This window comes from Aulostomus chinensis, chromosome 1 (genome assembly GCF_037954235.1).
Source record: "Aulostomus chinensis isolate RoL2024-O1b breed Wild chromosome 1, RoL_Achi_v1.0, whole genome shotgun sequence".
Taxonomy (NCBI): domain Eukaryota; kingdom Metazoa; phylum Chordata; class Actinopteri; order Syngnathiformes; family Aulostomidae; genus Aulostomus; species Aulostomus chinensis.
Window position 1 is genome coordinate 10,420,358 of NC_141320.1, and position 135,965 is coordinate 10,556,322.

The 135,965-nt window shown below is 40.6% G+C and overlaps 1 protein-coding gene, 1 long non-coding RNA gene and 2 other non-coding genes across 4 annotated transcripts; 1 reads left to right on the forward strand and 3 right to left on the reverse strand.

The window, feature by feature from the left end:
• Positions 1 to 573: 573 nt before the first annotated feature.
• Positions 574 to 19,932, forward strand: LOC147270309 (uncharacterized). The gene is made up of 3 exons (XR_015115679.1): positions 574 to 684; positions 1,810 to 1,981; positions 19,853 to 19,932. It is a non-coding gene; the product is annotated as an uncharacterized LOC147270309 (long non-coding RNA).
• Positions 19,933 to 24,937: 5,005 nt separating this feature from the next.
• On the reverse strand, positions 24,938 to 83,193 carry LOC147270310 (uncharacterized). The gene is made up of 3 exons (XM_086205164.1): positions 82,881 to 83,193; positions 81,922 to 82,091; positions 24,938 to 24,952 (listed from the first exon to the last, which is right to left on the reverse strand). Exons 1-3 carry the CDS (start codon positions 83,143 to 83,145, stop codon positions 24,938 to 24,940), a joined length of 450 nt encoding a protein of 149 aa, XP_086061290.1. The 5' UTR covers positions 83,146 to 83,193.
• A 21,366-nt stretch (positions 83,194 to 104,559) lies between these two features.
• Positions 104,560 to 104,723, reverse strand: LOC147270311 (U1 spliceosomal RNA). The gene has a single exon (XR_015116683.1). It is a non-coding gene; the product is annotated as a U1 spliceosomal RNA (small nuclear RNA).
• Positions 104,724 to 105,499: 776 nt separating this feature from the next.
• Positions 105,500 to 105,690, reverse strand: LOC147270312 (U2 spliceosomal RNA). Its single transcript, XR_015117058.1, has one exon. It is a non-coding gene; the product is annotated as a U2 spliceosomal RNA (small nuclear RNA).
• Positions 105,691 to 135,965: the final 30,275 nt, after the last annotated feature.

Consider the following 135,965-nt stretch of genomic DNA (forward strand, 5'->3'; position numbering starts at 1 on the left):
ACGCTTATCGTCCAACAGGAAGTTAGCATGTCAGGGATGAGACACGCTTATCGTCCAACGGGAAGTTAGCATGTCAGGGATGAGACACCCTCATCGTCCAACAGGAAGTTAGCATGTCAGGGATGAGACACGCTTATCGTCCAACAGGAAGTTAGCATGTCAGGGATGAGACACGCTTATCGTCCAACAGGAGGTCAGCATGTAAGGGATGAGACACGCTTATCGTCCAACAGGAAGTTAGCATGTCAGGGATGAGACGCGCTTATCGTCCAACAGGAAGTTAGCATGTCAGGGATGAGACACCCTGATCGTCCAACAGGAAGTTAGCATGTCAGGGATGAGACACCCTGATAGTCCAACAGGAAGTTAGCATCTCCATGGTTCCCTTGACCAGAAGCCAGTGGGATCGTTCCATTCTGACATCTTGATTGACATTTGTCCTTCTCTTAGCTAAATAGCTGGCAATTATTTGAAAAAAAAAACCCTTGATTTACTTTTTGTATTTTGATCTTCAGCTCATGTGCATACTTTTGTTGAAATTCTCCCCTTTTTGTCTTTTTTTTCTGCTGTTTTTAGCACAAAGTCCACCTGGTGCCTAAAGACCAGTTCAGCATGGACTACGTTGAACCTTCAGTCCGCTGCATCAGCACCCATGGACGGTTCCCCCCTGACAGATGGATTCTGGTGAGGAACATTAGTGGGACAGCGCTCTTGTTAGAACGGTTCTGATCCACCTTCCCTCCCCCTGTAGCTCCTCCTGTGTCCCCTCAGCGCTCTTGTTAGAAGGGTTCTGATCCACCTTCCCTCCCCCTGTAGCTCCTCCTGTGTCCCCTCAGCGCTCTTGTTAGAACGGTTCTGATCCACCTTCCCTCCCCCTGTAGCTCCACCTGTGTCCCCTCAGCGCTCTTGTTCGAAGGGTTCTGATCCACCTTCCCTCCCCCTGTAGCTCCTCCTGTGTCCCCTCAGCGCTCTTGTTAGAACGGTTCTGATCCACCTTCCCTCCCCCTGTAGCTCCTCCTGTGTCCCCTCAGCGCTCTTGTTCGAACGGTTCTGATCCACCTTCCCTCCCCTGTAGCTCCTCCTGTGTCCCCTCAGCGCTCTTGTTCGAAGGGTTCTGATCCACCTTCCCTCCCCCTGTAGCTCCACCTGTGTCCCCTCAGCGCTCTTGTTAGAAGGGTTCTGATCCACCTTCCCTCCCCCTGTAGCTCCTCCTGTGTCCCCTCAGCGCTCTTGTTAGAACGGTTCTGATCCACCTTCCCTCCCCCTGTAGCTCCTCCTGTGTCCCCTCAGCGCTCTTGTTCGAACGGTTCTGATCCACCTTCCCTCCCCTGTAGCTCCTCCTGTGTCCCCTCAGCGCTCTTGTTCGAAGGGTTCTGATCCACCTTTCCTCCCCCTGTAGCTCCTCCTGTGTCCCCTCAGCGCTCTTGTTAGAAGGGTTCTGATCCACCTTCCCTCCCCCTGTAGCTCCTCCTGTGTCCCCTCAGCGCTCTTGTTAGAACGGTTCTGATCCACCTTCCCTCCCCCTGTAGCTCCTCCTGTGTCCCCTCAGCGCTCTTGTTAGAACGGTTCTGATCCACCTTCCCTCCCCCTGTAGCTCCTCCTGTGTCCCCTCAGCGCTCTTGTTAGAATGGTTCTGATCCCCCTTCCCTCCCCCTGTAGCTCCTCCTGTGTCCCCTCAGCGCTCTTGTTAGAAGGGTTCTGATCCACCTTCCCTCCCCCTGTAGCTCCTCCTGTGTCCCCTCAGCGCTCTTGTTAAAACGGTTCTGATCCACGTTCCCTCCCCCTGAAGCTCCTCCTGTGTCCCCTCAGATTTCCAAACTCCAAACTCAACAACGGCGCCCTGCCTTTTGCCTGCCATGAGGTTGGAGCTGAGTGTGAAACCTGCGAGTCATTTGGTGGTCGGTGTCGCTGCAGGCCCCACGTGATTGGCCGAGACTGCTACATGTGGGCCGCGGGCTGTTGGGGATTCCCCATTGCAGACGTGAGTGTCAGATTGGATGAATGATGAGTTTTAAGGGCTTTTAATGATGAGTGAGAGGACGGACCAAACCAACCTGTCCAACCATCAGAGGACAGTTTGTTGTTCGAGTTTCAACTCTTACTACATGATTCTCAGCATCATTTTTAGGTAACTCGCAACTTTCACTACATTACTTTTAGCATCATTTTGAGGTTCGTAGCAACTCTTACTACATGACTGTAAGCATCACTTTGAGGTCATTTGAAACTTTCACTCAATTATTGTTAGCATCATTTCGAGTTCATTAGCAATTCTGATGACATCATTGTCGCATCATTTTGAGATCATTAGCAATTCTTACTCCATCACTGTCGCATCATTTTGAGGTTCGTTGCAACTCTTACTACATTACTGTCACATTATTTTGAGGTTCGTAGCAACTCTTACTACATGACTGTCAGCATCACTTTGAGGTTGTTCGAAACTTTCACTCCATTACTGTTAGCATCATTTTGAGTTCATTAGCAATTCTTACTCAATCACTGTCGCATCATTTTGAGGTTCGTAGCAACTCTGACTACATGACTGTCAGCATCACTTTGAGGTTATTCGAAACATTCACTACATTACTGTTGGCATCATTTTGAGTTCATTTGCAATTCTTACTACATCACTGTCCCATCATTTCAAATCATAAGCAATTCTTACTACATCACTGTCACATCATTTTGAAGTTCGTAGTAACTCTTACTACATCACTGTTGCATTATTTTGAGGTTCGTAGCAACTCTTCCTACATGACTGTCAGCATCACTTTGAGGTTATTCGAAACTTTCACTACATTACAGTTAGCATCATTTTGAGTTCATTACAATTCTTACTACGTCACTGTCGCATCATTTTGAGTTCATTAGCAATTCTTACGACATCACTGTCGCATCATGTTGACATCATTACCGAGTCTTCTGACATCACTCTTGCACTATTTTGAGGTTCATAGAAACTCTTACTACATTAATGTTGCATTATTTTTAGGTTCATAGCAACTCCTACTGCATTACTGTCAGCATCAATTTGAGTTCTTTGGCAACTTTCACTACATTACAGTTACCATCATTTTGAGTTCATTAGCAATTCTTACGACATCACTGTCGCATCATTTTTAGATGATTAGCAATTCTTACGACATCACTGTAGCATTATTTTGAGGTTAGTTTCAACTCTTCCTCCATTACCGTCAGCATCATTTAGAGTTTACTAGCAATTCTTACGAAATAACTGTCGCATTATTTTGAGGTTCGTAGCAACTCTTCCTACATGACTGTCAGCATCACTCTGAGGTTATTCGAAACTTTCACTCCATTACTGTTAGCATCATTTTGAGTTCATTAGCAATTCTTACTACATCACTGTCACATCATTTTGAGATCATTCGCAATTCTTCCGAGATCACTGTCGCATTATTCTGAGGTTCGTAGCAACTCTTATTACATGACTGTCAGCATCACTTTGAGTTTATTGGAAACTTTCACTACATTACTGTTCGCATCATTTTGAGTTTATTAGCAAGACTTACGACATCACTGTAGCATTAAATTGAGGTTAGTAGCAACTCTTACTACATGACTGTCAGAATCACTTTGAGGTTATTCGAAACTTTCACTCCATTACTGTTAGCATCATTTTGAGTTCATTAGCAATTCTTACTACATCACTGTCGCAATATTTTGAGGTTCGTAGCAACTTTTACTACATTACTGTCGCATTATTTTGAGGTTCGTAGCAACACTTACTACATGACTGTCAGCATCACTTTGAGGTTATTCGAAACTTTCACTCCATTACTGTTAGCATCATTTTGAGTTCATTAGCAATTCTTACTACATCACTTTCACATCATTTTTGAGATCATTAGCATTTTTTCCGACATCACTGTCGCAATATTTTGAGGTTCGTAGCAACTCTTACTACATTATTGTTGCATTATTTTAAGGTTCGTAGCAACTCTTACTACATTACTGTCAGCATCATATAAGTTTATTAGCAACTATCACTACATTACTATTAGCATCATTTTGAGTTCATGAGCAATTCTCACGACATCACTGTAGCATTAAATTGAGTTCATGAGCAACTCTTACTAAATGACTTTCAGCATCACTTTGAGGTTGTTCGAAACTCTTACTACATTACTGTAAGCATCACTGAGTTTCTTAGCAACTATCACTACATTACTGTTTGCATCATCTTGAGTTCATTAGCAATTCTTCTGACATCACTGTCGCAATATTTTGAGGTTCGTAGCAACTCTTAGTACATGACTGTCAGCATCACTTTGAGGTTATTCGAATCATTCACTCCATTACTGTTAGCATCATTTTGAGTTCATTAGCAATTCTTACTACATCACTGTCGCATCATTTTCAGATCATTAGCAATTCTTCCGACATCACTGTCGCATTATTTTGAGGTTCGTAGCAACTCTTACTACATGACTGTCAGCATCACTTTGAGGTTATTCGAAACACTCACTACATTACTGTAAGCATCACTGAGTTGATTAGCAATTATCACTACATTACTGTTAGCATCATTTTGAGTTCATTAGCAATTCTTCCGACATCACTGTCACATTATTTTGAGGTTCGTAGCAACCCTTTGTACAAGACTGTCAGCATCACTTTGAGGTTATTCGAAAGTTTCACTCCATTACTGTTAGCATCCTTTTGAGTTCATTAGCAATTCTTACTACATCACTGTCGCATCATTTTGAGATCATTAGCAATTCTTCCGACATCACTGTCGCATTATTTTGAGGTTCGTAGCAACTCTTACTACATTACTGTCGCATTATTTTGAGGTTCGTAGCAACTGTTATTAAATGACTGTCACCATCACTTTGAGGTTGTTCGAAACTCTAACTACATTACTGTAAGCATCACTGAGTTTATTAGCAACTATCACTACATTACTGTTAGCATCATTTTAAGTTCATTAGCAATTCTTCCGACATCACTGTCGCATCAGTTTGAGGTTCGTAGCAACTGTTACTAAATGACTGTCACCATCACTTTGAGGTTGTTCGAAACTCTAACTACATTACTGTAAGCATCACTGAGTTGATTAGCAACTATCACTACATTACTGTTAGCATCATTTTAAGTTCATTAGCAATTCTTCCGACATCACTGTCGCATCATTTTGAGATCATTAGCAATTCTTCTGAAATCACTGTCGCAATATTTTGAGGTTCGTAGCAACTTTTACTACATTACTGTCGCATTATTTTGAGGTTCGTAGCAACATTTACTACATGACTGTAAGCATCACTTTGAGGTTAATCGAAAGTTTCACTCCATTACTGTTAGCATCATTTTGAGTTCATTAGCAATTCTTACTACATCCCTGTCGCATCATTTTGAGATCATGAGCAATTCTTCCGACATCACTGTCGCAATATTTTGAGGTTCGTAGCAACTCTTACTGCATTACTGTTGCATTATTTTAAGGTTCATAGCAACTCTTACTACATGACTGTCCGCATCACTTTGAGTTTATTAGCAACTATCACTACATTACTGTTAGCATCATTTTGAGTTGTTGAGCAATTCTTACTAAATCACTGTCGCATCTTTTTGAGATCTTTAGCAATTCTACTGACATCACTGTCGCATTATTTTGAGGTTCGTAGCAACTCTTACTATATGACTATCAGCATCACTTTGAGGTTGTTCGAAACACTTACTACATTACTGTAAGCATCACTGAGTTGATTAGCAACTATCACGACATTACTGTTAGCATCATTTTGAGTTCATTAGCAATTCTTCTGAAATCACTGTCGCAATGTTTTGAGGTTCGTAGCAACTTTTACTACATTACTGTCGCATTATTTTGAGGTTTGTAGCAACTCTTACTACATGACTGTCAGCATCACTTTGAGGTTATTCGATGCTTTTACTCCATTACTGTGAGCATCATTTTGAGTTCATTAGCAATTCTTACTACATCACTCTCGCATCATTTTGAGATCTTTTGCAATTCTTCTGACATCACTTTCACATTATTTTGAGGTTCGTAGCAACTCTTACTACATGACTGTCAGCGTCACTTTGAGGTTGTTCGAAACACTTACTACATTACTGTAAGCATCACTGAGTTGATTAGCAACGATCACTACATTACTTTTAGCATCATTTTGAGTTCATTAGCAACTATCACTACATTACTGTTAGCGTCATTTTGAGTTGATTAGCAATTCATAGACATCACTGTAGCATTAAATTGAGGTTAGTAGCAACTCTTACTACATGAGTGTCAGCATCACTTTGAGGTTGTTTGAAACACTTACTACATCACTGTAAGCATCACTGAGTTGATTAGCAACTATCACTACATTACTGTTAGCATCATTTTGAGTTCATTCGCAATTCTTCCGACATCACTGTCGCAATATTTTGAGGTTCGTAGCAACTTTTACTACATTACTGTCGCATTATTTTGAGGTTCGTAGCAACTCTTTGTACATGACTGTCAGCATCACTTTGAGGTTATTCGAAACGTTCACTGCATTACTGTTAGCATCATTTTGATTTCATTAGCAATTCTTACTAAATCACTGTCGCATCATTTTGAGATCATTAGCAATTCTTCTGACATCACCGTCACATTATTTTGAGGTTCGTAGCAACTCTTACTACATTATTGTTGCATTATTTTAAGGTTCGTAGCAACTCTTACTACATTACTGTCAGCATTACTTTGAGTTTATTAGCAACTATCACTACATTACTTTTAGCATCATTTTTAGTGTATTAGCAACTATCACTACATTACTGTTAGCGTCATTTTGAGTTTATTAGCAATTCATAGACATCACTGTAGCATTAAATTGAGGTTAGTAGCAACTCTTACTACATGACTGTCAGCATCACTTTGAGGTATTTTGAAACACTTACTACATTACTGTAAGCATCACTGAGTATATTAGCAACTATCACTACATTACTGTTAGCATCATTTTGAGTTCATTTGCAATTCTTCCGACATCACTGTCGCAATATTTTGAGGTTCGTAGCAAAACTTACCACATGACTGTCAGCATCACTTTGAGGTTCTTAGAAACTTTCACTCCATTACTGTTAGCATCATTTTGAGTTCATTAGCAATTCTTACGACATCACTGTCGCATCAGTTTGAGATCATTAACAGTTCTTTTGACACCACTGTCGCATTACTTTGAGGTTCGAAGCAACTCTTACTACATTACTGTCAGCATCACTTTGAGTTCATTCGCAACTATCACTAAATTACTTTTAGCATCATTTTGAGGTTAGAAGCAACTCTTACTACATGACTGTCAGCGTCACTTTGAGGTTGTTCGAAACTCTTACTACATTACTGTATGCATTACTGAGTTGATTAGCAACTATCACTACATTACTTTTAGCATCATTTTGAGTTTATTTGCAACTATCACTACATTACTTTTAGCATAATTTTGAGTTTATTAGCAATTCATAGACATCACTGTAGCATTAAATTGAGGTTAGTAGCAACTCTTACTACATGACTGTCAGCATCACTTTGAGGTTGTTTGAAACACTTACTACATTACTGTAAGCATCACTGAGTTTATTAGCAACTATCACTACATTACTGTTAGCATCATTTTGAGGTTAGAAGCAACTGTTACTACATGACTGACAGCATCACTTTTAGGTTGTTCGAAACACTTACTACATTACTGTAAGCATCACTGAGTTAATTAGCAACTATCACTACATTACTGTTAGCATCATTTTGAGTTCATTAGCAATTCTTCTGACATCACTGTCGCAATATTTTGAGGTTCGTAGCAACACTTACTACATGACTGACAGCATCACTTTGAGGTTGTTCGAAACATTTACTACATTACTGTAAGCATCACTGACCTGATTAGCAACTATCACTACATTACTGTTAGCATCATTTTGAGATCATTAGCAATTCTTCTAACATCACTGTTGCATCATTTTGAGATCTTTAGCAATTCTTCAGACATCACTGTCGCATTATATTGAGGTTCGTAGCAACTCTTACTACATGACTGTCAGCATCACTTTGAGGTTTTTCGAAACACTTACTACATTACTGGAAGCATCACTGACTTGATGAGCAACTATCACTACATTACTGTTAGCATCATTTTGAGTTCATTAGCAATTCTTCCGACATCACTGTCGTAATATTTTGAGGTTCGTAGCAACTTTTACTACATTACTGTAGCATTATTTTGAGGTTCGTAGCAACTCTTACTACATTACTGTAAGCATCACTGACTTGATTCGCAACTATCACTACATTACTGTTAGCATCATTTTAAGTTCATTAGCGATTCTTCCGACATCACTGTCGCAATATTTTGAGGTTCGTAGCAACTTTTACTACATAACTGTCGCATTATTTTGAGGTTCGTAGCAACACTTACTACATGACTGTCAGCATCACTTTGAGGTTATTCGAAACGTTCACTCCATTACTGTAAGCATCACTGACTTGATTAGCAACTATCACTACATTACTGTTAGCATCATCTTGAGTTCATTAGCAATTCTTCCGACATCACTGTCGCAATATATTGAGGTTCGTAGCAACTTTTACTACATTACTGTCGCATTATTTTGAGGTTCGTAGCAACACTTACTACATGACTGTAAGCATCACTTTGAGGTTATTCGTAAGTTTCACTCCATTACTGTTAGCATCATTTTGATTTCATTAGCAATTCTTACTAAATCACTGTCGCATCATTTTGAGATCATTAGCAATTCTTTTGACATCACCGTCACATTATTTTGAGGTTCGTAGCAACTCTTACTACATGACTGTCAGCATCACTTTGAGGTTGTTCGAAACACTTACTACATTACTGTAAGCATAACTGAGTTTATTAGCAACTATCACTACATTACTGTTGGCATCATTTTGAGTTTATGAGCAATTCTCACGACATCACTGTAGCATTGAATTGAGTTCATTAGCAACTCTTACTACATTATTGCTGCATTATTTTAAGGTTCGTAGCAACTCTTATTACATTACTGTCAGCATCACTTTGAGTTTATTAGCAACTATCACTACATTACTGTTCGCATCATTTTGAGTTCATGAGCAATTCTCACGACATCACTGTAGCATTGAATTGAGTTCATTAGCAACTCTTACTAAATGACTGTCAGCATCACTTTGAGGTTGTTCGAAACTCTTACTACATTACTGTAAGCATTACTGAGTTGATGAGCAACTGTCACTACATTACTTTTAGCATCATTTTGAGTTTATTTGCAACTATCACTCCATTACTGTTAGCTTCATTTTGAGTTCATGAGAAATTCTCACGACATCACTGTAGCATTGAATTGAGTTCATTAGCAACTCTTACTAAATGACTGTCAGCATCACTTTGAGGTTGTTCGAAACTCTTACTACATTACTGTAAGCATTACTGAGTTGATTAGCAACTATCACTACATTACTTTTAGCATCATTTTGAGTTTATTTGCAACTATCACTCCATTACTGTTCGCTTCATTTTGAGTTTATTAGCAATTCATAGACATCACTGTAGCATTAAATTGAGGTTAGTAGCAACTCTTACTACATGACTGTCAGCATCACTTTGAGGTTGTTTGAAACACTTACTACATTACTGTAAGCATCACTGAGTTTATTAGCAACTATCACTACATTATTGTTAGCATCATTTTGAGGTTAGAAGCAACTGTTACTACATGACTGACAGCATCACTTTTAGGTTGTTGGAAACACTTACTACATTACTGTAAGCATCACTGAGTTAATTAGCAACTATCACTACATTACTGTTAGCATCATTTTGAGTTCATTAGCAATTCTTCCGACATCACTGTCGCAATAGTTTGAGGTTCGTAGCAACACTTACTACATGACTGACAGCATCACTTTGAGGTTGTTCGAAACATTTACTACATTACTGTAAGCATCACTGACTTGATGAGCAACTATCACTACATTACTGTCGCATCATTTTGAGATCATTAGCAATTATTCTAACATCACTGTTGCATCATTTTGAGATCTTTAGCAATTCTTCAGACATCACTGTCGCATTATATTGAGGTTCGTAGCAACTCTTTCTACATGACTGTCAGCATCGCTTTGAGGTTTTTTGAAACACTTACTACATTACTGGAAGCATCACTGACTTGATTAGCAACTATCACTACATTACTGTGAGCATCATTTTGATTTCATTAGCAATTCTTACTAAATCACTGTCGCATCATTTTGAGATCATTAGCAATTCTTCTGACATCACCGTCACATTATTTTGAGGTTCGTAGCAACTCTTACTACATGACTGTCAGCATCACTTTGAGTTTATTAGCAACTATCACTACATTACTGTTCGCATCATTTTGAGTTTATGAGCAATTCTCACGACATCACTGTAGCATTGAATTGAGTTCATTGGCAACTCTTAATACATTATTGTTGCATTGTTTTAAGGTTCGTAGCAACTCTTACTACATTACTTTCAGCATCACTTTGAGTTTATTAGCAACTATCATTACATTACTGTTAGCATCATTTTGAGTTAATGAGCAATTCTCACGACATCACTGTAGCATTGACATGAGTTCATTAGCAACTCTTACTAAATGACTGTCAGCATCACTTTGAGGTTATTCAAAACGTTCACTACATTACTGTGAGCATCATTTTGAGTTCATTAGCAATTCTTCTGACATCACTGTCGCATCATTTTGAGATCTTTAGCAATTCTTCTGACATCACTGTCGCAGTATTTTGAGGTTCGTAGCAACTCTTACTACATGACTGTCAGCATCACTTTGAGGTTCTTCGAAACACTTACTACATTACTGAAAGCATTACTGACTTGATTAGCAACTATCACTACATTACTTTTAGCATCATTTTGAGTTCATTAGCAATTCTTCCGACATCACTGTCGCAATATTTTGAGGTTCGTAGCAACTTTTACTACATTACTGTCGCATTATTTTGAGGTTCGTAGCAACTCTTAGTACATGACTGTCAGCATCACTTTGAGGTTGTTCGAAACACTTACTACATTACTGTAAGCATAACTGAGTTGATTAGCAACTATCACTACATTACTTTTCGCATCATTTTGAGTTTATGAACAATTCTCACGACATCACTGTAGCATTGAATTGAGTTCATTAGCAACTCTTACTACATTATTGTTGCATTATTTTAAGGTTCCTAGCAACTCTTACTACATTACTGTCAGCATCACTTTGAGTTTATTAGCAACTATCACTACATTACTGTTAGCATCATTTTGAGTTCATGAGCAATTCTCACGACATCACTGTAGCATTGAATTGAGTTCATTAGCAACTCTTACTAAATGACTGTCAGCATCACTTTGAGGTTGTTCGAAACTCTTACTACATTACTGTAAGCATCACTGAGTTTCTTAGCAACTATCACTACATTACTGTTCGCATCATTTTGAGTTTATGAACAATTCTCACGACATCACTGTAGCATTGAATTGAGTTCATTAGCAACTCTTACTACATTACTTTCGTATTATTTTGAGGTTTGTAGCAACACTTACTACATGACTGTCAGCATCACTTTGAGGTAATTCGAAAGTTTCACTCCATTACTGTTAGCATCATTTTGAGTTCATTAGCAATTCTAACTACATCACTGTCGCATCATTTTGAGATCATTAGCAATTCTTCCGACATCACTGTCGCATTATTTTGAGGTTTGTAGCAACACTTACTACATGACTGTCAGCATCACTTTGAGGTTATTCGAAAGTTTCACTCCATTACTGTTAGCATCATTTGAGATCATTGTCAATTCTTCTGACATCACTGTCGCATCATTTTGAGATCTTTAGCAATTCTTCTGACGTCACTGTTGCAATATTTTGAGGTTCGTAGCAACTCTTACTACATTATTCTTGCATTATTTAAAGGTTCTTAGCAACTCTTACAACATTACTGGAAGCATCACTGAGTTGATTAACAACTATCACTACATTACAGTTAGCATCATTTTGAGTTCATTGGCAATTCTTCCGACATCACTGTCGCAATATTTTGAGGTTCGTAGCAACTTTTACTACATTACTGTCGCATTATTTTGAGGTTCGTAGCCATTCTTACTACATTACATTCAGCATCACTTTGAGTTTATTAGCAACTATCACTACATTACTGTTCGCATCATTTTGAGTTTATTTGCAATTCTTACGACATCACTGTAGCATTAAATTGAGTTCATTAGCAATTCTTACTACATGACTGTCAGCATCACTTTGAAGTTGTTTGAAACACTTACTACATGACTGTCAGCATCACTTTGAGGTTGTTCGAAACTCTTACTACATTACTGTAAGCGTCACTGAGTTTATTAGCAACTATCACTACATTACTGTTAGCATCATTTTGAGGTTAGAAGCAATTCTTCCGACATCACTGTCGCAACATATTTAGGTTCGTAGCAACACTTGCTACATGACTGTCAGCATCACTTTGAGGTTATTCGAAACTTTCAGTACATTACTGTTAGCATCATTTTGAATTCATTAGCAATTCTTACGACATCACGGTCGCATCATTTTGAGATCAATAGCAATTCTTATGACATCACTGTCACATTATTTTGAGGTTCGTAGCAACTCTTACTACGTTATTGTTGCATCATTTAAAGGGTCATAGCAATTTTTACTCCATTACATTCAGCATCATTTTGAGTTTATTAGCAACTATCACTACATTACTGTTAGCATCATTTTGAGTTTATTAGCAATTCTTACTACATCACTGTCGCATTATCTTGAAGTTCGTAGCAACTCTTACTACATGACTGTCAGCATCACTTTGAGGTTATTCGAAACTTTCATTCCATTACTGTTAGCATCATTTTGAGTTCATTAGCAATTCTTCTGATATCACTGTTACATTATTTTGAGGTTCGTAGCAACTCTTACTACATGACTGTCAGCATCACTTTGAGGTTGTTCGAAACATTTACTACATTACTATAAGCATCACTGAGTTTATTAGCAACTATCACTACATTACTGTTAGCATCATTTTGAGTTCATTAGCAATTCTTACTACATCACGGTCGCATCATTTTGAGATCATTAGCAATTCTTCTGACATCACTGTCACATTATTTTGAGGTTCGTAGCAACTCTTACTACATTATTCTTGCATTATTTAAAGGTTCATAGCAACTCTTACAACATTACTGGAAGCATCACTGAGTTGATTCGCACCTACCACTACATTACTGTTAGCATCATTTTTAGTTCATTAGCAATTCTTACTACATCACTGTCGCATCATTTTGAGAACATTAGCAATTCTTCCGACATCACTGTCGCATTATTTTGAGGTTTGTAGCAACTCTTACTACATGACTGTCAGCATCACTTTGAGGTTGTTCGAAACACTCACTCCATTACTGTTAGCATCATTTTGAGTTCATTGGCAATTCTTCCGACATCACTGTCGCAATATTTTGAGGTTCGTAGCAACTTTTACTACATTACTGTCGCATTATTTTGAGGTTCGTAGCCATTCTTACTACATTACATTCAGCATCACTTTGAGTTTATTAGCAACTATCACTACATTACTGTTAGCATCATTTTGAGTTGATTTGCAATTCTTACGACATCACTGTAGCATTAAATTGAGTTCATTAGCAATTCTTACTACATGACTGTCAGCATCACTTTGAAGTTGTTTGAAACACTTACTACATGACTGTCAGCATCACTTTGAAGTTGTTCGAAACTCTTACTACATTACTGTAAGCGTCACTGAGTTTATTAGCAACTATCACTACATTACTGTTAGCATCATTTTGAGGTTAGAAGCAATTCTTCCGACATCACTGTCGCAACATATTGAGGTTCGTTGCAACACTTACTACATGACTGTCAGCATCACTTTGAGGTTATTCGAAACTTTCAGTACATTACATTTAGCATCATTTTGAATTCATTAGCAATTCTTACGACATCACGGTCGCATCATTTTGAGATCAATAGCAATTCTTATGACATCACTGGCACATTATTTTGAGGTTCGTAGCAACTCTTACTACGTTATTGTTGCATCATTTAAAGGGTCATAGCAATTTTTACTACATTACATTCAGCATCACTTTGAGTTTATTAGCAACTATCACTACATTACTGTTAGCATCATTTTGAGTTTATTAGCAATTCTTACTACATCACTGTCGCATTATCTTGAAGTTCGTAGCAACTCTTACTACATGACTGTCAGCATCACTTTGAGGTTATTCGAAACTTTCATTCCATTACTGTTAGCATCATTTTGAGTTCATTAGTAACACTTACTAAATCACTGTCGCATCATTTTGAGATCTTTAGCAATTCTTCTGATATCACTGTTGCATTATTTTGAGGTTCGTAGCAACTCTTACTACATGACTGTCAGCATCACTTTGAGGTTGTTCGAAACACTTACTACATTACTATAAGCATCACTGAGTTTATTAGCAATTCTTACTACATCACTGTCACATCATTTTGAGTTCATTAGCAATTCTTCCGACATCACTGTCGCAATATTTTGAGGTTCGTAGCAACTTTTACTACATTACTGTCGCATTATTTTGAGGTTCGTAGCAACTCTTAGTACATGACTGTCAGCATCACTTTGAGGTTATTCGAAACTTTCACTCCATTACTGTTAGCATCATTTTGAGTTCATTAGCAATTCTTACTACATCACGGTCGCATCATTTTGAGATCATTCGCAATTCTTCTGACATCACTGTCACATTATTTTGAGGTTCGTAGAAACTCTTACTACATTATTGTTGCATTATTTAAAGGTTCGTAGCAACACTTACTACATTACTGTCAGCATCCCTTTGAGTTTATTAGCAACTATCACTAAATTATTGTTACCATCATTTTGAGTTCATTAGCAATTCTCACGACATCACTGTCGCAATATTTTGAGGTTCGTAGCAACCATTACTACATGACTGTCAGCATCACTTTGAGGTTGTTCGAAACTCTTACTACATTACTGTAAGCATCACTGAGTTTATTTGCAACTATCTCTACATTACTGTTAGCATCATTTTGAGGTTAGAAGCAACTGTTACTAAATGACTTTCAGCATCACTTTGAGGTTGTTCGAAACTCTTACTACATTACTGGAAGCATCACTGAGTTGATTAGCAACTATCACTACATTACTGTTAGCATCATTTTGAGGTTAGAAGCAATTCTTCCGACATCACTGTCGCAATATTTTGAGGTTCGTAGCAACACTTATGACATGACTGTCAGCATCACTTTGAGGTTGTTCGAAAAACTGAATACATTACTGGAAGCATCACTGAGTTGATTTGCAACTATCACTACATTAATGTTAGCATCATTTTAAGTTCATTAGCAATTCTTACGACATCACTGTAGCATTAAATTGAGTTCATTAGCAACTCTTACTAAATGACTGTCAGCATCACTTTGAGGTTGTTCGAAACTCTTACTACATTACTGTAAGCATCACTGAGTTTTTTAGCAACTGTCACTACATTACTGTTAGCATCATCTTGAGTTCATTAGCAATTCTTCCGACATCACTGTCGCAATATTTTGAGGTTCGTAGCAACTTTTACTACATTACTGTCGCATTATTTTGAGGTTCGTAGCAACTCTTAGTACATGACTGTCAGCATCACTTTGAGGTTATTCGAAACGTTCACTCCATTACTGTCAGCATCATCTTGAGTTCATTAGCAATCCTTCCGACAACACTGTCGCAATATTTTGAGGTTCGTAGCAACTTTTACTACATTACTGTCGCATTATTTTGAGGTTCGTAGCAACTCTTACTACATGACTCTAAGCATCACTTTGAGATTATTCGAAACGTTCACTCCATTAATGTTAGCATCATTCTGAGTTCATTAGCACTTCTTCTGACATCGCTGTCACATTCTTTTGAGGTTCGTAGCAACTCTTACTACATTATTGTTGCATTATTTTAAGGTTCGTAGCAACTCTTACTACATCACTGTCATCATCACTTTGAGTTTATTAGCAACTATCACTACATTACTGTCGCATCATTTTGAGTTTATGAGCAATTCTCACGACATCACTGTAGCATTGAATTGAGTTCATTAGCAACTCTTACTACATGACTGTCAGCATCACTTTGAGGTTGTTTGAAACACTTACTACATTACTGTAAGCATCACTGAGTTGATTAGCAACTATCACTACATTACTGTTAGCATCATCTTGAGTTCATTAGCAATTCTTCCGACATCACTGTTGCAATATTTTGAGGTTCGTAGCAAGTTTTACTACATTACTGTCGCATTATTTTGAGGTTCATAGCAACACTTACTACATAACTGGAAGTATCACTTTGAGGTTATTCGAAAGTTTCACTCCTTTACGGTTAGCATCATTTTGAGTTCATTAGCAATTCTTACTACATCACTGTCGCATCATTTTAAGATCTTTAGCAATTCTTCTGACATCACTGTCGCAATATTTTGAGGTTCGTAGCAACTCTTAGTACAAGACTGTCAGCATCACTTTGAGGTTATTCGAAACGTTCACTCCATTACTGTTAGCATCATTTTGAGGTCCTGAGCAATTCTTACTAAATCACTGTCGCATCATTTTAAGATCTTTAGCAATTCTTCTGACATCACTGTCGCATTATTTTGAGGTTCGTAGCAACTCTTACTACATTATTGTTGCATTATTTTAAGGTTCGTAGCAACTCTTACTACATTACTGTCAGCATCACTTTGAGTTTATTAGCAACTATCACTACATTACTGTTTGCATCATTTTGAGTTCATCAGCAATTCTCACGACATCACTTTAGCATTGAATTGAGTTCATTAGCACCTCTTACTAAATGACTGTCAGCATAACTTTGAGGTTGTTCGAAACTCTTACTACATTACTGTAAGCATCACTGAGTTTCTTAGCAACTATCACTACATTACTGTTAGCATCATTTTAAGTTCATTAGCAATTCTTACTACATCACTGTCACATCATTTTGAGATCATGAGCAGTTCTTCCGACATCACTGTCGCAATATTTTGAGGTTCGTAGCAACTTTTACTACATTACTGTCGCATTATTTTGAGGTTCGTAGCAACTCTTAGTACATGACTGTGAGCATCACTTTGAGGTTATTCGAAACGTTCACTCCATTACTGTTAGCATCATTTTGAGTTCATGAGCAATTCTTACTACATCACCGTCGCATCATTTTGAGATCATTAGCAATTCTTCTGACATCACTGTCGCATTATTTTGAGGTTCGTAGCAACTCTTACTACATTATTGTTGCATTATGTTAAAGTTCGTAGCAACTCTTACTACATTACTGTCAGCATCACTTTGAGTTTATTAGCAACTATCACTACATTACTGTTAGCATCATTTTGAGTTTATCAGCAATTCTCACGACATCACTGTAGCATTGAATTGAGTTCATTAGCAACTCTTACTAAATGACTGTCAGCATCACTTTGAGGTTGTTCGAAACTCTTACTACATTACTGTAAGCATCACTGAGTTTCTGAGCAACTATCACTACATTACTGTTAGCATCATCTTGAGTTCATGAGCAATTCTTCCGACATCACTGTCGCAATATTTTGAGGTTCGTAGCAATTTTTACTATATCACTGTCGCATTATTTTGAGGTTCGTAGCAACTCTTAGTACATGACTGTCAGCATCACTTTGAGGTTATTCGAAACGTTCACTCCATTACTGTTAGCATCATTTTGAGTTCATCAGCAATTCTTATGACATCACTGTAGCATCATTTTGAGATCTTTCGCAATTCTTCTGACATCACTGTCGCATTATTTGAGGTTCGTAGCAACTCTTACTACATGACTGTCAGGATCACTTTGAGGTTGTTCGAAACACGTACTGCATTACTGTAAGCATCACTGAGTTGATTAGCAACTTTAAGTCCATCACTGTTAGCGTCATTTTGACTTCATTAGCAATTCTTACTACATCACTGTCGCATCATTTTTAGATCATTAGCAATTCTTCCGACATCACTGTCGCATTATTTTGAGGTTCGTAGCAACTCTTACTACATTACTGTTGCATTATTTAAAGGTTCATAGCAACTCTTACTACATTACTGTTGCATTATTTAAATGTTCGTAGCAACTCTTACGACATTACTGTAAGCATCACTGAGTTTATTAGCAACTATCACTACATTACTGTTAGCATCATTTTGAGTTCATCAGCAATTCTTAGGACATCACTGTCCCATCAGTTTGAGATCATTAGCAATTCTTCTGACATCACTGTCGCATTATTTTGAGGTTCGTAGCAACTTTTACTACATTACTGTCGCATTATTTTGAGGTTCGTAGCAACTGTTACTACATGATTGTCAGCATCACTTTGAGGTTGTTCGAAACACTTACTACATTACTGTCAGCATCACTTTGAGGTTGTTCGAAAGTGTCACTCCATTTCTGTTCGCACCATTTTGAGTTCATTAGCAATTCTTACTAAATCACTGTTGCATCATTTTGAGATCTTTAGCATTTCTTCTGACATCACTGTCGCATTATTTTGAGGTTCATAGCAACTCTTACTACATGACTGTCAGCATCACTTTGAGTTTATGAGCAACTATCACTACATTACTTTTAGCATCATTTTGAGTTGTTGAGCAATTCTCACGACATCACTGTAGCATTAAATTGAGGTTCGTAGCAACTCTTGCTACATGACTGTCAGCATCACTTTGAGGTTGTTCAAAACTCTTACTACATTACTGTAAGCATTACTGAGTTTCTTAGCAACTATCACTACATTACTGTTAGCATCATCTTGAGTTCATTAGCAATTCTTCCGACATCACTGTCGCAATATTTTGAGGTTCGTAGCAACTCTTACTACATTATTCTTGCATTATTTAAAGGTTCGTAGCAACTCTTACTACATTACTGTAAGCATCACTGAGTTTCTTAGCAACTATCAGTACATTACTGTTAGCATCATTTTGAGTTCATTAGCAATTCTGACTCCATCACTGTCACATCATTTTGAGATCATTAGCAATTCTTCTGACATCACTGTCGCATTTTTTGGAGGTTCGTAGCAACTCTTACTACATTACAACTGAATTGTTTTGAGGTTAGTAGCAACTCTTACTACATGACTGTCAGCATCACTTTGAGGTTGTTCGAAACTTTCACTTCATTACTGAGTTAATCACTGAGTTTATAGCAACTATCACTCCATTACTGTTGGCATCATTTTAAGTTTATTAGCAATGTCTCCAACATCACTGTCGCATTATTTTGAGGTTCGAAGCAACTCTTACTACATGACTGTCAGCATTACTTTGAGGTTATTCGAAACTTTCACTACATTACTGTTAGCATCATTTTGATTTCATTAGCAATTCTTCCGACATCACTGTAGCATTATTTTGTTGTTAGTAGCAACTCTTACTACACGACTGTCAGCATTACTTTGAGGTTGTTCGAAACACTTTCTACATTACATTTAGCATCTTTGTTAGTTCATTAGCAATTCTTAATCCATTACTGTCACATCACTTTGAGATCATCAGCAATTCTTCAAACATCACTGTCGCATTATTTTGAGGTTGGTAGCAACTCTTACTACATTCGTGTCCGCATCACTTTGAGTTTATTAGCAACTATCACTACATTGCTGTTAGCATCATTTTGAGATCATGAGCAATTCTTCCGACATCACTGTAGCATTATTTTGAGGTTTTGAGGTACCTTTGTTTGTAACCGATCTGCTGACCAGCGAGACGCCACCACGCACGGCTGTCGGCTCCGTAAAGGAGGGAGAGGAAGTGGAAAGGACGGAGAAGGGTCGGACCAGGTCTACTGCTAGGTGACCACTCACTATCGTCTGCCATACTGCCCCTCATGGTGGGGAGTGTAGCGCTATCCTGCCACGGTACATTTGTTTCATTCTTTTGCTCTTGCACTTTCATTAAAATGGACTTGACTTGAGAATGTTTTGTTTCAAAATATAGAAGAATTCCCAGATTTATAGGTAGCATGAGTATGAAGTTGCACTTGCACCCGGTGGGAAAATGTCCTCTGCATTTGACTCTCACTATGTAGGAGCAGTGGTAGCAGTGTCAGCCTGGGGGCTTGGTCAAGATCAATGACAGGAGTAGCAGACAGGTAATATCCATAGCATGCTTGTTGTTTTAGAGGAGTAAGGGTACACTGTTGGTCTCTCACCTGATGCGCTGTCATCAGCACAAATGATCTGTTCCTAAACATCAAAATCTACCATCCCCCTGATTGTTTTTTACAACTGGAGTACTGGTTAACACTTTAGAAAGCCTTCATTCAGAGCTGTGAAGAACCTTGAACCTGATATCCCAGACATCAAAGTGGGCCACTAACTGGCCAGATGAAGCTATGCTAGGCTGCTGTATCCTGAAGAGCTAAAGTAGCAGCTTCTGAGAGGGATGCTAACCTGGATGTGTTCATCTCCTACTTTAATATCAGCGGCCCAACTTGGAGCTCTGACAGCCTCCAGCTTGTTGTTCCTGTTTCTGCTTCAGTCAACAGGGAACTCCAACCTGCAGTAGAATCTTCAACAACAATGGAATAGAAAAGTGAGGAAGAAAAACTAGAATAAACTTACAAAGCTGAGAAATGTTCATGAAGAAGAAAGGCACACGTTATGATTGAGGCCAGAAACTAAAACTCCACACCAAATGTACTTTGACTTGTAGGATAATGAACTTGAATGTGTTGAAACAGCAGATCAATGAATCCACTACCACACAACAAGATGATGACCCCCTACCACAAGATGGCGTCACAGATCCTGACAGTCTGTGCAGGAAACACAGAGCAAAACATTATAACAAAGCTCCTGTTGTTCCCTCCAGGAAAAACTGTGGTTCTGATGAGAAGAAGGATCCCAGCCTCCTCTGAGGATCCATGGCCGCACCATTGGGTAGAAGGACGATGGGGTCGGCACCAGGAGGAACCCTGGTGTCTCCGATGCAGGGGAGATGGAGCAGTGAAGAGGCCACATTGTGGCGTCCTAAAGAGGACATTTGGTGGAGCCTGAGACAGCAAACATCACGCCCCCTTCATCAGAAGAACCACAGCACCAGAAGAAAGAATCCTGGCAGTGACAACAGGGAGGATCAGGGTGACCTCCTCACCTCCACCTTTGAACCTTCAAATGAACTTTAAAAAGCTTTAGAGTGGAGAAGGATTTTAAAACCTTTTATTGTTTTTTCCTTTCATTCTCATTTGTGCGATTGTCTGATTTATTAGAAATAAACACTGTCTGCTGGGTTTCCATTGACTGTGATTCTCTTTGCATGCAAGTTGAAAGTTCTGCCAATAAAAACCACGAGTATTTGAAGACCAAAGGAAGAACCCCCAAAGTCAGGACCCTGAGATCAAAGTGAGAGCTCTGATCTCTGAGGTCTGGGATATTTCCCATCCCATGGCCCTTCAAATAAGAGCCCTGTGTCTCTGTCTCAAAGTTTTCAACCATATTTGTTTGTTAAATTAAAACCAGACGACCACTGTGGTCCTTTTTACACGGTAAGTAAAGCACAGATGCCCTGGTGGACCTGTTGGCACCCTGGACTTTGAATCCAGTGACCTGAGTCCAAGTCTCCGTTCCAGCAGGTTTCCTGTAGCCTTCAGCAGAGCTGCCATGTTTCTCTGTAGAGAACTAAGTGATGCTCTCAGCAGGTTGAGGGCACCACCAACAAGTGAGGGATGAACCTCTGACTTCCTTCTTGTCAAACAGGAAACTCCTAATAAGTCATTTGAGTAAAGTACCTCATATTCCTGACATCCAAGTAGTAGTGAAGTGGAGGAAGAAGGGAGGAGATCTCCAACAGGATCCTTCTTCCCTCTGTCCTCCTTGATCTCATGGATCACCACAGTCAAGGGGAGACCCAAGCTCCCGGATGGATCTGGCACTCAGGAACTGCTGAGTTTTCCAGTGTGGGTTCTTGGAGAATTTTTCATGTCATGTCAAGAAATCAGGCTGGTGGGTTTTTCAATGAGAGAAATTCTGGTAACTTAATTAAGTGGCATGTTTGTTGAAGCAGTAATTAACTGATAAATTAAGGAAGGCCTGGCCAGTCTTTGCTCCCAGGTCATACGATGGAGTTAGAAAGTCCTGAATCAATCTGGAGTTCCATGATTTCCTTGTGGTTTTTGTTCCTTTTGTCCATGTAGTCTGGAACAAGAGCAAGATGAACCTCCAAATATCAACAGGTTGATTGCAGGTGATGTCAAGGGGTATTTAGAGGAACCTCCTCTTTGTGTTTGGTTCCATGGTGGAATGTTGAGCCCTCTGGACTCTGGATCCAGTGATCAGAGGGCCAGGGATCCCAGTTCAAGTCTCAGAAGGACCTTCCTGTCTGGAATGTGTCCCATGTAACAAACTGGTCAAGAGATGTTATGTGGTTCTAATGTTCTGGTTCATTTCTTGTCCTTTAGAAAAATGAAAATCATTTCTTACTGCCATGAACTCAGACTGTGTGTTTAATGTTAACAATAAATGCAACAACTAAGGAGCCAGTAGCTCCTGTGGAAAAAATTCTACTTTGTCAATGAATTAATTCAGTCTGCAGCGAAGTTTCTGTCAGGATGGCCGAGCGGTCTAAGGCGCTGCGTTCAGGTCGCAGTCGCTCCTGGAGGCGTGGGTTCAAATCCCACTTCTGACAAAGGACATTTTCTCAACATTCCTATGCATCCACAGTGGTAAACTCCAAACCCAGTTGAAGCTGCTCTCCACTGAGGGGAGTGAGTGGTTGAACTGGCAGCAGAGGAGGAAAAAGAGCTTCCCTGTGATGGTCCAACATCGCCTGGTTTCCTCCAACATGGAGCAGCCACCAAAATCTAACTTCAATGTTGGATCAAAGTCTGCTGAAGGAATGTGTTTTCTTTCAAGTCACATTTTGTCCATTAACTTCATAATCAGAGTCGCCATCTCATCACATGACTAAAGTTTGAATTCTGTATTGGTGGTAAAATATCCTTCCATGCCCCTCACTAGTTTGCACACAGAAAAGCATATTTTACTGGTTTCAGACCTCTTAGCTTGTTCTCTCTCTTAAAGCAGCTGAGGCAGCTTTCATTGTGTGATTGATTTTAAAATATAAAGATGGAACAGAACCATTGGAATAAGATGTCAGGACATTTGAAGGAATGTCAATCTCCTGTTGAAATGTTGCAGTGTGCAGCTGAGGCTCTCTGGCAGTGGCACCAGGAGCAACAATGGCAGAACATGGACCCTCCTGGAGGAGAACCACAGGTGAGGGCCTTCTTGGCTCCAGATTGATGGAAATCAAGTGTCTGAGGCTGTGAGCAGCCATTAAGTTGATCTGGTTGGCACTGGTATTTGTTCTTGCTGCAGCTCAGGAGTGATTCAGGAGAAGAGTTTCAGAACAGCCAAGGTTGGGGACTGGAATTCTAAAATTTCCCCTGGAACCAAACAACCTTGGAGGGTAAAAGCTCCAATCATAGCCACTCAGATGCAGCAGCAGAAGAAGCTGTCATCCACCCTGACAGTCAAAGCATCAAGTCAAGGAAACATCACCATCTTGTAGTTCCAAACCTCCACCTGTCAGATTCAGCTACTTCTTATTGTGGGACTTTAAACTTGAACACAATGGAATTTGGACAAGGAGTTTTCCTTCAAGTCCAAACATCATCGTCCAGCCTCCAACCAGAGGTCCATCAGTTATCATGGAGCCACAGGTGGAGTCTGGATTCTTTTCTAGAATGAGACGGCAATGACAGTCCTGCCAAGTGACATCACTGACATAAATGGATGACTTCAGTCACGTGACTGGATGACTTCAGTCACGTGACTGGATGACTTCAGTCACGTGACTGGATGACTTCAGTCACGTGACTGGATGACTTCAGTCACGTGACTGGATGACTTCAGTCACGTGACTGGATGACTTCAGTCACATGACTGGATGACAGTGTAGATACCAATGTCGAGGTTGGGGAAATAGTCTCTGAGAATCCAGCTTGAACCCACAGCCTCCTTGTTTTCCAAAAACCCAAACAGCGACCATCAGTCTCCCTCCAATCCTGTTCTTGGGTAAACAACAAAAACAGAGTAAAAGTCTCTGGCAACATATTTGTTTCCAGTAGGGTTTCTTCATGTATGTGTGGTGTACCTGCTTTCCCAGAGGACTGCCATCTTTGTTCTGTGGGCTGACATGTTTTAGTGTCAGCACAGGTCATAGCGCTGAGACTGAACTCTCATTCTCCTCCAACTATTATTTCCACCTCACACTCCTGCAGATATTCAAGTGAACAGGGAACACAAATTTATGCTCAACTTCTCCTGTGTATTCATCCACAGTCACTAAACAACAACCAAACCAAACAAAAGAGGTTTGCTAGCATGGCGATCAGCTGTAGTTCACCATCTTATCCAGGTCACATGACTCAGGAGTAGCATGGCCGTCTGGCAACCAAAGGGTGGCTGGTTTGATCCTCACTTTCTCCAGTGACCATGTCAAAGTGTCCTTGAGTGAGATACTGAACCCCTCAATACTTCTGATGAGTAGGTTGGCTCCTTGCATGGCAGCCTTCAGCATCAGTGTGTGAGTGTGTGAATGAGAGGACATTGTTCAGCTCCTTGAGTGCTGCTGAGGTAGAAAGGCTCTGTACAAACTGAGTCCTTTTACCATTTCTTTCCTGCTTCTAGCAGCGCTGTCGTCACTTCCTGTGACCGTGGAGGGAAGGGGTCCCCCTTCAGAATCAGTTTGATATCATTGTTACTTCCTCTTCAACATGCCTTTAGCAGACCAACTCAGAGAACAGCTCAGTGAGGTAGTGTGGCCAAGCGGTCTAAGGGGCTGGATTAAGGCTCCAGTCTCTGAGGAGGCATGGGTTCAAATCCCACCACTGCCATCATGTCCCAGGTCACTGGAGAGGTGTGGCAGGTCTCTCACACCCTCTCCTCTCTCTTCCACTGATATCTTCAAACCTGTGAACAAAAGAAGAATCCTCCTCTGAGTCCACAGACCTGAGCACCACTGCTCTGACTACCAGGTTACCTCCTGGTTATCAGTGTGAAGTCATGGTGAGGTAGTCAGGTGTTCCTTTGTTTTATGACAGAGGCCTCATTGTGAATTAAATAATTTTAATTCTTTACTTGAAGTTTCACGCTGTTTCAATTGAAAAAGGCCAGTTCCTGGAGAAGATCTTCCAGGGGTCCAGGTTAAAGCGGTGCCCCAGCTGGCACCAGGCGCTGACCCAGGTCCTGCATGGGAGATACTGTCAGTTCTGTTCTGCCCTGCTCACAACCACAGGCTGGTGTTGAGGCCTGCAGCAACCAGGGCCCCAGTCACCAAGAGTATAAAGGCTGGTCATTGTGGCAGTGGGAGGAGTCAAAATGAAGACAGACCAATGAGAGCAGGACGTTCCTGGAGAAGTCAGAAGAACTTGACCATGTTTCCTACAGTACCCAGGAGGCCTGGTAGTTGTTGAAGGAAGCTCCAAAAGCAAAGAGCAGACAGCAGGACATCAAAAGAAAAGATCCAGACACTAAAACTACAAGTAGAAACAAGAAGAAATACTAAAAGCTTTGGAAAGATACTACAAGGTTGGATATACATTATTATATACACTACTATTCTCACTGACTCCTAAAGAGGGACAGGAAACATTAGAATGTGGATCAGATCAGCTGATTTCAGTGTTGAGTCCATCCCTCCATCCACTTTCTGTTCTTATCCTTTAAGGGTCACGAGGGGGGGGGGGCGATCCCAGGTGACATTGTTCAAGAGGCAGGGTTCACCCTGGACAGGTCACCAGTCCATCAGGAGAAATGAGGTGGTCGGTATCATGCAACCTAAACTAAAACATTAGTCAGATCAAATTCAGATTAAAGCAAGAGTCTCCAGATCAAAGTCAGAATTCCTGATGATGTCATCAGGGCTTTGACAGTAGCTAGAATTCTGTCTTTGATCTCAGGAGGACATGAAAGAAACACAATTGAGGAAAGTAGAAGAGAGCATGGCAGCATGATGGTGCAGTGGTGAGCACTGTGGCCTCACAGCAAGAAGGTTCTGGGTTTGAGTCCAGGCTCGGGTGGGGAATCTTTCTGTGTAGAGCCTGCATGTTCTCCCCATGAATGCGTGGGTTCTCTCTGGTACTCCGGCTCCTTCCCACTGTCCAAAGACATGTAATTGGGGACGAGGCTGATTGGACACTCTAAATTGACCGTAGGTATGAATGTGAGTGTGAATGGTTGTTCGTCTCTGTGTGCTGACCCTGTGATGGACTGGCGACCTGTCCAGGCTCCGGCCCGTAGATGCTGGGATAGGCTCCAGCCCCCCCCCTTGACCATCAATGTAGGTCTTTTGTTCATTGCATGCCACATGAAATTATTATTGGTCAGTTTTCTAGCAACAGTCTCACAGTGGCAAGACAAGAACACTTCTACTTTTGATGATGACAGTTTGTTCAACACTAAACTTCATCCAGTACCATGTTGTCAAACACTGGAACCTCCACAGCAACTGAACAGGGACTTGAACCCTGGACCCTCAGATTAAAAGTCTGATGCTCTACCCTCTGAGCTCCTCAGGCTCTTTCTACAGCATTGAGACAGGAACAGAAACACTTGTGAAGGTCAAACTGATGCTTTCTTGACTTGTTCAGTCCTCCATGTTGAAGTCCACCATGCTTTTGATTGGCTCTGATTCTCTGTGGCAAAATCCAACAAGAGGCTCCAAAAATGTCCTGAATGTCACAAGAATGCACAGGACAAGATGTTAGTTTCCTTCATGTCTGCAGTTCCTCCACTGGAAAGTAAAGTCAATGCTGCTCCTCTGCTGAAACCTGGGATCGGACCAGGGACCTTTAGATCTTCAGTCTAAGGCTCTCCCAACTGAGCTGGTTCAGTTCTGAGTGAGGGCCCTGCTTCTCTCATTTATAATCTCTTCCACTCTCACTGGACCTTAGAGAGGATTGGAGCTTCTGAAGTCCTGACACATTGAACAGTTCTCCAGGACCATTTTTGATGAAGGTCTGGATCACACCAGCCTTTTTTGTTTGTCTTCTTGCACCACCGTGCCGCCCCTACTAGTCGTCTACATATCAGTGTTCTCAGTATTGCACGAACATTCACATCAGTATTGTGCTAATATTTTATTTCCTGGCTCTTCAATCCTCCTATTATGAAGTTGATTGCTTCAGCGACCAGGAGACGTTATCATTGGCAGCTAGTTTACTATTATTGCTGCTGCTGTTGTTGGTTGTGTGTCTGTCTTCCATCCCCCTGTCCCTCTGTCTTTCTCTCTGCTTGTCTTTCACCCTCATCTTGTTCCCATCTTTTTGTCATTCTCTCCCTCCTTTCTCTTTGTCTTTTGTCTTTCCTTCTCTATATTTGTCTTCTGCTGTCTGTCCTGTCCTGCTCTCTTTCAACAACCAACCAGTCAAAAAAATATGATAAAAGAACTCTTGGTTTGATTTGGCTTGAGACATGAAGAAGATAGGATTGTTTTCCTTTCATTTTAGAAGCTTTTCCAGATTCATGAAAAGATCATCAATCAGTGCCGTATTTCAGACAGACTTCTGGTCCGTGAGGACGAGGAATCCAGCACAGATCCACAGAACTCCAACTGCCATCTTTGATGATTCCTTTACAGTCTGTAGGGTGGAGAGATCCTCCTGAGTCTGGCTTGGAATGTTTTTCTGTGGATGTGTTGGCCCTGTGATGGACTGGTGACCTGTCCAGGGTGAACACGGCCTGTCGCCCAAAAGCTGCTGGGATAGGCTCCACCCCTCCATGACCCTGAACAGGATAAGCAGAAGACAATGGACAGAAGTCCTGACACATTGAACAGTTCTCCAGGACCATTTTTGATGAAGGTCTGGATCACACCAGCCTTTTTTGTTTGTCTTCTTCCAGTGTCCTCAACATTGTGTGAGCCAATAATTCCACATCTGTACCAGACACACCTCTGGTTGGTGGGTTTATGGATCTTTCTGTTCTAACAGTGTCTTTTATCTTGCTTTTATCTTTTCTATCTTTTCTTTGTATCTGCATTCTGTGGTGCACGGTGGCTCTGGAAGAGCACTCTAACTATTGTCACTGTACCCCCCCCCCCCCCGTACAACGAAAATGAAAGATTCTGATTCCGATTCTGACACACACACACACACACACACACACACACACACACACACACACACACACGTGTATCAACATGATGTTCCGAATGTTTCACTGTCTGTGGTTGTCCAGCTCTCCTTGCCTCTTCACTGTCATTGTCAGAACTCGGAGCAGTCTTCCTCTCCAGGTGATGTCTCTGAGTGATGATGATTGCTGTCTGTTCAACCAGCTTCATTTGTTGATATCTGAGAAGGACTGAAGACAGCAAAGTGTGCTGATTGGCCAACAACCCCTCACAGGTCAAAGGTCACTGCTCTGAGGCGGACCAGTTTACTGTAACAGTGGTGGCACCATCCACTGCTGGCGCTCTCTTCAGTGCTTCTTGTTTCTGCCCTTTGTGTGTGAGCTCCTAGAGCAGCTGGTCCGCACCCCCCTTTTCTTTTCTATTCCTCTAATTTATTTTTTGATTTTCTATTTTTGTAATTCATCATCGATCTCGGCTCACGGTCGCTACACTCTTGACCTCCTGTGAGCCTTGAAGAGAGAGAAGCCACCTTTGTGTCGGAGAAGAGCAGCTTAGTCCAGGCAGCCAGCAGCCTGAGACCAGAGGGTAGCCTATCAACGCGCTTCCCTTCTTCATCGAGCGAATCTCAGCGGGAACCACGGTCGACGAGGTGGAGGCTTTGGAGGCCGTCCTCCCACCAGTTAGTTGGAGAGGCGTCGTACATCGATGGGAGAATCCAGCTGAGAACGTGAGCCGGTTACGTTGGTTTTCACCGATTCAGGCCTGGACTCCTGTCTCGCTGCCAAACTCCGCCTGACTCCGTAGAGCTGGTCAGCCTCCACTCAGTCCTCTTCATTTGGTTGGAGGTCACCATCGTTCATCCTACACACCTTTCCACCTGCCTCTTTGCCGTCTACTTGAAGCTCAGATAAATCCAGGCTAATTCATACCTGCTACTCAATATGGGCCTTAATTACTCTGCTGGAATTATCACTCTGTCTTAAGGGTTTTCTTAATTGTATTAAATCCTCTTTAATTTCCAAGAAGTCTTCCAACTCATTCATTCATGCAAGCCACTGATCCACAAGACCTCATTGATGAGCTTCAACCTGAGACTGATTGTTTCTCGTTGGACGAGACACCCATTCAATGAGACTCATTGTCAGTCCATTGAAATCTACTGGTGTTCCTGGTGAGTTGATTTAACAACATGAGCTGACAGAATCTACATTCAGGTAGGAACCACCACATCCAGGGTCTGGACCTTTGAGCAGGCAGAGCCATCAAATTAGCAGACTAAGCTAGCAGACATTAGCATTGAGAAGAAACTGATACCTGAGCCTACTTTTGGGTCTGGTCAAGTGATGACACAATAATACGAGATCATTGTCAGACTGACGCCTGCTCAACACTGACCAAACGCCACCCTATTGCATTATGGGAAATTTCTGCTTGGCTCGCGTCCATCAAAACACACAAAGAAATTTCTCCAGAATCAGTATTGACAGTGGATACAATTGAGTCCACACTGGTTTTTTCATTTTGAGTCGGGTGCAGGTGTGGAACTTCAGACACAGCCTGTGTTTGTGTTGTTCATTCAGTGATTTTTCTTTCAATTCCCAATCACAGCTGCAGAAAGTGAGAGAACAAGCAGGGATGTTCAAGATGAACGCCCAACGTGGGGCTTGAACCCACGACCCTGAGATTAAGAGTCTCATGCTCTTCATCAGACTCACAGTCACATGAGCCATCACATGATTGATGAATGACCACAAACACCTTCATCTTTGACAAAGAAGTCAAATAAAAGGTGAACCACAGATGAGACACCAGTGGTAAAAACACTAAAGTGCTGTCAAGGAGAAACAGGATACGAGCAAACACACACACAAGTTACAGAGAGAGAACTCTCCCAGAGGGAACCACTCAAAGGAGAACCTCGAGATCATCAGGCTGGATGACCTCATCAACATGAGAAAGGTGGATCAGTAGACTTTGATCCAACATTTGAAGATCAGTTTTGGTGGCTCCTCCATGTTGGAGGAAACCAGGCAATGTTGGACCCTCACAGGGAAGCTCCTTTGCCTCCTCTGCTGCCAGTTCAACCACTCACTCCCCTCAGTGGAGAGCAGCTTCAACTGGTTTCCATCGTGGATGCACAGGAATGTGGAGAAAACGTCCTTTGTCAGAAGTGGGATTCGAACCCACACCTCCAGGAGAGACTGCGACCTGAACGCAGCGCCTTAGACCGCTCAGCCATCCTGACAGAAACTGAAAGGTGCAGACTTCAATATCAAATGAATTAATTCATTGACAAAGTAGAATTTTTTAAAATGTTAACATTAAACACACAGTCTGAGTTCATGACAGTAAGAAATGAATTTCATTTTTCGAAAGGACAAGAAATGAACCAGAACATTAGAACCACATTGATCAGTTTGTTACATGGGACACCTTCCAGACAGTGATGTAGTAAGAATTGCTAATGAACTCAAGATGATGCTAACAGTAATGTAGTGATAATTGCTAATCAACTCAGTGATGCTTACAGTGATGTAGTAAGAGTTTCGAATAACCTCAAAGTGATGGTGACAGTCATGTAGGAAGAGTTGCTACGAACCTCAAAATAATGCGACAGTAATGTAGTAAGAGTTGCTACGAACCTCAAAATAATGCGACAGTGATGTCAGAAGAATTGCTAATGAACTCAAGATGATGCTAACAGTAATGTAGTGGTAGTTGCTAATCAAGTCAGTGATGCTTACAGTCATGTAGTAAGAGTTTCGAACAACCTCAAAGTGATGCTGACAGTCATGTAGCAAGAGTTGCTACGAACCTCAAAATAATGTGACAGTGATGTCAGAAGAATTGCTAATGATCTCAAAATGATGCGACAGTGATTTAGTAAGAATTGCTAATGAACTCAAAATGATGCTAACAGTAATGGAGTGAAACTTTCGAATAACCTCAAAGTGATGCTTACAGTCATGTAGTAAGTGTTGCTACGAACCTCAAAATAATGCGACAGTAATGTAGTAAAAGTTGCAACGAACCTCAAAATATTGCGACAGTGATGTCGGAAGAATTGCTAATGAACTCAAAATGATGCTAACAGTAATGTAGTGATAGTTGCTAATCAACTCAGTGATGCTTACAGTAATGTAGTAAGTGTTTCGAATAACCTCAAAGTGATGCTGACAGTCATGGACTAAGAGTTGCTACGAACCTCAAAATAATAAGACAGTGATTTCGGAAGAATTGCTAATGAACTCAAAATGATGCGACAGTGATTTAGTAAGAATTGCTCATGAACTCAAAATGATGCTAACAGTAATGGAGTGAACGTTTCGAATAACCTCAAAGTGATGCTGACAGTAATGTAGTAAGAGTTGCTACGAACCTCAAAATAATGCGACAGTAATGTAGTAAAAGTTAATACGAACCTCAAAATAATGCGACAGTGATGTCGGAAGAATTGCTTAAGATCTCAAAATGATGCGACAGTGATGTCGGCAGAAATGCTAATGAACTTAAAATGATGCTAACAGTAATGTAGTGGTAGTTGCTAATCAAGTCAGTGATGCTTACAGTAATGTAGTAAGTGTTTCGAATAACCTCAAAGTGATGGTGACAGTCATGTAGGAAGAGTTGCTACGAACCTCAAAATAATGCGACAGTAATGTAGTAAGAGTTGCTACGAACCTCAAAGTAATGCGACAGTGATGTCAGAAGAATTGCTAATGAACTCAAGATGATGCTAACAGTAATGTAGTGGTAGTTGCTAATCAAGTCAGTGATGCTTACAGTAATGTAGTAAGAGTTTCGAACAACCTCAAAGTGATGCTGACAGTCATGTAGCAAGAGTTGCTACGAACCTCAAAATAATGTGACAGTGATGTCAGAAGAATTGCTAATGATCTCAAAATGATGCGACAGTGATTTAGTAAGAATTGCTAATGAACTCAAAATGATGCTAACAGTAATGGAGTGAAACTTTCGAATAACCTCAAAGTGATGGTGACAGTCATGTAGGAAGAGTTGCTACGAACCTCAAAATAATGCGACAGTAATGTAGTAAAAGTTGCAACGAACCTCAAAATATTGCGACAGTGATGTCGGAAGAATTGCTAATGAACTCAAAATGATGCTAACAGTAATGTAGTGATAGTTGCTAATCAACTCAGTGATGCTTACAGTGATGTAGTAAGTGTTTCGAATAACCTCAAAGTGATGCTGACAGTCATGTACTAAGAGTTGCTACGAACCTCAAAATAATAAGACAGTGATTTCGGAAGAATTGCTAATGAACTCAAAATGATGCGACAGTGATTTAGTAAGAATTGCTCATGAACTCAAAATGATGCTAACAGTAATGGAGTGAACGTTTCGAATAACCTCAAAGTGATGCTGACAGTCATATAGTAAGAGTTGCTACGAACCTCAAAATAATGCGACAGTGAAGTCGGCAGAAATGCTAATGAACTTAAAATGATGCTAACAGTAATGTAGTGGTAGTTGCTAATCAAGTCAGTGATGCTTACAGTAATGTAGTAAGTGTTTCGAATAACCTCAAAGTGATGGTGACAGTCATGTAGGAAGAGTTGCTACGAACCTCAAAATAATGCAACAGTAATGTAGTAAGAGTTGCTACGAACCTCAAAATAATGCGACAGTGATGTCAGAAGAATTGCTAAAGATCTCAAAATGATGCGACAGTGCTTTAGTAAGAATTGCTCATGAACTCAAAACGATGCTAACAGTAATGGAGTGAACGCTTCGAATAACCTCAAAGTGATGCTGACAGTCATGTAGTAAGAGTTGCTACAAACCTCAAAATAATGCGAAAGTAATGTAGTAAAAGTTGCTACAAACCTCAAAATATTGCGACAGTGATGTCGGAAGAATTGCTAATGAACTCAAGATGATGCTAACAGTAATGTAGTGGTAGTTGCTAATCAAGTCAGTGATGCTTACAGTAATGTAGTAAGTGTTTCGAACAACCTCAAAGTGATGCTGACAGTCATGCAGTAAGACTTGCTACGAACCTCAAAATAATGCGACAGTGATGTCGGAAGAATTGCTAATGAACTCAAGATGATGCTAACAGTAATGTAGAAAGAGTTTCGAACACCCTCAAAGTGATGCTGACGGTCATTTAGTAAGAGTTGCTAATGAACTCAATTCAATGCTACAGTGATGTCGTGAGAATTGCTCATAAACTCAAAATGATGCTAACAGTAATGTAGTGATAGTTGCTAAAAAACTCAAAGTGATGCTGACAGTAATGTAGTAAGAGTTGCTACAAACCTCAAAATAATGCGAAAGTAATGTAGTAAAAGTTGCTACGAACCTCAAAATATTGCGACAGTGATGTCGGAAGAATTGCTAATGAACTCAAGATGATGCGACAGTGATGTAGTAAGAATTGCTAATGAACTCAAAATGATGCTAACAGTAATGGAGTGAAACTTTCGAATAACCTCAAAGTGATGCTCACAGTCATGTAGTAAGTGTTGCTACGAACCTCAAAATAATGCGACAGTAATGTAGTAAAAGTTGCTACGAACCTCAAAATATTGCGACAGTGATGTCGGAAGAATTGCTAATGAACTCAAAGTGATGCTAACAGTAATGTAGTGATAGTTGCTAATCAACTCAGTGATGCTTACAGTAATGTAGTAAGTGTTTCGAATAACCTCAAAGTGATGCTGACAGTCATGTACTAAGAGTTGCTACGAACCTCAAAATAATGCGACAATAATTTAGTAAAAGTTGCTACGAACCTCAAAATATTGCGACAGTGATGTCGGAAGAATTGCTCATGAACTTAAAATGATGCTAACAGTAATGTAGTGGTAGTTGCTAATCAAGTCAGTGATGCTTACAGTAATGTAGTAAGTGTTTCGAATAACCTCAAAGTGATGGTGACAGTCATGTAGGAAGTGTTGCGACGAACCTCAAAATAATGCGACAGTAATGTAGTAAAGGTTGCTACAAACCTCAAAATAATGCGACAGTGATCTCAGAAGAATTGCTAATGATCTCAAAATGATGCGACAGTGATTTCGTCAGAATTGCTAATGAACTCAAAATGATGCTAACAGTAATGGAGTGAACGTTTCAAATAACCTCAAAGTCATGCTGACAGTCATGTACTAAGAGTTGCTACAAACCTCAAAATAATGCGACAGTAATGTAGTTAAAGTTGCTACGAACTTCAAAATATTGCGACAGTGATGTCCGAAGAATTGCTAATGAACTCAAGATGATGCTAAAAGTAATGGAGTGAAACTTTCGAATAACCTCAAAGTGATGCTGACAGTCATGTAGTAAGAGTTGCTACAAACCTCAATATAATGCAACAGTAATGTAGTAAAAGTTGCGACGAACCTCAAAATATTGCGACAGTGATGTCGGAAGAATTGCTAATGAACTCAAAATGATGCTAACAGTGATGTAGTGATAGTTGCTAATCAACTCAGTGATACTTCCAGTAATGTAGTAAGTGTTTCGAACAACCTCAAAGTGATGCTGACAGTCATGTAGGAAGAGTTGCTACGAACCTCAAAATAATGCGACAGTGATGTCAGAAGAATTGCAAAAGATGTCAAAATGATGCGACAGTGATTTAGTAAGAATTGCTAATGAACTCAAAATGATGCTAACAGTAATGGAGTGAATGTTTCGAATAACCTCAAAGTGATGCTGACAGTCATGTACTAAGAGTTGCTACGAACCTCAAAATAATGCGACAGTAATGTCAGAAGAATTGCTAATGATCTCAAAATGACGCGACAGTGATGTAGGAAGAATTGCTAATGAACTCAAAATGATGCTAACAGTCATGGAGTGAAACTTTCGAATAACCTCAAAGTGATGCTTACAGTCATGTACTAAGTGTTGCTACGAACCTCAAAATAATGCGAAAGTAATGTAGAAAAAGTTGCTACGAACCTCAAAATATTGCGACAGTGATGTCGGAAGAATTGCTCATGAACTTAAAATGATGCGACAGTAATGTAGTGGTAGTTGCTAATCAACTCAGTGATGCTTAGAGTAATGTAGTAAGTGTTTCGAATAACCTCAAAGTGATGGTGACAGTCATGTAGGAAGTGTTGCGACGAACCTCAAAATAATGCGACAGTAATGTAGTAAAGGTTGCTACAAACCTCAAAATAATGCGACAGTGATCTCAGAAGAATTGCTAATGATCTCAAAATGATGCGACAGTGATTTAGTCAGAATTGCGAATGAACTCAAAATGATGCTAACAGTAATGGAGTGAACGTTTCAAATAACCTCAAAGTCATGCTGACAGTCATGTACTAAGAGTTGCTACAAACCTCAAAATAATGCGACAGTAATGTAGTTAAAGTTGCTACGAACTTCAAAATATTGCGACAGTGATGTCCGAAGAATTGCTAATGAACTCAAGATGATGCTAACAGTAATGGAGTGAACGTTTCAAATAACCTCAAAGTCATGCTGACAGTCATGTACTAAGAGTTGCTACAAACCTCAAAATAATGCGACAGTAATGTAGTTAAAGTTGCTACGAACTTCAAAATATTGCGACAGTGATGTCCGAAGAATTGCTAATGAACTCAAGATGATGCTAACAGTAATGGAGTGAAACTTTCGAATAACCTCAAAGTGATGCTGACAGTCATGTAGTAAGAGTTGCTACAAACCTCAATATAATGCAACAGTAATGTAGTAAAAGTTGCTACGAACCTCAAAATATTGCGACAGGGATGTCGGAAGAATTGCTAATGAACTCAAAATGATGCTAACAGTGATGTAGTGATAGTTGCTAATCAACTCAGTGATACTTACAGTCATGTAGTAAGTATTTCGAACAACCTCAAAGTGATGCTGACAGTCATGTGGGGAATGTTGGTACGAACCTCAAAATGATGCGACAGTGATGTCGGCAGAAATGCTAATGAACTTAAAATGATGCTAACAGTAATGTAGTGGTAGTTGCTAATCAAGTCAGTGATGCTTACAGTAATGTAGGAAGTGTTTCGTATAACCTCAAAGTGATGGTGACAGTCATGTAGGAAGAGTTGCTACGAACCTCAAAATAATGCGACAGTGATGTCAGAAGAATTGCAAAAGATCTCAAAATGATGCGACAGTGATTTAGTAAGAAGTGCTCATGAACTCAAAATGATGCTAAAAGTAATGGAGTGAACGTTTCGAATAACCTCAAAGTGATGGTGACAGTCATGTAGGAAGAGTTGCTACGAACCTCAAAATAATGCGACATTGATGTCAGAAGAATTGCTAAAGATCTCAAAATGATGCGACAGTGATTTAGTAAGAATTGCTCATGAACTCAAAATGATGCTAACAGTAATGGAGTGAACGTTTCGAATAACCTCAAAGTGATGCTGACAGTCATGTAGTAAGTGTTGCTACGAACCTTAAAATAATGCGAAAGTAATGTAGTAAAAGTTGCTACAAACCTAAAAATAATGCGAAAGTAATGTAGTAAAAGTTGCTACGAACCTCAAAATATTGCGACAGTGGTGTCGGAAGAATTGCTTATGAACTCAAAATGATGCTAAGAGTAATGTAGTGATAGTTGCTAATCAAGTCAGTGATGATTAGAGTAAAGTAGTAAGTGTTTCGAACAACCTCAAAGTGATGCTGACAGTCATTTAGTAAGAGTTGCTAATGAACTAAATTCAATGCTACAGTGATGTCGTGAGAATTGCTCATAAACTCAAAATGATGCTAACAGTAATGTAGTGATAGTTGCTAAAAAACTTAAAGTGATGCTGACAGTAATGTAGTAAGAGTTGCTACAAACCTCTAAATAATGTGACAGTGATGTCAGAAGAATTGCTAATGATCTCAAAATGATGCGACAGTGATTTAGTAAGAATTGCTAATGAACTCAAAATGATGCTAACAGTAATGGAGTGAACGTTTCGAATAACCTCAAAGTGATGCTGACAGTCATGTACTAAGAGTTGCTACGAACCTCAAAATAATGCGACAGTAATGTCAGAAGAATTGCTAATGATCTCAAAATGACGCGACAGTGATGTAGGAAGAATTGCTAATGAACTCAAAATGATGCTAACAGTCATGGAGTGAAACTTTCGAATAACCTCAAAGTGATGCTTACAGTCATGTACTAAGTGTTGCTACGAACCTCAAAATAATGCGAAAGTAATGTAGAAAAAGTTGCTACGAACCTCAAAATATTGCGACAGTGATGTCGGAAGAATTGCTCATGAACTTAAAATGATGCGACAGTAATGTAGTGGTAGTTGCTAATCAACTCAGTGATGCTTACAGTAATGTAGTAAGTGTTTCGAATAACCTCAAAGTGATGGTGACAGTCATGTAGGAAGTGTTGCGACGAACCTCAAAATAATGCGACAATAATGCAGTAAAGGTTGCTACAAACCTCAAAATAATGCGACAGTGATCTCAGAAGAATTGCTAATGATCTCAAAATGATGCGACAGTGATTTAGTCAGAATTGCTAATGAACTCAAAATGATGCTAACAGTGATGTAGTGATAGTTGCTAATCAACTCAGTGATACTTCCAGTAATGTAGTAAGTGTTTCGAACAACCTCAAAGTGATGCTGACAGTCATGTAGGAAGAGTTGGTACGAACCTCAAAATAATGCGACAGTGATGTCAGAAGAATTGCAAAAGATGTCAAAATGATGCGACAGTGATTTAGTAAGAAGTGCTCATGAACTAAAAATGATGCTAAAAGTAATGGAGTGAACGTTTCGAATAACCTCAAAGTGATGGTGACAGTCATGTAGGAAGAGTTGCTACGAACCTCAAAATAATGCGACAGTAATGTAGTAAGAGTTGCTACAAACCTCAAAATAATGCGACATTGATGTCAGAAGAATTGCTAAAGATCTCAAAATGATGCGACAGTGATTTAGTAAGAATTGCTCATGAACTCAAAATGATGCTAACAGTAATGGAGTGAACGTTTCGAATAACCTCAAAGTGATGCTGACAGTCTTGTACTAAGAGTTGCTACGAACCTCAAAATATTGCGACAGTGATGTCGGAAGAATTGCTCATGAACTTAAAATGCTGCGACCGTAATGTAGTGGTAGTTGCTAATCAAGTCAGTGATGCTTATAGTAATGTAGTAAGTGTTTCGAATAACCTCAAAGTGATGGTGACAGTCATGTAGGAAGAGTTGCTACGAACCTCAAAATAATGCGACAGTAATGTAGTAAGAGTTGGTACGAACCTCAAAATAATGCGACAGTGATGTCAGAAGAATTGCTAAAGATCTCAAAATGATGCGACAGTGATTTAGTAAGAATTGCTCATGAACTCAAAATGATGCTAACAGTAATGGAGTGAACGTTTCGAATAACCTCAAAGTGATGCTGACAGTCTTGTACTAAGAGTTGCTACGAACCTCAAAATAATGCAACAGTGATGTCGGAAGAATTGCTAATGATCTCAAAATGATGCGACAGTGATGTAGTAAGAATCGCTAATGAACTCAAAATGATGCTTACAGTAATGGAGTGAAACTTTCGAATAACCTCAATGTGATGCTGAATGTCATGTAGTAAGTTTTGCTACAAACCTCAAAATATTGCGAAAGTAATGTAGTAAAAGTTGCTACGAACCTCAATATATTGCGACAGTGATATCGGAAGAATTGCTAATGAACTCAAGATGATGCTAACAGTAATGTAGTGATAGTTGCTAATAAACTCAAAGTGATGCTGACAGTCATGTAGTAAGAGTTGCTAGGAACCTTAAAATAATGCAACAATAATGTAGTAAGAGTTGCTACGAACCTCAAAATAATGTGACAGTGATGTCAGAAGAATTGCTAATGATCTCAAAATGATGCGACAGTAATGTCGTGATAGTTGCTAATCAAGTCAGTGATGCTTACAGTAATGTAGTAAGTGTTTCGAACAACCTCAAAGTGATGCTGACAGTCATGTAGTAAGAGTTGCTAATGAACTCAATTCAATGCTACAGTGATGTCGGAAGAATTGCTAATGAACTCAAGATGATGCTAACAGAAATGTAGTGATAGTTGCGAAGAAACTCAGTGATGCTTACAGTAATGTAGTAAGAGTTTCGAACAACCTCAAAGTGATGCTGACAGTCATTTAGTAAGAGTTGCTAATGAACTCAATTCAATGCTACAGTGATGTCGTGAGAATTGCTCAACAACTCAAAATGATGCTAACAGTAATGTAGTGATAGTTGCTAATAAAATCAAAGTGATGCTGAGAGTAATGTAGTAAGAGTTGCTATGAACCTTAAAATAATGCAACAATAATGTAGTAAGAGTTGCTACGAACCTCAAAATAATGTGACAGTGATGTCAAAGAATTGCTAATGATCTCAAAATGATGCGACAGTGATGTAGTAAGAATTGCTAATGAACTAAAAATGATGCTAACAGTAATGGAGTGAAACTTTCGAATAACCTCAAAGTGATGCTGACAGTCATGTATTAAGAGTTGCTACGAACCTCAAAATAATGAGAAAGTAATGTAGTAAAAGTTGCTACGAACCTCAAAATATTGCGACAGTGATGTCGGAAGAATTGCAAATGAACTCAAGATGATGCTAAAAGTAATGTAGTGGTAGTTGCTAATCAAGTCAGTGATGCTTACAGTAATGTAGTAAGTGTTTCGAACAACCTCAAAGTGATGCTGACAGTCATGTAGTAAGACTTGCTACGAACCTAAAAATAATGCGACAGTGATGTCGGAAGAATTGCTCATGAACTCAAGATGATGCTAACAGTAATGTAGTGATAGTTGCTAAGAAACTCAGTGATGCTTACAGTTATGTAGTAAGAGTTTCGAACAACCTCAAAGTGATGCTGACAGTCATTTAGTAAGATTTGCTAATGAACTCAATTCAATGCTACAGTGATGTCGTGAGAATTGCTCATGAACTCAAAATGATGCTAACAGTAATGTAGTGATAGTTTCTAATAAACTCAAAGTGATGCTGACAGTAATGTAGTAAGAGTTGCTACGAACCTCAAAATAATGCAACAATAATGTCGTAAGAGTTGCTACGAACCTCAAAATAATGTGACAGTGATGTCAGAAGAATTGCTAATGATCTCAAAATGATGCGACAGTGATGAAGAAAGAATTGCTAATGAAATCAAAATGATGCTAACAGTAATGGAGTGAAACTTTCGAATAACCTCAAAGTCATGCTTACAGTCATGTAGTAAGTGTTGCTACGAACCTCAAAATAATGCGACAGTAATGTAGTAAAAGTTGCTACGAACCTCAAAATATTGCGACAGTGATGTCGGAAGAATTGCTAATGAACTCAAAATGATGCTAACAGTAATGTAGTGATAGTTGCTAAGAAACTCAGTGATGCTTACAGGAATGTAGTAAGAGTTTCGAATAACCTCAAAGTGACGCTGACAGTCATGTACTAAGAGTTGCTATGAACCTCAAAATAATGCGACAGTAATGTAGTAAAAGTTGCTACTAACCTCAAAATATTGCGACAGTGATGTCGGAAGAATTGCTCATGAACTTAAAATGATGCGACAGTGATGTAGTGGTAGTTGCTAATCAAGTCAGTGATGCATACAGTAATGTAGTAAGTGTTTCGAATAACCTCAAAGTGATGGTGACAGTCATGTAGGAAGAGTTGCTACGTCCTCAAAATAATGCGACAGTAATGTAGAAAGAGTTGCTACGAACCTCAAAATAATGCGACAGTGATGTCAGAAGAATTGCTAAAGATCTCAAAATGATGCGACAGTGATATAGTAAGAATTGCTAATGAACTCAAAATGATGCTAACAGTAATGAAGTGAAACTTTCAAATAACCTCAAAGTGATGCTTACAGTCATGTAGTAAGTGTTGCTACGAACCTCAAAATAATGCGACAGTAATGTAGTAAAAGTTGCTACGAACCTCAAAATATTGCGACAGAGATGTCGGAAGAATTGCTAATGAACTCCAAATGATGCTAAAAGTAATGTAGTGATAGTTGCTAATCAAGTCAGTGATGCTTACAGTAATGTACTGAAAGTTTCGAATAACCTGAAAGTGATGATGACAGTCATGTAGTAAGAGTTGCTACAAACCTCAATATAATGCAACATTAATGTAGTAAGAGTTGCTATGAACCTCAAAATATTGCGACAGTGATGTCGGAAGAATTGCTAATGAACTTAAAATGATGCGACAGTGATGTCAGAAGAATTGGTAATGATCTCAAAATGATGCTAACAGTAATGGAGTGAAACTTTCGAATAACCTCAAAGTGATGCTGACAGTCATGTACTAAGAGTTGCTACAAACCTCAAAATAATGCGAAAGTAATGTAGTAAGTGTTGCTACGAACCTCAAAATATTGCGACAGTGATGTCGGAAGAATTGCTCATGAACTCAAAATGATGCTAACAGTAATGTAGTGATAGTTGCTAAGAAACTCAGTGATGCTTACAGTAATGTAGTAAGTGTTTTGAACAATCTCAAAGTGATGCTGACAGTCATGTAGTAAGAGTTGCTAATGAACTCAATTCAATGCTACAGTGATGTCGTGAGAATTGCTCATGAACTCAAAATGATGCTAACAGTAATGTAGTGATAGTTGCTAATAAACTCAAAGTGATGCTGACAGTAATGTAGTAAGAGTTGCTACGAACCTCAAAATAATGCAACAATAATGTAGTAAGAGTTGCTACGAACCTCAAAATAATGTGAAAGTGATGTCAGAAGAATTGCTAATGATCTCAAAATGATGCGACAGTGATGTAGTAAGAATTGCTAATGAACTCAAAATGATGCTAACAGTAATGGAGTGAAACTTTCGAATAACCTCAAAGTGATGCTTACAGTCATGTAGTAAGTGTTGCTACGAACCTCAACATAATGCGACAGTAATGTAATAAAAGTTGCTACGAACCTCAAAATGTTGCGACAGTGATGTCGGAAGAATTGCTAATGAACTCAAAATGATGCTAACAGTAATGTAGTGATAGTTGCTAATCAACTCAGTGATGCTTAAGGTAATGTAGTAAGTGTTCCGAATAACCTCAAAGTGATGCTGACAGTCATGTACTAAGAGTTGCTACGAACCTCAAAATAATGCGACAGTAATGTAGTAAAAGTTGCTACGAACCTCAAAATATTGCGACACTGATGTCGGAAGAATTGCTCATGAACTTAAAATGATGCGACAGTAATGAAGTGGTAGTTGCTAATCAAGTCAGTGATGCTTACAGTAATGTAGTAAGTGTTTCGAATAACCTCAAAGTGATGGTGACAGTCATGTACTAAGAGTTGCTACGAACCTCAAAATAATGCGACAGTAATGTAGTAAAAGTTGCTACGAACCTCAAAATATTGCGACAGTGATGTTGGAAGAATTGCTAATGAACTCAAGATGATGCTAACACTAATGGAGTGAAACTTTCGAATAACCTCAAAGTGATGCTGACAGTCATTTAGTAAGAGTTGCTAATGAACTCAATTTAATGCTTCAGTGATGTCGTGAGAATTGCTCAACAACTCAAAACGATGCTAAAAGTAATGTAGTGATAGTTGCTAATCATGTCAGTGATGCTTACAGTAATGTAGTAAGAGTTTCGAATAACCTCAAAGTGATGCTGACAGTCATGTAGAAAGAGTTGCTACGAACCTCAAAATAATGCGACAGTGATGTCGGAAGAATTGCTAATGATCTCAAAATGATGCTAACAGTAATGGAGTTAAAGTTTCGAATAACCTCAAAGTGATGCTGACAGTCATGTAGTAAGTGTTGCTACGAACCTCAAAATAATGCGACAGTGATGTAGTAAGAGTTGCTACGAACCTCAATTTAATGCTACAGTGATGTCTATGAATTGCTAATAAACTCAAAATGACGCTAAAAGTAATGTAGTGATAGTTGCTAATCAACTCAGTGATGCTAGCAGTAATGTAGTAAGTGTTTCGAACAACCTCGAAGTGACGCTGACAGTCATGTAGTGAGAGTTGCTTCTAACCTCAAAATGATGCTAAAAGTAATGTAGTGATAGTTGCTAATGAACTCAAAGTGATGCTGACAGTCATGTGCTAAGAGTTGCTAGGAACGTCAAAATAATGCGACAGTAATGTAGTAAAAGTTGCTACGAAAATCAAAATATTGCGACAGTGATGTCGGAACAATTGCTAATGAACTCAAAATGATGCTAACAGTAATGTAGTGATAGTTGCTAATCAACTCAGTGATGCTTACAGTAATGTAGTAAGTGTTTCGAATAACCTCAAAGTGATGCTGACAGTCATGTACTAAGAGTTGCTACGAACCTCAAAATAATGCGACAGTGATGTAGTAAGAATTGCTAATGAACTCAAATGATGCTAACAGTAATGGAGTGAAAGTTTCGAATAACCTCAAAGTGATGCTGACAGTAATGTAGTAAAAGTTGCTACGAAAATCAAAATATTGCGACAGTGATGTCGGAAGAATTGCTAATGAACTCAAAATGATGCTAACAGTAATGTAGTGATAGTTGCTAATCAAGTCAGTGATGCTTACAGTAATGTAGTAAGAGTTTCGAACAACCTCAAAGTGATGCTGACAGTCATGTACTAAGAGTTGCTACAAACCTCAAAATAATGCGACAGTGATGTCGGAAGAATTGCTAATGAACTCAAAATGATGCTAGGAGTAATGGAGTGAAACTTTCAAAATAACCTCAAAGTGATGCTGACAGTCATGTAGTAAGTGTTGCTACAAACCTCAAAATAATGCGACAGTGATGTCGGAAGAATTGCTAATGATCTCAAAATAATGCGACAGTGATGTAGAAAGAATTGCTAATGAACTCAAAATGATGCTAACAGTAATGGAGTGAAACTTTCGAATAACCTCAAAGTGATGCTGACAGTCATGTAGTAAGAGTTGCTACGAACCTCAAAATAATGCGACAGTAATGTAGTAAAAGTTGCTACGAACCTCAAAATATTTCGAGTGATGTCGGAAGAATTGCTAATGAACTCAAAATGATGCTAACAGTAATGTAGTGATAGTTGTTAATCAAGTCAGTGATGATTACAGTAATGTAGTAAGTGTTTTGAACAACCTCAAAGTGATGCTGACAGTCATGTAGTAAGAGTTGCTACGAACCTCAAAATGATGCGACAGTGATGTCAGAAGAATTGCTAAAGATCTCAAAATGATGCGACAGTGATGTCAGAAGAATTGGTAATGAACTCAAAATAATTCTAAAAGTAATGGAGTGAAAGTTTCGAATAACCTCAAAGTGATGCTGACAGTCATGTACTAAGTGTTGCTACGAACCTCAAAATAATTCGAGTGATGTCGGAAGAATTGCTAATGAACTCAAAATGATGCTAACAGTAATGTAGTGATAGTTGCTAATCAAGTCAGTGATGCTTACAGTAATGTAGTAAGTGTTTCGAACAACCTCAAAGTGATGCTGACATTCATGTAGTAAGAGTTGCTACGAACCTCAAAATGATGCGACAGTGATGTCAGAAGAATTGGTAATGATCTCAAAATGATGGGACAGTGACGTAGTAATAATTGTAATGAACTCAAAATGATGCTTACAGTAATGTAGTAAGTGTTTCGAATAACCTCAAAGTGATGCTGACAGTCATGTACTAAGAGTTGCTACGAACCTCAAAATAATGCGACAGTGATGTAGTAAGAATTGCTAATGAACTCAAAATGATGCTAACAGTAATGGAGTGAAAGTTTCGAATAACCTCAAAGTGATGCTGACAGTCATGTAGTAAGTGTTGCTACGAACCTCAAAATAATGCGAAAGTGATGTCGGAAGAATTGCTAATGAACTCAAAATGATGCTAACTGTAATGTAGTGATAGTTGCTAATTAACTCAGTGATGCTTACAGTAATGTAGGAAGTGTTTCGAAAAAACCAAAAAGTGATGCTTTCAGTCATGTAGTAACAGTTGCTTCTAACCTCGAAATGATGCTAACAGTAATGTAGTGATAGTTGCTAATAAACTCAGTGATGCTTACAGTAATGTAGTAAGTTTTTCAAACAACCTCAAAGTGATGCTGACAGTCATGTCGTAAGAGTTGCTACTAACCTCAATTTAATGCTACAATGATGTCTATGAATTGCTAATAAACTCAAAATGACGCTAACAATAATGTAGCGATAGTTGCTAATAAACTCAAAATGATGCTAAAAGTAATGTAGTGATAGTTGCTAATCAACTCAGTGATGCTAGCAGTAATGTAGTAAGTGTTTCGAACAACCTCAAAGTGACGCTGACAGTCATGTAGTGAGAGTTGCTTCTAACCTCAAAATGATGCTAAAAGTAATGTAGTGATAGTTGCTAATGAACTCAAAGTGATGCTGACAGTCATGTAGTAAGTGTTGCTACGAACCTCAAAATATTGCGACAGTGATGTCGGAAGAATTGCTAATGAACTTAAAATGATGCTAACAGTAATGCAGTGATAGTTGCTAAGAAACTCAGTGATGCTTACAATAATGTAGTCAGAGTTTCGAACAACCTCAAAGTGATGCTGACAGTCATTTAGTAAGAATTGCTAATGAACTCAATTTAATGCTACAGTGATGTCGTGAGAATTGCTAAACAACGCAAAATGATGCTAACAATAATGTAGTGATAGTTGCTACTAAACTCAAAGTGATGCTGACAGTAATGTAGTAAGAGTTGCTACGAACCTTAAAATATTGCGACAGTGATGTCGGAAGAATTGCTAATGATCTCAAACTGATGCGACAGTGATGTAGTAAGAATTGCTAATGAAATCAAAATGATGCTAACAGTAATGGAGTGAAACTTTGAATACCCTCAAAGTGATGCTGACAGTCATGTACTAAAAGTTGCTACAAACCTCAAAATAATGCGACAGTGATGTCGGAAGAATTGCTAAAGATATATAAATGATGCGACAGTGATTTAGTAAGAATTGCTAATGAACTCAAAATGATGCTAACAGTAATGGAGTGAACGTTTCGAAAAACCTCAAAGTGATGCTGACAGTCATGTACTAAGAGTTGCTACAAACCTCAAAATAATGCGACAGTAATGTTGTAAAAGTTGCTACGAACCTCAAAATATTGCGACAGTGATGTCGGAAGAATTGCTAATGAACTCAAAATGATGCTAACAGTAATGTAGTGATAGTTGCTAATCAAGTCAGTAATGCTTACAGTAATGTAGAAAGAGTTTCGAACAACCTCAAAGTGATGCTGACAGTCATGTACTAAGAGTTGCTACAAACCTCAAAATAATGCGACAGTGATGTCGGAAGAATTGCTAATGATCTCAAAATGATGCGACAGTGATGTAGTAAGAATTGCTAATGAACTCAAAATGATGCTAGGAGTAATGGAGTGAAACTTTCAAAATAACCTCAAAGTGATGCTGACAGTCATGTAGTAAGTGTTGCTACAAACCTCAAAATAATGCGACAGTGATGTCGGAAGAATTGCTAATGATCTCAAAATAATGCGACAGTGATGTAGTAAGAATTGCTAATGAACTCAAAATGATGCTAACAGTAATGGAGTGAAACTTTCGAATAACCTCAAAGTGATGCTGACAGTCATGTAGTAAGAGTTGCTACGAACCTCAAAATAATGCGACAGTAATGTAGTAAAAGTTGCTACGAACCTCAAAATATTTCGAGTGATGTCGGAAGAATTGCTAATGAACTCAAAATGATGCTAACAGTAATGTAGTGATAGTTGTTAATCAAGTCAGTGATGATTACAGTAATGCAGTAAGTGTTTTGAACAACCTCAAAGTGATGCTGACAGTCATGTAGTAAGAGTTGCTACGAACCTCAAAATGATGCGACAGTGATGTCGGAAGAATTGCTAAAGATCTCAAAATGATGCGACAGTGATGTCAGAAGAATTGGTAATGAACTCAAAATGATGCTAAAAGTAATGGAGTGAAAGTTTCGAATAACCTCAAAGTGATGCTGACAGTCATGTAGTAAGAGTTGCTACGAACCTCAAAATAATTCGAGTGATGTCGGAAGAATTGCTAATGAACTCAAAATGATGCTAACAATAATGTAGTGATAGTTGCTCATCAAGTCAGTGATGACTACAGTAATGTAGTAAGTGTTTCGAACAACCTCAAAGGGATGCTGACATTCATGTAGTAAGAGTTGCTACGAACCTCAAAATGATGCGACAGTGATGTCAGAAGAATTGGTAATGATCTCAAAATGATGCGACAGTGACGTAGTCATAATTGTAATGAACTCAAAATGATGCTAACTGTAATGTAGTGAAAGTTTCGAATAACCTCAAAGTGATGCTGAAAGTCATGTAGTAAGAGTTGCTACGAACCTCAAAATAATGCGAAAGTGATGTCGAAAGAATTGCTAATGATCTCAAAATGATGCGACAATGACATCGTAAGAATTGCAATTAAACTCAAAATGATGCCAACAGTAATGGAGTGAAAGTTTCGAATAACCTCAAAGTGATGCTGACAGTAATGTAGTAAGAGTTGCTAATGAATTCAAAATAATGCAACAGTGATGTGGGAAGAATTGCTAATGATCTCAAACTGATGCGACAGTGATGTAGTGAAAGTTTTGAATAACCTCAAAGTGATGCTGACAGTCATGTGGTTAGAGTTGCTACGAACCTCAAAATAAAGCAACAGTGATGTCGGAAGAATTGCGAATGATCTCAAAATGATGCTAACAGTCCTGTAGTAAGAGTTGCTACAAACCTCAAAATAATGCAACAGTGATGTCGGAAGAATTGCTAATGATCTCAAAATGATGCCAACAGTAATGTAGTGATAGTTGCTAATAAACTCAATGATGCTTACAGTCATGTAGTGAGAGTTGCTACGAACCTTAAAATAATGACACAGTAATGTGGTAAGAGTTGCTACGAACCTCAAAATAATGTGACAGTGATGTCGTCAGAATTGCTAATAAACTCAAAATGATGCTAACAGTAATATAGAGATAGTTGCTCATAAACTCAAAGTGATGCTGACAGTAATGTAGGAAGAGTTGCTACTAACCTCAAAATCATGCAACAGTAATGTAGTAAGAATTGCAAATGAACTCAAAATGATGCTAACAGTAATGGAGTGAAAGTTTCGAATAACCTCAAAGTGATGCTGATCGTCATGTAGTAAGAGTTGCTACTTACCTCAAATTCATGCAACAGTAATGTAGCAAGAGTTGCTACGAACCTCCAAATATTGCGACAGTGATGTCGGAAGAATTGCTAATGATCACAAAATGATGCGACAGTGGTGGAGTAAGAAGTGCTAATGAACTCAAAATGATGCTAACAGTAATGTAGTAAGAGTTTCGAACACCCTCAAAGTGATGCTGACAGTCATTTAGTAAGACTTGCTAATGAACTCAATTCAATGCTACAGTGATGTCGTGAAAATTGCTCATGAACTCAAAATGATGCTAACAGTAATGTAGTGATAGTTGCTAATAAATTCAAAGTGATGCTGAAAGTAATGTAGTAAGAGTTGCTACGAAACTTAAAATAATGCAACAATAATGTAGTAAGAGTTGCTACGAACCTCTAAATGATGTGACAGTTATGTCAGAAGAATTGCTAATGATCTCAAAATGATGCGACAGTGATGTCGGAAGAATTGCTAATGAACTAAAAATGATGCTAACAGTAATGTAGTGATAGTTGCTAATCAACTCAGTGATGCTTACAGTAATGTAGTAAGTGTTTCGAATAACCTCAAAGCGATGGTGACAGTCATGTAGTAAGAGTTGCTACGAACCTCAAAATAATGCGACAGTGATGTCGGAAGAATTGCGAATGAACTCAAGATGATGCTAACAGTAATGTAGTAAGAGTCTCGAACACCCTCAAAGTGATGCTGACAGTCATTTAGTAAGAGTTGCTAATGAACTAAATTCAATGCTACAGTGATGTCGTGAGAATTACTCATAAACTCAAAATGATGCTAACAGTAATGTAGTGATAGTTGCTAAAAAACTTAAAGTGATGCTGACAGTAATGTAGTAAGAGTTGCTACGAACCTCAAAATAATGTGACAGTGATGTCAGAAGAATTGCTAATGATCTCAAAATGATGCGACAGTGATTTAGTAAGAATTGCTAATGAACTCAAAATGATGCTAACAGTCATGGAGTGAACGTTTCGAATAACCTCAAAGTGATGCTGACAGTCATGTACTAAGAGTTGCTACGAACCTCAAAATAATGCGACAGTAATGTCAGAAGAATTGCTAATGATCTCAAAATGATGCGACAGTGATGTAGGAAGAATTGCTAATGAACTCAAAATGATGCTAACAGTCATGGAGTGAAACTTTCGAATAACCTCAAAGTGATGCTTACAGTCATGTACTAAGTGTTGCTACGAACCTCAAAATAATGCGAAAGTAATGTAGAAAAAGTTGCTACGAACCTCAAAATATTGCGACAGTGATGTCGGAAGAATTGCTCATGAACTTAAAATGATGCGACAGTAATGTAGTGGTAGTTGCTAATCAACTCAGTGATGCTTACAGTAATGTAGTAAGTGTTTCGAATAACCTCAAAGTGATGGTGACAGTCATGTAGGAAGTGTTGCGACGAACCTCAAAATAATGCGACAGTAATGTAGTAAAGGTTGCTACAAACCTCAAAATAATGCGACAGTGATCTCAGAAGAATTGCTAATGATCTCAAAATGATGCGACAGTGATTTAGTCAGAATTGCTAATGAACTCAAAATGATGCTAACAGTAATGGAGTGAACGTTTCAAATAACCTCAAAGTCATGCTGACAGTCATGTACTAAGAGTTGCTACAAACCTCAAAATAATGCGACAGTGTTGTCGGAAGAATTGCTAATGATCTCAAAATAATGCAACAGTGATGTAATAAGAATTGGTAATGAACTCAAAAAGATGCTAACAGTAATGGAGTGAAAGTTTCGAATAACCTCAAAGTGATGCTGACAGTCATGTAGTAAGAGTTGCTACAAACCTCAAAATAATGCGAAAGTAATGTAGTAAAAGTCGCTACGAACCTCAAAATATTGTGACAGTGATGTCGGAAGAATTGCTAATTAACTCAAGATGATGCTAAAAGTAATGTAGTAAGAGTTTGAAACACCCTCAAAGTGATACTGACAGTCATTTAGTAAGAGTTGCTAATGAACTCAATTCAATGCAACAGTGATGTCGTGAGAATTTTCTCATAAACTCAAAATGATGCTAACAGTAATGTAGTGATAGTTGCTAAAAAACTCAAAGTGATGCTGACAGTAATGTAGTAAGAGTTGCTACGAACCTCAAAATAATGTGACAGTGATGTCAGAAGAATTGCTAATGATCTCAATATGATGCGACAGTGATTTAGTAAGAATTGCTAATGAACTCAAAATGATGCTAACAGTAATAGAGTGAATGTTTCGAATAACCTCAAAGTGATGCTGACAGTCATGTGGTTTGAGTTGCGAGTAAATTAAAAATGATGCTGACAGTGATGTCGTAAGAATTGCTATTGAACTCAAAACGATGCCAAAACTAACGTAGTGATAGCTGCTAAAAAACTCAAAGTGATGCTGACCGTAATGTAGTAAAAGTTGCTCCGAACCTCAAAATAATGCGACAGTGATGTCAGAAGAATTGCTAATGATCTCAAAATGATGCGACAGTGATGTAGCAAGAATTGCTAATGAACTCAAAATGATGCTAACAGTAATGGAGTGAAAGTTTTGAATAACCTAAAAGTGATGCTGACAGTAATGTAGTAAAAGTTGCGACGAACCTCAAAATATTGCGACAGTGATGTCGGAAGAATTGCTAATGAACTCAAAATGATGCTAACAGTAATGTAGTGATAGTTGCTAATCAACTCAGTGATGCTTAAAGTAATGTAGTTAGTGTTTCGAACAACCTAAAAAGTGATGCTGACAGTAATGTAGTAAGAGTTGCTACGAACCTTTAAATAATGCAACAGTAATGTTGTAAAAGTTGCTCCGAACCTCAAAATAATGCGACAGTGATGTCTGAAGAATTGCTAATGATCTCAAAATGATGCGACAGTGATGTAGTAAGAATTGCTAATGAACTCAAAATGATGCTATTCAACTCAGTGATGCTTAAAGTAATGTAGTAAGTGTTTCGAACAACCTCAAAGTGATGCTGACAGTCATTTAGCAAGAGCTGCTACTAACCTCAATTTAATGCTACAGTGATGTCGTAAGTATTGCTAATAAACTCAAAATGATGCTAACAGTGATGGAGTGAACGTTTCGAATAACCTCAAAGTGATGCTGACAGTCATGTGGTTTGATTTGCGAGTAAATTAAAAATGATGCTGACACTGATGTCGTAAGAATTGCTATTGAACTCAAAATGATGCTAACAGTAACGTAGTGATTGTTGCTAATAAACTCAGTGATGCTTACAGTAATGTAGTAAGTGTTTGGAAAAACCTCAAAGTGATGCTGACAGTCATGTAGTAAGAGTTGCTACGAACCTCAAAATGATGCTAACAGTAATGTAGTGGTAGTTGCTAATAACCTCAAAGTGATGCTGAAAGTCATGGAGTAAGAGTTGCTACGAACCTTAAAATAATGCAACAGTAAAGTTGTAAGAGTTGCTTCGAACCTCAAAATAATGTGAGTGATGTCAGAGGAATTGCTAATGATCTCAAAATGATGCAACAGTAATGTAGTAAAAGTTGCTACGAACCTCAAAATATTGCGACAGTCATGTAGGAAGAATTGCTAATGAACTCAAAATGATGCTAACCGTAATGTAGTGATAATTGCTAATCAACTCAGTGATGCTTACAGTAATGTAGTAAGTGTTTCAAACAACCTCAAAGTGATGCTGACAGTCATGTAGTAAGAGTTGCTACGAACCTCAAAATAATGCGACAGTAAAGTAGTAAGAGTTGCTTCGAACCTCAAAATAATGCGACAGTGATGTCAGAAGAATTGTTAATGATCTCAAACTGATGGGACAGTGATGTCGTAAGAATTGCTAATGAACTAAAAATGATGCTAACAGTAATGTAGTGATCGTTGCTAATAAACTCAGTGATGCTTACAGTAATGCAATACGTGTTTCGAACAACCTCAAAGTGATGCTGAAAGTCATGTAGTAAGAGTTGCTACGAACCTCAATTTAATGCTACAGTGATGTCGTAAGTATTGCTAATAAACTCAAAATGATGCTGACAGTAATGTAGTAAGTTTTTCGAACAACCTCAAAGTGATTATGACAGTCATGTAGTAAGGGTTGCTACGAACCTTAAAATAATGCAACAGTAAAGTAGTAAGAGTTGCTTCGAACCTCAAAATAAAACAACAGTAATGCAGTAAAAGTTGCTACGAACCTCAAAATATTGCGACAGTGATGTCAGAAGAATTGCGAAAGATCTCAAAATGATGCGACAGTGATTTAGTAAGAATTGCTAATGAACTCAAAATGATGCTAACAGTAATGGAGTGAATGTTTCGAATAACCTCAAAGTGATGCTGACAGTCATGTGGTTTGAGTTGCGAGTAAATTAAAAATGATGCTGACAGTGATGTCGTAAGAATTGCTATTGAACTCAAAACGATGCCAAAACTAACGTAGTGACAGCTGCTAAAAAACTCAAAGTGATGCTGACCGTAATGTAGTAAAAGTTGCTCCGAACCTCAAAATAATGCGACAGTGATGTCAGAAGAATTGCTAATTATCTCAAAATGATGCGACAGTGATGTAGCAAGAATTGCTAATGAACTCAAAATGATGCTAACAGTAATGTAGTGATAGTTGCTAATAAACTCAGTGATGCTTACAGTAATGTAGTAAGAGTTGCTACGAACCTCAAAATAATGCTAACAGTAATGGAGTGAAAGTTTCGCATAACCTCAAAGTGATGCTGACAGTGATGTAGTAAGAGTTGCTACTAACCTCAATTTAATGCTACAGTGATGTCGTAAGTATTGCAAATAAACTCAAAATGATGCTAACATTAATGTAGTGATAGTTGGTAATAAACTCAAAGTGATGCTGACAGTCATGTTGTAAGTGTTGCTACGAACCTCAGAATAATGCGACAGTCATGTAGTAAAAGTTGCTACGAACCTCAAAATATTGCGACAGTGATGTCGGAAGAATTGCTAATGAACTCAAAATGATGCTAACAGTAATGTAGTGATAGTTGCTAATCAACTCAGTGATGCTTAAAGTAATGTAGTTAGTGTTTCGAACAACCTAAAAAGTGATGCTGACAGTGATGTAGTAAGAGTTGCAACGAACCTCAAAATAATGTGACAGTGATGTCAGAAGATATGCTAATGATCTCAAAATGATGCGACAGTGATGTAGTAAGAATTGCTAATGAACTCAAAATGATGCTAGGAGTAATGGAGTGAAACTTTCAAAATAACCTCAAAGTGATGCTGACAGTCATGTAGTAAGTGTTGCTACAAACCTCAAAATAATGCGACAGTGATGTCGGAAGAATTGCTAATGATCTCAAAATAATGCGACAGTGATGTAGTAAGAATTGCTAATGAACTCAAAATGATGCTAACAGTAATGGAGTGAAACTTTCGAATAACCTCAAAGTGATGCTGACAGTCATGTAGTAAGAGTTGCTACGAACCTCAAAATAATGCGACAGTAATGTAGTAAAAGTTGCTACGAACCTCAAAATATTTCGAGTGATGTCGGAAGAATTGCTAATGAACTCAAAATGATGCTAACAGTAATGTAGTGATAGTTGTTAATCAAGTCAGTGATGATTACAGTAATGTAGTAAGTGTTTTGAACAACCTCAAAGTGATGCTGACAGTCATGTAGTAAGAGTTGCTACGAACCTCAAAATGATGCGACAGTGATGTCGGAAGAATTGCTAAAGATCTCAAAATGATGCGACAGTGATGTCAGAAGAATTGGTAATGAACTCAAAATGATGCTAAAAGTAATGGAGTGAAAGTTTCGAATAACCTCAAAGTGATGCTGACAGTCATGTAGTAAGAGTTGCTACGAACCTCAAAATAATTCGAGTGATGTCGGAAGAATTGCTAATGAACTCAAAATGATGCTAACAATAATGTAGTGATAGTTGCTCATCAAGTCAGTGATGACTACAGTAATGTAGTAAGTGTTTCGAACAACCTCAAAGGGATGCTGACATTCATGTAGTAAGAGTTGCTACGCACCTCAAAATGATGCGACAGTGATGTCAGAAGAATTGGTAATGATCTCAAAATGATGCGACAGTGACGTAGTCATAATTGTAATGAACTCAAAATGATGCTAACTGTAATGTAGTGAAAGTTTCGAATAACCTCAAAGTGATGCTGAAAGTCATGTAGTAAGAGTTGCTACGAACCTCAAAATAATGCGAAAGTGATGTCGAAAGAATTGCTAATGATCTCAAAATGATGCGACAATGACATCGTAAGAATTGCAATTAAACTCAAAATGATGCCAACAGTAATGGAGTGAAAGTTTCGAATAACCTCAAAGTGATGCTGACAGTAATGTAGTAAGAGTTGCTAATGAATTCAAAATAATGCGACAGTGATGTGGGAAGAATTGCTAATGATCTCAAACTGATGCGACAGTGATGTAGTGAAAGTTTTGAATAACCTCAAAGTGATGCTGACAGTCATGTGGTTAGAGTTGCTACGAACCTCAAAATAAAGCAACAGTGATGTCGGAAGAATTGCGAATGATCTCAAAATGATGCTAACAGTCCTGTAGTAAGAGTTGCTACAAACCTCAAAATAATGCAACAGTGATGTCGGAAGAATTGCTAATGATCTCAAAATGATGCCAACAGTAATGTAGTGATAGTTGCTAATAAACTCAATGATGCTTACAGTCATGTAGTGAGAGTTGCTACGAACCTTAAAATAATGACACAGTAATGTGGTAAGAGTTGCTACGAACCTCAAAATAATGTGACAGTGATGTCGTCAGAATTGCTAATAAACTCAAAATGATGCTAACAGTAATATAGAGATAGTTGCTCATAAACTCAAAGTGATGCTGACAGTAATGTAGGAAGAGTTGCTACTAACCTCAAAATCATGCAACAGTAATGTAGTAAGAATTGCAAATGAACTCAAAATGATGCTAACAGTAATGGAGTGAAAGTTTCGAATAACCTCAAAGTGATGCTGATCGTCATGTAGTAAGAGTTGCTACTTACCTCAAATTCATGCAACAGTAATGTAGCAAGAGTTGCTACGAACCTCCAAATATTGCGACAGTGATGTCGGAAGAATTGCTAATGATCACAAAATGATGCGACAGTGGTGGAGTAAGAAGTGCTAATGAACTCAAAATGATGCTAACAGTAATGTAGTAAGAGTTTCGAACACCCTCAAAGTGATGCTGACAGTCATTTAGTAAGACTTGCTAATGAACTCAATTCAATGCTACAGTGATGTCGTGAAAATTGCTCATGAACTCAAAATGATGCTAACAGTAATGTAGTGATAGTTGCTAATAAATTCAAAGTGATGCTGAAAGTAATGTAGTAAGAGTTGCTACGAAACTTAAAATAATGCAACAATAATGTAGTAAGAGTTGCTACGAACCTCAAAATGATGTGACAGTTATGTCAGAAGAATTGCTAATGATCTCAAAATGATGCGACAGTGATGTCGGAAGAATTGCTAATGAACTAAAAATGATGCTAACAGTAATGTAGTGATAGTTGCTAATCAACTCAGTGATGCTTACAGTAATGTAGTAAGTGTTTCGAATAACCTCAAAGCGATGGTGACAGTCATGTAGTAAGAGTTGCTACGAACCTCAAAATAATGCGACAGTGATGTCGGAAGAATTGCGAATGAACTCAAGATGATGCTAACAGTAATGTAGTAAGAGTCTCGAACACCCTCAAAGTGATGCTGACAGTCATTTAGTAAGAGTTGCTAATGAACTAAATTCAATGCTACAGTGATGTCGTGAGAATTACTCATAAACTCAAAATGATGCTAACAGTAATGTAGTGATAGTTGCTAAAAAACTTAAAGTGATGCTGACAGTAATGTAGTAAGAGTTGCTACGAACCTCAAAATAATGTGACAGTGATGTCAGAAGAATTGCTAATGATCTCAAAATGATGCGACAGTGATTTAGTAAGAATTGCTAATGAACTCAAAATGATGCTAACAGTCATGGAGTGAACGTTTCGAATAACCTCAAAGTGATGCTGACAGTCATGTACTAAGAGTTGCTACGAACCTCAAAATAATGCGACAGTAATGTCAGAAGAATTGCTAATGATCTCAAAATGATGCGACAGTGATGTAGGAAGAATTGCTAATGAACTCAAAATGATGCTAACAGTCATGGAGTGAAACTTTCGAATAACCTCAAAGTGATGCTTACAGTCATGTACTAAGTGTTGCTACGAACCTCAAAATAATGCGAAAGTAATGTAGAAAAAGTTGCTACGAACCTCAAAATATTGCGACAGTGATGTCGGAAGAATTGCTCATGAACTTAAAATGATGCGACAGTAATGTAGTGGTAGTTGCTAATCAACTCAGTGATGCTTACAGTAATGTAGTAAGTGTTTCGAATAACCTCAAAGTGATGGTGACAGTCATGTAGGAAGTGTTGCGACGAACCTCAAAATAATGCGACAGTAATGTAGTAAAGGTTGCTACAAACCTCAAAATAATGCGACAGTGATCTCAGAAGAATTGCTAATGATCTCAAAATGATGCGACAGTGATTTAGTCAGAATTGCTAATGAACTCAAAATGATGCTAACAGTAATGGAGTGAACGTTTCAAATAACCTCAAAGTCATGCTGACAGTCATGTACTAAGAGTTGCTACAAACCTCAAAATAATGCGACAGTGTTGTCGGAAGAATTGCTAATGATCTCAAAATAATGCAACAGTGATGTAATAAGAATTGGTAATGAACTCAAAAAGATGCTAACAGTAATGGAGTGAAAGTTTCGAATAACCTCAAAGTGATGCTGACAGTCATGTAGTAAGAGTTGCTACAAACCTCAAAATAATGCGAAAGTAATGTAGTAAAAGTCGCTACGAACCTCAAAATATTGTGACAGTGATGTCGGAAGAATTGCTAATTAACTCAAGATGATGCTAAAAGTAATGTAGTAAGAGTTTGAAACACCCTCAAAGTGATACTGACAGTCATTTAGTAAGAGTTGCTAATGAACTCAATTCAATGCAACAGTGATGTCGTGAGAATTTTCTCATAAACTCAAAATGATGCTAACAGTAATGTAGTGATAGTTGCTAAAAAACTCAAAGTGATGCTGACAGTAATGTAGTAAGAGTTGCTACGAACCTCAAAATAATGTGACAGTGATGTCAGAAGAATTGCTAATGATCTCAATATGATGCGACAGTGATTTAGTAAGAATTGCTAATGAACTCAAAATGATGCTAACAGTAATGGAGTGAATGTTTCGAATAACCTCAAAGTGATGCTGACAGTCATGTGGTTTGAGTTGCGAGTAAATTAAAAATGATGCTGACAGTGATGTCGTAAGAATTGCTATTGAACTCAAAACGATGCCAAAACTAACGTAGTGATAGCTGCTAAAAAACTCAAAGTGATGCTGACCGTAATGTAGTAAAAGTTGCTCCGAACCTCAAAATAATGCGACAGTGATGTCAGAAGAATTGCTAATGATCTCAAAATGATGCGACAGTGATGTAGCAAGAATTGCTAATGAACTCAAAATGATGCTAACAGTAATGGAGTGAAAGTTTTGAATAACCTAAAAGTGATGCTGACAGTAATGTAGTAAAAGTTGCTACGAACCTCAAAATATTGCGACAGTGATGTCGGAAGAATTGCTAATGAACTCAAAATGATGCTAACAGTAATGTAGTGATAGTTGCTAATCAACTCAGTGATGCTTAAAGTAATGTAGTTAGTGTTTCGAACAACCTAAAAAGTGATGCTGACAGTAATGTAGTAAGAGTTGCTACGAACCTTTAAATAATGCAACAGTAATGTTGTAAAAGTTGCTCCGAACCTCAAAATAATGCGACAGTGATGTCTGAAGAATTGCTAATGATCTCAAAATGATGCGACAGTGATGTAGTAAGAATTGCTAATGAACTCAAAATGATGCTATTCAACTCAGTGATGCTTAAAGTAATGTAGTAAGTGTTTCGAACAACCTCAAAGTGATGCTGACAGTCATTTAGCAAGAGCTGCTACTAACCTCAATTTAATGCTACAGTGATGTCGTAAGTATTGCTAATAAACTCAAAATGATGCTAACAGTGATGGAGTGAACGTTTCGAATAACCTCAAAGTGATGCTGACAGTCATGTGGTTTGATTTGCGAGTAAATTAAAAATGATGCTGACACTGATGTCGTAAGAATTGCTATTGAACTCAAAATGATGCTAACAGTAACGTAGTGATTGTTGCTAATAAACTCAGTGATGCTTACAGTAATGTAGTAAGTGTTTGGAAAAACCTCAAAGTGATGCTGACAGTCATGTAGTAAGAGTTGCTACGAACCTCAAAATGATGCTAACAGTAATGTAGTGGTAGTTGCTAATAACCTCAAAGTGATGCTGAAAGTCATGGAGTAAGAGTTGCTACGAACCTTAAAATAATGCAACAGTAAAGTTGTAAGAGTTGCTTCGAACCTCAAAATAATGTGAGTGATGTCAGAGGAATTGCTAATGATCTCAAAATGATGCAACAGTAATGTAGTAAAAGTTGCTACGAACCTCAAAATATTGCGACAGTCATGTAGGAAGAATTGCTAATGAACTCAAAATGATGCTAACCGTAATGTAGTGATAATTGCTAATCAACTCAGTGATGCTTACAGTAATGTAGTAAGTGTTTCAAACAACCTCAAAGTGATGCTGACAGTCATGTAGTAAGAGTTGCTACGAACCTCAAAATAATGCGACAGTAAAGTAGTAAGAGTTGCTTCGAACCTCAAAATAATGCGACAGTGATGTCAGAAGAATTGTTAATGATCTCAAACTGATGGGACAGTGATGTCGTAAGAATTGCTAATGAACTAAAAATGATGCTAACAGTAATGTAGTGATCGTTGCTAATAAACTCAGTGATGCTTACAGTAATGCAATACGTGTTTCGAACAACCTCAAAGTGATGCTGAAAGTCATGTAGTAAGAGTTGCTACGAACCTCAATTTAATGCTACAGTGATGTCGTAAGTATTGCTAATAAACTCAAAATGATGCTGACAGTAATGTAGTAAGTTTTTCGAACAACCTCAAAGTGATTATGACAGTCATGTAGTAAGGGTTGCTACGAACCTTAAAATAATGCAACAGTAAAGTAGTAAGAGTTGCTTCGAACCTCAAAATAAAACGACAGTAATGCAGTAAAAGTTGCTACGAACCTCAAAATATTGCGACAGTGATGTCAGAAGAATTGCGAAAGATCTCAAAATGATGCGACAGTGATTTAGTAAGAATTGCTAATGAACTCAAAATGATGCTAACAGTAATGGAGTGAATGTTTCGAATAACCTCAAAGTGATGCTGACAGTCATGTGGTTTGAGTTGCGAGTAAATTAAAAATGATGCTGACAGTGATGTCGTAAGAATTGCTATTGAACTCAAAACGATGCCAAAACTAACGTAGTGATAGCTGCTAAAAAACTCAAAGTGATGCTGACCGTAATGTAGTAAAAGTTGCTCCGAACCTCAAAATAATGCGACAGTGATGTCAGAAGAATTGCTAATTATCTCAAAATGATGCGACAGTGATGTAGCAAGAATTGTTAATGAACTCAAAATGATGCTAACAGTAATGTAGTGATAGTTGCTAATAAACTCAGTGATGCTTACAGTAATGTAGTAAGAGTTGCTACGAACCTCAAAATAATGCTAACAGTAATGGAGTGAAAGTTTCGCATAACCTCAAAGTGATGCTGACAGTGATGTAGTAAGAGTTGCTACTAACCTCAATTTAATGCTACAGTGATGTCGTAAGTATTGCAAATAAACTCAAAATGATGCTAACATTAATGTAGTGATAGTTGGTAATAAACTCAAAGTGATGCTGACAGTCATGTTGTAAGTGTTGCTACGAACCTCAAAATAATGCGACAGTCATGTAGTAATAGTTGCTACGAACCTCAAAATATTGCGACAGTGATGTCGGAAGAATTGCTAATAAACTCAAAATGATGCTAACAGTAATGGAGTGAAAGTTTCGAACAACCTCAACGTGATGATGACAGTCATGTAGTAAGAGTTGCTACGAACCTTTAAATAATGCAACAATAATGTAGTAACAGTTGCACCGAACCTCAAAATAATGCGACAGTGATGTCAGAAGAATTGCTAATGATCTCAAAATGATGCGACAGTGATGTAGTAAGAATTGCTAATGAACTCAAAATGATGCTAACAGTAATGGAGTGAAAGTTTCGAATAACCTCAAAGTGATGCTGACAGTCATGTCGTAAGAGTTGCTACGAACCTCAAAATAATGCGACAGTAATGTAGTAAGTGTTGCTACGAACCTCAAAATATTGCGACAGTGATGTCGGAAGAATTGCTAATGAACTCAAAATGATGCTAACAGTAATGTAGTGATAGTTGCTAATCAACTCAGTGATGCTTAAAGTAATGTAGTTAGTGTTTCGAACAACCTAAAAAGTGATGCTGACAGTAATGTAGTAAGAGTTGCTACGAACCTTTAAATAATGCAACAGTAATGTTGTAAAAGTTGCTCCGAACCTCAAAATAATGCGACAGTGATGTCAGAAGAATTGCTAATGATCTCAAAATGATGCGACAGTGATGTAGTAAGAATTGCTAATGAACTCAAAATGATGCTATTCAACTCAGTGATGCTTAAAGTAATGTAGTAAGTGTTTCGAACAACCTCAAAGTGATGCTGACAGTCATTTAGTAAGAGCTGCTACTAACCTCAATTTAATGCTACAGTGATGTCGTAAGTATTGCTAATAAACTCAAAATGATGCTAACAGTGATGGAGTGAACGTTTCGAATAACCTCAAAGTGATGCTGACAGTCATTTAGTAAGAGCTGCTACTAACCTCAATTTAATGCTACAGTGATGTCGTAAGTATTGCTAATAAACTCAAAATGATGCTAACAGTGATGGAGTGAACGTTTCGAATAACCTCAAAGTGATGCTGACAGTCATGTGGTTTGATTTGCGAGTAAATTAAAAATGATGCTGACACTGATGTCGTAAGAATTGCTATTGAACTCAAAATGATGCTAACAGTAACGTAGTGATTGTTGCTAATAAACTCAGTGATGCTTACAGTAATGTAGGAAGAGTTGCTACGAACCTCAAAATAATGCGACAGTGATGTCAGAAGAATTGCTAAAGATCTCAAAATGATGCGACAGTGATTTAGGAAGAATTGCTAATGAACTCAAAATGATACTAACAGTAATGTAGTGAACGTTTCGAACAACCTCAAAGTGATGCTGACAGTCATGTAGTAAGAGTTGCTACAAACCTCAAAATAATGCGACAGTGATGTCGGAAGAATTGCTAATGATCTCAAAATGATGCTAGAGTGATTTAGTAAGAATTGCTAATGAACTCAAAATGATGCTAACATGAATGGAGTGAAAGTTGCTAATAAACTCAAAGTGATGCTGACAGTATTGTAGTAAGAGTTGCTTCGAACCTTTAAATAATGCAACAGTAATGTAGTAAGAGTTGCTACGAACATCAAAATAATGCGACAGTGATGTCAGAAGAATTGCTAATGATCTCAAAATGATGCGACAGTGATGTAGTAAGAATTGCTAATGAACTCAAAATGATGCTAACAGTAATGGAGTGAAAGTTTCGAATAACCTCAAAGTGATGCTGACATTCATGTAGTAAGAGTTGCTACGAACCTCAAAATAATGCGACAGTAATGTAGTAAAAGTTGCTACGAACCTCAAAATATTGCGACAGTGATGTCGGAAGAATTGCTAATGAACTCAAAATGATGCTAACAGTAATGTAGTGATAGTTGCTAATCAACTCAGTGATGCTTAAAGTAATGTAGTTAGTGTTTCGAACAACCTAAAAAGTGATGCTGACAGTGATGTAGTAAGAGTTGCTACGAACCTCAAAATAATGTGACAGTGATGTCAGAAGATATGCTAATGATCTCAAAATGATGCTAACAGTAATGTAGTGATAGTTGCTTATCAACTCAGTGATGCTTACAGTAATGTAGTAAGAGTTTCGAACCACCTCAAAGTGATGCTGACAGTCATGTAGTAACAGTTGCTTCTAACCTCAAAATGATGCTAACAGTAATGGAGTGATAGTTGCTAATAAACTCAGTGATGCTTACAGTAATGTAGTAAGAGTTTCGAACAACCTCAAAGTGATGCTGACAGTCATGTAGTAATGGTTGCTACAAACCTTAAAAAATACAACAGTAAAGTAGTAGAGTCGCTTCGAACCTCAAAATAATGCGACAGTGATGTCAGAAGAATTGGTAATGATCTCAAACTGATGGGACAGTGATGTCGTAAGAATTGCAAATGAACTCAAAATGATGCTAACAGTAATGTAGTGATAGTTGCTAATCAACTCAGTGATGCTTACAGTAATGTAGCAAGTGTTTCGAACAACTTCAAAGTGATGCTGACAGTCATGTAGTAAGAGTTGCTAATGAACTCAATTTAATGCTACAGTGATGTCGTAAGAATTGCTAATAAACTCAAAATTATGGTAACAGTAATGTAGTGATAGTTGCTAATAAACTCAAAGTGATGCTGACAGTAATGTAGTAAGAGTTGCTACGAACCTTTAAATAATGCAACAATAATGTAGTAAGAGTTGCTACGAACCTCAAAATAATGCGACAGTGATGTCAGAAGAATTGCTAATGATCTCAAAATGATGCGACAGTAATGTAGTCAGAATTACTTATGAACTCAAATGATGCTAACAGTAATGGAGTGAAAGTTTCGAATAACCTCAAAGTGATGCTGACGGTCATGTAGTAAGAGTTGCTACGAACCTCAATATAATGCGACAGTAATGTAGTAAAAGTTGCTACGAACCTAAAAATATTGCGACAGTGATGTCAGAAGATTTGCTAATGAACTCAAAATGATGCTAACAGTAATGTAGTGATAGTTGCTATAAACTCAGTGATGCTTACAGTAATGTAATAAGTGTTTCGAAAAACCTCAAAGTGACGCTGACAGTCATGTAGTAAGAGTTGCTACTTACCTCAATTTAATGCTACAGTGATGTCTATGAATTGCTAATAAACTCAAAATGATGTGACAGTGATGTAGTAAGAGTTGCTACGAACCTTTAAATAATGCAACGGTAATGTAGTAAAAGTTGCTACGAACATCAAAATAATGCGACAGTGATGTCAGAAGAATTGGTAATGATCTCAAACTGATGGGACAGTGATGTCGTAAGAATTGCTAATGATCTCAAAATGATGTGACAGTGATGTAGTAAGAATTGCTAATGAACTCAAAATGATGCTAACAGTAATGGAGTGAAAGTTTCGAATAACCTCAAAGTGATGCTGACAGTCATGTGGTTTGAGTTGCGAGTAAATTAAAAATGATGCTGACAGTGATGTCGTAAGAATTGCTATTGAACTCAAAACGATGCTAACAGTAACGTAGTGATAGTTGCTAACAAACTCAAAGTGATGCTTACAGTAATGTAGTAAGTGTTTCGAACAACCTCAAAGTGATTATGACAGTCATGTAGTAAGAGTTGCTAATGAACTCAATTTAATGCTACAGTGATGTCTATGAATTTCTAATAAACTCAAAATGATGCTAACAGTAATGTAGTAAGCGTTGCTACGAACCTCAAAATAATGCGACAGTGATGTCAGAAGAATTGGTAATGATCTCAAAATGATGCGACAGTGATTTAGTAAGAATTGCGAATGAACTCAAAATGATGCTAACAGTAATGGAGTGAAAGTTTCGAATAACCTCAAAGTGATGCTGACAGTCATGTAGTAAGAATTGCTAATGATCTCAAAATGATGCTTCCAGTAATGTAGTGAGAGTTGAAACTAGAACAACAAACTGTCCTCTGATGGTTGTACAGGTTGGTTTGGTCCGTCCTCTCACTCATCATTAAAAGCCCTTATTACTCATCATTCATCCAATCTGACACTCACGTCTGCAGTGGGGAATCCCCAGCAACCCGCGGCCAACATGGAGCAGTCTCGGCCAATCACGTGGGGCCTGCAGCGGCACCGACCACCAAATGACTCGCAGGTGTCACTCTCAGCTCCAACCTCATGGCAGGCACAAGGCAGGGCGCCGTTGTTGAAGAGAGCCCAAGAGACACAGCTGAGCTGAGACAGAATGGAGACGAAGGACAAGAGGGACGAAAGAGAAAAAGGAAACGTTAGCGAGACATTTTAGGAAAATTAGTTTAGTGGGGAAAAGGTTCTTAGCCAAACTTGCTCAATGGAAGGACAACAAAAAAGATCTTAAAAAGAAAATTAGCACAAAATGAAACCCTGCAAGAGAAAGTAAATCAAGAACTAAATATTCTTGAGGCTCAGGTCTTTAGTTCCAATGCTTGTAAATGACATCTGAATGCATTCACAACCCAAATCTGAGCAGACAGAAGCGTCCCAGTCAGGCCCAGTTTAGTTCCTCTAGAACATTCAGGGATACAGAACATGGACCAACTCAGGCTGAGAGACACCGACTTGACATGAAAGCTGTTGAGGCCACAGTTGCTGATGAAGTGGTCAGATTTCTCCAGTGGTTCTTGGTTCAAGGAGCTGGAGCTGGAGCTGCTCTCAGGCACCACCAGGACGTAATCCTGGAGAGACAGAAGGAAGAAGTCCAGGCCTGACAGAAGAGAAGGAGGCACAGAGTACAAACAGCAGATACGTGTGGGGAAAGGGAGAGGGTATCAGTCCAGCAGAGGAGCAGGAAACCTACCACCACAGGGCTCTGCCTGCAGGAACCTGCAGGTGAGGAGGACCTGGTGGTCCGGCACATCCAGAATGATCTGGTTTTCAGACACCGGCACGTTTCGGCAGCCGTAAGCGTGGGGACAGAAAGAGGCGTTGGCGTGGCCTGAAAGACACAAACAACCATCTCCATTTGAATGCTTCTCAAACAGCCGGAGCAGGAAAGCTAAGATGAATCAAAGATCCTCCACCCTGCCAGATCCGACCATGGTAATGTAGACCTGCACAGGGTGGGTGGGGTGGAGCGGCTGGTGGTGGTGGAGGATGAAGACGTATCTGCCCAAAGCCTGGACACGGTGGAGTCCACCGCAGCGTTCTGAGTAGAAGGATGAGAGCGATGTTCAATGGTACATGTTTTCTTTCCTGAACCGCCGATGTTTCCAATCACGAATCTCAGTCATGAGATTTGAACATCATGGAGGAGTTCAAAAGTGTCAAACTGGGCCGGTCTCCATTTTATGAGTCCGGAGACCGAGGATAAAACTACAAGTCCCTGGTTCAAATTTGACTCGTCTGAATCCAAACACAGCAGCGTTCTTCCACCAGGCCAGAGGAGTTGATCATGATAACAAGTTATCTTCATGCTACTACAACACACAAACTCATCACCAGAAAAGACTTCATGGTGGAACAACAAATCTCCTCCCAATGGGAAAAACATTGAGTTGAACAATCAACTTTTCCATGATGACATGGAGAGCTTGGCAGCAGCAGCAGGCTTCCATTGGGGGCTGATATGCCAGCTCCACTTAGCCTTCTTTGGAATGGTTTCATCTGGAGTGATGCTGTTATTGAGACCTTTTATCTGGAACAACACCACCTGCATGGAGACTGAGGACTTCAACAGATGCAGATGTTGACCCAGAATAAATCTAAATATTCCAGATGTGTTAAATCAATCCAGCAGCAGTGGTGGGAGCTTCGTAAACTCACTCACTCAGCAGCCGTCAGCCTCCGTACCTGCACGGAGTCCAGCCTGATGTGGTCTCTGTTGTCTGCTCCCAAAGGTGGTCTGTCACCTCTGAACCAGGGGGCTCATCTCTCTGGTGGGAGGTCAGAGGAGGAGCTGCAGCGGGGGAGGCCAGGATGGGCTCCTGTAGGAGGAGCTCTGGCCCTCCTTAAGCACCAACCAGTGGGAGGGAGTTTGGAAACGTGAGGGGACACAGGAGGAGCTTCAGGGGGAGGGAAGGTGGGTCAGAACCGTTCTAACAAGAGCGCTGAGGGGACACAGGAGGAGCTACAGGGGAAGGGAAGGTGGATCAGAACCCTTCTAACAAGAGCGCTGAGGGGACACAGGAGGAGCTACAGGGGGAGGGAAGGTGGATCAGAACCGTTCTAACAAGAGCGCTGAGGGGACACAGGAGGAGCTACAGGGGGAGGGAAGGTGGATCAGAACCGTTCTAACAAGAGCGCTGAGGGGACACAGGAGGAGCTGCAGGGGAGGGAAGGTGGATCAGAACCGTTCTAACAAGAGCGCTGAGGGGACACAGGAGGAGCTACAGGGGGAGGGAAGGTGGATCAGAACCGTTCTAACAAGAGCGCTGTCCCACTAATGTTCCTCACCAGAATCCTCCTGTCAGGGGGGAACCGTCCATGGGTGCTGATGCAGCGGACTGAAGGTTAAACGTAGTCCATGCTGAACTGGTCTTTAGGCACCAGGTGGACTTTGTGCTAAAAACAGCAGAAAAAAAGACAAAAAGGGGAGAATTTTAACAAAAGTATGCAAATGAGCTGAAGATCAAAATACAAAAAGTAAATCAAGGTTTTTTTCAAATGATTGCCAGCTATTTAGCTAAGAGAAGGACAAATGTCAATCAAGATGTCAGAATGGAACGATCCCACTGGCTTCTGGTCAAGGGAACCATGGAGATGCTAACTTCCTGTTGGACTATCAGGGTGTCTCATCCCTGACATGCTAACTTCCTGTTGGACGATCAGGGTGTCTCATCCCTGACATGCTAACTTCCTGTTGGACGATAAGCGTGTCTCATCCCTGACATGCTAACTTCCTGTTGGAGGATCAGGGTGTCTCATCCCTGACATGCTAACTTCCTGTTGGACGATAAGCGCGTCTCATCCCTGACATGCTAACTTCCTGTTGGACGATAAGCGTGTCTCATCCCTTACATGCTAACCTCCTGTTGGACGATAAGCGTGTCTCATCCCTGACATGCTAACCTCCTGTTGGACGATAAGCGTGTCTCATCCCTGACATGCTAACTTCCTGTTGGACGATAAGCGTGTCTCATCCCCGACATGCTAACTTCCTGTTGGACGATAAGCGTGTCTCATCCCCGACATGCTAACTTCCTGTTGGACGATAAGCGTGTCTCATCCCCGACATGCTACCTTCCTGTTGGACGATAAGCGTGTCTCATCCCCGACATGCTAACTTCCTGTTGGACGATAAGCGTGTCTCATCCCCGACATGCTAACTTCCTGTTGGACTATCAGGGTGTCTCATCCCCGACATGCTAACTTCCTGTTGGACGATAAGCGTGTCTCATCCCCGACATGCTAACTTCCTGTTGGACGATAAGCGTGTCTCATCCCCGACATGCTAACTTCCTGTTGGACGATAAGCGTGTCTCATCCCTGACATGCTAACTTCCTGTTGGACGATATGGGTGTCTTATCCCTGACATGCTAACTTCCTATTGGACTATCCGGGTGTCTCATCCCTGACATGCTAACTTCCTGTTGGACTATCAGGGTGTCTCATCCCTGACATGCTAACTTCCTTTTGGACTATCAGGGTGTCTCATCCCTGACATGCTAACTTCCTGTTGGACTATAAAGCCTGATTTAAGCCTGATTTATGCTTCTGTGTAGCGTAATATTCGTACCTACGCCTTCGACGCAGACCGTACGCCGTAGCCTGAAACGCGCCTCCAAATTATCCTGCCTCCGCATCGCGTCGCCGCGGGGTGACGTCATCGTCGAGGACTGTAATTGGTCCGCTCAAAACGTAACTTTAGCATAATTTTGAGGTTTTTAGCAACTTAATACATTACTGGAGCATCATTTTGAGGTTCGTGGCAACTCTCACTACATCACTGTAGCATCATTTTCAAGATTTTAGCAACTCTCACCACATCACTTTTGCATCATTTTGAGATTTTTAGCAACACTTACAACATTACTGGAGCATTATTGAGGTTCGTAGCAAGTCTCACTACATTACTGACAGCATCATTTTGAGATTTTTAGCAACTCTCATCACATCACTTTAGCATCATTTTGAGATTTTTAGCAACTCTCACCACATCACTTTAGCATCATTTTGAGATTTTTAGCAACTCTTCCGACATCACTGTAGCAGCATTTTGAGGTTCGTAGCAACTCTCACCACATCACTGTCGCATCTTTTTAAGATTTTAAGAAACTCTCACCACATCACTGTTGCATAATTTCTTAGATTAGTAGCAACTCTCACTACATCACTGTAGCATCATTTTGAGGTTTTTAGCAACTTAATACATTACTGTAGCATCATTTTGAGGTTTTAAGCAACTCTTACTGCATCACTGGAGCATCATTTTGAGGTTAGTTGCAACTCTCACTTCATAACTGTCAGCATCATTTTAACGTTTTAAGCAACTCTCACTACATGACTGTGGAATCATTTTGAGTTTTTAAGCAACTCTTACTGCATCACTGTAGCATCATTTTAAGGTTTTTAGCAACTTTTACTACATCACTGGAGCATCATTTTGAGGTTCGTAGCAACTCTCACTTCATCACTGTAGCATCATTTTGAGGTTTTTAGAAACCTAATACATTACTGTAGCATAATTTTTAGGATTTTAGCAACTCTCATCACATCACTTTCGCATCATTTTGAGATTTTTAGCAACTCCTACTTATTACTGTAGCATCATTTTGAGGTTCGTAGAAACTCTCACTACAATACTGTAGCATCATTTCTTAGGTTTGTAGCAATTCTTATTACATCACTGGAGCATCATTTCTTAGATTAGTAGCAACTCTCACTACATCACTGTAGCATCATTTGGAGGATAGTAGCAACTCTCACTACATTACTGTAGCATCATTTTGTGATTTTAAGCAACTCTCACTACATCACTGTGGCATCATTTGGAGGATAGTAGCAACTCTCACCACATCACTGTAGCATCATTTTGAGTTTTTTAAGAAACTCTCACCACATCACTGTCAGCATCATTTTAAGGTTTTAAGCAACTCTTACTGCATCACTGGAGCATCATTTTTAGCATAGTAGCAACTCTCACTACATCACTGTCAGCATCATTTTTAGGTTTTAAGCAACTGTCATTACATCACTTTAGCATCATTTTGAGGATAGTCGCAACTCTCACAACATCACTGTAGCATCATTTTGAGGTTTCTTGCAACTCTCACTACATCACTGTAGCATCATTTTGAGATTTTTAGCAACTCTCATTACATCACTTTAGCATCATTTTGAGTTTAATAGCAACTCTCACGACATCACTATAAGCATCATTTTGAGGTTAGTCGCAACTCTCACTACATCACTGTCAGCATCATTTCTTAGGTTTTTAGCAACTCTCATTACATCACTCGAAGCATCATTTTGAGGTTAGTAGCAACTGTAATTACATCATAGTCAGCATCATTTTGAGGTTCGTAGCAACTCTCATTACATCACTGTTGCTTCATTTCTTAGGTTAGTAGCAACTCTCACCACATCACTTTCACATCATTTTGAGATTTTTAGCAACTCCTAGTCTATTACTGTAGCATCATTTTGAGGTTCGTAGCAACTCTCACTACATTACTGTAGCATCATTTTGTGATTTTAAGCAACTCTCACTACATCACTGTAGCATCATTTGGAGGATAGTAGCAACTCTCACCACATCACTGTAGCATCATTTTGAGGTTCGTAGCAACTCTCACTACATTACTGTAGCATCATTTTGTGATTTTAAGCAACTCTCACTACATCACTGTAGCATCATTTGGAGGATAGTAGCAACTGTCACTACATCACTGTAGCATCATTTTGAGTTTTTTAAGAAACTCTCACCACATCACTGTCGCATCATTTTGAGATTTTAAGCAACTCTCACTACATCACTGTAGCATCATTTTGAGTTTTTTAAGAAACTCTCACCACATCACTGTCAGCATCATTTTAAGGTTTTAAGCAACTCTTACTGCATCACTGGAGCATCATTTTGAGGTTTGTAGCAACTCTCACTTTATCACTGTAGCATCATTTTGAGATTTTTAGCAACTCTTACTACATTACTGTCAGCATCATTTTGAGCATAGTAGCAACTCTCACTTTATCACTGTAGCATCATTTTGAGATTTTTAGCAACTCTTACTACATTACTGTCAGCATCATTTTGAGCATAGTAGCAACTCTCACTACATCACTGTCAGCATCATTTTTAGCATAGTAGCAACTCTCACTACATCACTGTCGCATCATTTCTTAGGTTAGTAGCAACTCCCATTACATCACTGGAGCATCATTTTGAGATTAGTAGCAACTCTCACTACATTACTGTCAGCATCATTTTTAGGTTTTAAGCAACTGTCATTACATCACTTTAGCATCATTTTGAAATTAGTAGCAACTCTCACTACATCACTGTAGCATCATTTTGAGGTTAGTAGCAACTCTCACCACATCACTGTCGCATCATTTCTTAGGTTCATAGCAACTCTCATTACATCACTTTAGCATCATTTTGAGGATAGTCGCAACTCTCACAACATCACTGTAGCATCATTTTGAGGTTTCTTGCAACTCTCACTACATCACTGTAGCATCATTTTGAGATTTTTAGCAACTCTCACTACATCACTGTAGCATCATTTTGAGTTTAATAGCAACTCTCACGACATCACTATAAGCATCATTTTGAGGTTAGTCGCAACTCTCACTACATCACTGTCAGCATAATTTCTTAGGTTTTTAGCAACTCTCATTACATCACTCTAAGCATCATTTTGAGGTTAGTAGCAACTGTAATTACATCATAGTCAGCATCATTTTGAGTTTCGTAGCAACTCTCATTACATCACTGTTGCTTCATTTCTTAGGTTAGTAGCAACTCTCACTACATTACTTTTGTATAATTTCTTAGGTTAGTAGCAACTCTCACCACATTACTTTTGTATCATTTCTTAGGTTAGTAGAAACTGTCATTCCATCACTGTAGCATCATTTTGAGGTACGTAGCAACTCTCACTACATCACTGTTGCATCATTTTGAGGATAGTTGCAACTCTCACTACATCACTTTAGCATCATTTTGAGATTAGTAGCAACTCTCACCACATCACTTTCACATCATTTTGAGATTTTTAGCAACTCCTAGTCTATTACTGTAGCATCATTTTGAGGTTCGTAGCAACTCTCACTACATTACTGTAGCATCATTTTGTGATTTTAAGCAACTCTCACTACATCACTGTAGCATCATTTGGAGGATAGTAGCAACTCTCACCACATCACTGTAGCATCATTTTGAGGTTAGTCGCAACTCTCACTACATCACTGTCAGCATAATTTCTTAGGTTTTTAGCAACTCTCATTACATCACTCTAAGCATCATTTTGAGGTTAGTAGCAACTGTAATTACATCATAGTCAGCATCATTTTGAGTTTCGTAGCAACTCTCATTACATCACTGTTGCTTCATTTCTTAGGTTAGTAGCAACTCTCACTACATTACTTTTGTATCATTTCTTAGGTTAGTAGCAACTCTCACCACATTACTTTTGTATCATTTCTTAGGTTAGTAGAAACTGTCATTCCATCACTGTAGCATCATTTTGAGGTACGTAGCAACTCTCACTACATCACTGTTGCATCATTTTGAGGATAGTTGCAACTCTCACTACATCACTTTAGCATCATTTTGAGATTAGTAGCAACTCTCACCACATCACTTTAGCATCATTTTGAGATTAGTAGCAACTCTCACCACATCACTGTAGCATCATTTCTTAGGTTTTTAGCAACTCTAACCACATCACTGTAGCCTTATTTTGAGATTTTTAGCAACTATCACTACATCACTGACAGCATCATTTTTAGGATTGTAGCAACTCTCATTTCATCACTTTAGCATCATTTTGAGGTCTTTAGCAACTCTCACTACATCACTGGAGCATCATTTTGAGGTTTTAAGCAACTCTCACTACATCACTGGAGCATCATTTTGAGATTAGTAGCAACTTTCATTACATCAGTTTAGCATCATTTTGAAATTAGTAGCAACTCTTACTACATGACTTTAGCATCATTTTGAGGTTAGTAGCAACTCTCACCCCATCACTGCAGCATCATTTCTTAGTTGAGAAGAAACCCTCATTATATCACTGTAGCATCATTTTGAGGTTTGTAGCAACTCTCACTACATCACTGGAGCATCATTTTATCCTTGAGATTGGGGACCAATAATTTTAATGTCCATTTTGGGGACATGTACTGTACACAGACACACAGATTTATGAAAGTCTCTTTCAGGTGCCTGAAATTCCTTTGGGGACTAAAGTCTAGAAAAGTAATTTGAACATTTGTGTGTACTTTGTTTTGTGATGATAAGATTTTTACCGACCAAGTCAGCCATATTGGCACCACAATCCAATTGGCATGTCAATAAGCATCACCCAATAAACCAGGTCTTCTGTCTAAATGTATGTCACTGAAACATACTGTATTGTATTGCCTCACACTTACAGCATAAAAGGATGCATGGCGTGGGTGGAACTGCCTGAATCTCTTCTGCAATGGAAGTTTGGTCAACCGTGTGGAACATTCCTGCACGATCCCCTTTGAGTGTGAAAGTAGCATCAACACAGCACCACGTGGTCCACCAGCAGCTTGGATTTCTGCTCCTTGTCTTGTAGTTCCACTTGACTTCTCCAAGGGAAGAGACTGCAAATAGTCAAGAACTCTGGGAAATTTGGTGGCTGTGGCCTCCTCAAATTCCACATTGATGTGGACACCAGTTCAAAGTTTGAAGTGCAGTTATCAACTCTGCACTGAAGTTGCTTTGTTAAAGGATAAATGATTTCCATTGTCCAATGATTATTTTACATTCCAATCCTCTAAAGTGATGGACTGATACTGTAAATATGTAGAAATTCTCTATTGTTCAAAGTACAGATTCTGTGTTTATACATTGTTGTAGTTTTTATACTTGGAGAAACCAGAATCTAACAGGAAATCACTGTAGAAAGTTGGCTCAGTTTCATGAAGTAACAACTAAATAGCTTCAATTGACAGCGATTGACCTTAAACTTGGCTATTTTGATGGACTATGCTTGCTTTTCCACTGTCAAATGAACTTTTTAATGGGAAATTCCTGCTCATAGACTGGTTTGTTTCATAAATGAACCAGTAAGAGCCCTGAACTTAGAGAAGAACCTGAAAGGTCCTTGTTCTTCATGTGTTTTTCCATGATGGGCCTGTTTTCCTGCAGTTGAATGCACATTTATCAACACTAAATGGACTGTAATTTAATGAGTCCGGCCTGTGAAACCTGCTGTGTATTTTTACAGTTTATTCCATGTAATTTTGTGGAACAGTTCATTACTGTAATTTGACGGTATTCGTCTGGAAACTCTGCTGCCAGACTTTTTACTGTTTTTTTTATAGTTTTTTTTCTTGACAGTGTACACAGAGGTCTGGTGGTTGAGCCGGGGCATTTTTACAAGCTGCTACCCAAAATGAACGCATTTCTTCATTCAAAAGACAAAACGGCCCCAGAGCTGATTGACCCAGAATGGAAATGGCACCTCGCATTTTGTGTTTGTGCCCCACAACATTGTCTGGCAGACAGTTGACCTGTCAATCACACACAGAGTCCCGCCCCCACACAGCTGAGAAACGCAGCTCTGAGCAGCTGCCTCAGTCACACAGAAGATAGACGCGTTTCCTGGTTGGCGAGTGCAGACACAACTTCTCTGAGTGCAGGATTCACTTCTCTCATTGCTGTTTGTTCACTGTTGAGGTTTTATTCCTCCACCAACCTGCTTCTGTCTGGAAAGAAACAAATAACTGGAGTGCTGTACATCAACAGACGTGGAGTTTGGACACGGACGAATGAAGTTTGGCTTTTTGTTTCTTCCATCAGATCAGAGCTGATAGGAAAAACAATCAGGTGGTTTTATTAAACCAGCAGTGAGCTGGACTTCAGCCCAGGTCCACAGTCCCACTGTCAGTTCACTTCAACATGAACGAACAAAATCCAACCCTCACCTGGCCTGGAAATAAATAACAATTACATAACTCCTTTATTTCTCTCCTGTTCAGGTCCAGTTGGACTCCATCCATCGTCATCTTCCGCTTATTCCTTACTATTAAGGGTCGCGGGGGGGCTGGAGCCTATCCCAGCATCTACGGGCAAGAGGCGGGGTACACCCTGGACAGGTCGCCAGTCCCAGTTGGACTCATTCATCTCTATATGGTAGGATTTCACTTCATGAGTTCAGAAGCATCTTCACATGAGACGCTGGTTCCTCACATTGATTGATAGTTGAATTCTGTGTTTGATGTCTGAATTCTGTGTTTGATGTCGGAATTCTGTCTTTGATCTCTGAATTCTGTCTTTGATCTCTGGGCTCTGAGCATTGATCTCCTGCTTCAGTCTTTGATCTTTGACTGATTCTAAACTCATCAAAGGATCACATCAGCATCTTGGTCCAGACTCCAGATGGTGGTTTTACCAAGTGCACCACAGTCCTTGTTGCTGTCTGCTGTTGGGTCACAGCAAAGTAAGGAAACAGCCTGACGGTCCTCAGGAGGAAATTCAACAGCCTCCAAAGATGGAGGTGAATCTAGACCCTCTCATGTTGGCCATCCTTGATAAACTTGGGCGGTACTCTGGTGCAGGGATGAGGTCATGGAGCTGATCTGGGAGCAGTCCTGATGTTAAATGCTGTGATGAAGGACAGTGTGGAGGCAAAATGGACAAAATGTGTTAACATAAAATAAAATTGTAAACCTGTTTGAAGTCTTATTTTGTGTCTGATGGCCATTTTTAAAATCACTAATGATTTTTTTGACTGAACGTCCTGGATCCTGTGGTGCCTGATGAGGAGACAACTTGAGTACAGAGTTGGAGAAGAGGGTTTTTGGAGGGGAGATGATTTTTGCAGTGCTACAAGTCAATAAAATGTCATCATGTTTCAAAATGTCCTCACTAAGATGGTTATTAATCCCTCATTCTCAGCTGCTACAGCCTTTAAAGAAAACCTTTGACTGGTGGATCTAACAAAGATCAGATGTTGTCTCCTCTAGAACATCAACAGCTTAACGTTGTGGGCAGGACTCCTACCTGAGCAGGGAGACCCCAATGGACTTCTAGTCCTGATAGGGAGAGGGAGCCTCCTGGGTCGCGGAGAGGGGAACCTGATAGGGAGTGGGACGATCCGCCCATTGTGGGTGATTGACAGGGCAGGTTTGATCTATGTTTTCATTTTCAAAAGTAATTTTGAACATTTGTGGACAGTTCGCCCACCTTGAACATGTAGAAGATGTCTTCTGATAGTGAATCGACTGTTGTCACATTTAAGGATCACTTTAGCTGACAAGATGAAGGCTACAAAGGACCAGCTGGAGATGCCAGGGATTGTACCCAGGGCCTCACACATGCTCAGCATGCGCTCTACCACTGAGCTACACCCCCTCTGGTAGAGTCACTGTTTAACTGGTGAATGAATTTCCAGTTGATTTTAGGAAACCTAGAAGTTCCTGAGGTGCCATCAATCTTAAGTCACTCCTTCACTTTGTGTGTGGTTCAAAGTCAGTGGTTTCACCAGAGCTCAACAACAGAACAAGCTGAAGTCTTCTGGAGAACGAGGGCACCGATCCCACCACCTCTCACATGCTAAGCTAGCGCTCTACCATTGAGCTCCCTCCTCTGCTCAGCAACATAACAGATAATGCAGGTTGACCTTCAGGCTGCTGGGAGGTCAACACCTGAAATATTTCCAGGATTCTGTTGTGTTGGTAGAAACAGTTTGAGGGAAGGAAACCCTCAAACATGATGATGTCATTATTAAAGGCTTTACTGCTCCAAACCTTTGCTTGTTCTTCTGTGGTTGTGAGAGGTTCTGAGTGATGAATGGAAACTGATGGTTTAGGCATCAGTTCAAAGTAGCAGGAGCTTAAGGGGACATTTCAGATTTGTTGAAGTTGAGTCCGACTGCCTTCTTGTTCATGACGATGGTGATGTCAGAGTTCTTGCTCAGAACGATCCATGCTGTTCCTCCTATTAGTTCTGGAAAGTTGGAGCAAAACGTCATGCAGGGTCACAAGGTCACGTGTTTTGTGTTATCAGCAGATTTAATCTATAGAGTGAGTGACGTGTGGTGTGTTTGTCAGCTTAAAGACCAAAGTTGTTGACGTACAAGAGAAGTAAACACGTCAAAGCTGCTTCATTTTAATGAGTGAAACTTAAAATTAAGAGAAGAGTGACAACAAAAATGGAGTCAAGAAGTCGTCTTCAAAACACACACACACACACACACACACACACACACACACACACACACACACACACACTCACATCGTCATATACACTCTTCTCTTTATGTTGCCCCCTGCTGGACAATTTTTCATGTGGAAAAAAAGCAGACAATAAATACGACTGAACTATTATTGAAATGTCGGCGACTTCATTCGATCTGAAAGTTCATTGTTGACCAAACAGACACTGATACAACAGGCTTAAAGTCTACCTCCATCGGCTAAAGATGCCCCTGGATCATAAAGCACAGCTCGACTGCTGGCTAACATGCAGGCGTGGGCCCATCACTGAAATCAGCAGTCATGAAAAACTGTGCTCGGCCTCCAGACCCAAGCTTGAAGAGGTTTGAAAACTGGACCCAGGAGAATTTTAACTGAAAACCCCTGCTCTAGAGGATCTGAGGGATGCATGACTGCCCTCTGTTGACCCGTTTAATACAGGAATATCTGAGAAGTACTGAGGACGGCAAAGGGTGCTGATTGGCCAGCAGCCCCACACAGGTCAAAGGTCACCCCCACGGCGGACCAGTTTATTATAATAGTCACGACACCATCCGTTACAGTTGGGTTGGGTTCAGGCTCTTCAGCGCTTCTTATTTTTCCGTGAGCTCCTCCAGCTGCTGGTCCGTCTCTCCTCTTTTCTTTCTCTTCTGCTTACTTTTTTGTTTCTTTGTTCTTTAACTTTAAACAGAACTTCTCCTCTCCCCCTTTTCACGGTCACAATACTGTTGACCTCCCGTGAGCCTTGAATCTCCATCCTGACCAGCGGAGAGAAGCCCCCTTGTGCCTGAGAAGAGCATCGCGGATCCCAGTGGGAGCCACGGTCGTTGAGCTGGAGGCTTGGTAGGCCGTCCCCCCACCAGGTCGTTGGAGAGGTTCCGTACATTGATGAGAACAATCCAGCTGAGAACGTGAGCAGGTCCTGTTGGTTGTCGTGCTGTCACAGTAACAAAGACCAGTGCTGCATCTGTTCAGGCCTCAACTCCTGTCTCACTGCCAGCTCCACCTGACTCCTCAGACTCTGCTCAACCTCCATTCAGGAGTTTTCTTTGTTTGGAGGTCACTGACCCTTCATCCTGAACACCTTCTCACCTGCTACCTTTGCCGTCCACTTGAGTCTCAGATAAATCTTATGATTCATGTCTGATCCTCCATGTGCCTTCATTGCTTTACTGGTATTATTCCTCTGTCTTACGTGCTTCCTTGTTTGTATTCAATCCTCTTAAAATTCCAGGAAGTGTTTCAACTGGTTTTTATATTTGTATGTAAGCCTCTGACCCTCAAAGAACTCACTGACAAGCTGGAACCTGAGACTGAGCGTTTCTCATTGGACTCTAAATCACAACCAGCGGTGCCCTGAGTAACAACTGTGTTAGCATCCTAAAGCTACATCATCACCACCAGCTGATCAAGTCACTACTCTGTACACAAGTCACTGTAACCTAGCAAAGTTGAACCTAGAGGAAAAGTACAGTTGAAGCCAGATGCAAACAGATGTTGATGTTTCCTCTGTAGTCCTGGCAGCAAGTGTCCTTGGAGACATCACTCCAGACACTCGCAGAGCTGACAGAGATGGTTTGACACAACTCATGATGTTACTGCACTGCAACAGTAACGGACCATCGATGGCATCGTGGTGATGGAGGAGGACAAAGAATTCTGTCATCAAGTTTTGTTCATGTTTTGTAAATGTTCTTCTTGATCTCAGAATTTAGTCTTTGATGTCACAGTGCCAGAACGGACCAAACCTGCCTGTGTCAGAGGAAGCAGAATGACATCAGCATCAGGACATTCAGAGCCTTCAGAAACGTGGTGATGGTTTCACCAAAGAGGGACCAGTTCAGTAAATGTGGTCAGGCTTCTGAGAGTCTGGGTTCAAGATGGAGTTCGGGGTTTTAGCGACTCAGAAAAACTGTTTGTGGCTCAGAAAGCAGAGGAGGGCTGATGAAGAGACCTCACAATGAGTGTCATCAAGGAGGAGGAGGTAGTAGACATCACATGGGGGGGGGTAGAGCAGCAAGAAGAGAGAGAGGAGGAACAACTTGTTTGAATAAAACAAAGACAAACAATCAAAGAGAGTCAAAGCAGAGGGAGTGGCCCTGAGTCACAGTGAATGGTGGAGTTTGATGATCCATCATTCATCTCCTTTAAATGCTGTCAGGGAGGGAGAGCTGTCTGCTGCTGGTGGTGTTCATTCCTCAGTGGGAGCCTCTATGGTTGATGTTCTACTGCCCTCTGGTGGTGAGGCAGTGGGGATGCAGGTGATCTGCTGGTCTGGTTGAACGTGAGTGGACAGAAACCTTGTTGAGGTGACTGGGAGTTCCTGACTGTGGTGAGCTGCCTTGCTTCTCCTCAGGTCTTCATGGTGGCTTTCTGCTGGACTGTTGTTGAAGGGAACATGGCATCCTATCATTTTCAGCTCTGACATCTGGACAGTGGACAGATGTGACATCATCATGGTCTCACTGCCTGCTTTGTTCATGGATCAATGGAACGTTGTGTTGGAACCTTTATTGTAGAACTGCTATGAGCTGAGAGCTCAGTGTTGTTGGAACAACGCAGCTCCACATGGGACTGATGTGATGAAGAGGTTTTTATTGAGCTGAAGCTGGAGAGCAACAATCAAAATGGAGCAGCAAACATAATGTCTGGTCTCTCTCTCTTCTCTTCCCCACCTCTCTGTCTCCTCTCCTCCCTCACCTCCATCTCTCTCCAGCCCTTTTTAGACAGAAAATGTGCCAAATTTGCCGTCTCGTCTGTGTGAAATGGAGGCGTAATATTCCTCTTTTTAAAAAGACACCCCTTGGTGGGCATCAACACTTGATGTGATGTGCAGCTCACACAACCTCAGTCATTGACAACGCAATGACTGAGGTTGGCAGAGCGGGGCAACAACAGACTCTTCAACTGAAACCCAGGATGGAAACCATCTCGGAGCAGTTGGCCGCTCTGCGAAGAGGAGAGTGATGTTGAAGACCAGAAATTTAACTTTACAATTTGGATTGGACTGAAAGAGAAGACAGATTGGAATGTGTGCTCCTCCGCCCAAACCCACAGCTTCCTTATCGGCTGCCCCATTGTTTATCCTCCAGGAGAACTCCTTCTGCCTTGGTGACGTAAATGGCGCGTACTATCCTCCCCTCCCCTTCCCCCGTGTGTTCCTGACCCCTGCCTCTGCCCTCTCCACCTCCCTTGGGGTGGCAGCACCAACCTTGTAGTCTGGCTGCAGGCCTCACTCTCACTTGCCTCCATTGGGACAACGGACTGTTCAAGTTCAGCGTACATACACAACAAATGTATATGTGCTGTCGTTAATTCTGAAGTGTACCATTATTACGATTAAACTGTGCATTCAGGGAACATTAAAGTGGTTTCAATCGTATTCATCAGGTTGATTTCAGTTTGTAGACGTTAATGATAAATCTTCTATACAAACCAAAGTTAAACACGGTGTTCCTCAAGGTTCAGTGCTGGGGCCAATACTCTTCACTTTATGTATGCTTCCTTTAGGTCATATTATTGGGAAACAGTTCATAAATTTCCATTGTTACACAGATGATACTCAATTATATTTATCAATAAAGCTGGATGAAGGCCAGCAGTTGTCTAAAACTCCATGTATGAGTTCCATCTAGGCTGGACTTTTGTAATTCTTTATTATCAGGCTGCACCAACAAGTGATGAAAGACTTGACAGCTGCACATGTATTGACAGGAACCAGGAAGAGAAACCATCGTAACAATAACATACACTCATGTAAGATAGTCTGAAGACACTCAAAGATAATTCAGTGTTTGATCAGTGATCAATACGTCAATACAAAGATCAGTAAGTGGTACCAGGTGGATCTTTCCATGGTGACCTCAGAGAAAATAAGATCAGCCCCCTCACCGTCATATCCAATGATGGCTCCATTATGTCAGGTTAACTGAGTTTATTTCCTGCTGCATTATCTCAAAAACGCTTTCTTAAACCAGAACCTCCAAGTTGGGTCTGAACGACCATGATAAATTGCATTGTCTACTCAGTTTGAGTCACACCAACACAGAATGGACAAAGGACATTTTTCTGTTGTGTTGTTTCATGTTTTCCTCATCTAGGAAGTTTTTGCAACTAATTCAGCAAGACAAATGTCTCTCAAGTGTGTGTTCTCCTCATGTGTCTTTTCAGACATCCTTTTTCTGAAAATCTTTTGCAACAAAATGCACAGGGGAATGGTTTCTCCCCAGTGTGCGTTTTCATGTGCTTTCCCAGATTTCCCTTTTGTGAGAATCTTTTGCCACAAAGTGCACAGGGAAATGGTTTCTCCCCAGTGTGCACGTTCAGGTGCCTTTTCAGATGTCCCTGTTCTGAGAATGTTTTGCCACACACTGAGCAGCCGAATGGTTTCTCTCCAGTATGTCTTCTCATATGTCTATTCAGACAACCCCTTTCTGAAAATCTTGTGCCGCAAACTGAGCAGGGGAATGGTTTCTCTCCAGTATGGGCTCTCCTAATGTGTCTTTTCAGACAACCCCTTTCTGAAAATCTTGTGCTGCAAACTGAGCATGGGAATGGTTTCTCTCCAGTATGTGTTCTCGTCATGTGTCTTTTCACACTTGCCTTTTCTGCAAATGTGGTGCCACAAACTGAGCATGGGAATGGTTTCTCTCCAGTATGTGTTCTCTTCATGTGTCTTTTTAGATATCCATTTTCTGAAAACCCTGTGCCGCAAACTGAGCACGGGTATGGTTTTTCTCCAGTGTGTGTTTTCATGTGTACATCCAAATTCCTTCTGTAACTAAAACCTTTACTGCACTTTGAGCACCTAAAGGGACGCTCATCCTCACTGACTTCTGTCTCAGATTCAGAAGGACCAAAGGTCACGTTCCTGATGATCTCTGATTCTCTTCCAGTCTTTAGTTTTTGTTCTTTTGAGCTGCAATGGCTCGCTTCCTGTCCTGGGCTCAATTTCTGAAGCATATTCCTCCTTGAGCCAAAGGGTTCCTTGTGCTCAGAAGTGGCCGTGTTATCAGGTCTGACCCAATCATCCTCACTGACTTCAGTCTCAGCTTCAGAAGAGTCTGACATCTGGTCTTCAGTCTGGGGTTGTACAAGTGGATCTGGATCTACCTTGCTGGCTGGTTCTGGTTCTGGTCCTCCACACTCTTCTCCATCAGCTTCTGTTTTCAGAGGATGAACTGGGCTGCTGCTCAGAGACTCTTCTTTCAAGTTCTCCTCAGTTAGACTCTGATGAAGATGTGGGAACTGAGGTTTCTCTTCGTTCCCTTCACTCTTCACAGGAACCAGAGTGAAGGGGAACGTGGTGATATCAGCCTCCTCCTGCCCTTGAAGCTGCCCTCCCTCCTCACTGGTCCAGAGCTCCTCCCACTCCTCTTTAATGTGGGGGGGCTCTGGGTCCTGCAGCTCAGGGGGAACCTCTTCTTTAATCACCAGCAGCTGCTCCACATCTGCAGGACACAAACAGCAACATCAGAAATCTCTTCATTTGACTCTGAAACAGCGGAGCAACAGACAGAAACAGAAATCAACTCAATGAAAAGAGACGTCCTGCTACTGACGACCAGTCAGCAAACTGGGAATAGAAACGCTGGCTTCAGATGCTTGGATCAACGTTGGGTCACCCAGGTCAAAGGTCACTGGTCCCCTCTGCTGAATGGTTTTGTCCATTCATCATCACATCTGCTAGTCAGAATGTTCATTTCTAGAATGAGAGGTGAGTGCTGGACCACTGTGACCTGTACTGATGCTAAGAATGTCAGCCCACCCAAACACAGCAACATGCAGTCAGCCAAGGTCGAAGATTAGTTTATTAAAAATAATCAGGAAATGTCCCTTTCCTTTCCAGTAATTGAGGAAAACTCTGGCTGGGACAAAATTTGTAACATGTAACCTATGAGATGTTTCTCCGTGTTTCTTAGTTTTGTTTTTTTCTTCCATACAAATACAAAAAGCAGTAGAACTACGGCGGGAAGGACGCAGCCTGGAAACCAAACAGCGCCATCTACATGTTGGTCAGGAGGCAGCCAAGATGGCGCCCAGCGTGTCCCGAGCCAGGTGAGGTTTTAAGGCTCCACCAACACTGAATAGCCGTCAACTACGAAACACTTCTACGTTGTTCCACTCCTGCTCAGACGGTCTGAGCACAATGACCCGGATTACGGACACAACCAGACCGGAGACACTTGCTGGCAGGACTGCGGTCTCTCGGTTCTCCTGGTCAGTGTGGGGGGACTCACCTGCTCTGTCCAGCCTGACTCGGGGCTTCACCACGGCATCGAGCAGCAACCTCTGCCGGCGGTTCTCCCGCTCGTACTCCGCCACGGTTTCCTCCAGCAGAGCCACGATCTGCTCCGCGGCCGCCGCCAGCCGCTCGGTGAGCAGCGCTCTCAGCACCGGGACTCCAGCCGCTGAGTCTCCTTCTCCCAGCTGCAGCAGGAAGTCTTCAGCGGCGGCGAGGATCCGCTCCTGGACCGACACCCGCAGCAGCTGCGCGGCGCACATGTTGAGGTTCTACCGGCGCCACTCAGCCTTCCGGAGACAAAGACCGAGGCCTTCCGCTTCTTTTCTTCTTCGTCTTCTTCAAAACGAGCAGAGTCCAAGCTCTGTTCTCTGTGCCACTCCAGACTCGCTAACCTGGTAGCAGCGGTAGTGATGAGTGGAGTGATCCAGGATTTCGTTTTGAAAAACGATTATCGATGACGTATTTAGTGACGTCCAAAGCCTCGCCGACCGGCAGTGACCACGTGACTGATTCAAGACCTGGTTCTCCGGCTTGGCGTGAGATTCGAAACCACTAAATCCTGATTTATGCTTCTGCGTCGCGTCCACGCAAACCCCAACAAAATCCTGCCTCCGTGTCGCGTCAACGCGTGGTGACGTCAACGTCGAGGACTGTAATTGGTCCGCTCAGAACGTCATTTCCGGTTCAGTCGCAGCACAACAACACCGCCATTTTCAAAGTTTCTGTGGTGAAAGCTTCAAGAAAAAATGGACCAAGCCGAAGAAAGGATTATTCGCGGCACTACAAAGACTGACAAATGGCCAACAATTGTTGTCTGTGACCGGAAGAAAACCAAGGATTCCGACAAGAGCCCCGTAAACAATACAAAGACAAAGCCACACCCCCTAGCGGCTTGGCGGTGAATTGCAGAGCAACGCGTTCCCTCGACGCAGAATAAACCAGGCTTTCCAGTCGCACCTGTTTTACGCCCCCGTGCCAGATAAGGACCCCCATCGGGCTGTGCCACTCTGGAGGGAGCGCGTCTCACAGTCAGTCAGCGGAACCATGCGGATCCGGGCCGGAGCTGTGGGAAGGAGCGCCAATTGTATCGGGTTGTTGTTTTCTGGACTGCAGCAGAACAGGAGCAGCCGGGACTGGAATGTAGAAGTAGGTTATCTTGAAGTTGACTCAGTTATGGTGAACGATATTGTGGTTCAACACTTTAATGAGCTTTAAGGCAAACATATTTCATGAGGAAACAACGCCGGAATTGGACGGATTTCAGCGGCACACAACAACGTATCCGATACACCTCATTGGAAACCTGGTGGTCTCAGACTAAGAAACACCAGTCACCATGAAGAAAGGAACTTTTAGCTGAGCACTCATGTTCTTTTCTGCAGGTTGAATGTCTCATTTGTTGGACAGAAGCGTCTCATCTCAACAAAAGCACCTCTTCAGTGCTGAGGCATGATGGGGCCAGGCATGAGAATGAAGTCCCAGATCCACCAGGATGAACTCAGGTATACAGCCACTCTCCAACTGACTCACAGTTGCTTCATTGATCATTAATTCCTCTTCATTTCTTCTCTCCTTCATCTTTAACCATCCAGCTTCCAGGAAGCAGATGCTGGATGAGGCTCTGCTGAATTTGATCCTGAAGGACTGCCAGCCCCTCAGCACTGTTGAGAGGGAAGGGTTCAGGGAACTGGTTCAGGTCCTTGAGCCTCATATGTTTGCCAACCAGAAAGGTTTGTGTGGAAATGATCTAAAGCAGTCGTTGATATCTCCAGTTTATTTCATCTCTAATTTCAATGTATTGATTTACTCTGGGTGTCATTTTCAGACCATCAAACAAACGGTGGCCAAAAAGTACCAGGAGGAACGGGAAGGAGTGAAAAAGGAAGTCCAGCTGCCATGAGGACATCTGTGGACATGGAGGCTCCCTTGGCTCTGACCTGTCACTGCATTCGTGAGAATGAATGTGTTGGGAGTGCAAGACTTTCCACAAAGTCACCCTGCTGACAGTTTGGCCCCAGTCCAAAGAGGCATGATGGAGGACTGGGCCATCACCAACAAAGTCAAGTGTCTTGTGAGCGACGCAGCACCAAACATGACAGCATCCACTAGACAGCTCCAAATTCACCACTCAGTCTGCACTGCACATCGTCTGAATCTAGGAGTCAGAAAATCCTGTGATCAGATCCCCACTTCCATCATCAGACACAAAGCCAGGAACACTGTCACATCCTTCAGATCAGCACTACAGCCAAGGAGAAGCTGGCTCAGGTGCAGCAACAGATGGGAGGGCCAACCCTGAAACTCATCAGTGAGGTGCCAACACGCTGGAACAGCACACACAGCTGTCAGGGCTGCATGATGAGAGGGAACCAGTGTGGGAACCTCTGGCCTCTCTAAGACAGATTTGACTCCACTGACAGCTGAGGAGTTCACCACCATAGGAGAAGCACTTCTAGTAAACAGAGGTCATTCTAGTAGCCTGGTCCCTCTGTGGTTGAGCTATAATTGTAGGAAATATGGTCATTATTCAATGGTGACATCTCTCTGCTGAATAATGTAGAACTGAACGGATCCACTGGACCTTCTTTTTACAAACAGCAGCATGCAGCAGCTGTCCTGAGTGGAAAACTGCACATTTCTGTTGGTGAGAGTTAATCAAGCGATGGACTTTGTCTCTCAACAGAAGCTGTGTGGAAAAACCCTGCAGCTACGAGCGCTTCAGATTCTGAGAGTGATTCTTACGCCATTGGCTGGTTTAACCTGGCGTCTGACCGTGGAGGCGGCAGAGAGGAGCGTGACATGGCTGCACAGGTAAATCAACTAAAGCAGTGTTAGTCTTTGGCAGCAGGCCAGACCGACAAATGCTAATGTCTCTGACTGACTGACTGATGAAGTTGGACCATTGGTCAGCCACAATGATGCATGACCACAAATAGTGGCCTGGGTCTTGATGGAGCTCACAAGACTGTTAGCATCATTTTGAGTTTACTACCAACTCTTACTACATCACTGTAGCATTATTTTGAGGTTCGTAGCAACTCTTACTACATGACTGTCAGCATCACTTTGAGGTTATTTTGGAAGTTTCACTCCATTACTGTTAGCATCATTTTGAGTTCATTAGCAATTCTTACTAAATCACTGTCGCATCATTTTGAGATCTTTAGCAATTCTACTGACATCACTGTCGCATTATTTTGAGGTTCGTAGCAACTCTTACTACATGACTGTAAGCATCACTTTGAGGTTATTCGGAACTCTTACTACATTACTGTAAGCATCACTGAGTTGATTAGCAACTATCACTACATTACTGTTAGCATCATTTTGAGTTCATTCGCAATTCTTCCGACATCACTGTCGCATTATTTTGAGGTCCGTAGCAACTCTTACTCCATGACTGTCAGCATCACTTTGAGGTTATTCGAAATGTTCACTCCATTACTGTTAGCATCATTTTGATTTCATTAGCAATTCTTACTACATCACTGTCGCATCATTTTGAGATCATTAGCAATTCTTCCGACATCACTGTCACATTATTTTAAGGTTCGTAGCAACTCTCACTACATTATTGTTGCATTATTTTAAGGTTCGTAGCAACTCTTACTACATTACTGTCAGCATCACTTTGAGTTTATTAGCAACTATCACTACATTACTGTTCGCATCATTTTGAGTTTATGAGCAATTCTCATGACATCACTGTAGCATTGAATTGAGTTCATTAGCAACTCTTACTAAATGACTGTCAGCATCACTTTGAGGTTGTTCGAAACTCTTTCTACATTACTGTAAGCATCACTGAGTTTCTTAGCAACTATCACTACATTACTGTTAGCATCATCTTGAGGTCATTAGCGATTCTTCCGACATCACTGTCGCATTATTTTGAGGTTCGTAGCAACTCTTACTACATGACTGTCAGCATCACTTTGAGGTTATTCGAAACACTTAGTACATTACTGTAATTATCACTGAGTTGATTAGCAACTATAACTACATTACTGTTAGCATCATTTTAAGTTCATTAGCAATTCTTCCGACATCACTGTCGCAATATTTTTAGGTTCGTAGCATCTTTTACTACATTACTGTCGCAATATTTTGAGGTTCGTAGCAACACTTACTACATGACAGTCAGCATCACTTTGAGGTTATTCGAAACTTTCACTCCATTACTGTTAGCATCATCTTGAGTTCATTAGCAATTCTTCCGACATCACTGTCGCATTATTTTGAGGTTCGTAGCAACACTTACTACATGATTGTCAGCATCACTTTGACGTTATTCGAAACTTTCACTCCATTACTGTTAGCATCATTTTGAGTTCATTCGCAATTCTTACTACATCACTGTCGCATCATTTTGAGATCATTAGCAGTTCTTCCGACATCACTGTCGCATTATTTTGAGGTTCGTAGCAACTCTTAGTACATGACTGTCAGCATCACTTTGAGGTTATTCGAAACGCTTACTACATTACTGTAAGCATCACTGAGTTGATTAGCAACTATCACTACATTACTGTTAGCATCATTTTGAGTTCATTAGCAGTTCTTCCGACATCACTGTCGCAATATTTTGAGGTTCGTTGCAACTCTTACTACATTATTGTTGCATTATTTTAAGGTTCGTAGAAACTCTTACAACATAACTGTCAGCATCACTTTGAGTTTATTAGCAACTATCACTACATTACTGTTAGCATCATTTTGAGTTGTTGAGCAATTCTCACGACATCACTGTAGCATTAAATTGAGTTCATTAGCAACTCTTACTAAATGACTGTCAGCATCACATTGAGGTTGTTCGAAACTCTTACTACATTACTGTAAGCATCACTGAGTTTCTTAGCAACTATCACTACATTACTGTTAGCATCATTTTAAGTTCATTAGCAATTCTTACGACATCACTTTCGCAATATTTTGAGGTTCGTAGCAACACTTACTACATGACTGTCAGCATCACTTTGAGGTTAATCGAAACTTTCACTCCATTACTGTTAGCATCATTTTGAGTTCATTAGCAATTCTTACTACATCACTGTCGCATCAGTTTGAGATCATTAACAATTCTTTTGACATCACTGTCGCATTACTTTGAGGTTCGTAGCAACTCTTACTACATTACTGTCAGCGTCACTTTGAGTTTATTAGCAACTATCACCACATTACTGTTAGCATCATTTTGAGTTCATTAGCAATTCTTACTACATCACTTTCACATCATTTTGAGATCATTAGCAGTTCTTCCGACATCACTGTCGCAATATTTTGAGGTTCGTAGCAACTCTAACTACATTATTTTTGCATTATTTTAAGGTTCGTAGCAACTCTTACTGCATTACTGTCAGCATCACTTTCAGTTTATAAGCAACTATCACTACATTACTGTTAGCATCATTTTGAGTTTTTGAGCAATTATCACGACATCACTGTAGCATTAAAATGAGTTCATTCGCAACTGTTACTAAATGACTGTCAGCATCACTTTGAGGTTGTTCGAAACTCTTTCTACATTACTTTAAGCATCACTGAGTTTCTTAGCAACTATCACTACATTACTGTTAGCATCATCTTGAGTTCATTAGCAATTCTTCCAACATCACTGTCGCAATATTTTGAGGTTCGTAGCAAGTTTTACTACAATACTGTCGCATTATTTTGAGGTTCGTAGCAACTCTTACTACATGACTGTCAGCATCTCTTTGAGGTTATTCGAAACATTCACTCCATTACTGTTAGCATCATTTTGAGTTCATTAGCAATTCTTACCAAATCACTGTCGCATCATTTTGAGATCTTTAGCAATTCTTCCGACATCACTGTCGCAATATTTTGAGGTTCGAAGCAACTCCAACTACATTATTTTTGCATTATTTTAAGGTTCGTAGCAACTCTTCCTACATTACTGTCAGCATCACTTTCAGTTTATTAATTACTGTTCGCATCATTTTGAGTTAATGAGCAATTCTCACGACATCACTGTAGCGTTAAATTGAGTTCATGAGCAACTCTTTCTAAATGACTGTCAGCATCACTTTGAGGTTGTTCGAAACTCTTACTACATTACTGTAAGCATCACTGAGTTTCTGAGCAACTATCACTACATTCCTGTTAGCATCATCTTGAGTTCATGAGCAATTCTTCCGACATCACTGTCGCAATATTTTGAGGTTCGTAGCAACTTTTACTACATTACTGTCGCATTATTTTGAGGTTCGTAGCAACACTTACTACATGACTTTCAGCATCACTTTGAGGTTATTCGAAAGTTTCACTCCATTACTGTTCGCATCATCTTGAGTTCATTAGCAATTCTTCCGACATCACTGTCACATCATTTTGAGATCATTAGCAATTCTTCCGACATCACTGTCGCATTATTTTGAGGTTCGTCGCAACTCTTACTACATGACTGTCAGCATCACTTTGAGGTTATTCGAAACACTTACTACATTACTTCAAGCATCACTGAGTTGATTAGCAACTATCACTACATCACTGTTAGCATCATTTTAAGTTCATTCGCAATTCTTACTACATCACTGTCGCAATATTTTGAGGTTCGTAGCAACTTTTACGACATTACTGTCGCATTATTTTGAGGTTCGTAGCAACTCTTACTAAATTACTGTTGCATCATTTTGAATTCATGAGCAATTCTTCCTAAATCACTGTCGCATCATTTTGAGATCTTGACCAATTCTTCCGACATCACTGTCGCATTATTTTGAGGTTCGTAGCAACTCTTACTACATGACTGTCAGCATCACTTTGAGGTTATTCGAAACCTTCACTACATTACTGTTAGCATCATTTTAAGTTCATTAGCAATTCTTCCGACATCACTGTCGCAATATTTTGAGGTTCGTAGCAACTCTTACTACATTATTGTTGCATTATTTTAAGGTTCGTAGCAACTCTTACCACATTACTGTCAGCATCACTTTGAGTTTTTTAGCAACTATCACTACATAACTGTTAGCATCATTTTGAGTTTTTGAGCAATTCTCACGACATCACTGTAGCATTAAATTGAGTTCATTAGCAACTCTTACTAAATGACTGTCAGCATCACTTTGAGGTTGTTCGAAACTCTTTCTACATTACTTTAAGCATCACTGAGTTTCTTAGCAACTATCACTACATTACTTTTAGCATCATCTTGAGTTCATTAGCAATTCTTCCAACAACACTGTCGCAATATTTTGAGGTTCGTAGCAACTTTTACTACATTACTGTCGCATTATTTTGAGGTTTGTAGCAACTCTTACTACATGACTGTCAGCATCACTTTGAGGCTGTTCGAAACACTGACTACATCACTGTCAGCATCACTGAGATGATTAGCAACTATCACTACATTACTGTTAGCATCATTTTGAGTTCATTAGCAATTCTTCCGACATCACTGTCGCAATATTTTAAGGTTCGTAGCAACTCTTACTACATTATTGTTGCATTATTTTAAGGTTCGTAGCAACTCTTACCACATTACTGTCAGCATCACTTTGAGTTTATTAGCAACTATCACTACATTACTGTTAGCATCATTTTGAGTTTTTGAGCAATTCTCACGACATCACTGTAGCATTAAATTGAGTTCATTAGCAACTCTTACTAAATGACTGTCAGCATCACTTTGAGGTTGTTCGAAACTCTTTCTACATTACTTTAAGCATCACTGAGTTTCTTAGCAACTATCACTACATTACTGTTAGCATCATCTTGAGTTCATTAGCAATTCTTCCAACATCACTGTCGCAATATTTTGAGGTTCGTTGCAACTTTTACTACATTACTGTCGCATTATTTTGAGGTTCGTAGCAACTCTTACTACATGACTGTCAGCATCTCTTTGAGGTTATTCGAAACGTTCACTCCATTACTCTTAGCATCATTTTGAGTTCATTAGCAATTCTTACTAAATCACTGTCGCATCATTTTGAGATCTTTAGCAATTCTTCTGACATCACTGTCGCATTATTTTGAGGTTCGTAGCAACTCTTACTACATGACTGTCAGCATCACTTTGAAGTTGTTCGAAACACTTACTACATCACTGTCAGCATCACTGAGTTCATTAGCAACTATCACTACATTACTGTTAGCATCATTTTGAGTTCATTAGCAATTCTTCCGACATCACTGTCGCAATATTTTGAGGTTCGTAGCAACTTTTACTACATTACTGTCGCATTATTTTGAGGTTCGTAGCAACACTTACTACATGACTGTCAGCATCACTTTGAGGTTATTCGAAAGTTTCACTCCATTACTGTTAGCATCATCTTGAGTTCATGAGCAATTCTTCCGACATTACTGTCGCATTATTTTGAGGTTCGTTGCAACTTTTACTACATTACTGTCGCATTATTTTGAGGTTCGTAGCAACTCTTACGACATGACTGTCAGTATCACTTTGAGTTTATAAGCAACTATCACTACATTACTGTTAGCATCATTTTGAGTTTTTGAGCAATTCTCACGACATCACTGTAGCATTAAATTGAGTTCATTAGCAACTCTTACTAAATGACTGTCAGCATCACTTTGAGGTTGTTCGAAACTCTTTCTACATTACTTTAAGCATCACTGAGTTTCTTAGCAACTATCACTACATTACTGTTAGCATCATCTTGAGTTCATTAGCAATTCTTCCAACATCACTGTCGCAATATTTTGAGGTTCGTAGCAACTTTTACTACAATACTATCGCATTATTTTGAGGTTCGTAGCAACTCTTACCACATGACTGTCAGCATCACTTTGAGGTTATTCGAAACTTTCACTCCATTACTGTTAGCATCATTTTGAGTTCACTAGCAATTCTTACTACATCACTGTCGCAATATTTTGAGGTTCGTAGCAACTCTTACTTCATGACTGTCAGCATCACTTTGAGGTTGTTCGAAACACTTACTACATCACTGTCAGCATCACTGAGATGATTAGCAACTATCACTACATTACTGTTAGCATCATTTTGAGTTCATTAGCAATTCTTCCGACATCACTGTCGCAATATTTTAAGGTTCGTAGCAACTCTTACTACATTATTGTTGCATTATTTTAAGGTTCGTAGCAACTCTTACTACATGACTGTCAGCATCACTTTGAGTTTATTAGCAACTATCAATACATTACTGTAAGCATCATTTTGAGTTTTTGAGCAATTCTCACGACATCACTGTAGCATTAAATTGAGTTCATTAGCAACTCTTACTAAATGACTGTCAGCATCACTTTGAGGTTGTTCGAAACTCTTTCTACATTACTTTAAGCATCACTGAGTTTCTTAGCAACTATCACTACATTACTGTTAGCATCATCTTGAGTTCATTAGCAATTCTTCCAACATCACTGTCGCAATATTTTGAGGTTCGTTGCAACTTTTACTACATTACTGTCGCATTATTTTGAGGTTCGGAGCAACTCTTACTACATGACTGTCAGCATCTCTTTGAGGTTATTCGAAACGTTCACTCCATTACTCTTAGCATCATTTTGAGTTCATTAGCAATTCTTACTAAATCACTGTCGCATCATTTTGAGATCTTTAGCAATTCTTCTGACATCACTGTCGCATTATTTTGAGGTTCGTAGCAACTCTTACTACATGACTGTCAGCATCACTTTGAAGTTGTTCGAAACACTTACTACATCACTGTCAGCATCACTGAGTTCATTAGCAACTATCACTGCATTACTGTTAGCATTATTTTGAGTTCATTAGCAATTCTTCCGACATCACTTTCGCAATATTTTGAGGTTCGTAGCAACACTTACTACATGACTGTCGCATTATTTTGAGGTTCGTAGCAACACTTACTACATGACTGTAAGCATCACTTTGAGGTTTTTCGAAACTTTCACTCCATCAATGTTAGCATCATTTTGAGTTCATTAGCAATTCTTACTACATCACTGTCGCATCATTTTGAGATCATTAGCAATTCTTCTGAAATCACTGTCGCATTACTTTGAGGTTATTAGCAACTCTTACTACATTACTGTCTGCATCATTTTTAGGTTACTTGAAACTCTTACTACATTACTGTCAGCATCACTTAGTTTATTAGCAACTATCACTACATTACTGTTAGCATCATTTTGAGTTCTTTAGCAATGTGGGGCTTTGATTGGGAATTGTAAGAAAAATCACTGAATGAACAACACAAACACAGACTGTGTCTGAAATTCCACACCTGCACCCGACTCAGAATGAAAAACCAGTGTGGACTCAATTGTATCCACTATCCATACTGATTCTGGAGAAATTTCTTTGTGTGTTTTGATGGACGGGAGCCAAGCAGAAATTTCCCACAATGCAATAGGGCGGCGTTTGGTCAGTGTTGAGCAGGCGTCAGTCTGACAATGATGTCATATTATTGTGTCATCACTTGACCAGACCCAAAAGTAGGCTCAGGTATCAGTTTCTTCTCAATGCTAACGTCTGCTAGCTTAGTCTGCTACTTTGATGGCTCTGCCTGCTCAAAGGTCCAGACCCCTGGATGTGGTGGTTCCTACCTGAACGTAGATTCTGTCAGCTCATGTTGTTAAATCAACTCACCAGGAACACCAGTAGATTTCAATGGACTGACAATGAGTCTCATTGAATGGGTGTCTCGTCCAACGAGAAACAATCAGTCTCAGGTTGAAGCTCATCAATGAGGTCTTGTGGATCAGTGGCTTGCATGAATGAATGAGTTGGAAGACTTCTTGGAAATTAAAGAGGATTTAATACAATTAAGAAAACCCTTAAGACAGAGTGATAATTCCAGCAGAGTAATTAAGGCCCATATTGAGTAGCAGGTATGAATTAGCCTGGATTTATCTGAGCTTCAAGTAGACGGCTAAGAGGCAGGTGGAAAGGTGTGTAGGATGAACGATGGTGACCTCCAACCAAATGAAGAGGACTGAGTGGAGGCTGACCAGCTCTACGGAGTCAGGCGGAGTTTGGCAGCGAGACAGGAGTCCAGGCCTGAATCGGTGAAAACCAACGTAACCGGCTTACGTTCTCAGCTGGATTCTCCCATCGATGTACGACGCCTCTCCAACGAACTGGTGGGAGGACGGCCTCCAAAGCCTCCACCTCGTTGACCGTGGCTCCCGCTGAGATTCGCTCGATGAAGAAGGGAAGCGCGTTGATGGGCGACCCTCTGGTCTCAGGCTGCTGGCTGCCTGGACTAAGCTGCTCTTCTCCGACACAAAGGTGGCTTCTCTCTCTTCAAGGCTCACAGGAGGTCAAGAGTGTAGCGACCGTGAGCCGAGATCGATGATGAATTACAAAAATAGAAAATCAAAAAATAAATTAGAGGAATAGAAAAGAAAAGTGGGAGGAGCCGGACCAGCTGCTCTAGGAGCTCACACACAAAGGGCAGAAACAAGAAGTACTGAAGAGAGCGCCAGCAGTGGATGGTGCCACCACTGTTACAGTAAACTGGTCCGCCTCAGAGCAGTGACCTTTGACCTGTGAGGGGTTGTTGGCCAATCAGCACACTTTGCTGTCTTCAGTCCTTCTCAGATATCAACAAATGAAGCTGGTTGAACAGACAGCAATCATCATCACTCAGAGACATCACCTGGAGAGGAAGACTGCTCAGAGTTCTGACAATGACAGTGAAGAGGCAAGGAGAGCTGGACAACCACAGACAGTGAAACATTCGGAACATCATGTTGATTCACGTGTGTGTGTGTGTGTGTGTGTGTGTGTGTGTGTGTAACCATGTTAAACTCTTTTAAATAAATGTTTCAACCTGCTATTATCTGGATGCTGTATGATTCCTGCAACCCCAGACTAACTCAGGTGTTCGTACTGCAACCTAAAGTATGGTGATGAGGAGAATGATGAACAATCCACAAGGTGATCAGAAAATAAGAAATGGATTCAGGAACAACAAACCCATCTCTGAACATGTGATTGAAACATGTGAGTGGGACTGGCAGAACCTGGCTTTACCTCAAAGTGTCTCATCCAGAGATCTGTGACAGGCGTCTGCTGTGGAGGGTCAATCTGTCCGTCCACATTCAGATCATCGATGCAGCGACTCTGCTAGGATCAAACTACTCAGGATGAAACAGACCAATGTGGACATCAAGTAGCAACTCAGCAGCTGATCAACAGAGTCCTCAGCACCAGTAGAGCCTGGTCCTGGTCCCTGGGGGGCTCCAACCACCAGCCTCTCTGTTAACAGCCGAGCGCCACAGAGACTCTGAGTCTCCTGCTGTTCATGAAGAGTTTTCAGGCTAAATTCAGTGTGTGAGGTCCACACTGCACATTTGAGGGACCATGAAGGACAGAGGAGAGTCTGACTGTCATGGTGAAAGCCTTCAGCACTAGAACTGAAACAGCCCCACCATCTTAACCCCCCCAGACCAAACATCATCGTCCAGCCTCCAACCAGAGGTCCATCAGTTATCATGGAGCCACAGGTGGAGTCTGGATTCTTTTCTAGAATGAGACGGCAGTGACAGTCCTGCAGAGTGACATCACTGACATGAATGGATGACTTCAGTCACGTGACTGGATGACTTCAGTCACGTGACTGGATGACTTCAGTCACATGACTGGATGACTTCAGTCACGTGACTTCAGTGCCAAACAGTGCACATTGGTGCCGACCAGTCAAAACCACCTCAGACTGTATCATTCTATATGCTTGGCTGTAGTGTGTGTGTGTGTGTGTGTGTGTGTGTGTTTTTAAAAAGGCAAAAAACTCTTTTTTTAAGCAACAGAACTTTAATACAAACACAAAATGAAAAGCAGAACAAGCCAGAACCCAAAATATGGACTTACAGAGGAAGCGTGCTGGGCCCAGAACCCAGAGTTGGATGGATCAAAACCATCCTCTGCTAAAAGAAGGGAACAAAATAAACCTGGTTGTTTTGAAATGTGAATCTGTTGAAGAAGGTGGAAATGGTGAGGGAGTCAGTTGTTCCTTTTGTTTTATGACAGAGACCTCATTGTTAACTAAATCATTTTAATTCTTTACTTGAAGATTCACGCTTTTTCGCTCAAAATGTTTGACAACTTCCTCCATGCTGGTGCCCCATCACACACAACAGGTGCACTTGTCCTCTTTTCTCCTCTGACCCTCAAACATTCACAGTCTTCCAGTGAACGTCCAATTGTCCTCTGAAATAAGACATGAATCTTTCCCTGCTGAGACTCCTGATCTCTGACTGTCACTAGCATGTGCTAGCAGAATACAGCACTCCTTCTTCATGATCTGTCTTTGTCTCTGACCAGCTCTCCTGCTCTCTTTCCTCCTACCAGTCAAAGCAGACATCTGCACCTACTGATCTTGGATCTGCTGCCCGTTCCTGCCTGGTAAAAGAAGGAACCAGCACCTGGTTCTCCAGGCTGAAGGAACTCCAGGACGTTGGCCAGCCGTGTCAGTTGAAACCTTTTTTGTCCAAATAGAGAAAAAATAAGTCTGATTGTTGATGAAAGATGTCATCATGGCTTTGAAACTGTGGTTGGGGAGCAGCCAACATGAGCACATTCATGGAAGAATAGCAGTAAAAACAGGAAGTGTCAGTTAGCAAGTACTCACCAGTCTGTCACTATCATACTTGATTCTAGTGGAACAAAATGGCTGCTGCTGACTGTGTTGCCTGGTGGAGGATCACTCTTCACCATCCTCTCAGGCCTTGATGGAACCAAAAAGGCCAGTTCCTGGAGAAGATCTTCTAGGGGTCCAGGTTAAAGCGGTGCCCCAGCTGGCACCAGGCGCTGACCCAGGTCCTGCATGGGAGATACTGTCAGTTCTGTTCTGCACTGCTCACAACCACAGGCTGGTGTTGAGGCCTGCAGCAACCAGGGCCCCAGTCACCAAGAGTATAAAGGCTGGTCATTGTGGCAGTGGGAGGAGTCAAAATGAAGACAGACCAATGTGAGCAGGACGTTCCTGGAGAAGTCAGAAGAACTTGACCATGTTTCCTACAGTACCCAGGAGGCCTGGTAGTTGTTGAAGGAAGCTCCAAAAGCAAAGAGCAGACAGCAGGACATCAAAAGAAAAGATCCAGACACTAAAACTACAAGTAGAAACAAGAAGAAATACTAAAAGTTTTGGAAAGATACTACAAGGTTGGATATACATTATTATATACACTACTATTCTCATTGACTCCTAAAGAGGGACAGGAAACATTGGAATGTGGATCAGATCAGCTGATTTCAGTGTTGAGTCCATCCCTCCATCCACTTTCTATTCTTGTCCTTTCAGGGTCACGGGGGGGGGGGGGGGATCCCAGGAGACATTGTTCAAGAGGCAGGGTTCACCCTGGACAGGTCACCAGTCCATCAGGAGAAATGAGGTGGTCGGTATCATGCAACCTAAACTAAAACATTAGCCGGATCAAATTCAGATTAAAGCAAGAGTCTCCAGATCAAAGTCAGAATTCCTGATGATGTCATCAGGGCTTTGACAGTAACTAGAATTCTGTCTTTGAGCTCAGGAGGACATGAAAAAAAACACAATTGAGAAAAGTAGAAGAGAGCATGGCTGCATGATGGTGCAGTGGTGAGCACTGTGGCCTCACAGCAAGAAGGTTCTGGGTTTGAGTCCAGGCTCGGGTGCAGAATCTTTCTGTGTAGAGCCTGCATGTTCTCCCCTCCTCTATGCTGCTACAGGCTGAGACTGCTGGGGGACACATCAGGTTACATGGAGCCCTTCCCTCCTCTCTCCTCCTCTCCTCCCTGCACATTTTTGGAACTGTCATCACCATTACTTGTTGCACTTTGTAGTTTGGCCTTGGTGTCTCGCAGTCTCTCTGTTTTTCCACAGATCCACCAGAGCCCCAACCGCCGCCTGCATCGCCCCCCCCCCTCTTATTCCCTACTGTTACACCAGCCTGCGCTCCCCTTCCATGAACCAGTCTGCCATCCAGTCCCCCATCAAGCTGGCTTGCTCTCCCTGCCTCCCCTACCAGAAGCTTCCTTCTTCAGCTGTTATTAACATTTCCGTGTTTCTCACATTCTGCATTGTAAACTGTTTTCTTGTCTGTAACAACATCTACTGCACGTCTGTCTGTCCTGGGTGAGGGATCCTCCTCTGTTGCTCACCCTGAGGTTTCTCAGATTTTTTCCTGTTAAAAGGGTTTTCTATGGAGTTTTTCCTCAGTCGATGTGAGGGTCTAAGGGCAGAGGATGTTGTTATGATGCCATGAAGCCCTTTGAGACAAACTGTTTGTGAAAACGGGCTCTACAAAGAAAATTGCCTTGCCTCCCCGTCCATGTGTGGGTTCTCTCTGGTACTCCGGCTTCTTCCCACCGTCCAAAGACATGTAATTTGGGACGAGGCTGATTGATACTCTAAATTGACTGTAGGTATGAATGTGAGTGTGAATGTGAGTCTCTGTGGCGCTCGGCTGTTAACAGAGAGGCTGGTGGTTGGAGCCCCCCAGGGACCAGGACCAGGCTCTACTGGTGCTGAGGACTCTGTTGATCAGCTGCTGAGTTGCTACTTGATGTCAACATTGGTCTGTTTCATCCTGAGTAGTTTGATCCTAGCAGAGTCGCTGCATCAATGATCTGAATGTGGACGGACAGACTGACCCTCCACAGCAGACGCCTGTGACAGATCTCTTGATGAGACGCTTCAGTCTTCAGTTTTAGTAGCAGTGTGGAGGAGGCCGGCCGGCTGTGGTTAAAGTGGTGGGAGCTCTGGAATGAAGGGGGTCACTGTTTGGTTCTCAGATGCTCCAGCTCAGGTTAGCGAGGTGGTGGAGAAATGAGTGAGAGCTCTGCCAGTTGGAGCCTCTTGGGTCACGGGAGGCTTCACTCCTGGAGGTGGAAATGATGAGGAGTTTGTTGAAGCCACTCCCCTCTGTAGGGCTGGTGGCGCAATGGATAATGCGTCTGACTTCGGATCAGAAGATTCTAGGTTCAACTCCTGGCTCAGTTCAAACTTCATAAACAAAAGCTTTCACACCTGAAGTGAGAACCAGTGATCAAAGTCACTGAAGTCCTCCCAGGTTCCCTCCTTGTCTGCTGGAAAGATGAACACATGAATGATCCTGCTACCTCTCATGTTAAGCTGCACTTGACAGTGACAGCAGGAGAACAAAAATCCCAGAGTGTCATCAACATTTCCTGTCAAATCAATGATAGAAGCTGTTGAGTTTCTGGATCAGAACAAGGAGAAAGGAGCCCCAATGAAAGAGTGATGGTTCTTGATTCTGATTTTGTTCTTCACTCCTACACCAGAGAGTGAAAGTGTGGGCTGGCTGGGAGCAACTGCCTGCTTCAGAGTGGGAGGAGCCTCAGGACTTTCCAGTGAGAGCTGCAAACTTCCACCAGCGCCCAGTGCCAGCAGGTCTTCATGATGGAGCTGAGAAGAACACAACAACACCAGAGCACTGGAGAATTACTGTGTTCTCTTTTGGTGTCCCAGTGTTAATTTGAGGATCTAAACCTGATATTTAGAAAATCAGACAGCACAAAAAAAGAAAATGCCACCACATCATTGAAATTTTCTGTTATACAAATGAACGTGTTGACTCTTTTTGTATAAGCCCTGCCACTGAGGTCCCCAACATGAGCTGGAGTTGGGAATCTTGAACTGAACCTGGTATCACAGCGACACCTGTTGCTGCAAAATGGAACAGCAACATTGAACCAAGTACAGGATTGGAGGGAGACTGATGGTCTCTGTTTGGGTTTTTGAAGGACAAGGAGGGTGTGGGTTCAAGCTGGATTCTCAGAGACTATTTCCTCTGCTACTCTTACGTCCACTTCTGTCAACGTGCAGACATCTTTCTCGTTTCTGCGTACTTCAGGTGACAGCAGAGCTGCTGAGATGGCTGGTTGCTGCTGGAGGAAACGGTCCAGGATCTCCAGTGAGCTATTCCAACGTGTCACCACGTCAATCACCATCTTGTGCTCAGGAAGCTCCAGCACCCTTTGCTTCTCACTGAGGATGCGGCTCGCCGTAGAGCTACGATGAAAAAATGCAGCGATGCGTCTGACTCTGCCGAGCAAGCGTGCAGCTGTAGGGACTTAAATTAAGAAGGTGTGCAAAGCAACCAATGTGCAACAAGCCAGTCATCTCCGCAGCGCGGACAATATTTGCTGCTGAGTTTTCTCACTGTGTGGCTGGTTTCCACGGCTCTGGTTTGAAGAACATGGCATGCGAGGATCCAGTCGCTAATGTAGTGAGCTGTAATGGTCAGATATGAATGATGATGTCATCAGGGCTTTGACAGTAGCTAGAATTCTGTCTTTGATCTCAGGAGGACATGAAAGAAAGACAATTGAGGAAAGTAGAAGAGAGCATGGCAGCATGATGGTGCAGTGGTGAGCACTGTGGCCTCACAGCAAGAAGGTTCTGGGTTTGAGTCCAGGCTCGGGTGGGGAATCTTTCTGTGTAGAGCCTGCATGTTCTCCCCATGAATGCATGGGTTCTTTCCAGGTACTCCAGCTTCTTCCCACCGTCCAAAGACATGTAATTGGGGACGAGGCTGATTGGACACTCTAAATTGACCGTAGGTATGAATGTGAGTGTGAATGGTTGTTCGTCTCTGTATGCTGACCCTGTGATGGACTGGTGACCTGTCCAGGGTGAACCCCGCCTCTGGCCCATAGATGCTGGGATAGGCTCCAGCCCCCTCGACCATCAATGTAGGTCTTTTGTTAATTTCATGCCACATGAAATTATTGTTGGTCACTTTTCTAGCGACTGTCTCACAGTGGCAAGACAAGAACACTTCTACTTTTGATGATGACAGTTTGTTCAACACTAAACTTCATCTAGTACCATGTTGTCAAACACTGGAACCTCCACAGCACCTGAACAGGGACTTGAACCCTGGACCCTCACATTAAAAGTCTGATGCTCTACCGTCTGAGCTCCTCAGGCTCTTTCTACAGCATTGAGACAGGAACAGAAACACCTGTGAAGGTCAAACTGATGCTTTCTTGACTTGTTCAGTCCTCCATGTTGAAGTCCACCATGCTTTTGATTGGCTCTGATTCTCTGTGGCAAAATCCAACAAGAGGCTCCAAAATGTCCTGAATGTCACAAGAATGCACAGGACAAGATGTTAGTTTCCTTCATGTCTGCAGTTCCTCCACTGGAAAGTAAAGTCAATGCTGCTCCTCTGCTGAAACCTGGGATCGGACCAGGGACCTTTAGATCTTCAGTCTAAGGCTCTCCCAACTGAGCTGGTTCAGTTCTGAGTGAGGGCCCTGCTTCTCTCATTTATAATCTCTTCCACTCTCACTGGACCTTAGAGAGGATTGGAGCTTCTGAAGTCCTGACACATTGAACAGTTCTCCAGCACCATTTTTGATGAAGGTCTGGATCACACCAGCCTTTTTTGTTTGACTTCTTCCAGTTGCCTCAACATTGTGTGAGCCAATAATTCCACATCTGTACCAGACACACCTCTGGTTGGTGGGTTGATGGATCTTTCTGTTCTAACAGTGTCTTTTATCTTGCTTTTATCTTTTCTATCTTTTCTTTGTATCTGCATTCTGTGGTGCACAGTGGCTCTGGAAGAGCGCTCTATCTCACTATTGTCATTGTACCCCCCCCCCCCCGTACAACGAAAATAAAAGATTCTGATTCCGATTCTGACACACACGAACACACACACACACACACACACACACACACACACACACACACACACACGCGTGTATCAACATGATGTTCCGAATGTTTCACTGTCTGTGGTTGTCCAGCTCTCCTTGTCTCTTCACTGTCATTGTCAGAACTCGGAGCAGTCTTCCTCTCCAGGTGATGTCTCTGAGTGATGATGATTGCTGTCTGTTCAACCAGCTTCATTTGTTGATATCTGAGAAGGACTGAAGACAGCAAAGTGTGCTGATTGGCCAACAACCCCTCACAGGTCAAAGGTCACTGCTCTGAGGCGGACCAGTTTACTGTAACAGTGGTGGCACCATCCACTGCTGGCGCTCTCTTCAGTGCTTCTTGTTTCTGCCCTTTGTGTGTGAGCTCCTAGAGCAGCTGGTCCGGCTCCTCCCCTTTTCTTTTCTATTCCACAAATTTATTTTTTTGATTTTCTGTTTTTGTAATTCATCATCGATCTCGGCTCACGGTCGCTACACTCTTGACCTCCTGTGAGCCTTGAAGAGAGAGAAGCCACCTTTGTGTTGGAGAAGAGCAGCTTAGTCCAGGCAGCCAGCAGCCTGAGACCAGAGGGTCGCCCATCAACGCGCTTCCCTTCTTCATCGAGCGAATCTCAGCGGGAGCCACGGTCGACGAGGTGGAGGCTTTGGAGGCCGTCCTCCCACCAGTTCGTTGGAGAGGCGTCGTACATCGATGGGAGAATCCAGCTGAGAACGTCAGCCGGTTACGTTGGTTTTCACCGATTCAGGCCTGGACTCCTGTCTCGCTGCCAAACTCCGCCTGACTCCGTAGAGCTGGTCAGCCTCCACTCAGTCCTCTTCATTTGGTTGGAGGTCACCATCGTTCATCCTACACACCTTTCCACCTGCCTCTTAGCCGTCTACTTGAAGCTCAGATAAATCCAGGCTAATTCATACCTGCTACTCAATATGGGCCTTAATTACTCTGCTGGAATTATCACTCTGTCTTAAGGGTTTTCTTAATTGTATTAAATCCTCTTTAATTTCCAAGAAGTCTTCCAACTCATTCATTCATGCAAGCCACTGATCCACAAGAACTCATTGATGAGCTTCAACCTGAGACTGATTGTTTCTCGTTGGACGAGACACCCATTCAATGAGACTCATTGTCAGTCCATTGAAATCTACTGGTGTTCCTGGTGAGTTGATTTAACAACATGAGCTGACAGAATCTACGTTCAGGTAGGAACCACCACATCCAGGGGTCTGGACCTTTGAGCAGGCAGAGCCATCAAAGTAGCAGACTAAGCTAGCAGACATTAGCATTGAGAAGAAACTGATACCTGAGCCTACTTTTGGGTCTGGTCAGGTGATGACACAATAATATGACATCATTGTCAGACTGACGCCTGCTCAACACTGACCAAACGCCGCCCTATTGCATTGTGGGAAATTTCTGCTTGGCTCGCGTCCATCAAAACACACAAAGAAATTTCTCCAGAATCAGGATTGACAGTGGATACAATTGAGTCCACACTGGTTTTTCATTCTGAGTCGGGTGCAGGTGTGGAATTTCAGACACAGTCTGTGTTTGTGTTGTTCATTCAGTGATTTTTCTTACAATTCCCAATCAAAGCCCCACATTGCTGATGAACTCAAAATGATGCTAACAGTAATGTAGTGATAGTTGCTAATAAACTAAGTGATGCTGACAGTCATGTGGTTAGAGTTTCGATTAACCTCAAAGTAATGCGACAGTGATTTCAGAAGAATTGCTAATGATCTCAAAATGATGCGACAGTGATGTCGTAAGAATTGCTAATAAACTCAAAACGATGCAAACAGTAATGTAGTGATAGTTGCTAATAAACTCAGTGATGCTTACAGTCATGTAGTAAGTGTTTCGAACAACCTCAAAATGATGCTGACAGTCATGTAGTAAGAGTTTCGAGTAACCTAAAAATGATGCGGACAGTAATGTATTAAGAGTTGCTAATAACCTCAAAATAATGCGACAGTGATTTTAGAAGAATTGCTAATGAACTCAAAATGATGCTAACAGTAATGTAGTGATAGTTGCTAATAAACTCAGTGATACTTACAATAATGTAGTAAGTGTTTCGAACTCCCTCAAAATGATGCTGACAGTCATGTAGTAAGAGTTGCTACTAAACTCAAAATAATGCGACAGTGATGTCAGAAGAGTTGGTAATGAAGTCAAAATGATGCTACAGTGATGTAGTAAGAGATGCTAAAAAACTAAGAATGATGCTGACGGTAATGTAGGAAGAGTTGAAACTAACGTTAAAATGATGCTACACTGATGTCATAAGAATTGCTAATAAACTCAAAATGATGCTGACAGTCATGTAGTGATAGTTGCTAATAAACTCAGTGATGCTTACAGTAACGTAGTAAGTGTTTCGAATAACCTCAAAGTGAAGCTGACAGTCATGTAGTAAGAGTTGCTACTAACCTCAAAATAATGCTACAGTGATGTCGTAAGAATTGCTAATGATCTCAAAATGATGCTAACAGTGATGCCGGAAGAATTGTTAATGAATTCAAGAATGATGCTGACAGTAATGCAGTGATAGTTGCTAATAAACTCAAAGTGATGCTGACAGTAATTTATTAAGAGTTGCTACAAACCTTAAAATAATGACACAGTAATGTAGTAAGAGTTGCTATGAAACTAAAAATAATGCGACAGTGATGTAAGAAGAATTGCTAATGATCTCAAAATGATGCGACAGTGATGTCGTAAGAATTGAGAGTCCGGGTTTTCCAAGTTGATCTCCTCCCACGCATGAATTCTCTGGTATCATTCCACTTACTGCGAAGACGAGCCGTGGATGTATTGTCCTGAGCCCAGGGCTTGTCAGATACCATGACCTTCAACTAAATGTGGCAGAAACCCTGCCCTCTTCATTTAGGGCTGGAAGGTGTGAGAGATACTGGGAGCTCATCGAGGCTACGTCCTCCGCGGTCTCCTCAGGCTGGCCAGCACAAGAGGAGACTGCCAACTGGCCGGGACAGGCAGTCACCGTTGTTGTTGCTGCCGTCGTCGGCCTTTCTTTCTTTCTTTCGTTTTTTCACACGATCACAGGGGAGAGCGCGGACGCAGTCCCCCACTGACAGAAATTATGCAGTTGAGATTCCCACATTTGGGGAATTCACCAGGGTCAGCACAGCCCCAGTGCAATGGCTGAGCCTCACCCGGGGAGAACCACCTTGCTGATCATGGTATCTCCCCTGCCAGGTAAGTATGACTCGCTGAGCTTAGGAACAGACATGAGCTCCAGGGACACAGCCTTCTGACTGACAGGCAGGGAGGCCGACACAGCGCCTGATCTTTCCTACCTTGTGCCAATCTGTTGCGTGCGCAGCCCCCTTTGTTTCTCACAACGATGCCAGATGTCGGATATCCCAAGCCCGGGAAGCTCGACCGATGCCGTTTTCAAGGCTGACCTTCTCGCTGGGGGCACCAGCGTGGCCTCTAACCGCACGCATCGTGCCCCGCAGTAAAAAAAAACAATCTCCGTCCGCTTTCACCCTTGGATGGAGCGTCGCGACCATGAGAGCTGTCAACGCAAGCGGCCCAATTCCGAAAGACTGAAGGCAGCAAGCTGGGGTTTCACATTTCAACATCAAGTTCACAACCCATCTCTGGGCAAAACACGCACATTGAAGGTTCAGGTCTTTCAGAGTGCATTCCAAAGCCTTTTGGGAAAGGCTCCGAGAGCAGTGCCGTCAGCGGACCTCCATCCTTATCTGGAGTGCAAACGGAGCCACAACTTGACGCCCAGCGGCAGCGCGGGCGGAAATCCAGCCCCGGCCTCATGTGCAGCACTCGAGAGTTGGCCTGAAGAGCACGGGATTTTCTCCTGACAAAAGGGGAGGGGCCCGCACTGTTCCTGGAAGGCCATTGCGGCCGCAGGTTGAGAAAAAGCTGCAGGGCAGGAGGAGAACCCTGGTCCGGTTTTGGGTGGAGCAGGTGAGCGAGTGCCTGGCGGAGGCTTGTTTTATTTCCGACAAGAAATGCGGGGCATTGCACCACTCCTGGAAATACTGCAACACCAGGTTGATGCGTGGAAAGGACGGAGCAAGCTCCCGTTCCATCTCCCTGTTCCAAAAAGCAATTTAATATATGGTTCCCGGATAGGGAACGTACCAGATATTAAACTGATAAGAACAGATACTACACTTGATCTTAGCCAAAAGGCCGAGAAGCGATGCCTGTCAGCCACCCGACGTGAGAGCCAGCACCCCCGGTACAGCCAATCCCGGCCGCGGCTGTGGGCAGGAACTGCAACATTTTGGGTGGCGACACAAAATGCAGTGCCATAAACACTACATCTGGCACACTGGTTGTCCCCACTGCTATCCAAAGCAAAGGCAATCGGTGCCTTCACCCTGCTATGCTAGTGGGGCGACTCAAAGTAAAACAAAGCAGTGTTCAAAGCCACAAGCCAGCGACTCATCCTGGACTCGGGGTTTTCCAAGTTGATCTCCTCCCATGCATGAATTCTCTGGTATCATTCCACTTACTGCGAAGACGAGCCGTGGATGTATTGTCCTGAGCCCAGGGCTTGTCGGACACCATGACCCTCAACTAAATGTGGCAGAAACCCTGCCCTCTTCATTTAGGGCTGGAAGGTGTGAGAGATACTGGGAGCTCATCGAGGCTACGTCCTCCGCGGTCTCCTCAGGCTGGTCAGCATAAGAGGAGACCGCCAACTGGCCGGGACAGGCAGTCACCGTTGTTGTTGCCGCCGTCGTCGGCCTTTCTTTCTTTCTTTCGTTTTTTCACACGATCACAGGGGAGAGCGCGGACGCAGTCCCCCACTGACAGAAATTATGCAGTTGAGATTCCCACATTTGGGGAATTCACAAGGGTATCCAAAGCCCGGGAAGCTCGGCCGATGCCGTTTTCAAGGCTCACCTTCTCGCTCGGGGAACCAGCGTGGCCTCGAACCGCATTAGAATTGCTAATGAACTCAAAATGATGCTAAAAGTAATGTTGTGAAAGTTTCGAATAACCTCAAAGTAATGCTGACAGTCATGTAGTAAGAGTTGCTACGAAACTCAAAATAATGCGACAGTGATGTCGTAAGAATTGATAATGATCTCAAAATGATGCGACAGTGATGTCGTAAGAATTGCTAATAAACTCAAAATGATACTAACAGTAATGTAGTGAAAGTTTCGAATAACCTCGAAGTGATGCTGACAGTCATGTGGTTAGAGCTGCGAGTAACCTAAAAATGATGATGACAGTGATGTCGTAAGAATTGCTATTGAACTCAAAACGATGCTAACAGTAACGTGGTGATAGTTGCTAATAAAATCAGTGATGCTGACAGTAATGTAGCAATAGTTGCTAATAACCTCAAAATGATGCGACAGTGATGTCGTAAGAATTGCTAATGAACTCAAAATGATGCGACAGTGATGTCAGAAGAATTGCAAATGAACTCAAAATGATGCTGACGGTCATGAAGTGAGAGTTGCTACGAACCTCAAAATGATGCTACAGTGATGAAGGAAGAGTTGCTACGAACCTCAAAATAATGCGACAGTGATATTCTAAGAATTTCAAATGAACTCAAAATGATGCTGACGGTAATCTAGTAAGAGTTGCTAAAAAAACTCAAAATAATGCGAATGTGATGTCGTAAGAATTGCTAATAAAGTCAAAATAATACTGACATTATTGTAGTAATAGTTGCTACGAACCTCAAAATGATGCTACAGTGAGGTCGTAAAGATTGCTAATAAACTCAAAATGATGCTACAGTGATGTAGGAAGAATTGTTAATTAAAGAATGATGCTGATGGTAATGTTGTGAGAGTTGCGAAAAACCTCAATATGATGATTACAATAATGTCGTAAGAATTCCTAATGAACTCAAAATGATGCTACAGTGATGTTCTAAGGATTGCTAATAAACTCAAAATGATGCTAACAGTAATGTAGTGATAGTTGCTAACAAAGTCAAAGTGATGCTGACAGTAATGTAGTGAAAGTTTCGAATAACCTCAAAGTGATGCTGACAGTCTTGTAGTAAGAGTTGCTACGAACCTCAAAATGATGCTACAGTGATGTAGTGAGAGTTGCTTAAAACCTTAAAATGATGCTGACAGTGATGTAGTGAGAGTTGCTACAAAGCTCAAAATGATGCTACAGTGATGTGGTGAGAGTTGATAGTAATTTCAAAATCACGCTTAAGTGATGTAATGAGAGTTGCTACTTTCCTAAGAAATGATGCTACAGTGATGTGGTGAGAGTTGCTACGAATCCCAAAATGATGCTACAGTAATGTCGCGAGAGTTGCGACTATCCTCATAATTATGCGACAGTGACGTACTGAGGGATGCTATTTACCTAAGAAATGATGCTACAGTGATGTGGTGAGAGTTGCTACAAATGTCCAAATGATGCTAGAGTGATGTAATGAGAGTTGCTACTAACCTAAGAAATGATGCTACAGTGATGTGGTGAGAGTTGCTACTTACCTAAGAAATGATGCTACAGTGATGTGGTGAGAGTTGCAACTATCCTCAAAATGATGCTACAGTGATGTGGTGAGAGTTGCTACTTACCGAAGAAATGATGCTACAGTGATGAGGTGAGATTTGCTACGAACCTCAAAATAATGCTACAGTGATGTCGTGAGAGTTGCGACTATCCTCAAAATGATGCGACAGTGATGTGGTGAGAGTTGCGAGGAACCTCAAAATGATGCTACAGTGATGTAGTGAGAGTTGCTACGAATCTCAAAATGATGCTGACAGTGATGTCGTGAGAGTTGCTACGATCCTCAAAATGATGCTAAAGTGATGTAATGAGAGTTGCTAAAAACCTAAGAAGTGATGCTACAGTGATGTGGTGAGAGTTGATAGTAATTTCAAAATAATGCTAAAGCAGTGTAATGAGAGTTGCTACTTCCCTAAGAAATGATGCTACAGTGATGTAGTGAGAGTTGCTACGAACCGCAAAATGATGCTACAGTGATATAATGAGGTTTGCTATTTACCTAAGAAATGATGCTACAGTGATGTGGTGAGAGTTTCTACAAAGCTCAAAATGATACTGAGAGTAATGTAGTGAGTTGCTACGAATTTCAAAATGATGCTAAAGTGATGAAATGAGAGTTGCTAATAACCTCAAAATGATGCTACAGTGATGTAGTGAGAGTTGCTACCAACCTCAAAATGATGCTGATAGTGATGAAGTGAGAGTTGCTAAAAATCTCAAAATGATGCTATCAGTAATGTTGTGACAGTTGCTAAAAACCTCAAACTGATGCTACAGTGATGTAGTGAGAGTTGCTACGAACCTCAAAATGATGCTACAGTGATGTAATGAGAGTTGCTACTAACCTAAGAAATGATGCTCCAGTGATGTCGTGAGAGTTGCTAAAAACCGCAAGATGATGCAACACTAATGTCGCCAGAGTTGCTACGATGCTCAAATGATGCTACAGTGATGTAATAAGAATTGCCACGAACCAAACAAATGATGCTACAGTGATGTAGTGAGAGTTGCGAAAAACCTCAAAATGATGCAACAATAATGTAGTGAGAGTTGCGACGAACCTCAAAATGATGCTGATAGTGATGTCATGAGAGTTTCTATGAACCTCAAAATGATGCTGAAGTGATGTAATGAGAGTTGCTACTGACCTAAGAAATGATGCTACAGTGATGTGGTGAGAATTCTACGAACCTCAAAATGATGCTGACAGTAATGTAGTGAGAATTGCTACGAACCTTTAAATGATTCGACAGTGGTGTAGTCAGAGTTACTACTATCCTCAAAATGATGCTTCAGTGATGTAGTAAGAGTTGCTACTATCCTCCAAATGATGCTACAGTGATGTGGTGCGAGTTGCTTCAAATCTCAAAATGATGCTCCAGTGATGCAGTAAGAGTTGCTTAAAACCTTAAAATGATGCCACAGTGATGGGGTGAGAGTTGCTACTAATCTCAAAATGATGCTAAAGTGATGCAGTAAGAGTTGCTTAAAACCTTAAAATGATGCTGACAGTCATGTAGTGAGAGTTGCTTAAAATCTCAAAATAATGCGACAGTGATGTGGTGAGAGTTGCTACTATCCTTCAAATGATGCTACAATGATGCAGTGAGAGTTGCTTAAAATCTCAAAATGATGTGACAGTGATGTAGTGAGAGTTGCTAAAAACCTCAAAATGATGCTGACAGTAATGTGGTGAGAGTTGCTAAAAACCTCAAAATGATGCTCCAGTGATGTAGTGAGAGTTGCTACTAATCTAAAAAATAATGCCAAAGTGATGTAGTGAGAGTTGCTTTAAATCTCAAAATGATGCTCCAGTGATGCAGTAAGAGTTGCTTAAAATCTCAAAATGATGCGACAGTGATGTGGTGAGAGTTGCTACTATCCTCCAAATGATGCTACAGTCATGTAGTGAGAGTTGCTAAGAACCTAAAAATGATGCTACAGTGATGTAGTGAGAGTTGCTAAAAACCTCAAAATGATGCTGACAGTAATGTAGTGAGAGTTGCTACGAATCTCAAAATGATGCTACAGTAATGTAGTAAGAGTTGCGAAAAATCTCAAAATGATGCTACAGTGATGTAATGAGAGTTGCTAAAATCCTAAAAATGATGCTACAGTGATGTAGTGAGAGTTGCTACGGACCTGAAAATGATGCTACAGTGATGTGGTGAGAGTTTCTTAAAATCTCAAAATGATGCGACAGTGATGTGGTGAGAGTTGCTACGATCCTTAAAATGAGGTGGCAGTGATGTAGTAAGAGTTGATCCTAATCTCAAAATGAAGCTGACAGTGATGTGGTGAGAGTTGATAGTAATTTCAAAATCACGCTAAAGTGATGTCATGAGAGTTGCTACTTTCCTAAGAAATGATGCTACAGTGATGTAGTGAGAGTTGCTACTTACCTAAGAAATGATGCTACAGTGATGTGGTGAGAGTTGCTAAGATACACAAAATGATGCTACAGTAATGTAGTGAGAGTTGCTACGAATCTCAAAATGATGCTCCAGTGATGTAATGAGAGTTGCTACAAATGTCCAAATGATGCTAGAGTGATGTAATGAGAGCTGCTACAAACTTAAGAAATGATGCTACAGTGATGTGGTGAGAGTTGCTACTTACCTAAGAAATGATGCTACAGTGATGAGGTGAGATTTGCTACGAACCTAAAAATAATGCTACAGTGATGTCGTGAGAGTTGCGACTATCCTCAAAATGATGCTACAGTGATGTAGTGAGAGTTGCTACGAATCTGAAAATGATGCTGACAGTGATGTCGTGAGAGTTGCTACGATCCTCAAAATGATGCTAAAGTGATGTAATGAGAGTTGCTACAAACCTAAGAAGTGATGCTACAGTGATGTGGTGAGAGTTGATAGTAATTTCAAAATAATGCTAAAGCAGTGTAATGAGAGTTGCGACTTCCCTAAGAAATGATGCGACAGTGATGTAGTGAGAGTTGCTACGAACCGTAAAATGATGCTACAGTAATATAATGAGGTTTGATATTTACCAAAGAAATGATGCTACAGTGATGTGGTGAGAGTTTCTACAAAGCTCAAAATGATACTGAGAGTAATGTAGTGTGAGTTGCTACGAATTTCAAAATGATGCTAAAGTGATGTAATGAGAGTTGCTAATAACCTCAAAATGATGCTACAGTGATGTAGTAAGAGTTGCTCATGACATCAAAATGATGCTACAGTGATGTATTAGGTTGCTAAAAACCTCAAAATGATGCTACAGTGATGTAGTGAGAGTTGCTACGATCCTAAAAATGATGCTACAGTAATGTATTAGGTTGACTAAAAACCTCAAAATGATGCTCCAGTGATGCAGTAAGAGTTGCTTAAAACCTTTAAAAATGATGCTGACAGTCATGTCGTGAGAGTTGCTACTATCCTCCAAATGATGCTACAGTGATGTCGTGAGAGTTGCTAAAAATCTCAAAATGATGTGACAGTGATGTGGTAATAGTTTCAAAAAACTCAAAATGATGCTCCAGTGATGTAGTAAGAGTTGCTACGAACCTCAAAATGATGCTGACAGTGATGTAGGAAGTGTTGCTAAAAACCTCAAAATGATGCTGCAGTGATGTAGTGAGAGTTGCTACTAATCTCAAAATGATGCTAAAGTGATGCAGTAAGAGTTGCTTAAAACCTTAAAATGATGCTGACAGTCATGTAGTGAGAGTTGCTTAAAATCTCAAAATGATGCGACAGTGATGTGGTGAGAGTTGCTACTATCCTTCAAATGATGCTACAATGATGTAGTGAGAGTTGCTTAAAATCTCAAAATGATTTGACAGTGATGTAGTGAGAGTTGCTAAAAACCTCAAAATGATGCTGACAGTAATGTGGTGAGAGTTGCTAAAAACCTCAAAATGATGCTCCAGTGATGTAGTGAGAGTTGCTACTAATCTAAAAAATGATGCTAAAGTGATGTAGTGAGAGTTGCTTCAAATCTCAAAATGATGCTCCAGTGATGCAGTAAGAGTTGCTTAAAACCTTAAAATGATGCTGACAGTCATGTAGTGAGAGTTGCTTAAAATTTCAAAATGATGTGACAGTGATGTGGTGAGAGTTGCTACTATCCTCCAAATGATGCTACAGTGATGTAGTGAGAGTTGCTACGGACCTGAAAATGATGCTCCAGTCATGTAGTGAGAGTTGCTAAGAACCTAAAAATGATGCTACAGTGATGTAGTGAGAGTTGCTAAAAACCTCAAAATGATGCTGACAGTAATGAGGTGAGAGTTGCTACAAATCTCAAAATGATGCTACAGTAATGTGGTAAGAGTTGCGAAAAATTTTAAAAATGATGCTGAAGTGATGTGGTGAGAGTTGCTAAAATCCTAAAAATGATGCAACAGTAATGTAGTGAGAGTTGCTACGAACCTCAAAATGATGCTACAGTAATGTGGTGAGAGTTGCTTAAAACCTCAAAATGATGCTACAGTGATGTAGTGAGAGTTGCTATGGACCTGAAAATGATGCTCCAGTGATGCAGAAAGAGTTGCTTAAAACCTCAAAATGATGCTACAGTTATGTGGTGAGAGTTTCTTAAAATCTCAAAATGATTCGACAGTGATGTGGTAAGAGTTGCGAAAGACCTCAAAATGATGCTGACAGTAATGTGGTGAGAGTTGCTAAAAATCTCAAAATGATGCTAGAGTGATATAGTGAGAGTTGCTACGAACCTCAAAATGATGCTCCAGTGATGTGGTGAGAGTTGCTACTATCCTCCAAATGATGCGACAGTAATGTGGTAAGAGTTGCTAAAAATCTCAAAATGATGCTAAAGTGATGTGTTGAGATTGAAAAAAAAAATCAAAATGATGCTGTCAGTAATGCAGTGAGAGTTGCTACGACCCTCAAAATGATGCTACAGTGATGTAGTGAGAGTTGATAAAAACCTCTTAATGATGCTACAGTGATACAGTGAGAGTTGCTACTCATCTAAGAAATGATGCTAAAGTGATGTAGTGAGAGTTGCTTCAAATCTCAAAATGATGCTGACAGTAATGTGGTGAGAGTTGCTAAAAACCTCAAAATGATGCTCCAGTGATGTAGTGAGAGTTGCTACTAATCTAAAAAATGATGCTAAAGTGATGTAGTGAGAGTTGCTTCAAATCTCAAAATGATGCTCCAGTGAATCAGTAAGAGTTGCTGAAAACCTTAAAATGATGCTGACAGTCATTTAGTGAGAGTTGCTTAAAATCTAAAAAATGATGCTACAGTGATGTGGTGAGAGTTGCTACTATCCTCCACATGATGCTACAGTGATGTAGTGAGAGTTGCTACGGACCTGAAAATGATGCTCCAGTGATGCAGTAAGAGTTGCTTAAAACCTCAAAATGAGTCTGACAGTCATGTAGTGAGAGTTGTTAAGAACCTAAAAATGATGCTACAGTGATGTAGTGAGAGTTGCTAAAAACCTCAAAATGATGCTGACAGTAATGTAGTGAGAGTTGCTACGAATCTCAAAATGATGCTACAGTAATGTTTTAAGAGTTGCGAAAAATCTCAAAATGATGCTGAAGTGATGTGGTGAGAGTTGCTAAAATCCTAAAAATGATGCAACAGTAATGTAGTGAGAGTTGCTACGAACCTCAAAATGATGCTACAGTAATGTGGTGAGAGTTGCTTAAAACCTCAAAATGATGCTACAGTGATGTAGTGAGAGTTGCTATGGACCTGAAAATGATGCTCCAGTGATGCAGAAAGAGTTGCTTAAAACCTCAAAATGATGCTACAGTGATGTGGTGAGAGTTTCTTAAAATCTCAAAATGATTCGACAGTAATGTGGTAAGAGTTGCGAAAGACCTCAAAATGATGCTGACAGTAATGTGGTGAGAGTTGCTAAAAATCTCAAAATGATGCTAGAGTGATATAGTGAGAGTTGCTACGAACCTCAAAATGATGCTCCAGTGATGTGGTGAGAGTTGCTACTATCCTCCAAATGATGCGACAGTAATGTGGTAAGAGTTGCTAAAAATCTCAAAATGATGCTAAAGTGATGTGTTGAGATTGAAAAAAAAATCAAAATGATGCTGTCAGTAATGCAGTGAGAGTTGCTACGACCCTCAAAATGATGCTACAGTGATGTAGTGAGAGTTGATAAAAACCTCTTAATGATGCTACAGTGATACAGTGAGAGTTGCTACTCATCTAAGAAATGATGCTAAAGTGATGTAGTGAGAGTTGCTTCAAATCTCAAAATGATGCTGACAGTAATGTGGTGAGAGTTGCTAAAAACCTCAAAATGATGCTCCAGTGATGTAGTGAGAGTTGCTACTAATCTAAAAAATGATGCTAAAGTGATGTAGTGAGAGTTGCTTCAAATCTCAAAATGATGCTCCAGTGATGCAGTAAGAGTTGCTTAAAACCTTAAAATGATGCTGACAGTCATTTAGTGAGAGTTGCTTAAAATCTCAAAATGATGCTACAGTGATGTGGTGAGAGTTGCTACTATCCTCCAAATGATGCTACAGTGATGTAGTGAGAGTTGCTACGGACCTGAAAATGATGCTCCAGTGATGCAGTAAGAGTTGCTTAAAACCTCAAAATGAGTCTGACAGTCATGTAGTGAGAGTTGCTAAGAACCTAAAAATGATGCTACAGTGATGTGGTGAGAGTTGCTACTATCCTCCAAATGATGCTACAGTGATGTAGTGAGAGTTGCTTAAAATCTCAAATGATGCAACAGTGATGTAGTGAGAGTTGCTACGATCCTCAAAATGATGCTACAGTAATGTATTAGGTTGCTAAAACCTCAAAATGATGCTACAGTGATGTAGTGAGAGTTGCTCCGGACCTGAAAATGATGCTCCAGTGATGCAGTAAGAGTTGCTTAAAACCTCAAATTGATGCTACAGTGATGTGGTGAGAGTTTCTTAAAATCTCAAAATGATGCGACAGTGATGTGGTAAGAGTTGCGAAAGACCTCAAAATGATGCTGACAGTAATGTGGTGAGAGTTGCTAAAAATCTCAAAATGATGCTAAAGTGATATAGTGAGAGTTGCTACGAACCTCAAAATGATGCTCCAGTGATGTGGTGAGAGTTGCAACTATCCTCCAAATGATGCGACAGTAATGTGGTAAGAGTTGCTAAAAACCTCTTAATGATGCTAAAGTGATGTGTTGAGAGTTGAAAAAAAAATCAAAATGATGCTGTCAGTAATGTAGTGAGAGTTGCTACGACCCTCAAAATGATGCTACAGTGATGTAGTGAGAGTTGCTAGAAACCTCAAAATGATGCTACAGTGATACAGTGAGAGTTGCTACTCATCTAAGAATTGATGCAAAAGTGATGCAGTGACAGTAGCTTCAAATCTCAAAATGATGCTGAAAGTAATGTGGTGAGAGTTGCTAAAAATCTCAAAATGATGCTAAAGTGATATAGTGAGAGTTGCTTCTATCCTCCAAATGATGCTACAGTGATGTAGTGAGATTTGCTTAAAATCTCAAATGATGCTACAGTGATGTAGTGAGAGTTGCTAAAAATCTCAAAATGATGTGACAGTGATGTGGTAATAGTTTCAAAAAACTCAAAATGATGCTACAGTGATGTAGGAAGAGTTGCTTCAAATCTCAAAATGATGCTCCAGTGATGCAGTAAGAGTTGCTTAAAACCTTAAAATGATGCCACAGTGATGGGGTGAGAGTTGCTACTAATCTCAAAATGATGCTAAAGTGATGCAGTAAGAGTTGCTTAAAACCTTAAAATGATGCTGACAGTCATGTAGTGAGAGTTGCTTAAAATCTCAAAATGATGCGACAGTGATGTGGTGAGAGTTGCTACTATCCTTCAAATGATGCAACAATGATGTAGTGAGAGTTGCTTAAAATCTCAAAATGATGTGACAGTTATGTAGTGAGAGTTGCTAAAAACCTCAAAATGATGCTGACAGTAATGTGGTGAGAGTTGCTAAAAACCTCAAAATGATGCTCCAGTGATGTAGTGAGAGTTGCTACTAATCTAAAAAATGATGCTAAAGTGATGTAGTGAGAGTTGCTTCAAATCTCAAAATGATGCTCCAGTGATGCAGTAAGAGTTGCTTAAAACCTTAAAATGATGCTGACAGTCATGTAGTGAGAGTTGCTTAAAATCTCAAAATGATGCGACAGTGATGTGGTGAGAGTTGCTACTATCCTCCAAATGATGCTACAGTGATGTAGTGAGAGTTGCTACGGACCTGAAGATTGATGCTCCAGTGATGCAGTAAGAGTTGCTTAAAACCTCAAAATGAGTCTGACAGTCATGTAGTGAGAGTTGCTAAGAACCTAAAAATGATGCTACAGTGATGTAGTGAGAGTTGCTACGAACCTCAAAATGATGCTGACAGTAATGTAGTGAGAGTTGCTACGAATCTCAAAATGATGCTACAGTAATGTGGTAAGAGTTGCGAAAAATCTCAAAATGATGCTGAAGTGATGTGGTGAGAGTTGCTAAAATCCTAAAAATGATGCAACAGTAATGTAGTGAGAGTTGCTCCGAACCTCAAAATGATGCTGACAGTAATGTGGTGAGAGTTGCTAAAAATCTCAAAATGATGCTAAAGTGATATAGTGAGAGTTGCTTCTATCCTCCAAATGATGCTACAGTGATGTAGTGAGAGTTGCTTAAAATCTCAAATGATGCTACAGTGATGTAGTGAGAGTTGCTACGGACCTCAAAATGATCCTCCAGTGATGCAGTAAGAGTTGCTTAAAACCTCAAAATGATGCTGACAGTAATGTAGTGAGAGTTGTTAAGAACCTCAAAATCATGCCAAAGTGATTTAATGAGAGTTGCTACTTACTTAAGAAATGATGCTACAGTGATGTGGTGGTGAGAGTTGCTACGAACCTCAAAATCATGCTACAGTAATGTGGTGAGAGTTGCTACGAACCTCAAAATGATTCTACAGTGATGTAGTGAGAGTTGCTACGATCCTCAAAATGATGCTACAGTAATGTATTAGGTTGACTAAAAACCTCAAAATGATGCTCCAGTGATGCAGTGAGAGTTGCTTAAAACCTTTAAAAATGATGCTGACAGTCATGTAATGAGAGTTGCTACTATCCTCCAAATGATGCTACAGTGATTTCGTGAGAGTTGCTAAAAATCTCAAAATGATGTGACAGTGATGTGGTAGTAGTTTCAAAAAACTAAAAGTGATGTCGGAAGAGTTGCTAAAAACCTCAAAATGATGCTGCAGTGATGTAGTGACAGTTGCTACTAATCTAAGAAATGATGCTAAAGTGATGTGGTGAGAGTTGCTTCAAATCTCAAAATGATGCTCCAGTGATGCAGTAAGAGTTGCTTAAAACCTTAAAATGATGCCACAGTGATGTGGTGAGAGTTGCTAAAAACCTCAAAATGATGCTGACAGTGATGTAATGAGAGTTACTACTAACCTAAGGAATGATGCCACAGTGATGGGGTGAGAGTTGCTACTAATCTCAAAATGATGCTAAAGTGATGTAATGAGAGTTGCTACTAACCTAAGAAATGATGCTACAGTGATGTGGTGAGAGTTGCTACTAACCTCAAAATGATGGTGACAGTCATGTAGTGAGACTTGATGCTAACCTTAAAATGATGCTGACAGTGATGTCGTGAGAGTTTCTTTGAACCTCAAAATTATGCTACAGTGATGTAATGAGAGTTGCGACAAACCTAAGAAATGATGCTAACAGTGTTGTAGTGATAGTTGCTAAAAACCTAAAAATGAGGCTCCAGTAATGTCGTGAGAGTTGCTACTATCCTCAAAATGATGCTAAAGTACTATGGTGAGAGTTGCTACTAATCTCAAAATGATGCTGAAAGTGATGTCGTCAGAGTTTCTACGAACCTCAAAATGATGCTACAGTGATGTAATGAGAGTTGCTACAAACCGAAGAAATGATGCCACTGTGATGTGGTGATAGTTGCTACTAATCTCAAAATGATGCTAAAGTGATGTTGTGAGAGTTGCTATGTACCTAAGAAATGATGCTCCAGTGATGTGGTGAGAGTTGTTACCGACCTCAAAATGATGCTAGAGTGATGTGGTGAGAGTTGCTACTAATCTCAAAATGATGCTAGAGTGATGTGGTGAGAGTTGCTACTAACCTAAAAATGATGCTTACAGTGATGTCGTTGGAGTTGCTACTATCCTCCAAAATGATGCTTCAGTAATGTCGTGAGAGTTGCTACTATCCTCAAAATGATGCTGAAAGTGATGAAGTGAGAGTTGCTACAAACCTCAAAATGATGGTGACAGTCATGTAGTGAGAGTTACTAAAAACCTCAAAAGGATGCTGACAGTAATGTAGTGAGAGTTGCTAAAAACCTGAAAATGATGCTGACAGTGATGTAAAGAGAGTTGCTTCGAACATCAAAATGATGCTACAGAGATGTAATGAGAGTTGCTAAAAACCTAAGAAATGATGCAACAGTGATGTAATGAGAGTTGCTACTTATTTCAAAATGAGGCTCCACTGATGTCATGAGAGTTGCTACAAACCTAAGAAATGATGCCACAGTGATGTAGTGATAGTTGCTACTAATCTCAAAATGATGCTAAGGTGATGTTGTGAGAGTTGCAATGAACCTAAAAATTATGCTGAGAGTAATGTAGTGTGAGTTGCAAAAATCCTCAAAATGATGCTAACATTGATGTCGTGAGAGTTGTTACCGACCTCAAAATGATGCTAAAGTGATGTGGTGAGAGTTGCTACTAACCTAAGAAATGATGCTCCACTGATGTAATGAGAGTTGCTACTAACCTAAGAAATGATGCTACAGTAATGTAGTGAGAGTTACTACTAAATTAAAAATGATGGTGACAGCCATGTCGTGAGACTTGCTACTAACCTTAAAATGATGCTGACAGTGATGTCGTGAGAGTTTCTACGAACCTCAAAATGATGCAACAGTGATGTAATGAGAGTTGCTACTAACCTAAAAATGAGGCTCCAGTGATGTCGTGAGAGTTGCTACTATCCTCAAAATGATGCTACAGTGATGTAATGAGAGTTGCTACAAACCTAATAAATGATGGTGACCGTCATGTAGTGAGAGTTGCTAAAAACCTCAAAAGGATACTAACAGTAATGTAGTATCCTTGCTAAAAACCTGAAAATGATGCTGACAGTGATGTAATGAGAGTTGCTATGAACCTAAGAAATGATGCTACAGTGATGTGGTGAGAGTTGCTACTAACCTCAAAATGATGGTGACAAGTCATGTAGTGAGAGTTGCTACGAACCTCAAAATGATGCGAAAGTGATGTTGTGAGAGTTGCTACGAACCTCAAAATGATGCTACAGTGATGTAATGAGAGTTGCTACTAACCTAAGAAATGATGCTACAGTGATGTCGTGAGAGTTGCTACTATCCTCAAAATGATGCTGAAAGTGATGTAATGAGAGTTGCTACAAACCTAAGAAGTGATGCTACAGTGATATGGTGAGAGTTGATAGTAATTTCAAAATAATGCTAAAGCAGTGTAATGAGAGTTGCGACTTCCCTAAGAAATGATGCGACAGTGATGTAGTGAGAGTTGCTACGAACCGCAAAATGATGCTTCAGTCATATAATGAGGTTTGCTATTTACCAAAGAAATGATGCAACAGTGATGTGGTGAGAGTTTCTACAAAGCTCAAAATGATACTGAGAGTAATGTAGTGTGAGTAGCTACGAATTTCAAAATGATGCTAATGTGATGTAATGAGAGTTGCTAAGAACCTCAAAATGATGCTACAGTGATGTAGTAAGAGTTGCTCATGACATCAAAATGATGCTACAGTGATGTGGCGAGAGTTGATCGTAATTTCAAAATCATGCCAAAGTGATGTAATGAGAGTGGCTACTTACTTAAGAAATGATGCTACAGTGATGTGGTGAGAGTTGCTACGAACCTCAAAATGATGCTACAGTAATGTGGTGAGAGTTGCTACGAACCTCAAAATGATTCTACAGTGATGTAGTGAGAGTTGCTACGATCCTCAAAATGATGCTACAGTAATGTATTAGGTTGCTAAAAACCTCAAAATGATGCTACAGTGATGTAGTGAGAGTTGCTACGATCCTCAAAATGATGCTACAGTAATGTATTAGGTTGACTAAAAACCTCAAAATGATGCTCCAGTGATGCAGTAAGAGTTGCTTGAAACCTTTAAAAATGATGCTGACAGTCATGAAATGAGAGTTGCTACTATCCTCCAAATGATGCTACAGTGATGTCGTGAGAGTTGCTAAAAATCTCAAAATGATGTGACAGTGATGTAGTGAGAGTTGCTACGATCCTCAAAATGATGCTACAGTGATGTATTAGGTTGACTAAAAACCTCAAAATGATGCTCCAGTGATGCAGTAAGAGTTGCTTGAAACCTTTAAAAATGATGCTGACAGTCATGTAATGAGAGTTGCTACTATCCTCCAAATGATGCTACAGTGATGTCGTGAGATTTGCTACTATCCTCAAAATGATGCTACAGTGATGTAGGAAGAGTTGCTAAAAACCTCAAAATGATGCTGCAGTGATGTAGTGAGAGTTGCTACTAATCTAAGAAATGATGCTAAAGTGATGTGGTGAGAGTTGCTTCAAATCTCAAAATGATGCTCCAGTGATGTAGTAAGAGTTGCTTAAAACCTTAAAATGATGCCACAGTGAAGGGGTGAGAGTTGCTACTAATCTTAAAATGATGCTAAAGTGATGTGGTAAGAGTTGCTTAAAACCTTAAAATGATGCTGACAGTCATGTAGTGAGAGTTGCTTAAAATTTCAAAATGATGCGACAGTGATGTGGTGAGAGTTGCTACTATCCTTCAAATGATGCTACAATGATGTAGTGAGAGTTGCTTAAAATCTCAAAATGATGTGACAGTGATGTAGTGAGAGTTGCGAAAAACCTCAAAATGATGCTGAAAGTAATGTGGTGAGAGTTGCTAAAAACCTCAAAATGATGCTCCAGTGATGTAGTGAGAGTTTCTACTAATCTAAAAAATGATGCTAAAGTGGTGTAGTGAGAGTTGCTTCAAATCTCAAAATGATGCTCCAGTGATGCAGTAAGAGTTGCTTAAAACCTTAAAATGATGCTGACAGTCATGTAGTGAGAGTTGCTTAAAATCTCAAAATGATGCGACAGTGATGTGGTGAGAGTTGCTACTATCCTCCAAATGATGCTACAGTGATGTAGTGAGAGTTGCTACGGACCTGAAAATGATGCTACAGTAATGTGGTAAGAGTTGCTTAAAACCTCAAAATGATGCTACAGTGATGTAGTGAGAGTTGCTACGAATCTCAAAATGATGCTACAGTAATGTGGTAAGAGTTGCGAAAAATCTCAAAATGATGCTGAAGTGATGTGGTGAGAGTTGCTAAAATCCTAAAAATGATGCAACAGTAATGTAGTGAGAGTTGCTTAAAACCTCAAAATGATGCTACAGTGATGTAGTGAGAGTTGCTACGGACCTGAAAATGATGCTCCAGTGATGCAGTAAGAGTTGCTTAAAACCTCAAAATGATGCCACAGTGATGTGGTGAGAGTTTCTTAAAATCTCAAAATGATGCGACAGTGATGTGGTAAGAGTTGTGAAAGACCTCAAAATGATGCTGACAGTTATGTGGTGAGAGTTGCTAAAAATCTCAAAATGATGCTAAAGTGATATAGTGAGAGTTGCTACTAATCTAAAAAATGATGCTAAAGTGATGTAGTGAGAGTTGCTAAAAACCTCAAAATGATGCTGACAATAATGTAGTGAGAGTTGCTACGAATCTCAAAATGATGCTACAGTAATGTGGTAAGAGTTGCGAAAAAATTTCAAAATGATGCTGAAGTGATGTGGTGAGAGTTGCTAAAATCCTAAAAATGATGCAACAGTAATTTAGTGAGAGTTGCTACGAACCTCAAAATGATGCTGACAGTAATGTGGTGAGAGTTGCTAAAAATCTCAAAATGATGCTAAAGTGATATAGTGAGAGTTGCTTCTATCCTCCAAATGATGCTACAGTGATGTAGTGAGAGTTGCTTAAAATCTCAAATGATGCTACAGTGATGTAGTGAGAGTTGCTACGGACCTCAAAATGATGCTCCAGTGATGCAGTAAGAGTTGCTTAAAACCTCAAAATGATGCTGACAGTAATGTAGTGAGAGTTGTTAAGAACCTCAAAATCATGCCAAAGTGATGTGGTGAGAGTTGCTACAAACCTCAAAATGATGCTACAGTAATGTGGTGAGAGTTGCTACGAACCTCAAAATGATTCTACAGTGATGTAGTGAGAGTTGCTACGATCCTCAAAATGATGCTACAGTAATGTATTAGGTTGACTAAAAACCTCAAAATGATGCTCCAGTGATGCAGTAAGAGTTGCTTAAAACCTTTAAAAATGATGCTGACAGTCATGTAATGAGAGTTGCTACTATCCTCCAAATGATGCTACAGTGATTTCGTGAGAGTTGCTAAAAATCTCAAAATGATGTGACAGTGATGTGGTAATAGTTTCAAAAAACTCAAAATGATGCTCCAGTGATGTAGTAAGAGTTGCTACGAACCTCAAAATGATGCTACAGTGATGTAATGAGAGTTGCTACTAACCTAAGAAATGATGCTACAGTGATGTGGTGAGAGTTGCTACTAATCTCAAAATGATGCTAAAGTGATGTAATGAGAGTTGCTACTAACCTAAGAAATGATGCTACAGTGATGTGGTGAGAGTTGCTACTAACCTCAAAATGATGGTGACAGTCATGTAGTGAGACTTGCTGCTAACCTTAAAATGATGCTGACAGTGATGTCGTGAGAGTTTCTTTGAACCTCAAAATGATGCTACAGTGATGTAATGAGAGTTGCTACTAACCTAAAAATGATGCTAAAGTACTATGGTGAGAGTTTCTACTATCCTCAAAATGATGCTAAAGTACTATGGTGAGAGTTGCTACTAATCTCAAAATGATGCTACAGTGATGTCGTCAGAGTTTCTACGAACCTCAAAATGATGCTACAGTGATGTTGTGAGAGTTGCTACTAATCTCAAAATGATGCTAGAGTGATGTGGTGAGAGTTGCCACTAACCTAAAAATGATGCTTACAGTAATGTCGTAAGAGTTGCTACTATCCTCAAAATGATGCTGAAAGTGATGAAGTGAGAGTTGCTACAAACCTCAAAATGATGGTGACAGTCATGTAGTGAGAGTTACTAAAAACCTCAAAAGGATGCTGACAGTAATGTAGTGAGAGTTGCTAAAAACCTGAAAATGATGCTGACAGTGATGTAATGAGAGTTGCTTCGAACATCAAAATGATGCTACAGAGATGTAATGAGAGTTGCTACAAACCTAAGAAATGATGCCACAGTGATGTAGTGATAGTTGCTACTAATCTCAAAATGATGCTAAGGTGATGTTGTGAGAGTTGCTACTAACCGAAAAATGATCCTTACAGTGATGTCGTTAGAGTTGATCCTATCCTCCAAAATGATGCTTCAGTAATGTAGTGAGAGTTGCTACTAACCTTAAAATTATGCTGACAGTGATGTCGTGAGAGTTGCAATGAACCTAAAAATTATGCTGACAGTAATGTAGTGTGAGTTGCGAAAATCCTCAAAATGATGCTAACATTGATGTCGTGAGAGTTGTTACCGACCTCAAAATGATGCTAAAGTGATGTGGTGAGAGTTGCTACTAACCTAAGAAATGATGCTCCACTGATGTAATGAGAGTTGCTACTAACCTAAGAAATGATGCTACAGTAATGTAGTGAGAGTTACAACTAAATTAAAAATGATGGTGACAGTGATGTAATGAGAGTTTCGACGAACCTCAAAATGATGCAACAGTGATGTAATGAGAGTTGCTACTAACCTAAAAATGAGGCTCCAGTGATGTTGTGAGAGTTGCTACTATCCTCAAAATGATGCTACAGTGATGTAATGAGAGTTGCTACAAACCTAATAAATGATGGTGACCGTCATGTAGTGAGAGTTGCTAAAAACCTCAAAAGGATACTGACAGTAATGTAGTATCCTTGCTAAAAACCTGAAAATGATGCTGACAGTGATGTAATGAGAGTTGCTATGAACCTAAGAAATGATGCTGAAGTGATGTAATGAGAGTTGCTATGAACCTAAGAAATGATGCTACAGTGATGTGGTGAGAGTTGCTACTAACCTCAAAATGATGGTGACAAGTCATGTAGTGAGAGTTGCTACGAACCTCAAAATGATGCGAAAGTGATGTAATGAGAGTTGCTACTAATCTCAAAATGATGCTGACAGTGATGTCGTGAGAGTTGCTCATGACATCAAAATGATGCTAACAGTCTTGTGAGCTCCATCAAGACCCAGGCCACTATTTGTGGTCATGCATCATTGTGGCTGACCAATGGTCCAACTTCATCAGTCAGTCAGTCAGAGACATTAGCATTTGTCGGCCTGGCCTGCTGCCAAAGACTAACACTGCTTTAGTTGATTTACCTGTGCAGCCATGTCACGCTCCTCTCGGCCACCTCCACGGTCAGACGCCAGGTTAAACCAGCCAATGGCGTAAGAATCACTCTCAGAATCTGAAGCGCTCGTAGCTGCAGGGTTTTTCCACACAGCTTTTGTTGAGAGACAAAGTCCATCGCTTGATTAACTCTCACCAACAGAAATGTGCAGTTTTCCACTCAGGACAGCTGCTGCATGCTGCTGTTTGTAAAAAGAAGGTCCAGTGGATCCGTTCAGTTCTACATTATTCAGCAGAGAGATGTCACCATTGAATAATGACCATATTTCCTAAAATTATAGCTCAACCACAGAGGGACCAGGCTACTAGAATGACCTCTGTTTACTAGAAGTGCTTCTCCTATGGTGGTGAACTCCTCAGCTGTCAGTGGAGTCAAATCTGTCTTAGAGAGGCCAGAGGTTCCCACACTGGTTCCCTCTCATCATGCAGCCCTGACAGCTGTGTGTGCTGTTCCAGCGTGTTGGCACCTCACTGATGAGTTTCAGGGTTGGCCCTCCCATCTGTTGCTGCACCTGAGCCAGCTTCTCCTTGGCTGTAGTGCTGATCTGAAGGATGTGACAGTGTTCCTGGCTTTGTGTCTGATGATGGAAGTGGGGATCTGATCACAGGATTTTCTGACTCCTAGATTCAGACGATGTGCAGTGCAGACTGAGTGGTGAATTTGGAGCTGTCTAGTGGATGCTGTCATGTTTGGTGCTGCGTCGCTCAAAAGACACTTCACTTTGTTGGTGATGGCCCAGTCCTCCATCATGCCTCTTTGGACTGGGGCCAAACTGTCAGCAGGGTGACTTTGTGGAAAGTCTTGCACTCCCAACACATTCATTCTCACGAATGCAGTGACAGGTCAGAGCCAAGGGAGCCTCCATGTCCACAGATGTCCACATGGCAGCTGGACTTCCTTTTTCACTCCTTCCCGTTCCTCCTGGTACTTTTTGGCCACCGTTTGTTTGATGGTCTGAAAATGACACCCAGAGTAAATCAATACATTGAAATTCAAGATGAAATAAACTGGAGATATCAACGACTGCTTTAGATCATTTCCACACAAACCTTTCTGGTTGGCAAACATATGAGGCTCAAGGACCTGAACCAGTTCCCTGAACCCTTCCCTCTCAACAGTGCTGAGGGGCTGGCAGTCCTTCAGGATGAAATTCAGCAGAGCCTCATCCAGCATCTGCTTCCTGGAAGCTGGATGGTTAAAGATGAAGGAGAGAAGAAATGAATAGGAATTAATGATCAATGAAGCAACTGTGAGTCAGTTGGAGAGTGGCTGTATACCTGAGTTCATCCTGGTGGATCTGGGACTTCATTCTCATGCCTGGCCCCATCATGCCTCAGCACTGAAGAGGTGCTTTTGTTGAGATGAGACGCTTCAGTCCAACAAATGCCACATTCAACCTGCAGAAAAGAACATGAGTGCTCAGCTAAAAGTTCCTTTCTTCATGGTGACTGGTGTTTCTTAGTCTTAGACCACCAGGTTTCCAATGAGGTGTATCGGATACGTTGTTGTGTGCCGCTGAAATCCGTCCAATTGCGGCGTTGTTTCCTCATGAAATATGTTTGCCTTAAAGCTCATTAAAGTGTTGAACCACAATATCGTTCACCATAACTTCAACTTCAAGATAACCTACTTCTACATTCCAGTCCCGGCTGCTCCTGTTCTGCTGCAGTCCAGAAAACAACAACCCGATACAATTGGCGCTCCTTCCCACAGCTCCGGCCCGGATCCGCATGGTTCCGCTGACTGACTGTGAGACGCGCTCCCTCCAGAGTGGCACAGCCCGATGGGGGTCCTTATCTGGCACGGGGGCGTAAAACTGGTGCGACTGGAAAGCCTGGTTTATTCTGCGTCGAGGGAACGCGTTGCTCTGCAATTCACCGCCAAGCCGCTAGGGGGTGTGGCTTTGTCTTTGTATTGTTTACGGGGCTCTTGTCGGATTCCTTGGTTTTCTTCCGGTCACAGACAACAATTGTTGGCCATTTGTCAGTCTTTGTTGTGCCGCGAAGAGGCGTTGTAGAGGTGGTCGTACTTGAGCACCTCCTCGATAATCCTTTCTTCAGCTTGGTCCATTTTTTCTTGGAGCCTTCACCACAGAAACTTTGAAAATGGCGGTGTTGTGCTGCGACTGAACCGGAAATAACGTTCTGAGCGGACCCATCACAGTCCTCGACGTTGACGTCACCACGCGTCGACGCGATGCGTAAGCAGGATTTTTTGGAGGCGCGTTTCAGGCTACGGCGGAGGTATGAATACTACTCGACACAGAAGCATAAATCAGGCTTTATAGTCCAACAGGAAGTTAGCATGTCAGGGATGAGACACCCTGATAGTCCAAAAGGAAGTTAGCATGTCAGGGATGAGACACGCTTATCGTCCAACAGGAAGTTAGCATGTCGGGGATGAGACACGCTTATCGTCCAACAGGAAGTTAGCATGTCAGGGATGAGACACCCTGATCGTCCAACAGGAAGTTAGCATGTCAGGGATGAGACACCCTGATAGTCCAACAGGAAGTTAGCATGTCAGGGATGAGACACGCTTATCGTCCAACAGTAAGTTAGCATGTCAGGGATGAGACACCCTGATAGTCCAACAGGAAGTTAGCATGTCAGGGATGAGACACACTTATCGTCCAACAGGAAGTTAGCATGTCATGGATGAGACACCCTGATAGTCCAACAGGAAGTTAGCATCTCCATGGTTCCCTTGACCAGAAGCCAGTGGGATCGTTCCATTCTGACATCTTGATTGACATTTGTCCTTCTCTTAGCTAAATAGCTGACAATCATTTGAAAAAAAAACCTTGATTTACTTTTTGTATTTTGATCTTCAGCTCATTTGCATACTTTTGTTAAAATTCTCCCCTTTTTTTCTTTTTTTCTGCTGTTTTTAGCACAAAGACCACCTGGTGCCTAAAGACCAGTTCAGCATGGACTACGTTGAACCTTCAGTCCGCTGCATCAGCACCCATGGACGGTTCCCCCCTGACAGGTGGATTCTGGTGAGGAACATTAGTGGGACAGCGCTCTTGTTAGAACGGTTCTGATCCACCTTCCCTCCCCCTGTAGCTCCTCCTGTGTCCCCTCAGCGCTCTTGTTAGAACGGTTCTGATCCACCTTCCCTCCCCCTGTAGCTCCTCCTGTGTCCCCTCAGCGCTCTTGTTAGAACGGTTCTGATCCACCTCCCCCCCCCCCTGTAGCTCCTCCTGTGTCCCCTCAGCGCTCTTGTTAGAACGGTTCTGATCCACCTTCCCTCCCCCTGTAGCTCCTCCTGTGTCCCCTCAGTGCTCTTGTTAGAACGGTTCTGATCCACCTTCCCTCCCCCTGTAGCTCCTCCTGTGTCCCCTCAATGCTCTTGTTAGAACGTTTCTGATCCACCTTCCCTCCCCCTGTAGCTCCTCCTGTGTCCCCTCAGCGCTCTTGTTAGAACGGTTCTGATCCACCTTCCCTCCCCCTGAAGCTCCTCCTGTGTCCCCTCACGTTTCCAAACTCCCTCCCACTGGCTGGTGCTGAAGGAGGGCCAGAGCTCCTCCTACAGGAGCCCATCCTGGCCTCCCCCGCTGCAGCTCCTCCTCTGACCTCCCACCAGAGAGATGAGCCCCCTGGTTCAGAGGTGACAGACCACCTCTGGGAGCAGACAACAGAGACCACATCAGGCTGGACTCCGTGCAGGTACGGAGGCTGACGGCTGCTGAGTGAGTGAGTTTACGACGCTCCCACCACTGCTGCTGGATTGATTTAACACATCTGGAATATTTAGATTTATTCTGGGTCAACATCTGCATCTGTTGAAGTCCTCAGTCTCCATGCAGGTGGTGTTAGAATGGTTCTGATCCACCTTCCCTCCCCCTGTAGCTCCTCCTGTGTCCCCTCAGCGCTCTTGTTTCTCCTCCCAATGTTTTTCCCATTGGGAGGAGATTTGTTGTTCCACCATGAAGTCTTTTCTGGTGATGAGTTTGTGTGTTGTAGTAGCATGAAGATATCTTGTTATCATGATCAACTAATCTGGCCTGGTGGAAGAACGCTGCTGTGTTTGGATTCAGACGAGTCAAATCTGAACCAGGGACTTGTAGTTTTATCCTCGGTCTCCGGACTCATAAAATGGAGACCGGCCCAGTTTGACACTTTTGAACTCCTTCATGATGTTCAAATCTCATGACTGAGATTCGTGATTGGAAACATCGGCGGTTCAGGAAAGAAAACATGTACCATTGAACATCGCTCTCATCCTTCTACTCAGAACGCTGCGGTAGACTCCACCGTGTCCAGGCTTTGGGCAGATACGTCTTCATCCTCCACCACCACCAGCCGCTCCACCCCACCCACCCTGTGTAGGTCTACATTACCAGGGTCGGATCTGGCAGGGTGGAGGATCTTTGATTCATCTTAGCTTTCCTGCTCCGGCTGTTTGAGAAACATTCAAATGGAGATGGTTGTTTGTGTCTTTCAGGCCACGCCAACGCCTCCTTCTGTCCCCACGCTTACGGCTGCCGAAACGTGCCGGTGTCTGAAAACCAGATCATTCTGGATGTGCCGGACCACCAGGTCCTCCTCACCTGCAGGTTCGTGCAGGCAGAGCACTGTGGTGGTAGGTTTCCTGCTCCTCTGCTGGACTGATACCCTCTCCCTTTCCCCACACGTATCTGCTGTTTCTACTCTGTGCCTCCTTCTCCTCTGTCAGGCCTGGACTTCTTCCTTCTGTCTCTCCAGGATCACGTCCTGGTGGTGCCTGAGAGCAGCTCCAGCTCCAGCTCCCTGAACCAAGAACCACTGGAGAAATCTGACCACTTCATCAGCAACTGTGGCCTCAACAGCTTTCATGTCAAGTCGGTGTCTCTCAGCCTGAGTTGGTCCCTGTTCTGTATCCCTGAATGTTCTAGAGGAACTAAACTGGGCCTGACTGGGACGCTTCTGTCTGCTCAGATTTGGGTTGTGAATGCATTCAGATGTCATTTACAAGCATTGGAACTAAAGACCTGAGCCTCAAGAATATTTAGTTCTTGATTTACTTTCTCTTGCAGGGTTTCATTTTGTGCAAATTTTCTTGTTAAGATCTTTGTTTTTTTGTTGTCCTTCCATTTAGCAAGTTTGGCTAAGAACCTTTTCCCCACTGAACTAATTTTCCTAAAATGTCTCGCTAACGTTTCCTTTTTCTCTGTCGTCCCTCCTGTCCTTCGTCTCCATTCTGTCTCAGCTCAGCTGTGTCTCTTGGGCTCTCTTCACCAACGGCGCCCTGCCTTGTGCCTGCCATGAGGTTGGAGCTGAGAGTGACACCTGCGAGCCATTTGGTGGTCGGTGCCGCTGCAGGCCCCACGTGATTGGCCGAGACTGCTCCATGTGGGCCGCGGGCTGCTGGGGATTCCCCTCTGCAGACGTGAGTGTCAGATTGGATGAATGATGAGTAATAAGGGCTTTAATGATGAGTGAGAGGACGGACCAAACCAACCTGTCCAACCATCAGAGGACAGTTTGTTGTTCTAGTTTCAACTCTTACTACATAACTGTCAGCATCACTTTGAGGTTATTAGCAATTATCACTACATTACCATTAGCATCATTTTGAGTTCATTAGCAATTCTTACTAAATCACTGTCGCATCATTTTGAGGTTCGTAGCAACTCTTACAATATTACTGTAACATCATTTTTTAGGTTTCTAGCAACTCTAAATCCATCACAAGAGCATCATTTTGAGGTTATTCGAAACTTTCACTCCATTACTGTTAGCTTCATTTTGAGCTTATAAGCAATTCTTCCGACATCACTGTCGCAATATTTTGCGGTTCGTAGCAACTCTTGCTACATGACTGTCAGCATCACTTTGAGGTTGTTCGAAACTATCACTACATCACTGTCGCATCATTTTGAGATCATTAGCAATTCTTCTGACATCACTGTCGCATTATTTTGAGGTTCGTATCAACTTTAACTGCATTACTGTTGCATTATTTAAAGGTTCGTAGCCAGTCTTTCTACATTACTGTTAGCATCATTTTGAGTTCATTAGCAATTCATAGACATCACTGTAGCATTAAATTGAGGTTCGTAGCAACTCTTACTACATGACTGTCAGCATCACTTTAGTTTATAGCAACTATCACTACATTACTGTTAGCATCATTTTGAGTTCATTTGCAATTCTTACAACATCACTGTCCCATCAGTTTGAGATTATTAACAATTCTTTTGACATCACTGTCGTTTTATTTTGAGGTTCGAAGCAACTCTTACTACTTTACTGTTGCATTATTTTAAGGTTCGTAGCAACTCTTACTACATGACTGTCAGCATCACTTTGAGGTTGTTCGAAACACTTACGACATTACTGTCAGCATCACTTTGAGTTCATTAGCAACTATCACTACATAACTGTTAGCATCATTTTGAGGTTAGTAGCAACTCTTACTACATGACTGTCAGCATCACTTATAGGTTGTTCGAAACACTTACTACATTACTGTAAGCATCACTGAGTTTGTTAGCAACGATCACTACATTACTGTTAGCATCATTTTGAGTTCATTCGCAATTGTTCCGACATCACTGTCGCAATATTTTGAGGTTCGTAGCAACTCTTACTACATGACCGTCAGCATCACTTTGAGGTTATTCAAAACTTTCACTCCATTACTATTAGCATCATTTTGAGTTCATTAGCAAATCTTACTACATCACTGTCGCATCATTTTGAGATCATTAGCAATTCTTCTGACATCACTGTCGCATTATTTTGAGGTTCGTAGCAACTCTTACTACATTACTGTTGCATTATTTAAAGGTTCGTAGCAACACTTACTACATTACTGTCATCATCACTTTGAGTTTATTAGCAACTATCAGTACATTACTGTTAGCATCATTTTGAGTTTATTAGCAATTCATAGACATCACTGTAGCATTAAATTGAGGTTAGTAGCAACTCTTTCTACATGACTGTCAGCATCACTTGAGTTTATAGCAACTATCACTACATTACTGTTAGCATCATTTTGAGTTCATTAGCAATTCTTACAACATCATTGTCCCATCAGTTTGAGATCATTATCAATTCTTTTGACATCACTGTCGTTTTATTTTGAGGTTCGTAGCAACTCTTACTACATGACTGTCAGCGTCACTTTGAGGTTTTTCGAAACACTTATTACATTACTGTAAGCATCACTGAGTTTATCGCAACTATCACTACATTACTGTTAGCATCATTTTGAGTTCATTAGCAAATCTTCTGACATCACTGTCGCAATATTTTTAGGTTCGTAGCAACTTTTACTACATTACTGTCGCATTATTTTGAGGTTCGTAGCAACTCTTACTACATCACCGTCAGCATCACTTTGAGGTTATTCGAAACTTTCACTCCATTACTGTTAGCATCATTTTGAGTTCATTAGCAATTCTTACTACATCACTGTCGCATCATTTTGAGATCATTAGCAATTCTTCTGACATCACTGTCGCATTATTTTGATGTTCGTAGCAACTCTTACTACATGACTGTAAGCATCACTGAGTTGATTAGCAACTATCACTCCATTACTGTCAGCATCACTTTGAGTTCATTAGCAATTCTTACGACATCACTGTCAGCATCATTTTTAATTAACTCGCAACTCAAACCACATGACTGTCAGCATCACTTTGAGGTTATTCGAAACTTTCACTCCATTACTGTTAGCATCATTTTGAGTTCATTAGCAATTCTTCCGACATCACTGTCGCATTATTTTGAGGTTCGTAGCAACTCTTACTACATGACCGTCAGCATCAGTTTGAGGTTATTCGAAACTTTCACTCCATTACTGTTAGCATCATTTTGAGTTCATTAGCAATTCTTACTACATCACTGTCGCATCATTTTGAGATCATTAGCAATTCTTCTGACATCACTGTCGCATTATTTTGAGGTTCGTATCAATTTTTACTACATTACTGTTGCATTATTTAAAGGTTCGTAGCAACTCTTTCTACATTACTGTCAGAATCACTTTGAGTTTATTAGCAACTATCACAACAAATTACTGTTAGCATCATTTTGAGTTTATTAGCAATTCATAGACATCACTGTAGCATTAAATTGAGGTTCGTAGCAACTCTTACTACATGACTGTCAGCATCACTTTGAGGTTGTTCGAAACACTTACTACATCACTGTCGCATCATTTTGAGATCATTAGCAATTCTTCTGACATCACTGTCGCATTATTTTGAGGTTCATATCAACTTTTACTACATTACTGTTAGCATCATTTTGAGTTTATGAGCAATTCATAGACATCACAGTAGCATTAAATTGAGGTTCGTAGCAACTCTTACTACATGACTGTCAGCATCACTTTGAGGTTATTCGAAACTCTTACTACATTACAGTAAGCATCACTGAGTTTATTAGCAACTATCACTACATTACTGTTAGATCATCTTGAGTTCATTAGCAATTCTTCCGACATCACTGTCCCATCAGTTTGAGATCATTACCAATTCTTCTGACATCACTGTCGCAATATTTTGAGGTTCGTAGAAACACTTACTTCATGACAGTGAGCATCACTTTGAGGTTATTCGAAACTTTCACTCCATTACTGTTAGCATCATTTTGAGTTCATTAGCAATTCTTACTAAATCACTGTCGAATCATTTTGAGATCTTTAGCAATTCTTCAGACATCACTGTCGCATTATTTTGAGGTTCATAGCAACTCTTACTACATTACTGTCAGCATCACTTTGAGGTTGTTCGAAACACTTACTACATTACTGTAAGCATCATTGAGTTCATTAGCAACTATCACTACAATACTGTTAGCATCATCTTGAGTTCATTAGAAATTCTTCCGACATCACTGTCGCAATATTTTGAAGTTCGTAGCAACTTTTACTACATTACTGTCGCATTATTTTGAGGTTCGTTGCAACACTTACTACATGACTGTGAGCATCACTTTGAGGTTATTCGAAACTTTCACTCCATTACTGTTAGGATCATTTTGAGTTCATTAGCAATTCTTACTACATCACTGTCGCATCATTTTGAGATCATTAGCAATTCTTCTGACATCACTGTCGCATTATTTTGATGTTCGTAGCAACTCTTTCTACATGACCTTCAGCATCTCTTTAAGGTTATTCGAAACGTTCACTACATTACTTTTAGCATCATTTTGAGTTCATTAGCAATTCTTCCGACATCACTGTCGCAGTATTTTGAGGTTCGGAGCAACTCTTACTACAAGACTGTCAGCATCACTTTGAGGTTCTTCGAAACACTTACTACATGACTGAAAGCATTACTGACTTGATTAGCAACTATCACTACATTACGTTTAGCATCATTTTGAGTTCATTAGCAATTCTTCCGACATCACTGTCGCAGTATTTTGAGGTTCGTAGCAACTTTTACTACATTACTGTCGCATTTTTTTGAGGTTCGTAGCAACTCTTACTACATGACTGTCAGCATCACTTTGAGGTTATTCGAAACGTTCACTCCATTACTTTTAGCATCATTTTGAGATAATTACCAATTCTTCTGACATCACTGTCGCATCATTTTGAGATCTTTAGCAATTCTTCTGACATCACTGTCGCATTATTTTGAGGTTCGTAGCAACTCTTACTACATGACTGTCAGCATCACTTTGAGGTTGTTCGAAACACTTTCTACATTACTGTAAGCATCACTGAGTTTCTTAGCAACAATCACTACATTACTGTTAGCATCATCTTGAGTTCATTAGCAATTCTTCCGACATTACTGTCGCAATATTTTGAGGTTCGTAGCAACTTTTACTACATTACTGTCGCATTATTTTGAGGATTGTAGCAACACTTACTACATGACTGTCAGTATCACTTTGAGGTTATTTGAAAGTTTCACTCCATTACTGTTAGCATCATCTTGAGTTCATTAGCAATTCTTCCGACATCACTGTCGCAATATTTTGAGGTTCGTAGCAACTCTTACTACATTACTCTCAGCATCACTTTGAGTTTATTAGCAACTATCACTCCATTACTGTTAGCATCATTTTGAGTTGTTGAGCAATTCTCACGACATCACTGTCGCATCATTTTGAGATCATTAGCAATTCTTCCGACATCACTGTCGCAATATTTTGAGGTTCGTAGCAACTCTTACTACATTATTGTTGCATTATTTTAAAGTTCGTAGCAACTCTTACTACATTACTGTCAGCATCACCTTGAGTTTATTTGCAACTATCACTACATTACTGTTAGCATCATTTTGAGTTGTTGAGCAATTCTCACGACATCACTGTAGCATTAAATTGAGTTCATTAGCAACTCTTACTAAATTACTGTCAGCATCACTTTGAGGTTGTTCGAAACTCTTACTACATTACTGGAAGCATCACTTAGTTTCTTAGCAACTATCACTACATTACTGTTAGCATCATCTTGAGTTCATTAGCAATTCTTCCGACATCACTGTTGCAATATTTTGAGGTCCGTAGCAACTTTTACTACATCACTGTCGCACCATTTTGACATCATTAGCAATTCTTCCGACATCACTGTCACATTATTTTGAGGTTCGTAGAAACTCTTACTACATTACTGTCAGCATCACTTGAAGTTTATTAGCAACTATCACTACATTACTGTCGCATCATTTTGAGTTTATGAGCAATTCTCACGACATCACTGTAGCATTAAATTGAGTTCATTAGCAACTCTTACTAAATGACTGTCAGCATCACTTTGAGGTTGTTCGAAACTCTTCCTACATTACTGTAAGCATCACTGAGTTGATTAGCAACTATCACTACATTACTGTTAGTATCATTTTGAGTTCATTAGCAATTCTTCCGACATCACTGTCGCAATATTTTGAGGTTCGTAGCAACTTTTACTACATTACTGTCGCATTATTTTGAGGTTCGTAGCAACACTTACTACATAACTGTAAGTATCACTTTGAGGTTATTTGAAAGTTTCACTCCATTACTGTTAGCATCACTTCTAGTTCATTAGCAATTTTTACTACATCACTGTCGCGTCATTTTGAGATCATTAGCAATTCTTCCGACATCACTGTCGCATTATTTTGAGGTTCGTAGCAACTCTTACTACATGACTGTCAGCATCACTTTGAGGTTATTCGAAACTTTCACTCCATTACTGCTAGCATCATTTTGAGTTCATTAGCAATTCTTACTACATCACTGTCGCATCATTTTGAGATCATTAGCAATTCTTCCGACATCACTGTGACAATATTTTGAGGTTCGTAGCAACTCTTACTACATTATTGTTGCATTATTTTAAGGTTCGTAGCAACTCTTACTACATTACTGTCAGCATCACTTTGAGTTTATTAGCAGCTATCACTACATTACTGTTAGCATCATTTTGAGTTGTGTAGCAATTCTCACGACATCACTGTAGCATTAAATTGAGTTCATGAGCAACTCTTACTAAATGACTGTCAGCATCACTTTGAGGTTGTTCGAAACTCTTACTACATTACTGTCAGCATCACT

Excerpts from the sequence above, each read along its gene's own strand:
- LOC147270310 (XM_086205164.1), bottom strand. The coding sequence starts at position 83,145 with ATGTGCGCCGCGCAGCTGCTGCGGGTGTCGGTCCAGGAGCGGATCCTC. Across the intron at positions 82,092-82,880 it reads AGTCAGGCTGGACAGAGCAG|ATGTGGAGCAGCTGCTGGTG; the intron begins GTGAGTCCCCCC and ends TGTGTCCTGCAG.